The sequence below is a fragment of the Mytilus edulis genome, chromosome 13, assembly GCF_963676685.1.
Source record: "Mytilus edulis chromosome 13, xbMytEdul2.2, whole genome shotgun sequence".
NCBI lineage: Eukaryota > Metazoa > Mollusca > Bivalvia > Mytilida > Mytilidae > Mytilus > Mytilus edulis.
In genome coordinates, this window is record NC_092356.1 from 971,542 (window position 1) to 1,112,092 (window position 140,551).

Consider the following 140,551-nt stretch of genomic DNA (forward strand, 5'->3'; position numbering starts at 1 on the left):
GAAAATTTCCAGTACCATTCCGTTTAGAGAAACTATGCTTCTTGGACTTTAATTCATCTAATTCTTGTAAGTAGAATTTGGCAAGTTCATTCAAGTTAATTTCAATTGAACCTGCCGAGTTTTACCATTAAACTTATCTGAGTTAACTTAGAATATCAATCTAAGAATGAGACAGGTCTAATGAATTAACAAAAAAGCGACAAACGAGAACAAATCAGGGCGCAGCTTTATAAAGTATTGACACAACATTCAAGCTGGATATAGCTCTGAATTTGGATTGTGATTCAATAGTTGATACAGCATAGGTTTCTGATACAGAATGAATGTTGTCTTATAAACTTAAATTAGTTTTTTTTTTGCTTTTGAGCAATTCACTATGCTGTTGAATATTAATCCTCTAAAAAAAATTTGAAGAATTATTTTTAATTTATGAAATCTGAAATTAGAAAAATTGCCCCCCCCCCCCCAATTTTTTTCACCACCCCCTTTTCCTCATTTTTAAAATGATCTCACTCCAAATTTTTAATGGAGTTTGCAACAATAACTACTCATTTAAATACATCATAAAATATTAAAATATAAAATGTCATACAGTCATGGTAAAAATCAATTTGGGATTTTTATTGTGTTCATATTTTTTTTTCGGAACCTTCCTCCGATAAATTTTTTTTTTCTTGTGAGAAGGAAAGCAAAATTATTTTTTTTCACCAAACCATAAAATAACATAAAATTTATTTTGATTTTCTAATTGATGTAAAATGCATAGTCATGGCTCCGTCTATATTCTGGCATTGGCTCTTGTCTATGTTGCTGTTTTTTTTTTAGCCCACTCCCTAAATTAATATGATAATTGACATTCAATTGAAAAGAGGTATAAAAAAAGATACAAACCAGGGGCGTAGCTAGAAAGAATCAATGTGCAAGCAACTACTGCCGAGCGGAGCGAGGTGAAAAATTTTTGGGACCCTTTTACGCAGAAAAATGTTGTTTTTTTTTCGGTTTTCGGTTATAGGACAGTTGAAAGAGGAGCTACATGTAGATAGGACTTATTAACAATTTATGAATGTAAAACTATTAATAAAGCTTCTGAATAGAGTAAATCATGGTTAATTGAAAACATAAACTACACATTTTTCTGATACAGAATTTCCTCAAAATTGTCCAAAATCTGCTCTTCGGGTCTAGGCAGAAACGAACTTCTCTATTTACCTTGTCAATATTTACACTGAAACGCCGATGAATATGCAGTAATGCTAGCGATGATAACCAGTAGTTGTGCATTGTTGATCGTACATTTGATTTCAACAGACTAGTACACTGATAGATCTCCACGGTAGCACTTGCGAGATGTTATAAACCATGCAACGTACGTATTCGCCATCGAGCGACCTCCCAATTGAATTCGTCAAAACTACATACCAGGTCAGTTTCGTATGTCTCAGACAATGTTGAGATTTGTTAGTCTGTTATATTTCCTACAACACGAAGAAGCAGATACGGCACAAAGAAGCGATTTTCGGTTAATACCAGACGTGACTACACTCTCCAGTTCCATTATCATATGGTCTATAAACGCAAATTATAACGAGACTTTCCAATACTGTTTTGGCGTGTTTGCAGGGTGATTGGCTCTGGTAGTCTGTCGAACACATCGCCGTTTCATATTTTCAACGATATCGAAGGGTTCTGATAAATCTAATGCCGATTGGTACATCTCATTCCAAACAGATAAACCGTACTCTGTAAAATGTGCTCCGAAATTACATGTCTTAGACTGAGTATAACAAATTCAAATCTTGTACTGAGATACAAGTAATACTGTCCGATTTTGTCATGATCTCCAATAGAACTTCTATTTTGAAACCAAATGCCGTTCTTTAATGACATTTCATCAATTAAAAAAGTGACAACATATGTGTTTTCTTTAAACATTTAATTTATAAATGTTCATTTTGCCATTTTATTTTGCATGCCAAATCGATGTGCACGCAACTGCGTGTTGGCGTATAGGGAGCTACGCGCCTGCAAACGGAAAATACTACCGGTATACAAGTCTGTGTCATACAAAATCAGGGCTACTTTAAAAGACTGCTTATGATACCATATATATTCCTGTTATGAAATGACCATTTCGTGTTTATAATAGTTGCAGTTTTGAGTATGGTCTTAATGTAGTAACATATATGCAGGAGATTTGGTATGTTTTTTAAAATATTTCTGGATCAAACAATTTTACAGGAACATAAAAAAGGTGATAAGGTGTAAACAGAAATCTTAGCTTTATCTGTACAGTAGACTGGACAGATGTTTATAATCTTCTGTTTCACTTTCTTTTCTCAACTGTTGTTAGTTTCACCATTCTCAAATTCAGCAAAGCATATTTTTTTCTATCTACAGTGCAAAATATGATTTTTTTTTCAGTCAGCTAGGCCAACAAAATATTTTTTCAAAAAAATCCCAGGCCCTCCCCCAAATAAGAAAATGGTTGTTGCCTTAAATAAAATACATACATATTTCAGATTGCAAACCCATAGAAAAAAGAGACAGCTGGTAATCATATGAATGTAATCTTAAAGTCATCTTAAAGTAATCATGATAACACCTGTTTTTGCAATGTAATCGATTACATTACGATTACTTGTAATCAGAAATGGCATGATTACTGATAACATCGGATTACACTGCAAAATGTAATGGATTACAGCTGATTATGATTACCCCATGCCTGATTCCCAATAAATAACATATTCACAAATTTAAACGTTTTTAAAACAAAGCAAAAAGACATGACGGGGGGTAAATTCTCTCAACAGAAACAAAGAGATATGCCCATGCTTATACAATTGTATACCAAATTTCAGTGATCTATCAGTAATGGTTCCCCTAAATATGACCTCATCACAAACTAACATGTGAAGTTTCATGTTAGGATTTGTTTGAGGCAAGACAATGAGCTCTTTAGATAATATTCAATACAACAGTTCATAGATTCCTCATCGACGTGTTGCTACATTAATCTATTTTCCCCGATTGTAGGACAAAGAAATGCTTCACCAGTGTTTGGTGTCAGTGCAGCACTGCTCTTGGCATAGATCAATAAATTTGAGTAGGAAAAAGTCATTGATACTTCATAAATTGTATAAATATGCATTATTCAATATATTTTTTTAAAGTTTATTTCTTTGGTATGTCTGTTATCCTGGACCTCATTTTCATGGTCAGCAACTGATTTTATTAATTAGGAGAAATAGGACAAGATAAATAGAACAACTATATTTGTTATATAGAATCATTGTGAGCTATACATGTTCAAGGCAGTTTGTACCACACCTAGTTTTAGGTGGGGTTCGTGTTGCTTATTCTTTAGGTTTCTATGTTGTGTCATATGTACTATTGTTTGTCTGTTTGTCTTTTTCATTTTTAGCCATGGCGTTGTCAGATTATTTTTTATTTATGAGTTTGACTGTGTCCCTGGTATCTTTCGTCCCTCTTGTATATATTAATAAACTTAAAACATTGTTATACTAGTATATAACATGTATAAATTTAATAATAATTATAAAAATAACAAAAAATTGAGAAAATGAGGTATTATTTCTTACATTCATCTACACTTTTTTTACTTCCTCCCATTTTGAAAATACAGAAACTTCTTTTTAAATAATTTGTAGTTTTTCTAAGTAACACTTCATTTCACTTACAAAACTGAAGCATTTCAATACTGAAAATAGTAATTGGTAAATTAAAAGAAGGTATTATTTTCTCTACAAATAAAAAATTAGCATTGAAGATAAATTAAAACATGTTAACATAAAATAGGCCAAAGGGATAACAAAAATTTCACCATGTTTAGTTTAAATAATCAGAATCTTGAAGATAAAGATGAATGAGAAGTGTCTTACATTTAGCACTTATGAGACAATATGTATACATAATATTGAAATTGTTTAAAATATAATAATGCTCCATTTAAAATCCTTTTGTAAGTACAATTCCACCATTCAAACATATGTCACAGAGGCGACACCTGGTAGTAATCAACCTTAGTCAAGGTAGATAACTCAGTTGGACTCCTCCCATTGCTATGGTTTCAGGAATCCTACGTCATGACTCTACACTCTGTCAGATCTGTGACTAACGAACAAATGATGGAAAAGTGTCATAACTTTTGGCTTCTACTCAACAACTTGACAATCTGTAAAAAAAAATTAGCACATCAAAAACTTGCTGAAGTGAAAATTCAGAAACTTTGTTTTTATGTTGAAACTGGGTCGGTATCACAATAAATATTACCCTCATTCTGAAATCTGACACATGTATTTGTATGCAGCTTTACCTGTAATTACACTCATTGTTTTAACATTTTAGTGTCATGTGGAAATTCCAATAATAAATGCATGCAATGACTTCTGAATTTACAGTAATGATCGAGTGTATATATTATATCAAAAAAATATTTATATTTTTAATTAAGAAATTGATGTGTGCATTCTTTATTGTGAATTACTGAAAATGGTGAGATCTTATTAATTGACCACAAAAACTTTTTGTGAAGGAAAATCACTGCTTAAACAATCAATGTTTTTTGTTTTTATTATTCATGAACAGTAAAGGCAGTGCAATCCCAATTCGAAATCGATCTGTGTTTTGTGATAGTAAGCAAATTTTATGAGTTTCTTAACATTTTGTTGAGGTAAACTTAAGTTAGAGAACAGAAACTAATTTCTGGACATATGTACAGACAAACAAGGGTAAAACTTAATGCCCCCTGTGGTAAAGGGTAAAGGTGAAGACATGAAAAAATACTGACACTTAAATACCATAAATTTCAAAATGGAGCTGGAAACAATTAAAAATAGTACAATTTACATTTGCTGTATCACCTACTCTTTAACTGTACTGTGGATTAAGTAATATTGTCGGATACCAATTTCTTCCTGGATTTTTGTAGGAACAGGGGAACCACGAATCTTAATGTATAACAAAGTACAGATTTTGATAATAGAATGTCAACAACCTTTGACGAAACCTAAGATTTAAATATCCATGAATAAACAAGTTTTCCCCAATCCACAAAATTGGTACCCACTAAAATAAATGAATCCACAGTATCTGAAAATGATGTTGATGACTCTTGACTTTGTAGTGCCCAATGTCCCCCTTGGGACGAAGAAGTAAGTCACTCTCGAAACTGTATCTTTAAAAACAAGAGGCTGTCACAACGACAGCAAACCGGATTTATTAACATTTATTTGTGTCCTGGCAATATCACAAGAACCATTACCATTGATTACTGATGAATGGTAAAAGTGAAAATTGTCAATATCAAATTTGACCTCCATTTTGTCATCAGTATCAACATATTAAAATTTGAAAAGCTTAGATTGAATGGTTCATGAGTAAATGCAACAACGTGAATGGAAACGCCATTTTACGATCTTTCAAGAACCATAACTCCTGAACGGTAAAAGTCAAAATCGTCATTATTGAACTTGACCTCTATTTTGTCATCAGTAACTACATATTAAAATTTCAAAAGATTTGGTTGAATGGTTCATGAGAAAATGCACGGACACGAAGGGAAACACCATTTTTCAATCTTTCAAGAACCATAACTCCTGAACGGTAAAAGTCAAAATCTTCATTATTGAACTTGACCTCCATTTTGTCATCAGTAACAGCATATTAAAATTTCAGAAGCTTTGGTAGAACAGTTCATGCATAAATGCACGGACACGACTGGAAACTCCATTTTTCAATCTTTCAAGAACCATAACTCCTAAACGGTAAAAGTCAAATTCATCATTATTGCACTTGACCTCCATTCTGTCATTAGTAACAACATATTAAAATTTGGGAAGCTTTGGTAGAACAGTTCATGCGTAAATGCACGGATACGACTGGAAACCTCCATTTTTCAATCTTTCAAGAACCATAACTCCTGAACGGTAAAAGTTAAAATCGCCATTATTGAACTTGACCTTCGTATAGTTGTCAGTAATAACATATTAAAATTTTAAAAGCTTTGGTTGAACGGTTCATGAGTTAATGCACGGACAACATTTGATTGCCGCCCGGCCGCCCGGCCGCCCGCCGTACATCCCCAAATCAATAACCGACATTTTTGTCACAAAAATCCGGTTAATTAAATGATCTGATATTAATGACTTACATGTTATGACTGCTTCGTGTCTTCATTTGATTGAGGTAATGAACAAGAGGCTCCTTGGGCCTCTGGATATAATATTAATGACTTACATGCTATGACTGCTTAGTTTCTTCATTTGATTGAGGTAATGAACAAGAGGCTCCTTGGGCCTCTGGATATAATATTAATGACTTACATGCTATAACTGCTTAATTGGTTTCTTCATTTGATTGAGGTAATGGACAAGAGGCTCCTTGTGCCTCTTGATATAATATTAATGACTTACATGCTATGACTGCTTAGTTTCTTCATTTGATTGAGGTAATGAACAAGAGGCTCCTTGGGCCTCTGGATATAATATTAATGACTTACATGCTATGACTGCTTAGTTTCTTCATTTGATTGAGGTAATGAACAAGAGGCTCCTTGTGCCTCTTGATATAATATTAATGACTTACATGCTATGACTGCTTAGTTTCTTCATTTGATTGAGGTAATGAACAAGAGGCTCCTTGTGCCTCTTGATATAATATTAATGACTTACATGCTATGACTGCTTAGTTTCTTCATTTGATTGAGGTAATGAACAAGAGGCTCCTTGGGCCTCTGGATATAATATTAATGACTTACATGCTATAACTGCTTAATTAGTTTCTTCATTTGATTGAGGTAATGGACAAGAGGCTCCTTGTGCCTCTTGATATAATATTAATGACTTACATGCTATGACTGCTTAGTTTCTTCATTTGATTGAGGTAATGAACAAGAGGCTCCTTGGGCCTCTGGATATAATATTAATGACTTACATGCTATAACTGCTTAATTAGTTTCTTCATTTGATTGAGGTAATGAACAAGAGGCTCCTTGGGCCTCTTGATATAATATTAATGACTTACATGCTATGACTGATTAGTTTCTTCATTTGATTGAGGTAATGAACAAGAGGCTCCTTGTGCCTCTTGATATAATATTAATGACTTACATGCTATGACTGCTTAGTTTCTTCATTTGATTGAGGTAATGAACAAGAGGCTCCTTGGGCCTCTGGATATAATATTAATGACTTACATGCTATGACTGCTTAATTAGTTTCTTCATTTGATTGAGGTAATGGACAAGAGGCTCCGTGTGCCTCTTGATATAATATTAATGACTTACATGCTATGACTGCTTAGTTTCTTCATTTGATTGAGGTAATGAACAAGAGGCTCCTTGGGCCTCTGGATATAATATTAATGACTTACATGCTATGACTGCTTAGTTTCTTCATTTGATTGAGGTAATGTACAAGAGGCTCCTTGTGCCTCTTGATATAATATTAATGACTTACATGCTATGACTGCTAAGTTTCTTCATTTGATTGAGGTAATGAACAAGAGGCTCCTTGGGCCTCTGGATATAATATTAATGACTTACATGCTATGACTGCTTAGTTTCTTCATTTGATTGAGGTAATGAATAAGAGGCTCCTTGGGCCTCTGGATATAATATTAATGACTTATATGCTATGACTGCTTAATTAGTTTCTTCATTTGATTGAGGTAATGGACAAGAGGCTCCTTGTGCCTCTTGATATAATATTAATGACTTACATGCTATGACTGCTTAGTTTCTTCATTTGATTGAGGTAATGAACAAGAGGCTCCTTGGGCCTCTGGATATGATATTAATGACTTACATGCTATGACTGCTTCGTTTCTTCATTTGATTGAGGTAATGGACAAGAGGCTCCTTGGGCCTCTGGGTATTCCACCGTTTCCTGGATACCTAACACCTTTAATACTTCATTAGGACTGACATGGTCTGATGGCTCTTGTTGTTTAAAATTTAACAAAACTTTTCCTCCTGTAAAACAATATGACATTTGTCAACAAACATAGGGGGACTTGACAAAAGAATGGAAATCTGATGATACCTGCATGTATGTTTTGACATTGAAAACAGTTCTTCCCTGACAGTTAATAATGTCTTTACACTAAATGCATTAGATGTTGGATGTGTACTGATTGATATTTAAGTCTTAGAAAAAATATTTTTTTATTAGTTGTTTTTTCATTGGCATTGAACTTGCTGTCAGTAACTATGAGTACTCTCAGATCTGTACTCTGTAAGCTTTTGTTGTGAGGGATGTAGAAATACCTTGCCATGTCTGTTCTGTGTTTTGTTACATGTTTTCTCCTTCGAATTGATATTATCTTTTATATGTTCTTATGTTGTACTGTTACAACACTGTTTCAGGTAAGGGGGAGGGTTTGGTGCCTATCCAAATTGAAGAGCCTGTATTGTTGGTTCATGTCTGTTATATAGTTTTCTATAGTTTTGATATAATTTGTCCCAAAAGTAGTACACAGCACTGTCAAAATCTTTTTAGGATAGAGCAGATTTCAATTTCTTTAATTTGCTTTATTTTTGTCTAAGCATGCAATACAAAATAACTTTGTTACAGACAAACCATTAATATGATACTGCTCAATTACTGTTTAAAACTTGTGAGGTGGTTTTTTTTAGGATCATGTTAAGAGGGCTCGCGGGTCTAAATCAACTTTTTTTCTAATATAGGATTTTGCTATTTTTTTCTATGATTGAACTTCATCTTATATATATCTAATAGAAATATAAAATAAAAATATGGGGTCACCATTCATTTAAGCTCATAATCTGCCTCCGAAAGAAACATGCCTTTTTGTTAATGTCCTGTTTTTCTGTTGAACGATAGGAGAAATAGTGGTAATATCGAAATAAAAAAGAACCAAATTACAGAAATCTAACAATTATTTAGTTTATGTACAGCTTGTTTGAAAACAATAATAAAAAATATAGGTCACAGATGCGTTAAAAAAGATATTTCAATTTAAAAGTCAAAAAATGACAATTTTGCACCAAAGGGAGATAATTTGGAGCTTTTTCAATGATATCAACAATTTTTAAAGTCATCTGTGGCCAAACCAAATCGATTTATCTGGGTGATTTGAACCATATTATAAAGTAATAACTAATAGTGTAATAAATAAAATGTGTAATGAAAAAACAAATGTTTACTTTCTTGCTGATTTTTTTTATACCAGCGAGCCTCCTTAATTGCATAAAAATATAGTACACAAAGTGTGATGTGCGAATTCTGTAAAGTTTGCACGTCAAAATCCTGAAAAATAATAAGTTACAACTGGTTACAACTGGTGAAGGTTCACAAGTTTACAGTATTATGTCAAAGTAAATACAGACCTGCTCCAATGACCAGAGTTCCACCATTTTGAAAACCATCCCCTTTAAAATCTCCATCAATTTTGTCTTCCTTGGCCTGTAACATTTTAAATATAATTTATCTTTCTTGATTTTTTGTACATATTCAGGTATACATAACATGTTATTCCAATGTAAATATACCCTGCTTTCTACAAGATCAAAATTAAAACATGTAGAAGTACAAAAGTATAATACTTGTACAATTGATAACTGAGAATTTTATTTTTTATTATCTCCCCTTCTGACAGTTTTTTATTATCTCCCTTTCTGACAATTTTCTTCAATATAGAAGATCTTAACCATGGTGTCCTATAATACACGACATATACTAACCTTAGACATTGCACTTCTTGATGCCCTGGAAAAAATGGCAGGAAACACATTAAATATATTCATTCTGAAAAATAAAATTATGTCTGGATACTTGTCTTATTTTCCTAGTTAATGTATTCTAAAATGAATTAGTCTGATATAAATAATCTTCATCAATATGCATTAGTTTTCATTGAGTCTGAAATAAATAATCTTTATACAATTAATCAACATCATACAATTGTAAGTTAAGTTTAATTGTGTATTTATTCAATCTGAAATAAATCTTCATCAATATTCAACGGTACAATATGTTTTGTTTCTGAAATTTATATAGATAAAATAATGTCAATATATCACTTGTGAGTTTTTTTTTAGAAAGAGTAATATTCAAAACATTTATCAATGTACATGTACATAATTTCATTACATGACCAGATGACAAACTCTTAGACTTATTTTCAGTATGTGACGGCCGCCCTGGTGTATGTACATATTTTCTTATCAATGGATAAGAACCTGTGTAGTTTCAGTAAAAAATTCGTAAGGGTTCCGCGGAACCCAATGTCTCGCCTACTTTTGCTGTAAATCGCAGGCTGAACAAGAAAAAAGGAAAAAAATCAATAAAAATATTTTCCTTTTGATTGTAAGAAGCTTCTATCCAAAGTTTGGTAAAAATCCAGGATAGTTTATGAATCTAATAAATGTTATTCAAATTTTAACTGCAGACTGTATGTAATGTTAACTAGAAGAAAAACTAAGTCCATTTAGAAGAAAAATACACAGGTACAAAATTTGCACAAAATTTCCTTCTAGATACTAGCTTTTGATCATAAACAAGCTTCTGTCCAGGTTTGGTACAAATTAAAAATAGTATAAGAAAGCTATTAAAGTTTTAAAAACTTTAACCACAGAGTGAATGTGTTGTTTTCTGGTAGAAAATCTAAGTCCATTTATAAGTAAAATACGGCAAAAATGGAAATTCATTTTTACAAAACTTACTTCTGAATACTATCTTATGATCATAAACAAGCTTCTGTCCAAGTTTGGTAGAAATCCAGTGTAGTTTAACATGTTTAAGAAAGTTATTAAAATTTCAAAAACTTTAACCAGGGAGTGAATATTTGTGGACGCCGTCGACGACGACAGAATGTAGGATCGCTATGTCTCTCTTTTTCGACTAAAGTCGAAGGCTCGACAAAGAGACAGTTTTGTCTGCAACAAAATTTAATCTAATCAATTTTTAACTGTTATAGTCAATATTAATTGGGAAATTACTTTTAATTAAATTTTATTATCATGATTATCCCTCTCAAAAATTGATATTATCATTATTGTTTCTTTGTGCCATTTTATTACAGACTTTCATTTTTTAATTTTCCTTTAGAGTTCAGTATTTTTGTGATTTTACTTTTTATACACGAACTTACCTTCTAAACCCAAGACTTTTGTAGCACTGTTTTTTCATATCTATATACAAATCTGAAAAAATGGCAAACTCTATAACATTTAACAGACACACCAATAAAACAATTGCACCTGCTCCAGCTTGAATCTTTGCTGTCATACTTAGCTCACAATGACCTAGATTCTATGCTTTGATAAGTCAGGTTGACTCAGCTGACTATACCATATTTTGAATTTAGAAATGAGCATTTGAGTGTAATTTCAACAAATTTGCATGTATTTATTATTGTACTACTTGTTGAACAATGAACGAAAATGAAAGATTGTTTCTTGCAATTTAATTTTTAAATTTGAAAAAATTAAATCACATCACACTTAGAAAAACATCCTAAAACTTTCTTAATTTACAGGGTTTCTTTTCAGAGCATCTTTCATGCTTAACTACCTAAGAGAAAATAATCATGAGTTATTATCACTAAGCTTTTGTCTACTTTTTTTTTATTTTGAGGACAAGTACATGTACAAGTTTGTATTGTCAGGTAATATAAGGTTGGAACCTGTTAAAGCATTTGTTTTCACCTATCATAAATCAGGAACCTGTTGTTCAGTGGTTGCCATTTGTTGAAAAGGATCATAAGTGATTATGGTTTCTTGTTTTTATATAGATTAGACTTTAGGTTTTCCTGTTTGAATTGTTTTACTCATGTTACACTAGTCACACACAATGAAGGTCGTACTTTTACCTACTATTGTCTACTTTATACACATTTTGACTTGGATGAAGAGTTGTCTCATTGGCACTCATACCACATCTTCTTATTTCTATTCAATTGAGATTATTTTTTAGAAGGATTTTTTTGGAAAATTCAGACACCCTTCTGTCCATTTCTTACAAGTTCTGACATTACCGTAAAATAAGCCAATTGGTCAGTCTTGCTAGGAATTTAAAATAGCATGTTCGCCATAATGCTATTTTTGGAAGAAGGCTGTTCTTTGAAAATCCCCTAGCCTCTACAATTCATATAACAATGTACTAAAACCTTACCCCCATTGAAATATTCCCCTCTTTGGAAGTCTTCAAGGCCTAATTCCTCTAAGCCGACACCAACTAATCTTACATTGTTGGCATCAAGCTGAGGCTTTATGGCACTCAATTGTTTCGCCCCAAGGCGACAGAAGGGTCATCCAAACCTCCTCATGAACGTAATGACACATGGCTGCTTCTGGTAAAATGTCTCAATGGCAACATTCTGAAATAAATAATAAACTGAATAAATGTGTTATGTAACAAATTAAAAATGGAAACGGGAAAGCATCAAAGAGAGAACAATCTGATGTACAGTACATGCATTTAATAAATATAAGGCTAGTTATATATTGCCGCTATACAAATTTATTACAAGTTTCTGAAGTTTTGTCAAATATTTGGAATCCTCTAATTCAAATTTTATTATGTATCCCTGGCCATGTATAGTACAATTAAAACTTAAACTTGCAGTGAAATTCAAGTTTTTTGCTCCATGTTAAAGACCTCAGTGTGACTTTGAGTTGAAGAACAGCAATACAAGTGTTGTTCCTTTCAATTTTTTTGCTGTGGATATACTGATTTTGTGTCATTGGATACCAACTTTCATTGATTTCCTGGGTATAGGTTTACCATAAAATTAATTGTTTGATGATTTACAATTGTTCTATTGGTTTGTATACATAACAACCAAAATAATTATCTGCATAAACCATGTAAAAATGTTGTTTCTTAAAAACAACTGTTTCCTATATATCATACAGGAACATGTGATTTTCAATCAATGTTTTGTTATATATTCAGTCTAATTGAAATAGTCACAAGAGCTATGTGTTTCTTTATAATAAAGTTTATTTGTTTAGTTTAAACGTATTTATTTATAGTGGATTGGGAAACAAGTTTTGCAACTTATATTAAGTTTATTTGAATGTATAGATTTCAAATTTAATGTGTAGCTGTTCAGGGGCGGATCCAGTCATTTTAAAAACTTAAAAAGAAAAAGGGGAGGGGGGTCCCAACCAAGGATAAAGGGAGAGGGGATTCCAACCACATGTCTCCATTCAAATGCATTGATCATCCAAATCTTCAAACTAATAAATCAGAATAAAATTAACACATTCAAAAATTAGTAAAAGTATGTTTCCCCACATGCAAATCACTATTTAAAAGCACAGTATTAACAGCAGGCAATAATATGCAAATTATATAAGTTTGCAATGATGCAGACTGCAGTTGTTGTTATGAAATTATGTAAACAAACCTCTCCTGTTGTTACACATTTAACCAGATTTTTTGCTATTTTTGAGAGTTCCATACTCAATGGAACTTGAAGCGCTCGTTTGGATAAATTCTGTAGTGTCGAGAAAAGCAAGCGAGCTGACGAGTAAGCTATCTTCCCACCACACCAGAGTATAATCACTGTCACCTGCTTGACTGCTTCCATACAATATCACGTGTAGTAATCACGTGTGGGTGGAGTTTGTTTATATTTTGACGGTGTCGTTACAAAAACGTTCTCATATAATCGTCCACTTACGTAATGGTATCTGTAGTACACATGTACTGGTATATTGTATTCGGCACAAACTTGTTCGTCTTTTATAATGCGGGATTAGTTAAATTTCTGTAAAATGACAATTCAAGGACGTATGAAGGAATTGGAATTTGGGGATTACAACCCCCCCCCCCTTATTTCACAAAGTGTGTGTGCGCAATTTTTTGGAAGGGAGGCCGTTCTAAATAAAAAAATAAAAAGTAATAAAACAAACCAGAGACTTATAAATACATATGTCTCTGAACAAACCAGTTCTTTTTTAAAGAAAGTCATTAAAAAGCATAAAATATATATATATATAAATGCAGTAACCATAACTTCTCTTCAGCGTTTCTCAGACGATTGTTTCAGTACCAAAAAAAAAAAAAAAAAATGCATTTTTTTATATTACACAAGCAAAATCAATTTTCGCCTAGATATAGAAAGCTAATGACAAACATTAGTATTTTATTTATTTTTTATTTTCGTCAACGCACATACAAACATTGATTAAAAATCACGGGTTCCTGTATTTAGGAAACAGTTTATTTTACAGAAACAAAATGTTAATGCAGAAAAAAGCCATGTCTCCTCTCCCAAAAAAAGACGAAGAGCGACCCTTGATTTGTAACTATGATTACCCATTTGACATTTAAGTCACCTGGCGAAAGTTGTAAGGGTTCCACTTGAATTTCAGGGGCGGCCGATCCAGCCATTTTAAAAAGGGGGGGGGGTTCCTAACCCAGGACAAAGGGGGGGTTCCAACTTCAGGTCCCCATTCAAATGCATTGATCGGCCAAAAAAAGGGGGGGTTCCAACCCCCGGAACCCCCCCCCCCCCCCTTCTGGATCCGCGCCTGAATTTCTTTCTAGGCTTTTAATATTTTCTACAACCGCTTGCAGGCATGCCCCTAGCCCACGGTTATAATATATATAGTATATTGAAGAACCCAAACTCAGAGTTGAAATTGACCAAGAAATAATCAATTGATACAAAGTATTAGAATGATAGAAACATATTGTGTTTGGCCCCTTTCTTATAAACGGTCCATTACCAGAACTAAAGGCTCTAAAGAGCCTGTGTCGCTCATCTTGGTCTATGTGAATATCAAACAAAGGACACAGATGGATTCATGACAAAAATGTGTTTTGGTGATGGTGGTGTGTTTGTAGATCTTACTTTACTTAAACATTCTTGCTGCTTACAATTATCTCTATCTATAATGAACTTGGCCCGGTAGTTTCAGTGGAAAATGTTAGTGAAAATTTACAAATTTTGTGAAAATTGTTTAAAATTGACTATGAAGGGCAATTACTCCTTAGGGGGTCAATTGACCATTTTGGTCATGTTGACTTATTTTAAGGTCTTACTTTGCTGTACATTATTGCTGTTTACAGTTTATCTCTCTCTATAATATTCAAGATAATAACCAAAAACGGCAAAATTTCCTTAAAATTACCAATTCAGGGACAGCAACCTAACAACCGATTATCCAATTCATCTGAAAATTCCAAGGCAGTTAGATCTTGACCTGATCAACAATTTGACCTCCTGTCAGATTTGCTCTAAATGCTTTGGTTTTTGAGTTATAAGCCAAAAACTGCATTTTACCCCTATGTTCTATTTTTAGCCATGGCGGCCATCTTGAATAGTTGGCAGGGTCACCGGACACATTTTTTAAACTACATACCCCAATGATGATTGTGGCTAAGTTTGATTTAATTGGCCCAGTAGTTTCAGAGAAGAAGATTTTTGTAAAAGATTACTAAGATTTACGAAAAATGGTTAAAAATGGACTATAAAGGGCAATAACCCCTATAGGGGTGAACTGACCATTTTGGTCATGTTAACTTATTTACTTTGCTGAACATTATTGCTGTTCACAGTTTATCTCTATCTATAATAATATTCAAGATAATAACCAAAAACAGCAAAATTTCCTTAAAATTACCAATTCAGGGGCGGCAACCTAACAACGGATTGTCCGTTTTATCTGAAAATTCCAGGGCAGATAGATTTTGACCTAATCAACAATTTGACCCCCATGTCAGATTTGCTCTAAATGCTTTGGTTTTTGATTTATAAACCAAAAACTGCATTTTACCCCTATGTTCTATTTTTAGCCATGGTGGCCATCTTGGTTGGTTGGACGGACGACAGACGACGGACGCCAAGTGATGAGAAATAAATCAAAACGTTTTTTATATGAAACCTTGTGGTACAGTTTCATATAGCTCCATATATGCACTTATACTCACGTTAATGTCGATAATTATCAAAGGTACCATGCAGGATTATAATTTAGTACGCCTAACGCGTGTTTCGTCTGCTCATCAGTGACGCTAATTTCAAAATAATTATAAAGCCAAATAAGTACAAAGTTAATTTGAAGAGCATCCAATATTCCAAAATGATGTGCCAAATAGTACTCATATAAATATATATATAAAAAAGAAGATTGATTGCCAATGAGACTACTCTCCACAAGAGACCAAAATGACACAAAATTATTAACTATATGTCCCCAAACGGCCTTCAACAATGAGCAAAGATCATACCGCATGGTCAGCTATAAAAGACCCCGAAATGACAATGTAAAACAATTCAAACGACCAAAAACTTTAACCTGAAGAGGGACAGACGGACGAACGAACGAACGGACGCTCAAACTAGAATACATAATGCCAATAATTGGGGCATACAAAAGCAGGAATTTTCATTATTTGCTAATACTCCTAACCTTATATAATATTGGGTACATGTGTAGATTATAGGAAATACCAATTTGAAAGTCTTTGGTCCAATACAAAGTAGTTGTTCAAGTACAGACAAAATCTTATGGAGAAAATTACTTGTTTTTTTAACGACTTTGACTGGCTATTAAGCCCTCGTAAGGTCAGCATGTAGAACATGTTACGTTAAACCTGGTTTTATAGCTAGCAAACCTCTCACTTATATGACAGGCGCATATAATGCATGCGTGTAACCAACATTTTGTTTTACCACTTCGTGAAGCAAATCAGAGTAATATTAAACGAGGTCGCATACTTTTTTTTTACATGTTTGTTCATTAATACTGGACTACATTTAAAGCATATTTAAAACAAGAATGCGTCCATAGTCCACGGATGACCTGCTCGTACTATCATTTTCTATCTTCAGTGGATCGTGATAAGGAGGGTCAAAAATTTTATTTGGCATTTATTTAAAATTAGAAAGAACATTTGTACTAAATTTCAAGTTGATTGGACTTCAACTTCATCAAAAACTACCTTGACCAACAACTTTAACCTGAAGAGGGACAGATGAACGGACGAACATACGAACGGACGGACACACAGACCAGAAAACATAATGCCCCTCTCATATCGTAGGTGGGGCATAAAAATGTCATCAGACATATGTGCACAAAACATAATATTGCACAAAAAAACTAATCAAAAACTGTGAAAAACTTGCTCTGGCTGGGTTTGCAAATCTTACTTCTCTAGTGAAAGCAGTTACATTACTCTTGTTGAAATGAGATACGTTTTTGTCGGCAATAAAGCTATTAACGCATGAGATAAGATTGTATGGTTTGTTGTCATATCCGCAAGTAAAAAACTGGCCTATTTTAACACCTTGCTTCATAATAAATGCAATCAGCAAAACTATAAATTTTACAAAATTCCTGCTGATATTTTACTGTCAGAAAGTTTATATCACTGACATTTACAAACAATGGAATAAAACAAATGTTTGAGTCTACTACAAATCAATGTTTCTCATGTTGCTTATGGCGTGTGTCATTCTCTGTGGCATCTGTTCCGAAACATCCGGGTAGTCGTCAGGTGTCGCTTTCAGAAGTTCCTCAATGTGAATAATGTTATCTGATGCACGCAGACCTAAATCGTCAAGGACATTGCAAAGATAGTCTATATCTGTAATCAACTGTTTTGTAGCGTGCGGAGAAAGCTCGTGAATTTTCAAAACCTCTTCTGCGTAGAAGTGCATTGTTCCTCGTGCAATGGATTCCAACCACAAATCTGCTGTATGTTCAGGAACGTCTGTTTCGTCTGTGTATGGCAGTCGTCCGTGCTTCAGTGCAACTAAAACAGCAGGATTGTCTTGCATGGTGAACGGTTCCAAATGCTGCGGTAGTGTCATCATATATTGGCCTATTTTCGTAATGTATTCTTGAGGTGAGAGACTGAAGGTCGGTAGGTCAGAGGTCAAAGCACCACCAGCGCTTCTTGAAGTCCACATCTCCATCGATGACAAATCGACCAAATATCTCTTCAAAGGACCAAATACAATTTCAAATGCGAACTTGTGAACTTCTTCACTCAATTTACAGAAATCTTTCTTGATTTCTGATACAACAGATGGAGTTTCACCTTTTTCTAAATTGATGACAAATTGTTCAAGGTCGTCTAGATCTACTCTGCTACTAAGCAACAAGCTTGCATGAGATTGTAAAGATGAACTGGTTCCCCAAAACCTGTGCCTACTGATTTCCTTTTCTGGTGTTAATGGCACTACATATTTGCCAATGGTATGTAAGATGCTACTGATGATAACGGTGTCAAGGTCATCTAAATGCATGATCAATTCTCCACATGTTTGAATAATTCGCAAAGACTGTTGAAAATTAGCCCATTCTTCGTCTTCTTCAGTAAACTGTGTTGTTTTACTCTTTTCTTTGATATTTGTAAGAACTCGCCTGAACTCTTTACAGTACGATTGGAAATACGACCGGAGAGAGGTTAACAGGAAGCAATACCCAGTTCCATTGGTCAATTGCTGGCACCGATCGTCTGCATCTTTTGCCACTGCAAAGAGTTTGTTAACGGAAGCAGCAAGAAGCTGCACGGTTTCAAACACATCCTCGTGGTCCAGAGGAATTTTATTTAGTGAATTTGCAAGAGAAATTTCTTCTAAGGATTTATATTTAGCTATGTAACCTCGGTATGGAGCATAAATAGACATCAACATTTTTTCCATGCTTGAAAAGTGTTCAGTAATGTTTGAGTCCATTGCAGCGTCTACAGCTTGCTCTAGACTGTGTGAAAATCGATCCGTGATCTGTTTGATTTCAATCAAAGCTAAGAGTGGCTCCTTTCCCTGAAGGTAAGTAGCAAAGCAAGATGCCAAAGGTGGATCCAGAGTGGCCAGAGTTTCTGTGATAAGCTCACACACGATTGGAAGAGGGTCAGAGAATACTTGTTGACACCATTTCATCTGTGCATGCCAAGTAGACAAAAGTTGGTCGTAATACTCAGTTAGCCATTCTTTCAGAGTGTTGTCTCCTTTGGACTGTAGTAGATCTTTCCAGTCCGCCAGAAGCGATGTTTTATGACACTTATGGTAGTACTTATACAATTGAGGCAGACGGTCAATGTCGGCAAACATCTTCGTATACTTTCGGGCGGCTTCTATTGATTGATTGTTGAAAGCCGAAATTAGCTGCGGACTTAGCATAGCTTCCAGACGATTCTTAAGCTTCTCTAAGTGCTGGCATCTATCGGCGTAATCCGGGGTATCGACAAGCATCTGAAGGCAATTTTGCATCCTGGAAAGTTTTGTTGTTATATCAGCGACATCTTGAGAATGGAAAACATCTTCCACGTCAGTACTAAGAGTTGTCCAGTTGTCAGCTTCTTGTAAAGCTTCGGCTGCTGATGACATCCGGGACTTTATTACATCCAACTTCAGTAACATCTGCATGGATTGTGCTGTAAAAGAAAACAAAATGTTTATCAAACTGGGAAATAAGTTGTCAAGTCGGGATGTCCGGGATATATATTACAGAACGTTTTGTGTCACGGATGAAACCCTATATCCTTTCTTTTCTGCTATTGATCTGGTGTTGTTTGAGATGTTTGTCTCATTATTATTTGTGTATTACTTATAATATTGTGTATTTCACTAATGTTTATATAATCATTGTATGATGTTTTTGTATCTTGTCCGACAAGGGCCCATGATTGGTTTAATAAAATAATGTCTAATGTCCAAAAAAAAAAAAAAAATGTCTATCAGATATAAATTTATAACTTAATGATTATCTTAACGAATTATAGTTATCCCGTACCATTGTAAACTCGTACCAACGTCAACTCGTACCACTAAAAAAAAACTCGTACCAATGCAAACTCGTACCACTGCTAACTCGAACCAACTTATTTAAATGATGGTAAATGATCTTAAATGGTGAATATATACTTTACTTTCACTCAATACCTCTTAAGTCTGTAAAATATATATAATTTGAAAGTACAATGACCAGTTTGTAGCTAATGTTCCTTGTCTATTGGTCTCACAGTGATATTGGTCTACTAAATACTTCAGACTGGTTTACTTTTATTTGTAATATTATTTAAGTATTATAAGTTTCACCCCAAGAAAATATTTATTTTTCATGAATAAATCTTAGCAGTTAATACGGTTAATCAAAATGATTTCCTAAATGAAATTCTTACTGTCTATAAATAACAATGAAATATAACTGTTTCCTGTTAAGGGGTTCCCCGAATTTTCCCGCCAAAAAGCACACGGCTTTCAACAATTGTAAACATAGCATTCGATTTGTGATCATGGATTACAGCTTTAATTAATTTTAATTTGGATATAGATATTCAACTTAAGGTACAGTTAAAGCAATGTTTTTAACTTTTTTCTGGATTAAAACTAGTTTGAAAGATCAGTTTAAAAAATAAAGCTTAAAAAAAACTTTCGTATTTTTGCCTAAGATTTCCTTAAAATCCAGTATCAAATTCAAGTAATTCAACTTTATTTTTATTAAGTTTACAAAAAAACAACAACATAAAACATTCATATTTTTTAATACATTTTTAATGGTACGACTTCCCAGTGGTACGAGTTCACGTTGGTACGAGTTAACTTTTTTGGTACGAGTTAACTTGCTTCCATCTTAACACTGTAAGCCGATTGTTTCATAACAGTTAATGGTGTAATTTTAGAATATTCATCAACTCACTTCGAGTATTTTAATACTTTTAACTACTTAAGATCTCCTAAGGATTTCCTAGTGCCCGCGAGTTATTGTGTTAGTTCGCCGAGTTGCGAATCTTTTGCGTTATATTTCTCTGGTCTTATTAACATTTCCACTGGTCTGCTTTCTTTTGCAATAATGGGTACACTGAAGTTATGCATGCAAAAAACAGCATGCCAACAATCCACACATCGTTTATTTCAGAAGTCAGTTATCGAAGTCGTCATATTTATCTATTGAAGCAATATGTTATATGTTATATACGAATAAAGGGTTGGGGTCGGAGTGGTCCTGATCCCGAAATCCCGGGCTTAAAAATATCAAATCTCGATGTCCCGAATTTAAATAATAATAAATCCCCGGCGACATCCCGAAATTCGAAAAAAGAAATCCCGGATCCCGAAAGGGGCAATCTCATAATCCCGAGCTTAAAGACACCCGATCCCGACGTCCCGAAAAAGGTCCTATACCCCCGCCCAAAGAGGGATTTAGGGGGTACTATTTATTATATTGTAATCAGTAATCAAGTTGTGCAAAAAAAACCAGACATCCAGATCAACATGTCTTTGAACCAGAACACATTCCATGCAATATGCATACATCACAAAAACAACATAACAAGAAAGAAAAAAAGAGTAAGGGAGAACCCATTTAGGCAGCAACCATTTGATTTTCTAGGAGAGGTCTATGGATTTTTTTTTTTTTTGGCGACAAGTCGAAAACAATTTTTTTCTTTCAATTTTAGCATTACATATATAGTGTCAGCTGAGGGTGAAACAAACAATTTTTTTCTCAGGGTCAAAAACATTTTTTTTTCTCTCCAAAAACTGGAAACAAACTTTTTTTCCCAAAAAATTCCATAGCCCCCCTACCCCCCCCCCCCCCCCCCCCCCCGCCCCGAAAATCAAATGGTTGCTGCCTTATGACTTCAAGCATGTCAAGAGGGGTATATGTAATTTTGTGTCTTCAATCAAAAAATTTAACACAATAAGGTATGGGGAAAATCTGGATTCAGAATATTTTTTTGTCATCTGCTTGACCACAATATTTTTATATCAAATTGGGGAACAATTATCTTTTACTAAGTTTACAAAATGCTGCATGCATAAATTTCAATAAGATCCATTATGGCATATTTGGTTTAGTCAATAAATCAAAGTTCAAGGTCAGAGCAACTAAATAGAGTGAATAATCTTGGACATAATGATTATCCTTTGCATCATGGGTCTAACTTTAACCAAATTTGCAAGGATTACGCAACACATCTTTTCATCACTGAATAGACTAGAGAGCTTGGTGAGTGTTTAGTATTCTTGTATATATACATATGCGGTATGGGCTTAGCTCATTGTTGAAGGTCGTACGGTGACCTACAGTTGTTAATGTCTGTGTCATATTGGTCTTTTGTCAGTGATTTTGTTGGCTTTTTTCAAAACTACCTCTACCCTTTTTTTATTGGGAAAATATGCGTCATTATATCAAATTGGGAAATTTAGAATAAACCAGGAATTTGACTGAAACTTCAATTTGCAGACCCCTTTTCAAGAGTCAAACCCTGCTTTGAAATAAGACCACTTATTGTCAGTGATGATACATAGATATACCCTCAAATATGCACATATAATCATTTTAGACATGAAAATGTATAAATGAGTGTTTTTCAGTTTGAATTCAGGCACACTTACTACTGAGACTGCACAGTTTGGGAAAAAAGATGTCTTTTTGGGAATAATTTTTAGCCATTTTTTTTTCAAATTGGGATTCTTCTCAAGGGGAAAAAACCTTTATTCTCCAGTTATTTAAGGCAAACAATTATATATCACTGCAATTTGTGGATAGTTGTCTCATTGGCAATCATACCACATCTTTTTTTTTATATATAGCTATATATACACTGATAAGGACATGCCTCATAAGATGAAAAACACCCTTAAAACATAAATAACACTAGGTCAAAGGTCAAGGTCACAGCCCAACACACATTGAGGCAAACATCGGGTGTATGTTAAACTTTAATCAAACTCAGATAGAAAATGACACTTAGAAATTCTTTTGATGTTTAGTCAGTATATGAAGCTGGTCAAAGGTCAAGGTCACAGTTCCTATAAGAGAATGACCATGCATTTATTTATATAAGGAGGTATGCTTTTTCACCTACAATTTTTTTTTAATACATCATGTACGTTGAACTTTAAGAACACAAATCTGATTTTCCATCTACATAACCTAAACATTCATTTACTTCACAAAGATTACAGCCCACTTTAGATTTACATATAAAGCACCCAAATGACCCATAGATCATGTAGATGATTCTGTATTTTTTTTAAATTAATTCGTTTAAATTTTCCTTTCTTATATGGACATGTATTTAGATCAATTTTAAACATGTTAAACCTAACCTTTTGATCTACAATGTACATGTGTAGCTTATGCAGGACACATCAGTGACTTGGTCGTAACACATCAATTTTGATTGAAAGGGTGTGTAGTCACTGTAGATATAATGAATTTAACCACTTTAAGACATGTAAGGAAATATCAATCAATTTCCTGGAATTGAGCGAAAGATATCACAGAGAATCAAGTTTAGCAATTAAATTTGTTATACATATTTTGGGGTAAATTTTTTTTTTTTTTTTTATTTCGTATTTGCCTACTTGCATAATCGTTTAAATTTTATGACTTTGAAAAAAATATTTTTATATATATTTTTTAAATAATTCACTAGAATGTGTGATTAATTATCCATATTAATGTATACTGAAAATCTAACAGAGGTAAGTGGATACACAGGAAAAATAAAAAATACAATTATAATATTTTTCTGCAAATTAAGTCACTGTGACCTACTTTAGAAGAAATGCTAAATACTCAATTTACCGGTATCGTGTTCTACTTTCTGTATGTCATGCTTCACTGATTTCATTTGATCTTGTAGCAAAGATGCTTCCTGTTTCACGGCGTCAAGTTCTCTCATCACTCGGGGCAGATTCTGAATGGCTTGTTGACTTGCTTCCTCGATAACATTGTTGACTTCTTGGATAAACATTTGTAGCTTCATCACGAGAGTGGTGGCATACTGGTCTTTGGAGACGTTCGGTTCTTTCTGTGTTCGGAATGCATTGTTTACCCATTCTTTCACGTCGAAATTATCTTCGAGGAACTTTGAGTAATCCATGTTGACGTGCCTAAGAATAATTTACATGGATAAATTTAAGTTATCACCTAAACGAAACCGGAGCCGGAAATAAATACTGAAGGGAGAAATTATTTTTATATGTTAAAATTGTGAGTTTTAAGTGTGTGTTGGTGGAAAATTAGAATTATAAAACGTTTTATGGTAATATGTTATTTTATAAATGTCTGGTCTGAATATTTATTCTTTCTTTTTCAATCATTTGTTGGCGAAAACAATAAATATGATGTACTTTGGCTGATAATGAAATAAAGGCTCCCTATCAAAACAATCAAGGTCAAACAGAAAGTAAACATATGTTTTCCAGGTATTTAGTGTTTTGCTGACCATGACAGCTGAATCTGCAAATGGTACTGTTGTTTTGTTTGTAAGAATATCAATAAAAACACCACACAACTGACAAGTACAATTGATTCTGTTATAGTGCCTAAAATCTTGTGTAACCTGATTTTTACCTGTCTGCATGTAGCAGGAGCTATAGGAAGCTGCCAACTTATTATAACCAAATTTTGAAGCATTAGACAAAAGTAAATTAGAAAAAACACAAAACTCCATATTTAAAAACATACTTGGGGTTCATGGAAAGTCTTCCAATCTAGCAGTGCAGTGTGAATTGGGCACTTTACCCATTAGCATTAAATGTTATCAACTTATGTATAAATATTATGATTGTCTCAGTGATATTGGTGAACAGTCTGGTGGTCCGCATGAAATTCTCAAGGCTGCTTTTGAAGTGGACAAAAATCTCACAAATAGAGAAAATTCATGGTCTTATAAACTATCTGAATTAATGAAATATATTGGAATACTCTTTAACAAGCATTGTAATAGTAATTTCAAACAGAAACTAGAAGATTTCTACAAAAATAAAATTATATTTGAACTTTCTAAGATAAAGATGGAAACTGTGGTAAACTTTTATTTTTGAGTAAAATTTATACTAAATTTAAACAACAAGAATATTTAAATTTTAATATTCCTAAATACCTTAGAAAAAAACTCACTAAATTAAGAATAAGTGCACACTCATTAGCAATAGAAACTGGGAGGTATGCAAGACCAAAAATACCCTCTAATGAGAGATTTTGTAAATTTTGCACTGGAAAAATTGAAAATGAGATTCGTTTCTTGATTGAATGTCCGCAATATAACAAAATTAGATCTAAATATAAAATTAATGATATTAATTCAAATAATTTGGATGAAGATTTTACCAAAATGTTAAATCCTATGTCTGAAAAGGAATTAAAATCTATTTGTATGTATATTGAAGAAGCTCTTGATTTGAGAGACCACCATACCGTTTCATCAGATAATAATCTTTTACAGTAGTTTGTGCATATATACATAAATATATATATATAAATTAATCTTATATTGTGTGTTTTAAGTAAATATATGAAAATCTAGAATAATACTGAAATATATAAGTTTATGGTATCAATATCAGTTTATAATGTATTTGTATACATAGAATTGGCTCATGACTTGTTACATGAATCTTTATTTCATTTATGTGTTGTTTTAATATTATAATTGTCTGTATTTGGATCACGCCTCTATTGTGCTCTTTCCAATAAAAAAAAAAATATTGAAATATTTTTGATTCATCCAAATGAAAAATAATACCTGAATACTGTTATCACAACAACTTCCAATTCTGTTGGATATTACTTTAGCTTTCAGACGTCAGTGGTGGATCCAGAACTTTTTAAAAGTGTGTGTGGGGGGGGGGGTAATTTTTTTCTGGGACACCTTAAAGCATCCTTAGTCCAAATAATTATGACGTCTTTCAAGGCTATTCTAGTTTTTTCCATCCTAGAAAGAAAGTGTTTTGACTGTCTCTGATTGACACCCTGGATCCGCCTTTGGACATAGTCAAAAAAATTATGATGTTGTGAAAAGGGATTTTCTTTTCTGTGACTTCAACACACAAGGAACAAACCATATGTAGGACTCGGAACCGCGATGGTACTCCGAACCGCGATGGTCACGCTGAAGTGCGATGGTCTACGCTGAAGTGCGATGGTGATATTGTGACCTTAGCTTGTTGATATCTACGCTGAAGTGCGATGGTAGTAACGCTGTAGTGCGATGGCCAACCTAAGACTTTGAGTAAAAGTAAAATACACATGAGCTGTTTTAATAAAATAAAACCATTAAGATTTGACAAAAGTAGCTGCTAGCCTCTTATTTTGAAGATGTTTTAATTTCTGTTTAGATCAAACCAAAGACTTTAATTTTTGTTTTAATCTAATTTTCCAAGTCTCCAATTCTCCTTTTAGCACGCAAGAGTATGGAATAAGGTGTTCAAGGGAGAAATGAAAAAAAAAGATTCAGCATTTAGGTCTTTATAATAGTACTAAGAAGTGTCCATCTCATTTACTTATATATTATGATAAAACTTGGTAATTGCTCACAACAATTCACTCACTTTGTAATTGTTTGGCTTATAAATATTTTGATATGAGCGTCACTGATGAGTCTTATGTAGACAAAACGCGCGTCTGGCGTACTAAATTATAATCCTTGTACCTTTGATAACTACTTATTCAATTTATATATACCTGATGTCGGAACAGTATCCACGAACTAAAATACCGACAATTAAATCTATGCTTGACTAATAACGAGGCTTGTCAATTTGTAGACTGAAACCATAAAAAAAAACTAGAGCGACCGTGTTCTTTCAAAACAAAAAAATGATCTCGGGAATAAAACAACATTATATAATCTTGATATAGCAAAAACATTAAAACATTGCTAATACTAGCATTTTTTTTTATATTAAATTGCCCACATAAAATCATGTGACGCTTACGTAATGATAAATTAAGATTAATATTTAGATTAGTATACTGCATTTATCGTACAAAAAGTCTGCGGCATAATTCAGAATACTGGTTAGCCCATTTGGTGATCAAGTTCATCTTTCAACCGCTTTGCTGCCTAAAATGTTTAAACATATTTTTGTAACCTCAACATGTAATGCTTAAAACTGTTCGTTTCTTTCTTATTTTCTTACTTTCCTTTGTTTGCATGAAACCTTCATCTACAAAACCCTATTCCCCTGCCTGCGAATCCATGTTGTATTTTGAAAACGTCACATTATTCAAATGTCATACACAAAACCATCGCACTTCTGCGAAAGGACCATCTTACTTCGGTGTGGACCATCGCACTTCAGCGAGACCATCGCACTTCAGCGTCCCCATCGCACCTCCGAGTCCTAAAAGTTAAACATGATAAATATATAATACCATTTCAATAAATTCTTAAAATCTAACAATCTAAGCCAATACTTCATCATGTTCATAACACTATAATATCTAATTTTCTATCAACAGGTCTTCAAACATTGGTTGATCCAGTTGCAGAGGATGTCAAGGTCGTTACACTTTTAAATGATTTCATTAGTCATCTCCTAGAGACGGCACAACAAAGGTCACCAGATGGTATCCATGGCAACCAGAAGTTTCTGTGTCACACACTTGACTTTTTGACCTATCTGCAGTATTACTATTCACGAAATGCAGGGAATAGCTGTCTGATCTCAGATATTTTGTCTCAGTTGAGACAATTGCTGGTCATTGTCTCAGAAACAGTCTACGTCAGTGCTTCCTCATGTGTTTGTGTTGATGCAGTTGAAAATGTCATAACCGTGCCAACCAAAACAAAATGTCAGCTGAGCGAATTGACAAGTCGAGTTGACAGGGTTACTAATGTGGTTGTAACACTTCAAAACTCAACTCAAACTTTTTTGAAAGAGTCGACAAAAACAAAATACCTTTCAATTTCTGAAGAGGACCATTTGGTTGCCATGACTACAAGGTCAAAGCAGGTCATTGACCTTTTAGAAGGTTGTGAGATTTTGTTGTCTGCTGTGTCAACAGGAGTTAAGGAAAAGGCGACTTCAGAAAGAAGATTCTTTAATACTTCATCTATTACAATAGGAGCCATTTGTGCAGGTACTTTACTCTAGCAAATTATTTCATTTGTATTTAAAGAAACATTAAAGCTTCTGGAAATTCTGTTAAGCTTCTTTGTGCAAATATTAAAAAAGATATGTATATAAATTCTCACCAAAGATTTCATGACAAAAATTTGCAATATGTATATATTTGCCACTGGATAATAAGCAAACATTAATAATTCAATAAGTCAGAATTTTGTATATTGATAAAAATTATCATATACACATGATACATGTAGCTGTTTAAAAAGAGTAATACAATACACGGCTGCATTTGATTGACATAGCCCATACAATCAGACCATTCAGAATTTTTAGAGGTTTCTTCAAACAAATATACCAAACACCTTAAAACAGCTGAAGGAAGATTTTACAAACATATATCATTCCAAATCCACAATATATTAGATGAGTTACAATTATTAAATGCATACAAGATTCATAGTTCATTAATCTAGTCTTGGTTGGGCTTAAAATCCTTTGTGAGCAGATGATAAAAACATTAAGAAAAGTACCAAGATATAAATAACCATGATAACCAAGGCATTACAAAATCTGAAATAAACATGGTATAAACAAGATTTATAAAGATGAGAAAAAACATCAGTGATCATGGTCATGATGGTGATGTTTTTAATGATATTTTCAATGTTGATGTTTTATCTTTGTTTTCTTTCTGTTTACAAGTGAAAATTGTTTGAAATTTCAGGCCGACTTGCCTGGCAGCTTTTCAAAGCAGTTGATACAGAGCAGTTGATAACATCAGGGATCTGGGCAGGTAGTATTGGTGTGTCTGCTGTCGTTCTACAAGTCCCTCGTCTGAAGATGTCCGATGTTCTCAATCGTCTGGAACATTGTGAAAAAGAATATGAACAAATGAAAAAGATTTCAAAGAATTGGAAATTGTCTAGTGAATGGTCGTACTCCAGACTCGTAAGACTGCTGCCACCTACAAATGGCATTAGATTTAGTCTTAATTAAAGATAGAGGATTATTTATGTAATTTTTTTTTATAGGTAGGATATATTTTTCATATCCAAACAGAGTTTTTTGTTTTTAAACTAAAAAACAAAACTTTTTATGAAATGAGCTTTGTCAGAGAAAAATCGACCTTATGCAAGTGCATGTATACATTGTACATGTACATGTATAAAACTTTGATCAAGTTTAGAACATTTAAAGAGGAAATAAAATGTTTTGTAGACTTTATCTAAAAGCTCAATCTTCAATCAGCTACAGACTTTGCATACAGATTTAAACCTGAAACAAGATTACCTCATACTTTCTATTAATACTCTACTTCTAACATTCTTAACAGCTATCGGACAGCTTTTCCATCCTAATCAATTGTATATGATGGTTTTTTTCTCTCTCAGGGCAAACCATTTTTTTTAATAAAAAAAGTCAACCCTACTTTTCAGGAAATAAATGATTGGTGCTGTTAATACCATGAATAATAGCCAATAATTGTGAAACTAACATTATGCCTTTTAAATGCTTATATTGTCAGTTTAGTATAACAAGAAAAGATAACTCTTAGTGCTTTTTTGAGAGAAAAAAATCTTGGTATCTATAGAGTTGTTTCCCTTTTACCATTTGTTTGTAAGGAGATATAAATAAATTTAATGATGATTTTTTGTAAAAACTTTTTGATTGGAGTGTCACCAATGAGTCTATTGTAGTTTTGGTTTGGATATTGTACACAAGAATATTTTCTTTCAAACTAAACATGATGATGTGTTTTGAAGCTGTTTGTATAATTTTAGATACTGCTGATGTAATTATGATGGAACAAATGAAATACTTTTATTAAAAATAAGATACATTTTATATGAAATCTAAAATTATATAAAAACCACTGATAAATATTTTTAGGGCTGACTGTTTCTTTTCTTTTGTATTAGTAAAGTACATATCAGGATTTAATGGCATAAATTGTGCACCTTATCTTTTCTTTTGCATTTATATATTTGATTGCCATATTGCTTTTATTTATATTCAGAAAGTATTTACTATTTTTCTTGTTTTATTTACCCGGTACATGATATAATTAGATTTATTTTTGTGTACTATGTGTTTCTTTGTATGTTCAGCATGTTAAGGTTATGTTTGTTTGTTAGGTATACTATTTGTGATATTTTTGCATGTATGTGTTCTGTTAATTCTTACAAATAAGCAGTGGCAGATCCAGCCATTTGAAAAAGGGGGGGTTCCCAACCCAAGACAAAGGGGGGGGGGGTTCCAACTATATGTCCCCATTCAAATGTATTGAACGTCCAAAAAAAGGGGGGGTTCAACCCCTGGATCGTCCCCCTCAATCCGCCACTGATAAGTGTAATTTTAAGTAGGTCAGATATTCAAACAAGGTATGATACTCAAATTGATTTAAAATTAAAGGGAGATAATTATGTATAATGATAAAAATATATATGGATAATCTCTTTTCTCAACTCTTTTTAAACATTCATGTGCAATAGAATAAGAATAATCTGAATTACTAAGAAGCTTACATTAGATTAATGAAAATGGTTGACATAAACTTTTCAGTGATTTGTGAAGATTGAAAATTGACTTTACCTCCTTGAGTTTTACAAAACCTCTCTACTTAGTTCAGCAAATTTTGTTTATAAGCTGTCGTTTGTTTTCAAAAGCAAGATATTTTTTACTTACATATTTAATCGATTTTTTTGTATCATCATGAATATTTCTATTTCTGAATAGTATCTTGTTATTGTTATGCGTTTAATTATACACTTTTTAATACTCAAGTCAAATCTTTTATAAACATTTTTCGTAGGCAGTTGTTGTTACAATGTTGCTAATAAATTATGCACAGAAATTACTTTGGGAATTTATAAATGTGACTGATTTCTAGCAACTTTAGGAAGAAAAAAGTTAAATCACAAAAATACTGAACTCAGAGGAGAATCCAATCGGAAAGTCCATAATCCCATGGCAAAATCAAATGACAAAACACATCATAAACGAATGGACAAGATCTGTCATATTCCTGACTTGAAACAGGCATTTTAAAATGTAGGAAATGGTGGATTAAACCTGGTTTTAAAGCACTAAACCTCTCACTTTAATGACAGTCTCATCAAATACTGATATAGTTTACAATGAAATGCAAGACTAATTAATTAATGCTAAAAATTTTAAATTTTGATTTAGAAGTAGAAACATTTTTATTTAGGGGCAAGCTGAGGCCCATTCCCCTGAGTACAGATTTTTTTCTCTGCGTTGAAGACCCATTAAAAGCTTCAACTGTTATCTGCTCTTTGGTTGGGTTGTTTTCTCATTGGCATATTCTCCATTTCAACCCTCAAAATTATTACAGAATAAAATACCTGTATTCACATCTTTAATTGATCAGAATTTTGTTTGTAAGATAACAGCCATTTTTAAAGGTAAAATTTTGTTTATTGTACCAGAAAAGTTTCAACTATATATGGTTGCTGCAACTTTGTTATGAAACAAACAGATTTTAGTAAACTTTGATACACTAGGCCTTACATTTTTTAAGAATTACTTCTCAGTATGATGGTTTCATTGGTATGAAGTACATTTTGGGGAACCATTGATCATCAAAGAATTTTAAATTTGTGCCAAAGCAATTAGAATATGTTATCTTTTTTTCCCTTTCTAATAAAAAAGAAAGTTGAAGAAGTTGTTGTTTTATGTGTATGATGTATGCTGATATTTGAATGGAGATATTTTTCATTCCTTGAGTTATATACTGGTACTTAACTTTAAGAGATTGATCAATTGTTTTGTTTTCGTGTTCCTTTGTTTAGTGGCATGTTACCATTTGTATACTTTTATTTGAAATAGATATTTTTATATACATGTATATATGTAAAAATTATTTTGGGGGAAATGCTTCAGTTCCTTGCATATTTTTTTCAAAGATCTTTTTCAAGAAACAAATACTTTGAGTGTCTGAGCCCAACTTTATTTGTGCAACCTAGTTGGGAGTCTCTTGCAGTTTTAGAGATTTTTTATTAATTGCAGAAAATAATTATATTTACTTGGTGGTCTCTCAAAAAATAGAAATGGAGTTACCCTAATACAGTTGTTTTGTAATAGTCCTTATACAATAAATAGGGCTATCCAATCAGGGATATATGTAGTTTTGTTCAGATACTAGTACTACACATATGATATTTATGTTAAATACCTGTTTATAAATGCAGTGATTGTTGGCTTACTTGAATAATAACTTTTTTTATTTTTTTATTGAGTAAATGTAAATGGCATTTACTGTGAAACTTTTGGTTTAGATTTTCCCTTGGAGTTTGATATTCTTGTTATTTTACTCTTGCTCAACTTACTAGATGTACTTAAGGTGGTACCTAACACTACAGGGAGAAAACTCTGTAAAATCACCTAAACGTTTAATGATGTTGTGTTTTTAAGGGAATATTAAGCTTCTCAATGATCAAAATTAATGTTTGTCAAACTGCTATATAACCAGTGTAATTTTTCTGATAAAATGCTTGGTTCAAATTTTTTGAAATTTTTATATTTTTGTGCAAGGGTCAAAGTAAATACCTTGTCAAAATTTTATGAAAATTAAACGAGTCAAATTAATTTTAGTGTAAGTGTTGGGTACCACCTTAATGTTTATTTTATACTGTGTCATTTGGACCAAGTGGTTTAAAAAATGACAGATTTTTTAGGGGAAGGCTATTTATATCACAGACAAGCAGTGTTTAGGACTTAAAACAAATTTTCCTTTTTGCTTAAGAATATCAATAGCTGACATATTTGGTTTGTACCTTTTTACAAAATTCTTCATTCTGGAATAAAATCAAACACTTATTTTATTTAAGTATAAACAGAGGAGGCATCACTTATGTAGGGATCACTTATGCATGTATAAATTAATTTTAATTAATTTCTAGAAAAAAAGATAGTACGAACCTCACATATTACCAATGTTATTTCAACTGATCGGGCGGAGCTTACGTTTTAATTTGCATTAGGACAGTCTATTCGAAGATGTGTGTGATAAGGATGATAGCCGTTATAGTTATTACTGATTTCTAATCATCTATCAGTTTCATCAAAGGAATTTACAAAAGAATAACTGGTCACTTCATTGATGAGTTTATTCTAAAACACCTGTCTATAGATGGACTGGTTTATTATAAGTGAAACTGTTAAACTCCGCCCAGTGAAGTAAAATAAATTGAGCAATACATGTAGATATAAGACACCTATTTTTACTGCTCATTATTTTTTATAATATTTAATTTATATGTTTTTTCTATGTGTTGAAATGATTTAGAATTTAATTTATATGTTTTTTCTATGTGTTGAAATGATTTCGAATATTGTTTTTTATGGCATTTATTCTATGTTATTATGTATTGTTATGGGTATGTTGGAATTGTTTTTGTTACATAAGAATCAAATTGTATATCTTTGATGTCTGCATCTGTTGATTTTAATATGTTATGTTTTGAAATGGTTGTGATTGTTAAGATAGTATTGAATATGGATACTGTGACATTATTATTATTTGTAGGTGCCAATATTCATGGATCTAGGAGTGTGGATACTTAGATATTTGGTTTAAATATAAGATGAATACAAGCTTATATGCAATAAGTATTTTGTTGAACAGTAAAACCATTGTTGACCTTAACCAAAAGATGCAGGAATATAAGTGTCCTATGAGTAATAATATATTCTCAGTATATCTATTGTTGATTTTGTTATGGCATTTATTGTTAGTTGTTACATATTTAATCAGAGAACTACTTACATATTGTGTAGTATATAATAAAATATATGTTGAAATTTGATTGTTTTTGTCTAGCATAACATTTAAAAGTGCAGTACATGTCTGTGTCAAAATATAGTCTCATACAAGTTTGGAACCTGAGTTAATTAGGGTCCTGAAGTATATATTGGAATGCACAAACAATTGGTATACGAGTTGAAATTCATAGGAAATTTAAAATGGAGAATGGAAATGGGAAATATGTGAAAGAGACAACAAATGGGTCTTCTTTGTATCTTTTGGGATGACCATACATTGGTTAATGTAGGAAGATATAAATTTGGCGTCTTATGGGAAGAACATAATAGTTATTAAAGGTACCATTATGATTTAATATGCATGATGCTCGTTTCGGTGACGATCAGATCAAAATAGTTATAAAACCAAACAAGTAAAATATTGAAGAGCATTGAAGACCCCAAATTCCAAAAAGTTGTGGCAAATACGACTATGCCTGGGATGAGAAATCCTTAGTATTTGAAAATTCTTATCTGTTGAGAAGCATGTGAAATTGGTATCTGTTGAGATACATGTGAAATTGGTATCTGTTGAGATACATGTGAAATTGGTATCTGTTGAGATACATGTGAAATTGGTATCTGTTGAGATACATGTGAAATTGGTATCTTTTAAGATGTACATGTGAAATTGGTATCTGTTGAAATGTATGTGAAATTGGTATCTCTTGAGATGTATTTGAAATTGGTATCTGTTGAGATGTATGTGAAATTGGTATCTGTTGAGATACATGTGAAATTGGTATCTTTTAAGATGTACATGTGAAATTGGTATCTGTTGAAATGTATGTGAAATTGGTATCTCTTGAGATGTATTTGAAATTGGTATCTGTTGAGATGTATGTGAAATTGGTATCTGTTAAGATGTACATGGAATTGAATTCTGTTGAGATGCTTCTGAAATCGCTATTTTAATTTTTTTGAGATGTACATGAGATTGGTATCTTTGATGATTATCTATTGAGATGTGTTTGAATGCTCCTTTGCTATCTTTTGCCTTTCATTTGTTATAACTTTTGCTCGGGATTTGAGATGCACATTGGTATTTGTTGCGATCTACGTGTATTTTGTAACTGTTGAACTGTACATGAGATTGGTAATTGTTGAGTTGCACATAAAACTGGAATCTGTTGAGGTCCACATAAAATAAGAATATGTTGAGATTCCCATGAAAGTGATATTTGCTTGGATGTAATTGATATTGATTGAGATTTACGTACATGTAATTTTTATTTGTTTGGATTCACAGGAAATTTGTATTTGTTGAGATGCTCATAACAATGGCATGTTGTGATGCACATATATTTTCGGTCTTTCGAGATGCAAATGAAATTTGTATCCATTTACATGTGCATAAATTGGAATTTGTGCAGGAAATTGACATCTTGAAAGATGCACACGAAACGGTATCTATCATAGAGCAAATGACATAAGTATCTTGGTATGCAGGTGTCATTTGTATTTATTTAAGGAATGACTGTAATATTTTTTCTGTCTATGAAGAAATAACATGAAAAAAATTTGATGCACACTGAGTTACGCGTGCAGCGGGTTATTTAACAGTGTGCACCACATTCTTTTATGTTATTTAGAATAGACAGAAAAAATATTACAGTCATTACTTATGATTTAGTTCTAAATTCCATTTTAAACCGTAGAAAACCAGGAAAAAACGTTGATGACGTAACGGTCACATGACTAAATTATGTCTATGGGCTGATAACAAAATAACGTCAGCCAATCAGACGACGTGTTACATCCAAAATTAAGGTAGCACTCCACAGTTAGGTGTGTAGTTTCGCATTTTGGCCCCTGTGGATTTTTCAAATATGAGAGCTAGTGTGCAATAAAATTCATTTTTGGATAGCTGAGTATTAAAATAGCCTTTGTATTGGGTTTATATGAACATCAAGATTATGTAATGTATGTAATATAGGCTGTTTTCTGTATGACAGTCCGTATTTGCATGTCCCTACCATACATTGGTCCGGCAATTATTGTAATGTTTTTTTTTCAACTTTTTATCGCACGAACTTTGTGATTGGATTTTACGAAAAAATGAGGCGAAAGACACCCATTTTTTATTTGATCATTAGGAAGATTTATGAAAACAGTTTCTAAAAAGGTATCACTCAAAGGCATTGAAATTCTAGTTTGATCCAAATTTTGGGGGGATATGTGACATGTCCACCCCCCTTTTTGCAATATTTAATGGTACATAATTGCAGAATGTTCCACGGATACACATACAAGGAATTAATTTTCACTCTTTTAACTTTTGAAAATCAAATCTATGGAATATACTGATTACATACATATGCACATGTACAACACAAACAGTTAGGTTAATGTATTAGAAATCCAGGAATAGGAGATGATAAAACATTTTGTGGCTCATTTTTAATTTTATTTTCTAACTGTGGAGTGCTATCTAAGCTATCAGTAGGATATTCTATTCGAATTAGTGTCTTTTTGATGATTTATAAGCACTAAGAACATTCAGGGATTACAATATGTCTAGCGTGTGCCAAAGCTTATATCAGTTTGTCTTTTTGATTATTTCTACCTTGTTCCAAAGCTTATATCAGTTTGTGTGTTCAAATGGACCTGACCTGCAACATTTGTTGTTAATAAATAACAAGCGACTGTTTCTCAAATGCATTTCAAGCTTGAAAAATTGCTAACCAAAGATATCAATACTAGGCTCATAATTATGTACACAAGACGCTCGTTTTTCTAAAAACACTCATCAATGAAGTTGAAGTGCACAACTCCGGTAATCTTTTACTGGGGTAGACATTAGTATTAACATTGAGTACAAATGTGCATATAAATAGCATCAATACTAAAAGGTTAGCTGATGGTGTATAGTATTTGTTCAACATCTACCAATACATAAAGTCATCGAAGGTATTACTCAATTTATTTCACTTGACTGGAATGAGTTTAACCGGTTCGCTCAAAAAAAACCAGTCCATCTATAGATAGGTGTTTTAGAATAAACTGAAGTGTCCAGTCATTCTTTTGTAAATTTCTTTGATGACTCTGATAGGTGATTAGAAATCAGTTATAATTATAACGGTAATCATCCTTATCACACACATCTTCAAATAGACTGTCCTTATGCAAATTAAAACGTAAGCTCCGCCCAATCAGTTGAAATAACATTGGTAATACTAGGCTTATAATTTGATACACCAGACGTGCGTGTCGTCTACATAAGAGATCAGTGACACTCAGATCAAAATAGTTATAAAGCCAAACATGACAAACAAGTTTATAGTTGAAGAGCATTGAGTACCCTAAATTTCAAAAAAGTTGAGCAACATACGGCACATATCATCGTTTTATAATAATGTAGGTGTTATTACGAATGTCTCCAGTTGAACAAGAGATGATGACCATTAAAAAGCATTTTTGCTCACATAACTATTTTGTGTGGTACTCTGCTGGGAAGTGTTGACCGTTGATGGTAATTTTTCTTTTTTAGTTTTGGTCATAGTGTTATCAGTATTTCTGCGACTTAGCTATATGTACTGACGCCTCTCGGGTTTCAATACAAAACATTAACAGTAAAACAATTATTAGATTTACCACTGCAGGAACACCACTTGTATCATATGACCAATTGTTTTTGAAATCACTTTTTATTTGATTGAATATGATGTATGGTTGATCTTCTGATAGCGTTAACATTGTTACGTTTTTGACCATACGACTGTAAAGACTTTTTTCACCATAACATGTAATTCAACATCAGATAACTCATTTAAATAGGTGTTTAATTAAAAAACATTTTAATGTTATTAATTAAATTTAAGTGCACTGGACATATTACATTTATACAAGGGGTGTTATGCAAAAGATCTGAAATTTGATACTCGAGTACCATGTCATGACACGCTCGAGTAATATGACATAACTAAATCTTGAACGTCTAGATTTATAAAAGGCGTACGAGTAACCGATTATTTAAATTGTACTCCAGTACTCGACATTCCGAGCTATTACTCCAGTACTCGGATACTCGTTGCCATCCCTTATTTATACGGGTTATTTTCATTTTTCTAGCACAGGGTAGATAATGTTGGATGTATACTTTTAGTCATCGAGCGTTTCACCAACTTATTAATTAGAGCTTCGGCACCCATAACACTTGAAAATCCTCCATTGATAGAATTATAAATTATAAAGAAACTATAATGTATAATAAGTGGATATTATGCTTTTCATGCACTGACGCATTAATGTACCCTTTGTTTTCAAAATTCCAGTTTCAGTGTTCAGGATGAAGATAAACCGGAACGCATCAAATTTATGAAATATTACTGTCAATTGAAAATATGATTTGTTTTAATTCGAAAATTGCTTATAATAGTCCTCGGGATAAAACGCACACCCGCTATGGCGTTGACACCGTGATGTAAAGATTAATACTGTGTTAACTATAGCTATAAAAGACTACAATGGCAGCCATGATAGTTATCAAAAGTACCCGGATTATAATTTTATACGCCAGACGCGCGTTTCGTCTACATAAGACTCATCAGTGACGCTCAGATCAAAATAGTTAAAAAGCCAAATAAATACAAAGTTGAAGAGCATGAAAGTGTTTATGAAAAATTAAAACGAATGCTCCATCTTAGATAAGTCAATGTTTGAAAAGGAAAGTAAATGACATGAATTTGTCATTGCAGAAGAAACAAGAACAGGAATGTGTCCCAAGTACACAGATGCTCCGTCCGCACTATCATTTCCTATGTTCAGTGGACCGTGTAAATTGGATAAAATCTCTAATTTGGCATTAGAATTATAAAGATCATATCATAGGAAACATGTTTACGAAGTTTCAAGTTGATTGGACTTCAACTTCATCAAAACTACTTCGACCAAAAACTTTAACCTGAAGTGGGACAGACGGACGAACGGACGAACGAACGGACGGACAGAGCCACAGACCAGAAAACATAATGCCCATAAATGGGGCTTAAAAAAGCATCACTGTGTTTGTATTTTTAGATTATTTACAAACCATGGCATGTGTCAACAACAGTATAGATCATATTCTTTGTGTAATATATGCAACTGTACATACAGTTTTTGGTTGAGTTTGTGTTGCTTAGTCTTTAGTGTTCTATGTTGTGTCTTCTGTACTATTTTTGTCTGTTTGTCTTTTTTTTTAGCTATTGCGTTGTCAGTTTATTTTCTATCTATGAGTTTCACTCTCCCTCTGGTATCTTTCGTTCCTCTTTTGAAAGTATGATTTGATATGATATGATATATGATAGTACATTTTGTACTTTGTTATTTATTTAAAATGAACAAATAATCAGATTATATTTTATTTCTAAATTTTAATGATAGCAATGTATTACAATACTTGACAAATATAGATAAATTAACAACCACTTCTGAAGTTGTCGATGTAACAGGCACAATAAAAAGAGGTAATGAGTTGTTATTCCTGGCACCTTCTACTCAAACATCAATAAAACACAGATATACAATAGACAACTTTCGAGTTCGATGCATTTCCGTCAAAAACTTTGGTTTTAGTGAACGCCGTTCGTGTGTTTAGGGACATCGTTCTTCCGTTCCCATGTTGAGCGAGTTGTTGCAAAACTAAGATATATTGTGTGACGGTATTGCTTCCTGTAGAAAACTTAGTAGATACTTAGTCAGACGTAAGCTGATGAGCTAGGGAAGTACTTCTTTAGCTCAGTCGGTTAACGCGCTGGCTAGTAACACAGAGGTCCCGGGTTCGAGTCCCAGTGGAGACAAGCAATTTTGCTCCGGTTACATTGGTGTCCAACAATAAAAACCCACGGTTAGAAGAAATACCTAGCCAGGTAAAAAATAAATATAAAAAAGATGAAGATATCATCATTATAGAGTATAATGACTCTTGAGGTGGAGGAAATGTTACGGGATTGCTTCCCTTAGAAAACTTAGTAGATACTTAGTCAGCCGTAAGCGGTTGAGCTAGGGAAGTACTTTTTTTTTACTCAGTCGGTTAACGTGCTGGCTAGTTACTCAGAGGTCCCGGGTTCGAGTCCCGGTTGAGACAAGCAATTTTGTAATGAAATTCATGCTCTACGGTTACAATTGCATGAATTATTCGGCAAATTGATTCTCATAATTGACAATCAGCACTGCTGTCATTAGGGAACTGCAATTAAGTACTTACAGAACAACATTATTTCGAGTTTATCCTGCACAATGACAATCACTAAAACGCTTGATGGACGTTAAAAGTGCAGGGATACAGGCAATCCCTTCTATCTGGTAAATAAAGTCATAAAGGCGCGCATAATTGACTTGTTTTTTTGCGGTGACGGTCAAACTTGAAAGTGGTCTATTGGTTAATAGTCATTGCATTAATATTTTATGCATGCTTAGTGGGAGTGATCCCAAATCGTTTCATATAATTTACAAACAAAGCATAACAAATATCACCTATTGCATTTGTAATTTCACAACGGTCAGCTGACTGCCAATACATGAAATAATTTGCCTTTTTAAATCATACACAATCTGATTAAAACACAGAGAACGTGTCCAGGCTTTGCTTATAACAATTTAAAATACTCCATTCGACTTTTTGTTTCAGAAACCTTTCGGGATCCTCTGAATTTGTCGGAACACTGCACACCTTTATAAATCTGAAAGCTTAAATTTCATTGGCTGGTTTGATAATTACCAGAACTAAAAGTAAATTTTGGTCTTATCCATGAAAGCAAAGCCTGAACACGTAATCTGTATTTTAGTCTGTTAGTAATTAAAATCATACAGATCCTTACATTGACTCCTTAAAAATGACATTTTCATTGTCAAGATTTATTTTACAGTAAATTCTCTGAATTTCTGTTATCTTCACTAAATAGCTGAGTATCATTTTTACTGTGTACATGAACAGTTATTCTGGTAATGTCACTTTCCTCTTGACCATCAGGTACATTGTCCATTTGAATATCTGCATTGAGTGGTTGAGGGTCAACACTGCATCCGCTTCCTACACTTCCTGAAAATCAATGCACATAACGTTAAGGATATGACTAATTGTTTTGTTTATAATAATGGAATTCTCTACTTTTGAAACCATGTTTAATCCACCAATTCTTACATAAGGTAATCCCTGTACCACATCAGGAATATGACAATTTTGTTCCATTCGTTTGATGTGTTTGAACATTTGATTTTGTCACTTGATAAAGGATTTTCTGCTTTGAATTTTTCTTGGGGTTCGGTATTTTTGTTATATAACTTTTGTTGCTCTTCAACTTTGTACTTGTTTGGCTTTTTAAATATTTTGATATGAGCTTCACTGATGAGTCTTATGTAGACGAAACGCGCGTCTGGCGTACTAAATTATAATCCTGGTACCTTTGATAACTATTGTGGGATAATAAATCTAATAGTTCGACCAAATTGAATTCTTTAATATGAGCAACACAACGCTAGTAGGCCTGCTTACCCCTCCGGAGCACATGTGATCAACGCTAGCAGGGCCTGGTCACCCCTCCGGAGCACATGCGATCAACTGCAGTTTTTGATATTTTTTCGCGTTGCTTAATCTTTATTTATCTATTTTGTGTTTTGTGTACTATTGTTTGTCTTATTCTTTTTTATCCATGGCGTTGTAAGTTTATTTTCGATATATGGTATCTTTCACCCCTCTTTTTTTTAAATATTCCGAAGCAATGTCATTAGAAAAAATTCATGTGAGTCATTAATAAGTAATATTCCACTTTGAAATATAGCATAATCAATTAAGAAAAAAGTAAAATCACATAAATAACTTCGAGGAAAATTCCTTAATTAAATTGCAAAACCAAAAGCTCAAACACACCAAAAAATGGATAGCAACTGTAATATTCCTGACTTGGTACAGGCATTTCTTCTGTAGTTTTGAAGCCAGCTTTACATTTCACTTCTATGACAGTCGCATTAAATTCCATCATAAAAATGTCAAAAATAGGGGTACAACCGTCAACATTGTGTAATATCTAATAAAGATGCACAAACAGCATATACACAAAGAAAAACTGAAGGACAAAAATTCAACAATTTACTATAGCATATTAACACAATGTATACAATTCATAGAGAATTCTGGAAACAAAATCCACAAGTTTTCTTTTTAATGATAGAAGGGTTATATTCCAAAACTATAAAAGAGGGACGAAAGATACCAGAGGGAGAGTCAAACTCATAGATAAAAAATAATCTGAAAACGCCATGGCTAAAAACAAAAACACAAACTCTCAGGTGCTCCAGAAGGGTAAGCAAATCCTGCTTCGCATGTGGCAACCGTCAAAATGCTTATGTTATTACAAATCCGGTAAATAGTTTAATTCGGTAGGTCACATTCGTGAAAAGGGAAAGGGTATTGTAGTTACGACATAAGGAACAAATCCGTTATCTTCTGTGAAACGGTTATTCCATAACGGTCAACCAATTCGTGATGGCGTCCGTAAAATTAACGAAGGAATGATTTCAACTTCATTATTTGGATCTCTTGGTTTAATAGCTTTAATGACCAGCAATCCTCTATCAAGGAAATCATGATAGGAAATACAAGCCCGGAAATATCGTATCAATTGGGAGATATATACTCCGTATACAGTCGCTGCTGGAATAGCAGTATTTAAAGTATTTGAACATATGAAAAATATCAAACATTAAGGTAAATTTCAGGGCCGTAACTAGCCTCTTTTAAAAGTGAGGCAAAATATTCGCCGAGCGTAGCGAGGCGAAAAATATTTGGCGAGGGGTCTGGGGGGGGAAGCTGAAGGCCCCCAGACGCTCTGAGAAAAATAATGCAAAATCGTGCATTCTGAGCTATTTTTTCAACAATATTCTGGTCTCATAGCAATAACAAAAATTCATTGTATTTTAAGACTTTTAGGTTTTAGGGATAACATTGAAAAAAGATCGATATATATATGATGGATAAAGCAAAAATCGTAATTCTCATAATCCTTAATACCGAATCTGTCTGTCTGTTCTTGTCTTGTATTGTATTTAGACTTTTGTGATTTTTTTATGACTGGATTTAAATATAGTGACAGTGCAGTATTATACTTTAAGTACTAGTACTGTTAAAGTCGACACTAGGGACCATCTTGACCCTGTTTTACGATATTAATGATTCTTTTATTGTTGGAGACCATCCAGGAACTATCAAGATGAAGAACAGGAATTAAACTTTAACAATTGATCATTCGTATTTTTCTATACATTGACTTTGTGTGCGATTAGGTTCCGTGTACGTGTACTCAATATTTCTGTTAAAAGAGTCTGAACATGATTTAATGCAAGGGTAACCCTTCAATGTAAAAGGTCATATGGCAATACATTGTTGTTGGTTTTTTTTTCAATTGTTTTGATACCGTGGAATCGGTGACCATATTTCAAGAAAATATTTTAAGAATATACGATAGAACTAGAAAGCTAAGCTGACATTAGATAAAACTAGAAAGCTGACATGGTGTCAGCTTTCTAGTTGTATCTACGACAAAAGCAAGTTTTGTTCTCTTTGATATCAAGTTCAATTCTCCATGCAGAAACGACGATTCATTTCTGTGTCTTGTAGCATCGTACATTCTTAAAATATTTTCTCGCACATTGTCTGGACATCGGTTGGCATGCAACATTGCAAGACCACACGTTAACAAATGAAAATCAACACTCAGACTATAGTCATTAAGTAGGACAATAAATTAACAAAAGACAAACCGGGACATAGAAGTACAAACAATAGACCATCAACTCTGATAACTAAAAGTAAAATAGAATATATAAAAAAGAAGATGTGGTATGATTGCCAATATGACAACTATCCACAAAAGACCAAAATGACACAGACATTAACAACTATAGGTCACTGTACGGCCTTCAACAATGAGCAAAGCCCATACCGCATAGTAAGCTATAAAAGGCCCCGATAAGACAATGTAAAACAATTCACACGAGAAAACTTACGGCCTTATTTATGTAAAAAAATGAAACATGGATCACGAAAAACATGAAGGGGCTTCACCAGAGAGTGAAGAGAACTGGCTTCTTGCAAGACACTTTCCGTCAAAACAATTTGACAATCTTCTTGTTTCATTTTTTTTTTTTTTTTTTTTTTTTTTTTAAATTTCAAACATGAGGCATTTGCCTCATTTGCCTCAATGTAGTTACGGCCCTGAATTTAAAAAAGTTGAAGTCAATGAAAACTAACAAATTCAACATAATAAACTAACAGAACGATTGAAAAGCAACTGTCATATTCTGGACTTTCCCAAGCACCAATAGCCAGTCACACTTATACATTAAGGTTGGACGTAAACAAGTTCATACACACAGACTGTCCTTGTATATATATAATTATATCTTGTTGTTATAGACTGCCTCTCCTTAAATGTCAACATGAATCTTTCATTGATTTTTTCCAGATCATCTGAAACTTATTTTGGTATCTGTGATACTTGTTATGTTATACACAAGTATTCAACATTTAAGCCCAAACAGTGACTAAATAACTATTTCTTTATTTAGTAAAAAGAAATGACAAACAAGGATATATATTTTCTTGGTTAATGATGACAACTAAAAGCTGTAAACAGTTTTCTTTCTCTCTCTTCATTAGAATATATATAGGTGATAATCAATGAAAAATATGCAAAGACGATCAGACTCAACCTTATAGCTATATAGGTTTGTTTAAATAATTATCTGGTTTATTATTTGTAACGGTATTCTATCGGTCACTTCAATCTTTAAGGTTATATTTTCATCTATAAAATGTGCATTCAAAATTATTCTTAGACTTAATTTTACCCAGTTATAACTATATACTATAACTGTACTAAGACTGTCATAACCATAAGCAGTGAATGATGAGTAGTAAAATTAAATGACTTTTCTAAAAAATGAAGCCATTCTCCTGAAAAGCAGGATTTTCCCCGTGGTAATAGTTAAAACAAGTATTATTCACTTTAAATTGAAATACAATATATGTGACAGGCTAACAAAATAAGTTTGGCTTTATTTTATCAAACAGAATGTCCGACATAGGTCAAATTTTCTTGTTTAAAGATAGCTTTACTCGTATTTACTTATGTTTACATGACACGAATTACATATAGAATAATCGGTTCCAACGAAGATAACTATATCCGATGATACTGCTCCAATTGTCAAATGCATTTTTACAACATAATCCCTCTCCACGATAGTGCTCGGTTTCTACAGGCAATGTTCTAATAAATAAATAACGTTTATTTATAGTTTGCAAAGTATACAAACGAAGACATCATAAGCTCTAAACTGACCCTCAAAGGAACAGTCAGAAAAGCTAAACAAACCAAAAATAAAAAATTTAAAAAAATTTAAAAAAAACAACGTCAATGATAAATTGAAAATGAATTGTTAAGATAATGTTAATGATATGTTGGAGCCAATGGTATTTTTCATTCCGATACTGTTTTTAGAATTGCTTGTTTTATTTAAGGGCATTTTTGCATCATGCTCTTTGGCACACAGTGATCATTTAAAAAACCCACTTACTAGTTAATTGATCATATAAAAATTCCCAATAAAGGTAAATGTATACTTAGTATCTCTTTACATGGTATTCATAAACGTCATGGACAATAACAGATCAATGACCCAAACGATATCGATGGAAGATTGAAAGCGGTCAACAAAGTCAATTAAGTAGAAGTCTGTTGTAATTGCTTCCTTACTGACCACTGTCCATAGTAATTGCTCCATACTGACCATTATATCAATCAGCTAGGTTTAATTTGATAGAGAAACGGATAACTGACCTTACTGACCACAGTTCATAATAATTGCTGTATACTGACCAATATATCAATCAGCTAGGTTTAATTTGATAGAGAAACTGACCTTTATCCTGGTCTTTGAGAGGAATATCGTATGTTTTTCTACTAGATCTGCCACTCTTCCTATTGATTTCTGTAAAATATTAATTATTTATGCCAACCTTTATTTATTGTTTCATTATCCGATGCAAGAAACAACAGTTTAATGTTGTTCCTCTGACATTTGCTAAATTGCGTACCGTTGAATACCTTCCACGGAACAGATACTTGAAAATGAATTACAAGCCACACTTGTCATATCTTAGGCCATATCTGATGTTTTATATACATGTAATTTTCGTTCAGTCACATTTTAGATATCACCAATTCTGCCAGGAAAACATACTAACACACTTTTTTTTATAATCCAAGAGATAAAAACAAAAGTCAAACAGATAAAATGCACCTAACGTTAACAGTTAGTTCTCATGTTTTGATGTTTCACCACTGTCTCAGGTAAAGGGAAGTTGAGGCGTTCACAAACGCTGCTACATAATTTATGTGCCTGTCCCAAGTCCAGAGCCTTGTCTAATGTATGTCTTATCGTTAATTATGTTGTTACAAATAAACCATTAGTTTTCTCGCTAGAACTATGTAGAAGTTTTGATTTTCGGCTTTACTGGTTTGCTAAAACGTATAGTAGACAATTGACAATTTCGTCGGCAAAAAATGATTGGTACTGTTGATTCATTTGTGGACGTGGATTTATTTTAGCAATATATTTGTGACATGACCTTGCAAAACATTTGGTCTGTTATTTAGTTTTTATGTTGTCTTTTCTTTGGTTTATATAGTAGGGTTGTTGTCTCCTAGACATATACCCCATTTCCATTCTCAATTTTATATCCTTCTGAACACATTCATACGGTAAGTAGATGTCAATATCGAACCACATAGTGCACAAAGAGACGTTTATTCAATATACTCGATGTTTGTTCCTAATGAAAGAATGAATGAATGAATCACTGCACAGAGATCTACTTTAATAGACCACTAGGAAATGTTCAATTGCTATAATGTTTCAAATGGTTTTGACATGTTACTCTGTCACAACATCTCTCTTTCCCTTAACACTTGACACAGAGTTTGCCTTGATTGTGGTATAAATTTCTATATATCATAATGAAGAACAATATACAAAAATGTATGACTTGCAGAAGATGCTCACCTATTCCGTGTTTGTTAAATCTTCATTTTGTCCCATCCATGATAGTCTATTTTTAAGTGGACTTATCATAATAATGGTGATACACTTTGATTTTGCAAATAACAATGTTTGAAAATAATTGTTGTGTGATTGTTTGTTCCACTTTGGCAGAGGTATTGGAGTAGGATTGAAATCTTACAAAACATATTTAACCTTGCAACATTTTTGCGCGAGTCTAAAGTTCAGAACCTCTATCCTTTGTTTTTGCACTTAATCCTGTTTGTTTTTTCCTCCATTCCTTTTTTTATGTATATACTTTAAGACTTAAGATGCAGCATTATAACCGAAAAACTATTCCTGTATGCATGTTCAAGAGGAATATCCATCTAAATATTAGCAGAAAAATAGTCGGTTCCTTAAATACTTTATGTGTTTTGTAAAGAGATGGTTTCATGGTTAAAAAAACCAAAACGTATTTAACCAAATTTTGTATGAATGTACAGTTTCAATAAACTTGTGGATTCTTGAATATTTGCATAAGTTTTAGATTTTTATATTAACTTTAACGAAATAAAGGCCAGAAGAGCTATATTATTGTCGCAATATTATGAACAATATAAAAAAAAAGACTTCAATGATCAGCAATATAATGAATAAACCTTAAAGCAGAATATACCATATTATCACTTTGTTTCAATAAAAGGCACTTGGAGCAGACATGGGGTAATTGAAATATGTAATTGTAATTGACTGTAATTAATTACAATTTATCATGTAATTGAATGTAATGTGTAATTGAGCATTTTTTCAATTACATGTAATTGAATGTAATTAATTACATAGCCAAAATTGCCTGTAATTGACAATTACTTTTCAATTACAAGTCAATTACATTTGAAATTTTGGATCAAAAGATTAAATCTTGTGTTTTCTCAAAAAATTATTAAAAGCAATAATCTTAACAAATGTTGTAAGCTGACAAAGAAAAGCCTTCACAGTATACTTTCTGTATTAACACAACCATGGTAGATTCTTCATTTTGTATTGAATGATAAAAAAAATGTAGACACATGCCATAATTTTAAAAGAAACCACTAGGAAGTCACTGTCTTGACCTTAATTAGTAGATTTAGATAGATATTTTAAGACATTGATTTAACAAAATTAACTTTATTCAAGGACTTAAATAACCAATAAATATAACCTCTGGCTATTTGTTTTATTACAAACTATATAATGACTGTTTTTATAACAGTTATGTTAAACAGATATAAGGCTAATTAGAGAGAGATAAATATACCCCTAGGGCCTATAGGTACATGTTTAAATTCTTGAAGGGATAATGCATATGAAAAAATCTCACTTGCAAAATTTGTTCACTATATATATGAATGTTTAAAGAAAACATTTTATCAGATTTAAAAATGAGCTCCAAGAGTGTACTGGAACATTTTACTGTTCCTGATGACTTCCAAAATGGAAATACTTTCAAAGGAAAATGTATGCATTGTGGCACCCTCATTAGTGGAAGTTATAAAGTTACATCCAACTTTGTTACACATATGAAGGTAATACTATATAAGAATTTTAAAAATTAATAAATTCATAATGCTTCTTTTTCATTTCTAACCAGATTTCATTTATCTTATATCCTCTAATAGCTTACATTTAAATTTGGAAAATATTTTGTTTATTAAATTAATTAGTTGTGATTAAAACTAAAGTTTATTTTTGTTTTAAGAAGTCAGATTTCTAAATCACTTATTTAAGATAAATAATTTGAATAAGCTGGGATAAAAATGAAAATCATTTCAAAAAATAAAAAATAGTGCTCTTTTTTTGTATCATTTACAATCAAATAAATTTAAATAAATGTAAAGGTAAATTAAAACAATTTAATATTTTCAAGATATTAAATAAGGCCTTTTGTAATTTTCAGAGAAAACACAGAGATTTGTACATTCTGCATTCTGAGAATAAAGAAATTCAATTAACATTGACACAATGCATAAAAAAAAGTGTAAAATATTCACCGTCTGATCCAAAACAGTTAGAAATGACAAATGCTCTTATAATGTTCATAGCTGGGGATCTTTTACCACTCTCTATTGTCGAAAGTGAAGAATTTAAAAACTTGATGGAAAAAGCTGACACTAAGTATCAAGTGCCTAGCAGAAAGCATTTATCTTCGAAACTTCTACATGAAAAATCGGTTGAAATAAAAAATAACCTTGTAAATACTCTAAAAGAGCTGAAAGTGTGTGTTTAACCATTGATCTCTGGTCTAGTAGACAAATGAGAGGATTTTTGGGAATCACAGGCCACTTTATTTTGGACTGGGCTATGAAGTCTGTCATGATATGCTGTAAACGATTCAAAGGTAGACACACAGCAGAATCCATCATCTAATTGTTATAACTATAGAGCAATGTATAATACTTATGTACATATCATAGAATAAATGCATGTTTTCAATGTTTTATCTTAATTTTCCTTTCAAATGTAATTGAAGTAATTAATTACATTTGCCAAGTAATTGGAATGTAATTAATTACATTGGTAAAAAAAGTCAAATGTAATGTGTAATTTAATTGAAGATTTTGTAATTGTAATTGAATGTAATTAATTACTTTCAAATGTAATTGACCCCATGTCTGACTTGGAGACACTATGATAAAACTATAATGACATTAAAAATAGTTCGTTATTCGTATATATTTTTAAGTTTCATGAATTATTGAGTATTTTATGTTGGTATATTGGTAAATCAAATGTAAAATTAACTACTCACCCATGCAACATTTTATGTGGACAGAATATTTGTTCTTGATACAAAATCCTATCGCTATGGGTCCAACAATAACTAATATCACAGCAGGAATAATGATACTGAAGATAAAACAAAACAGATATATAGAACTATTATTTTGGGAAAAATAGTTAAATCATTCACAAGAGTATATATGAAAATCTTTTAAACTCTGTCCTTTTCCTCTTTCCATTTGTTTATTTAACATCGACGTTAGATCAACCTATTTTTTGTGTATTTAGTTTTTCTATGTTGTGTTTTGTACACTTTGTTCATCTTTCGGTAGTTTTCAGTTTTTGCCGCAGCATTGTCTTTTGTCATTTTTTACTTCTGAGTTTGACTACCCATTTGGTGTTGTCCGTACTGAAATCACACAATTGAATATTTAACACAAGTTCCTGGTACAAGTTATAAAAAGAGAAGACAAAGTATGATTGCCAATGGGATAACTATCCATAAGTCATCACAGGACAGGAAGACAAGTATAATTATTGTTTAGGAAAGTCTATTTAGAAGCGACCTAGAAATATATATTAATATGATGGGATAATTTATCACACATTTAGGCTTCCTGTAACATATGTGCAAACTTAAGTCTTGAAATAAAACTTACGCATATTCTACACTTATATGTATAGATTATAACATGCCTTTTTCCATATTGGCCCTGGTATCATCCCGAGACTCCCATATCGGCATCGAGGCTTTAGCCGAGGGCCGATATGGGTCGAGGGATGATACCCGGGCCAATATGGAAAAGACATGTTATAATCTTTTTATGACATATTTAAGTTCTGCAGAAAAGAGAAAAAAGTTCAATTATAACAATTTAATGATACATAAAAGGTAAAATCTTAAACAATTTATTAAAAACGTGTCGTTCAGGATGCAATGACGTCACGTCATTAGGTACAGGGCACAATATGGATATCTCTTTTTTGCCACGGGCAATTTTGAGGTTATTGCATATGCAAAACCTAAGGTATTCATAACAAATATGTGATAAATATATATATTCAACTCTTATGTCGGTACTTTGTGTGCATTTTTTTTGTATTTGTTTGTGCCTCTTATCTATCGATAGAGTTATGTGATTTACAACTCGTATATCTTTGTTCACGCATCGTTGTCAATACAATGTAATTTGATGCGACTGTCATACAAGTGACAGTTTAGCTAGCTATGAAACCAGATTCAATCCACCATTGTCTACATAAGAAAATGCATGTACCAAGTCAGGACTAAGATAGTTGTTATCCATTCTTTGATGTGTTTGAGCTTTTAATTTTGCCGATTGATTATGGACTTTCCTTTTTGAATTTTCCTCTGAGTTCAGTATTTTTGTAATTTTACTTTTTAATGTAGTTGTAATTATTTTCCAATATCCAAGATTAAGGGAATAATGAGTTCACAATCATGTTTTACCACGCCGCTGTCTTCATGTGTCTGTCTCAAATCAAGAACCAGAAGTTCAGTTGCTGTCGATTGTTCATGCCTGTCATATTTATGTTTTCGTAAATTGTATTGCTTGAATTCGGCTGTTTGTTTTCAAATTTGTCTTGTCGGGGCCGTGACTGTCTGATGTAACGGTATGGGTTTTTATCATTAATGAAGGTCATATGGTTATATTTATAAATTTACTGTTTACAAATTTTGAAATACTAAGGCTTTTCTACCTCAGGCATAGATTACCTTAGCTGCATTTGGCAAAACTTTTAGGAATTTTGGACCGCAATGCTCTTCAACTTCGTACTTTATTTGGCCTTTTTAACTTTTTTGGATTCGAGCGTAGACGAAACGCGCGTCTGGCGTATATACAAAATTTAGTCCTGGTATCTATGATGAGATTATATATAATCATTTATATCTTCGTCATTAAAACAGATGAATAGTTATCTCATTGGCAACCATACCGTAACTCCTTATTTTTATCAGATGTCAACACGCCGCGGAAGATAAAGACACGGTTTTAAAGTATAGAGAAACATAACGATGTTCCATTCTGTTGTCTACAAATGATATTATTTTGGATTGGGTTAAATGAGGTCAAACAATTATCGATTTATCAAGTACAACTACAACTACACACACCTACTGGAAGAAATCAAACATAAGATGAAATTCCATTTTTTTCTGAACTGTATCTTTGATGTCTATTCGGTAAATATAAAATTTGTTATTCCATTTTTTTTCCTTTTCATCAACATTTATATATGTGTATGTGTACTGTTTAAGTCATTTATGAACACACCGTCTTCATATTAAATTTGTTTTACATTACACTAAATGATGCATGGGATTTTATTGCAACCCTGCCATGTGATTATGGACTTTCCGAATTGATTTTCCTCTGAGTTCAGTATTTTTGTGATTTTACTTTTCACAAGGTCATTAACATTGTTAAACTTGAGATGTTTTTTGCTGCTAATAAGTCTTATATGGTCCGAGACCACAATTATAGGGCATTTCTTTTAGACTATAAATAAAAATCAAAAACTCCCAATTGCGCTTTCTCAATAAACAGTTTACAGTGTGTTGTACTACTTTTGGGACAAATTATAACAAAAATAGAAAACATCACCGGCGCTAACTCAAAATATGGACAATTTTATGTTAAGGGGTTTTTGAAAGCTTTTGATAGCTTACGTAGTGCTTATTTATAACATTTATCAGCTGGATCAAATCACTACTTTACTTTAAATTTCATGACCAAGTGTTTTGATGGTGTACTTTCAACCCCGACCCCCTAAATGCTATTTGGGGTATAAAATAAGGAGAAATAGACTTCGGAAGGGTTTTAAAAATATTCGCAAATAAAAAGTAAAAACACAAAAATACTGAACTCCGAGGAAAATACAAAAAGGAAAATCAAAAATCAAAAGGCAAAATCAAAAGTCCAAACACATCAAACGAATGGATAACAACTGTCATATTCCTGACTTGGTACAGGCATTTTCTAATGTAGAAAATGGTGGATTGAACCTGGTTTTATATCTAGCTAAACCTCTCACTTGTATGACAGTCGCATCAAATTCCATTACATTGTCAACGATGCATGAACAAAACAAACATACTCAAAGAGTAAAAATGTCAAAAATAGGGGTACAACAGTCAATATTGTGTTATCATCTTAATATCACACACTGTCAACACTTTGGACTAAATCAATGGACGATAATTGTTGACTCGGACCATATAGACGATATAAACGTTGGGCATACATACTCATTAGCTTTGTATCCTTGGATAGATATTTTAAGGTGCTTAACCTATTATTTGTTGAAATTCATATCACCCTTTTGTTGATTTCACTGTGTAGTGTTTTATAGAATGGAGTTTGTCGTGTATGCTTTATATTTCATATGTCAACGACCGACACTTTCCGATCTTCTGTCGCCATTCAACTTGTGCTTTTTATTTGAAATTAGTACATATATTACTGTACATTGTATGTAGTACAAGGAAACATTGTTAGTGCATCTGCGATCTTAACCAGTGTTTGATGGGATTTATGATACGAAGTCTTTTAAGTGTTTCTTTGCAGTGTTGTTTTCTCTTTCCTCGTTTTTTGACTTTTGTCATTGGGTTGCCGATTTTCCTTGACTGAGGAGTTTTGGTTATCCCTTTGGTAATTTCCCTCTCTCGATTTCATTGCCACCAGAAACATATGAATTTTTTGAAATTAATATTTACACAAATTCTCCTCATTTGAGTGCGTCTACTATGTTGAATGCAAAAGAACTCATATTTATAATCCTTTATTAACCACGATTTGTTTCTCTCAATCGATTTTGACTTTTAACACCAGTAAACTGCTGTTGCCTTACTTAGTTTGCAGAAAGTAATAGTTGCATTGGGAAGTTTTAGTGCAAAATAAAATGCGACGTTCTTACCATTATATTGACACTTTCAATAATCTTTTCAAATTAATAGGACAAGTTAGTTTCATGACACGACGGATGTCACATATGGAACAGAACTTTCTTACTGACCCTTCCTGAACATCTCAGATCACTCTGGTTTTTGGTTAGATTCCCCCTTGTTCAGTCTTCAATTTTTTATATTGTGTTTTGTTTACTGAAGATTTTTTTTTGCCGTGGCAATGCGTTTGTTTTCAATATACATATGAGTTTGAATATCTTTTCCCCCCTTTTATTGAATGAATTTACTATGAGCAGTTATGTCGAATATGAACTAGGCGATGTCATTGGTGCATTGGTAGCAATTATGTCGAATATGAACTAGGCGATGTCATTGGTGCATTGGGGATGTATGACCTCAGTTGAACATAAATAAACATAAATATAGACTTACATAATAAGAAAAATATTTCTTTTAGTAAAAATATTTGATATTTCATCACTAGTTTTGGACTTGTATGGGATAGAATGCACATCAACTGTTGACTTTTCAAAGTCATTGTTTGAATAGTGTTTATGACCCTTTTCAGTTGAAGATGTAATGCGCATTAAAGGCCCACAAATTGCATCTGAATGAGTACTTCCGAGGCTTATTGCGTATCTGTTAAACGATGTACAACTGCAAATATAGAAAATACATATATCATATCATAACGACTACAAAACATTTCAAAATACATGATCTTTAACTTCAAAATTAATCTAATGCTATATTCTTTTATTTGTCTAGTGTAACAACTCCCACAGGTAAAGCTGACCTAATCTGGTTTCGCTATCTTTTAATACCCCAGTGTACATACTTTCTTTACAAATTATAATACATTCCTCGTTTCCTCTTTGACGTATATTACCTCAATAATTTGGAAATCCATGCCTTTAACTTTTGTGCTTTTGGGGCGTTCCTGTTGAAGTTCAATAAAAACAAAACATAAAATGCTTCAAACAAATCGAAGCAAAATTCATAGAACCGAGTTTATTCAAAGGCAACAGTAGTATACCGCTGTTCGAAAGTCACAAATTGCCAAATAGTCTTCAAAAAATTTGTGAAAAATATATAAACTTACTTTGTTTTCTTGATACAAAGTTCAAAGCTTTTAGTTCTTTTGAAAGTACCATATGGACAAGGCACACAGTTTCCTTCAATAAAAATTAAAATAATGACGTATACCTTAATTAAGGGACTCTTTAAAATCAATAGAAAATTTGTATCTATTTGTTGATATACATGGTACAATAAACAATACCCCACATACCTCAATGTTTAAAGAAAAGGATTGATATAAACTACTAAAAGAAATTAAGTTTATGATAATCACAAATACCATTTGATTGATATAACATATAGAAGGAATAGTAGTAGTACACATACTATAAAACTGCGACACAAGTTTACCTATGTTCAAATGTCGTAAATCAATTAAAAGATACATTAAGGGAACAGACAAAAAGAAATTCAGAAATCAGTTACAATATGGCTTGTGCAATTCCTCTGTTGGTCAGACGTACATGTATATCACATATTGTTTGATTGTTAGTGTAAACAATATTTTATTTAGAAACAGATGTATATACATCAATACAAAACATGGATTTGATAAGTCACTTATACAAATTCCTCTCCTTGATTTGTTGATTGTTGATTGCTTTACCATATATCATATAAGGGACTAGTAATACTACTTACCACGAATAGATAATTCTAATCCTTTGCCACATGGTTCCTCTACTAATTCACAATTATAAAAATTTGACCCATAATAACCTCTTGACCTATCACATTCACATGGAGGCTGATGAGTATCTGTTATTTTACCATAAACCATCTCTGCCTCTAGAAGAAGGTAAATAAGAGGAATTGGCACGTGCTATAACATAATGTACTTGTATAATCATCTATTTATGTGTACCCTTCCGAGTCACATGAATAAAATATCAGACTTTAGTTGTTAATGCATCATTTACTAGAACCAGGTCGATACCACGACTGGAACTGTTAGTCCATGAGAGTATGATCAGCTCAACAGGTAAAGCCTTGGTTTGAACAATATTTATAACATGCTTTTCCATAAAAAAAATAATAAGACATTAAGGTTCCAAATACTTCAGTCAAAGTCAAAATGCTCATTTGTTACATTAATTCATTAATTGTTTTTGAGTTATACACCAACTGGTGGATATTCTTTTTTGTCATCGATGTGCGGTTTTCTTGATCTCAATACGTTTCTGGCTAAACCTAAGGAGCAATATTCTTTATTGTCTTCAATCAATTTTGTTGTGTCACCATGAAGAAAGGGACCATATTTGGCCTTATTACACAGAAGGAATACCAATAATACTTTCGACATATATGAAATTGGAGGAGGTATACATTGATTACATGTTTTACCTAGATCAATGACTGATTTAATTAAACACAGATCAATATTTACATTGTTTAACAGGAAACACTGAGCAAAACCAATTGGTGACATTTGGAAACAGATTGCTTACTTAATGTTCTACACACCAGGAGAACAATGACAATTGTTACTGTAGTTTCACCTTCATACCTGTTGACATATTTGAAAACAGATAGAACTTTTTGGGCTCTACCTACATGAAATGTAAGCCTCCGAAAATGGTAGTCACATTTGAAAACATATTGACCACTCATAAAAGCAAGACCAATAGAACATGTCGACACATTTGAAAACAGATCAATCTGACCAATAGAACATGTCGACACATTTGAAAACAGATCAATCTGACCAATAGAACATGTTGACACATTTGAAAACAGATCAATCTGACCAATAGAACATGTCGACACATTTGAAAACAGATCAATCTGACCAATAGAACATGTCGACACATTTGAAAACAGATCAATCTGACCAATAGAACATGTCGACACATTTGAAAACAGATCAATCTGACCAATAGAACATGTCGACACATTTGAAAACAGATCAATCTGACCAATAGAACATGTCGACACATTTGAAAACAGATCAATCTGACCAATAGAACATGTCGACACATTTGAAAACAGATCAATCTGACCAATAGAACATGTCGACACATTTGAAAACAGACCAATCTTTTAGTGTTTAATTTACCTGGTGGACAGGACCAATGCATACTGTCAACACATTTGAAAACAGATCTGTCATTTTCAAAATATCGTGAATCAATCGTATCTACCATATACGAGCCTAGTGGACACGGATTACAAATATCTCTTGTGTAGTTCACGTGGCAAAATTCAAGTGCTGAAATAAATTATAACTTCTTTCATATTTATATTGGAGCATACTTAATCATATTTAATGAATCAGGAATTAAGGTCCTTTATTGTTACTTTTTGATTCGAGCATCACTGAATAGTCTGTTGTAGATGAAGATCTGGCGGACACAATTTCTGCAGTGGTAGCTATTGTGAGTTTATATATCTTATGTATTTGGTTTTGATGTTATATTTGTTATTCTCATGGGATTTTGTCTGATGCTTGGTCCGCTTCTGTGTGTGTTAGTTACATAGTAGTGTTGTGTCGTTGTTCTCCTCTTATATTTATGCGTTTCCCTCAGTTTTAGTTTGTTACCCCGATTTTGTTTTTTGTCCATGGATTTATGAGTTTGAACAGCGGTATACTACTGTTGCCTTTATTTAAGGATTTGCGAATTTAATTTTATCATTATTTTGTATCTTTGTTTTGGTTACCTTTCATGTTACTCCATCATAGTTCATTTTATATGTTTAATTTTAAGTATAATTCAAATCATTTTGTTGTTAAAGAGTTTGGTCCAATTTTTAAAGTGACCATCGGACTTAGTTTCTTCCCCGAACGAGGGGTCCTTTTATTTTATGTATTTATTAAATCCATTGTCTCTATTTTAAATCATTTTGACCATTATTTCTTTTCTGTACAATTAAGAACTCCATTATTCTCTTTTGTCTTGATTATTGTATCTATTTTATTTATTTCGCCATTTTTCTCTATTCTGAAACTTACACACTGACACTAAGACATGACCGCATCAAGGTTATTCTAGACGTCACATCACCACATCAAAGTAATTCTATAGACTTCTATTTAATTAGCATGCAAATCGTCTATATATTTAAAAGTATTTTATCTGTGTATCATTCACCACGGATGTTCTACATCAATATGTCATTATTAGATGTTTTTACACACGATCAGTGCTATTTTTAATATACAATAAATATTTGATATTGAAAATATGATATCCAATAATATCAAGACGTACTGTTTAAAAATAGTGAAGAAAAATAAGATTAATAGCTCGTGTAAAAGAAACTATTTGTCACATATTCTTTTTTTTTTAACATACAGATTGTTCAATCTAACCGTTGATGACAATACATATACCTGATTTATTGTATCGAACAATTTGAATATCTTAAAATTAAAAAACAATTACATAAGCTTCAGAAAATTGGCTAAATAGATATAAGAAGATGAGTGCCAATGAGACAACTCTCCATCCAAGTCACAATTTGTAAAAATGAACCCTTATTGGTCAAAGTAAAACTGAATTATACAAACCTCCCTGGCATTTGACAGATTCACACAAAACTGACCTCCCTGTTGAAGTATTGTAATGTTTTACCATCGCACAAGTACCGATTTGTAATAGAATCTGTAATTAAAAATCAGGTAATAATCCTTGATGCATAATTCATATTAACAAAAAGTAGAAAAAACCCAAATAGGAATGAAGACGATTTGTTTACTTTAAATATATAATTCTTACAGCTGTCAAAACAAAACAAATTTAATAAATGTGAAAAAACAACAAAAAATCAAAGACAAAACAGAAGAAACTCAACAAATATGTATGTAAACGAAAATCATATACTAAAGAGAAGATGCCTAACAAATGTGTTAGAGAACAAAAAGTCGATAAAAAGCAGACAACATTAAAATAAATAGAAAAATGAAACTCGACAACAACATGTACAAGTTTATTGATTCACAAAACCTTAACAGGTTCAACATCATAAAGCCACAAATTCAGATAATACAAATGTATTCTAGTTCTTAATAAAAAAAACTAAACAAAAGATCAAAACAAATGTACTTTAATTCAACTCCAAAAATCAAAAAAATCATTGCTGGGTATCATAAGAGCAGATTAATGTTAGGTTATTTTTAATGACATTTTTAAGCGACATGAACTTGGTAAGAATCTTTAATATGAGGAGATATTTAGTAAAATCTAAATCAGCTATAATACTGTCGAAGGACCTTTGTTTAATGCTTAGAGAACACCCAGAAGGTTGTTATTCTATTACTTTTAATATACAAACTAAACAGAAGGTTGTTATTCTATAACTTTTAATATACAAATTAAACAGAAGATTTTGTTCTTTAATAAGACACATTCCGTTTTGAATTTTCCTTCTGTAATTTTGCTATTTTACTTCAATATATATCAGTATTTCATTTGTGTGAGGGTCTTAATTAGGTTTACAGAATAGAGAATAATTGGTAACACGTGCAAAATATAGAACCAAAACAGGTATAAGCATACAGAGAATAATAAATGCTTAATTATAATGAACAGAGAAAAATGGATGAACACTAAAAGAATAAAATAATGAAGAATCGCAAACTAAGCCCCTCTTGTATGTAACTACGTTACTACAAATGAGTATCCATCTTTATTCACATGGTTGTCTTTTCTTTTTTATTTGATAATCATGAAACTCGTTACACTATGTCATTTCTTATTTCCTTCATATTCCTGTAACTAGCTAAACTCTTTAGTTCATATAACCTTGTGCTATACATTTTGACGTAACATTTATTTAACCCAATTTAACCAATTTTACTTTAACTTATGGTTATTGAATAATAGATACAATAAAATGTTTGACATGACAAATTAGACATTACAATGTCTGGAAAAAAGTAGACTAAATCAAGACTTAAGTCATCACTTAAGCTGATCGAAACGTCTGCTGCATATATCATAACATTAACACGTGCAGATCGAACCGTCTGCTGAAGAAATGATCTATGTTCTATATACAATTAGGTGGGAATCAATATGTCTACATTAATGATTGGAACTGAATGAATTAGCCGTATGTAAGAAGTTATATAATGACTGGCCGTCTAAGATTCCATAGTAAACACGATAGATTGAATTATTTCGTTCTAAGATCGTCTCGTCTGTGCTTAAGTAATTGAAAATAAGACAAGCAAAAAGCATTTTTTGTTATGTTTATGTCTTGATTATTTATTTTACTTTAGCTTCTATGTAATAACAGTTTTCCATTTCCGTAATTTCTAGTCTAATACCTAGAATCTATTATAATACCTTTTAGAGATAATATGGTTAAACGTTCATAGTTTACGGGTGCAATTAGGTGAGTAAGAACACTGACGACTTTATTAGAGTCTGCATGTGTTGATTTATGAGTTTGTGTTGCTTTCTAAGAGTCTGTGTTGCTTTCTAAGAGTCTGTGTTGCTTTATGAGTTTGTGTTGCTTTCTAAGAGGCTGTGTTGCTTTGTCAGAGTCTGTGTTGCTAAGAGTGTGTTGCTTTGTCAGAGTCTGTGTTGCTTTGTCAGAGTCTGTGTTGCTTTCTTAGAGTCGGTGTTGCTTTCTTAGAGTCTGTGTTGCTTTGTCAGAGTCTGTGTTGCTTTGTCAAAGTCTGTGTTGCTTTCTTAGAGTCTGTGTTGCTTTCTTAGAGTCTGTGTTGCTTTGTCAGAGTATGTGTTGCTTTGTCAGAGTCTGTGTTGCTTTCTAAGAGTCTGTGTTGCTTTCTAAGAATTTGTGTTGCTTTGTAAAAACCGATGTTTCTTTGTTTGATTATGAGTTGCTTTGTAAAAAATGTCTCTTATGTTGTCATTTTCCTTTATATTGATGATATTGTGTTGCTTTCTTTCAAGGTTTTGTTTAAGTGCTAGACGTAATCTTAATTGTCCTTAGTGTTGCTACTTTCCCTTCAATTTATAGTATGTGTTACTTTGCTTGGGTTTGTGTTGCTCAACTTTAGGTTTTGGTTTAGTGCTTTGTAAATCTGATTGTCCCTAGATTAGTGTTCTCATTTTCCCTCTTATTAATAGTGTGTTGCTTTGATTGGGTTTGTATTGCTCAACCTTAAGTTTTTGGTTTAGTGCTTTGTTAATCTGATTGTCCCTAGATTAGTGTTGTCATTTTCCCTCTTATTAATAGTGTGTTGCTCTAATTGGGTTTGTATACACCTTATCGCTAATCCCGGCTGACCCGGCCGCTTGAACTTTTGACGCATACAAAAATCACTTTTCCATTGTGGCGTCAGATATTTTGCTTTATGACGTCAAAATTTTACGGGAACCTGTGTGATATCCAGTAATGGCGGACAAATAGCGAAAAGGTGTATTGCTCAGACTAAACAAAGTTTCGATTTATTCTTTATAAACTTGATTTTGCCTAATGTTGTCATTTTACCTTCAATGTATGACTTAATTGTGTTGCTTTGTTGTAGTTCGTGTCGCTGATTCTTAATGATTTGATTTAGAGCTAAGTTATTTTTTTTGTCCCTCGTGTTTTTGTTTTTCCTTTAAGTCATGGTTTGTGTTGCTTGGTTGAAGTTTGTGTTACACAGGTTTAAGGTTTAGGTTCATGGTTAGTAAAGTTGATTTTCTTAATTAGTGTTTTCATTTTTTGTTCAATTTTATGGTGTGTGCCGTTTCATTGGAGTTTGTGTCGCTCATTATTAATTTTTTCAGCATTGTTAATAAATATTACACTTATTCCGCTTATATATTAAGGCATTTTTTGGCAACATTTAAATTTTTTAGGTCTAATTTTTGATATTTGAAATTGTTCAAATCAAAACGCCAAAAAAATCTCAAAGATGAGAATGACTATATGATGCAGACAACAGCAGAAGGTCACCAACACAACAGGTCTTCAATGCAACGAGAAATTCTCGCACCCAGAGGCGTCCTTCAGCTGGCCCCTAAACAAATATATACTGGTTCAGTGATAATGAACACCATATTAAACTCCAAATTGTACACAAGAAACTCAAAGTTAAAATAATACAAGACTAACAAAGGCCAGAGGCTCCTGACTTGGGACAGGCGCAAAAATGCGGCGGGGTTAAACATGTTTGTGAGATCTCAACCCTCCCCTTATACCTCTAGCCAATGTAGAAAAGTAGCAAACTGCTTTATAATTCCTAATCTGAGAAAAAGTTAAGTTTGTTTTTAAAGAATGGTCAATGATGCTCCAATATTCCCTGTAATAATTCACGTCAACCAAGAGGAAAGGCTAAAAACAAATTATTAAACAAAAAAATATAAGAGTGCGCATCAAGACACTCATAATATTTACCGGATTTGTTATCTCATAAGCAACACGACGGGTTCCACATGTGGAGCAGGATCTGCTTACCCTTCCAGAGCACCTGAGATCACCCCAAGTTTTTCGTGGGGTTCGTGTTGTTTATTCTTTAGTTTTCTATGTTGTGTCATGTGTACTATCGTTTTCTGTTTGTCCTTTTCAATTTTAGCCATGGCGTTGTCAGTTTATTTTCGATTTATGAGTTTGACTGTTCCTCTGGTATCTTTCGTCCCTCTTTCATAAGAAAGGATAAGCATGACAAATAAAGCATGCGGACCTGAAAATATAAATGATCGCGTTCGTTCATAAAGTAGGGACGAAAGATATGAGAGGAACAGTCAAACCCATGACTAAAAATAAAAAGACAAACAGACAAATAATAGTACCGCAGACACAATATGGACAACTAAAGACTAAGCATTACGAACCCCACCAAAAACTTGCGGGTGATCTTAGGTGCTCCGAAATGGTCCAGCAGATACTGCTCCACATGTGGCACCCGTCGTGTTGCTCATGTTACTACAAATCCGGTAAATAGGCTTATTCGGTAGGACGCATTCATGTAAAGGGAAAGGTAATGTAGCTACGACATTAGGAACATATCCGATATCATCTGTCAGACGGTTATTCTATAACCGTCATTCAACCTGTGATGGCGTCCGTACAATTTACGAAGAGATGAGTTCAACTTCACCTTTCGAACTATTGGTTTAATAGCTGCCATGTGAGCAGCAATCCTTTATCAAGGAAATCATGATAGGAAATGCAAGCACGGAAATATCGTATCAATTCGGAGATGTATGCTCCGTATGTAGGCGTTGCTGGAATGTTGCTACATAGAAATGGAAAGTTAACAATTGGGAAGCTGAAATTATAACTTTTGTTGTAAAGTTTTGTTTTCAACCGACCCTCATTGTCAACAATTTTGTGTAAAAAAAGAACGAAAAACAAATATGTAACACATAAACAAACGACAACCACTGAATTACAGGCTCCTGACTTGGGAAAGGCACATACATAAATAATGTGGCGGGGTTAAACATGTTAGCGGGATCCCAACCCTCCCCTAACCTGGGGCAGTGGTATAACAGTACAACATAAGAACGAAGTTTGAGTTATCCCTCTCCATGGCAAAATACTTTTATCTACGTTTGCCATCCTTTTAAATGAAATAAAGTAATGCAAACTTTTTCAATTTGTCTTTAAGTTTTAAATGGGGAATACTTGTGTTTGGTATAGAAAAGTCAAATGCTTTAATACTATGGCAAGATGAGAGAGTCTTAGAATGTATGTTCTCTAAAAGATCTTTGGAATGTTTTAGTATCCACATCTGATTCGCGTCATCTCTAGAATAAGCAGTTCCACAATAACTTTGGAGCCCGGCTTTGATTGCTGATAAAGTAGATGTTAATAATTAATAATAAGCGCCAAACTTACTAAGAATCATGACAAATCAAAACTAAAAACCACACTCAAGTTGACATAAATTTATTCTCAAATTGTAGAATTGTGCACGAATATAGTATCGATTTCTCTTCCTATTCTTGTAATTAAAGATGTAATTTGGTTAAAATGCAGTAGAAATTAAACATTAAGGGGGAGGGGGGGGGGGGGCGGGCTACTCCGTAGTTCGCTTTCAATCGAATCAAAATTTAACACGAGATTTCTTGAATTACCAGACACGCTGAAACCAAAGACCTACCGTTTCTAACTAAGGATAAGGATAACTTTAAAAATGAATGGTTATGTCGGTGTTATGTTTTCGGCCATGTTCTATTTTTTTTTTTTAAATTGCCTGATTATTACAAAGAACACTTAAGTAGTGTTATCTCGGAATAAACAGATTAACTTGGATTATCAGTCACGACATGACATATAGAATCCTTTTCATGGTCAATAAACTGTTTGAAGCGAATGCTTAAATTAATGATGGCTTTACTGACGCCTTAATAGTAATTTGACTGGACAAAACAAGTGTGGTATCAGAGATATAATGTTGGTATCATTGACAATCAACCTTTAAGTCTATAAATGATGGTGGCATGGTTTTTCATGAAGATGACTCGTAATTTATATTCATAAAGATATGGTAATTCATTAGAATGAATAATTTTGAACTGTATGCAATACAAAGTGGAAATTTAGAAATGTCAAAGTTCTAAAAGTTAATCTAAAAAAAAAAAAAAAAAAAAAAAACAAAGCACGTTTTAAATGATATGAAAATGAGGAAATAAGATTGCCTATAAGACAACTATATATCCACCAAAGTTCAAATGAAGTGGATGTAAGCGACTATAGACAACTTCAACAATGAGGAAAACTTATTCCTTATATTTGGCTATAAAAGGCACCGACATGAAAAATTAGAAACAATTCAATTGGTTGGTGTCAGTTTGTGAGGATCTGGATGGCGTGTACAGAATATAGAATAATGGACCAAATCTACAGAAAAAAAAGAATGAAAAATGAAAAACAAAAAATAAAAAAAGTGAGAAAAGAGAATAGAGAATAATGAATCAAATTTACAGGAAAAAAAAGAATGAAAAAATGAAAAAAAGTGAGAAAAGAGAATAGAGAATAATGGACCAAATCTACAGAAATTTAAAAACAAATAAAATAAAAAATAATAAATAAAAAAGTGAGAATAGAGAATAATTGCAAAAAAATAAAAAGAATACAAAAATAAATATTCTTAAATTAACTTGCTTCCAAATCACCCCCTTAATTGTTTCCTCGTTAGTTTCTTTCTAAATCATTAGTAACTACGAAATTTTCCAAATATAATTCTCACAGGAATAGAAAACTGTCTGAATATTTCTTCAAATAAGGTTTATAAATTATTTCTGTTCGCCAAGACAACCCCATTAGCTTAATTGTCCGAGTAAGATCGATCTTTGGAAATGACCAGAAAAAAAGGTCATTTACTACTACGGTCAATCATGAAGGCAATCCTATAAATGAATTATCCGCTCTCCGCTTGTAGTAAAGAGAACAAAATTGTCAGGAGTCCAACACCCAATCAAGTAATGTCCATTTATTTAAATGTGCTACCGGTAAATTGATTATGACCATTGCGCGTCCTTTCCTCGTACTTTTACGGTGTCAAATATTCATTTTCACTGCATTATCAGATATTGAAGCCCTAGTTATGACTAAATTTAATGTTCTGTATACAGTTACAGTGAAACCTGACTAAACCAAATCCTATATAAACCAAAAACCTGCATAAACCAAACATGTTCGTGAGCACCGTCATATCAAATTATGTGCGTTGTGAACCTGGTAAAACCGAACTTCGGCCAAAACCGAAACAAATCTTAAGTCCCGATGAGATTCAGTTTAAACAGGTTTCACTGTATATGAACGAGCCAATACAATTTAGGAAACTTTTACAAAGTTCAACTTTTTAATAGTTTGAAGACTGCAGATAATTATTTGAAGACTGCAGATAATTATTTGAAGACTGCAGATAATTATTTGGTGTATGTTGACAAACTTTTGGGATTATGGATATAAGGGGTAAATAAGTAGGGACGTAGGATATAAGGGATAAACATGTTGTATGTGGGAAAAAGAAAGAAAATAAGTTGGGAGTGGGATAAACATTGCAAGATAATCTGGATTTAGCAAGTCAGCACCTTCGTGTCCAGCTATTACATGTCATAACTTAAATGTTTTTTTGGTTCTAATTTTTATTTTTAGAATTCAAAAAAGAACCTTTGTATTGGGGTGTAATTCCGCCAAATCATGGTACGTCACGTCACATCCGGTTGTATACGAAAATAGGAAGACAAAAAATATTCCAATGAATTTGACAGTTGGAGGTAATTAATGCTACATGTTTGCAGTAAAACATTTTCTGTGTCATAAACATTTGTCTTGGGTATTTCAAAGCACCATTATTTATTTTTTCCGGGGTTTCTATAGAATATTTTGGAAACTAGAGCTTACATGGTTACTAAAGATTGTACACAGGTTAAATAAGGGGGAAATTCCATTGGTAACTTTCCAGTGATGGTTATTTCTTTATATGCAATGACATATTATGTGAAATGTTTTCTATAGTACTGGACAGGCAAAACTTTACTCATGCCAAGTATTTCTTTATTTGAAACAAACAAAAATAAATTCTGCACAATTTTTAAATGTAATAAACACTAATAGGGGAAAATAATTGGTGGTATTACACCTTGATGATCTTAGATACTGTACGTTAATTTTTTTTCAAGCCACAAGGAATTGAAGAGCTTGAAACATGCATTGTAAAATATACACCTGTCTATTGTTGAAGACCGTATACAACCGTCTAGATGTTCTATTTTGTCAATTGTGTTGTTGTCTTATACACTATATTTTCTCTTATTTTAGTATTTTGATTTTTTTCTTGTCATCACACTGTCAGTTCGTTTCTAACTTTATTTATCCCTTTTTTATTTACCGCCTCCTTTTGTAATAAACCATAGATACAAAATTTCTGAATGGAGAACAAACGTGAAATGTTGTCAAAGGCACTCGATAGCATAGGTCAAAACGTCAAACAGCACCATCGCAAAGGTACTCGATAGCATACGTCAAACAGCACCATCGCAAAGGTTCTCGATAGCATAGGTCAAAACGTCAAACAGCACCATCGCAAAGGTACTCGATAGCATAGGTCAAAACGTCAAACAGCACCATCGCAAAGGTACTCGATAGCATAGGTCAAAACGTCAAACAGCACCATCGCAAAGGTACTCGATAGCATAGGTCAAAACGTCAAACAGCACCATCGCAAAGGTACTCCATAGCATAGGTCAAAACGTCAAACAGCACCATCGCAAAGGTACTCGATAGCATAGATCAAAACGTCGAACAGCACCATCGCAAAGGTACTCGATAGCATAGGTCAAAACGTCAAACAGCACCATCGCAAAGGTACTCCATAGCATAGGTCAAAACGTCAAACAGCACAATCGCAAAGGTACTCAATAGCATAGATCAAAACGTCAAACAGCACCATCGCAAAGGTACTCAATAGCATAGATCAAAACGTCAAACAGCACCATCGCAAAGGTACTCAATAGCATAGATCAAAACGTCAAACAGCACCATCGCAAAGGTACTCAATAGCATAGATCAAAACGTCAAACAGCACCATCGCAAAGGTACTCAATAGCATAGATCAAAACGTCAAACAGCACCATCGCAAAGGTACTCAATAGCATAGATCAAAACGTCAAACAGCACCATCGCAAAGGTACTCAATAGCATAGATCAAAACGTCAAACAGCACCATCGCAAAATGAAATAAACAAAAAGACTGTCAAACAAGAATGTGTCCAAAGTACAAGGATGCCCCACTCGCACTATCATTTTCCATGTTCAATGGACCACGAAATTGGATAAAAAATATAATTAGGCATTAAAATTAGAAAGATAATATCATAGGGAACATGTGTACTAAGTTTCAAGTTGATTGGACTTCAACTTCATCAAAAACTACCTTGACCAAAAACTTTAACCTGAAACATGCACTTTCATTTTTTATGTTCAGTGGACCGTGAAATTGGGGTCAAAAGTTTAATTTGGCTTTAAAATTAGAAAGATCATATCATAAGGAACATGTGTACTAAGTTTAAAGTTGATTGGACTTCAACTTCATCAAAAACTACCTTGACCAAAAACTTTAACCTGAAGCGGGACAGACGGACGGACGAACGAACAGACGGACGGACGAACGGACGCACAGACCAGAAAACATAATGCCCCTCTACTATCGTAGGTGGGGCATAAAAAGACACATAACAAACTTAAGAACGGGCACCATAAACTTAATCACAAAACGTGGTTGAACTCAGATGCTCAGGAAGAACGTTATTCCGAACATATAGATGGTTTACTTTTTTAAATTGTTATTTGGATGGAGAGTTGTCTCATTGGCATTCACACCACATCTTTCTATATCTATAGAAAATTGTAAAAAGCCGAAACCTCGAAAATGGTCTACATGTTTTTAATCTTTTGGAAGTTGTCCCACTACTGTAAAAATGAGAGGGTTTAGATATTTATGTTTATAATTTGATGACCGTCCAGTGTCAATATGCAACTATGGAACAACTGAAATTCTATTCTATTTTACACCATTTCTAGTATAGATCTTTCTCAAAGAGGACACTGATTAAGAATTCTATTGTTTTTTTTAAGTTCTTTAGATTTATAAAATTATATGCAACTTGTCACTAGAAAATACTGGCAAATCTATACTTATTATCAGAAATTAAAGTCTACCGGTTAACAGACACATGCCAATTAATATTTCAAATCTTCATAGATTGCACTTAAGATACTGCTTTCTTATCCAGTAACACGATATTTTGTACAGAAACTAATTAGTACAGCTAGGTCACGTTTACACCGAGAAAGAAATAAAAACAAACAAGCGGCCATTGAGAATTCAAAAACATCTACCGAAATATCATAAGCATTCGTCTGCATGCTAATATTATGATTAGGTTCAAAAACATGCGAACAAGATCAGAAAACAAAATAATATTAAGTTCTGCTTATGATTAAATTTCAAGTTTGCATCTGTTTTACTTTTGTTTGTTATTTGACGGTTTCAAAGACGTGGAACGATGTTGAGTGCGTCTCGGTAAAACAACAACAGCAATAAAACCAGAGCAGACAATTTAAATATCAGGTACCTCACATTTTGACATTGACAGCTAATTAAAAGTACGAAACTATTTAGGGAGCTACCATTTGATTTTTATGGGGGGGCTAGGATGAAAAATTTTGTCCTGCATTTTTTTTTAGTTGTAATCTCTGTCCTGTCTTTTTATTTTTCACTCTATTCGGTCCTGCCTTTTTTTTTATTAGTTTATCCTGACTTTTTCTACCTAAATTGTCATCCTGCCTTTTTTTTTGCAAAGTGTCTCATCCTGCCTTTTTTTTTACTCAAAACTCCTGTCCTGCCTATTTTTTTCAAATTTCATCCTAGCCCCCCCATAAAAATCAAATGGTAGCTCCCTTATACAAAAGCAAAGTCATGACGTCCATTTAAATATACATTAATACCAGAGGAGGATACATCTCTAAACGAAAAATGTGGAGATAAATCGTTTTATTCATCCCTGACGACTGCAACGGAGAAACGCATGTATACATTTTTGTTTAGGGGCCAGCTGGAGTACGCCTCCGGGTGCGAGAGTTTCTCGCTGTATTAAAGACCCATTGGTGGCTTTCTGTTGTTGTTTGCTCTTTGGTGGGGTTGTTGTCTCTTTGACGCATTTTCTATTTTTTTCTCAATTTTATTAATAGGGATATGCTGTTGTCTGCTCTATGGTCGGGGTGTTGTCTCTTTGGCACATTCCCCATTTCCATTTTCATTTTTTTTAATAGGTATCATTGAGAATTAAAGATTGGTAAATACACCCCCAGTTTTTGATTGTGTTGTTCTCTCTTTGGTTTTCTATGTTGTTAGTCTTTTCAATGTTTCTTGTTTTTTGCCTTTTGATTGTCGGGTAGTTTTCGACTGATGTGTTTGATTATCGTTTTGTTATCTGAAGCCTCACTTTTGATTCTATAATGATTATACTTAGTGAACCACAAACAAATAAAAAACACATTAAAAAAATAACACAATGAAAATCATTCGGGACAACAGTAAAAGAAACGGAATAAAGAATTATTGTTCGACATATTTCTGAAATGTTTTAGTAAAGGTTATCGGTGTACAGTAGTTTTTCGTGATTTTTCTTATACTGAACGAACCACGAAACCAGAGACAATGAGAAGCAGAGGGACCGAGGTAAAGATATGGAATACATTTTTTTTCCAATTCTTAGATATGAAGAATTTATTTTGTATTAACTTTTTTAACAATCATAGAAAATTTTCGTGAAACTAGATGTGTCAAAGCGACACGAATGGCCCCGTCTCAAAAGGTTGAAAAATCTGCAATTTCAATAAAACATGTAAACACAAACATCATGTTAGTCTCACATATCATAAATCAGCTGAAAATCTGGAGGCGTATAGAAAAAAGTATGTATAAACTGTGATTTTCAACAATTTTCAATGTTATAAACCCATAATTTTGGCCAAAATTAGCAGAGCATCAAAAAGTTGAAAGATCTGCAATTTGGCCAAAATTAGCAGAGCGAAACAAACTTAAACTTGATCTGTAACTAGTCATGGTTTGCTCACATTATAAAAATCAGCCCAATATCTGAAAGCATTCAGAAAAAAGGTCTGTATTACTGTGATTGTCAAAAATGTATCATAGTCCAAAGCCCGAAATTACAGCAAAAAATTGCAGAGCGGAAGGAAACTTAAACTTGATCTGTAACTCATCATACTATAAATCAGTCCTATATTTGAAAGCGTTATGAAAAACAGTCTGTATAACTGTGATTTTCAACAATTTATCAAAGTTCATAGCACCCAGTTTCGGCATAATTTAGCCAAGCAGAACAAAACTTAAACTTGATCTGTTACAGTAACTCATCATGGTAACTCACATACCAAAAATTAGCCCAATATTTGTAAGTGTTTAGAAAAAAAATCCGTTTAACGGTGATTTTTAACAATTTATTAAAGTCCAAAGCCCGTAATTTCGTAAAAAAATTAGTGGAGCGGAACAAAACTTAAACTTGATCTGTAACTCATCAACCAGGCAGAAGCTAGCGAACAATAGCTAGCGAACAATAAGCCAGCGAACAATAAGGCGATATATCGAGAACTCATCATGGTAAACTCACATACCAAAAATCAGCCCAATACCTGAAGGCGTTTAGAAAAAAACTCCGTATAATGGTTTGTTGCGGAATGACGGAATGACGGAATTACGGAATATCGGAATTTCGGACAATGGTAAAACTATATGGCACTGACAACTTCGTTGCGGGGCCATAAAAATGTATTTCTAGGCGTGTTTTAATTAGGAGACTATAAATATCCTTTTGTTTGGCGATAGATTTACGTTGCTTTTTTTTCATTTTGCGTCTTCTTACAGTAAAGGTAGCACATACATTTATCAAAGGTACACAAGTGAGAGTGACGCGATCAATGATTGTTATTTACTAAAAATAACAAATCGACAAGCAGTTTTAAAACACCTACGACTTTTAAACACTTTAAAGTTAGAAAGAAGGCTTTAAACGAGTTAAATATAGATAGGCAGATGTGGTGTGAGTGCCAATGGCCGAGTTCACTTGAAACTCTCCAATCGACTTCAGAGTTAATAGATTATCACGTGAACGCACTAGAGTTGATATTCGGAACAACTCTAAGCAACTCTAGGATAAGGCCCTGACCAAGCATAAAAAATAAAATATTCTCATTGGTTTGACGTCAATCAAGAGTTTCTCGAGTTTAACCCTGGCTCGGTGAGGGTTGGAACCAGGGTACGAGGGGTTAACTCGAACGGTTCAAGTAAAATCGTTTTGTTGAAACCCGAGTAAGTAAAGTTAACTCGAGAGTTTCAAGTGAACTCGGGCTATGAGACAACTCTCCATCCAAGTCACAGTTAATAAAAGTACACCATTATAGGTCAAGGTACGGTCTTCAACACGGAGCCTCGGCTCACACCGCACAGCAAGCTATAAAAGACCCCAAAATTACTAGTGTAAAAGCATGAAACATAGACAGGCATTTACAATGTGATTTGAATGAAAAGGGTCATATTTTTATCAGACAGTTTTACTTATCTTCATAGCATTAGCTAGTACTAACCAAATAGCTCATTACAATCAAGTATATCAAACGCACTTTAACTTTTTATCTGTTTCAAGATAAAAAATGAGATGTGGTATGCTTCCCAAACGAGACAACTATCCTCGAATGTTTTATGTTTATTCTAAGTTTTATATATATATCATTTTAGGTATCTTTCTATATGTTCTCTTTACCTACCGTATAACGAATCAAAACAAATCCAGATTTTAACATTGAGAATCCCTCCATTATTGAGGGTTTGGATGGGGTTAAATGATTAAAGAATAATGCCCTTAAAAAAGAAAGATTAGAGAATAATGAGCCAAAAAATAGAAGATTAGAGAATAAAAGGGTTAATTTTTGGAAGATTAGAGAAAAAAGGGGTTAATTTTTTAAAGATTAGAGAAAAATGGAGTGAAAATTAAATGTTTACAGAATAACAGATCCCCCCATCCATACCCTCCATTATTTGGCAAACATTTAAATATAACAATACCATTGTGTATTTCGTGCGTTTATAAATAAACTTTATTTAAAATTTCCTCAAGCAACAATAATATTTACCGCTTTAGTTGCATTTAATTCACATTATATTCTCGATAAAGAGTGAACGCGGAAATTTTAATGTTCACTTTCTTCATAATATTAAATTATATACAACGGATTGTACGGAAGCCGATAAGGGCCATTCAAAAAAAATTAATTATGTCGTAATTACGACATAGCATGTCGTAATTTCGACATAACATGTCGTTATTACGACATCGCTATGTCGTAATTTCGACATAACATGCCTCGTTATAACGACATCGCTATGTCGTTATTTCGACATAACATGTCGTACTAACGACATCACTATGTCGTTTTAACGACATAACTATGTCGTAATAACGACATCACTATGTCGTTTTAACGACATAGCTATGTCGTAATAACGACATCACTATATATATTGGGGAATATGTATTATGATTGCCAAGAGACTAAATGACACAGAAATTAACAACTATATGTTATCATAATGCCCCCAATAATTAGAAAAGCCCCCGCATAGTCAGCTATAAAAGAGGGACGAAAGATACCAGAGGGAGAGACCCCGAAATGCTGTGTGGCAGACAGTTTTAACATTAATTAATTATAAGCTCCCTTGGTAAAACTCCAAATTTCATATTAAAAGTATTTTTAATTTACACGATGCTTAATAAGTATATATTTGTTAATTGCATAGCTTTTGCTATTTGAATTTATTGGTTAAAGATATTTATTCATATTGTAAAGTTTAATATTTGTATCGTTGCAAAATCTTTGGTCACCTTCTTTGGTTACCTTCTGTGAGAAACTTATATAATTTATAGATCCTATTTAAGAAGTTACCGACCGAGGAAGGCATGCAGAGTCAGTCAATGTCTTATAAACCTTCTTCTTGTTCCAACAAATATGTGTGGAATTATATGAGGACTGACATACAGTCCTATCTATAATCAAGCGCTAACTACATGCCTTCGTGTAATAAGAGTGAATTGAAATATTGATTGCTCTCTTTCTACTTTCAAACGTTGGACACGATGTTCCTACAACCTCTAGGATTTAAAACAGAATCTTCGAAATTTCATCCGCAAAACAAAATAAAAATGTTAGAAAACACGAACCAATATTAAAACAAATTCAATATATGTTTGAAATTATGTTTTTACAGCTCTCGATCATATACTAAGTAATATCTAGTATATTTGATGATTAGATTAGCAAAGCTATGTGAAAAAAACCGGATGTCCAACGTTACATTTATGAAAAACTGTTTTAAATCTTATGTATAGTGATCCTATTTCTTATTCTCTGATCTTCTTGATACTTGGCAGGAACAACGACAGGTGTCGGTTCTTTGTGGCGTTAAAGCCGTTATTTTTGCCAAATTTTATTTGACTCGGTGGCTTCATATTAAGCGGGAATAAGAAAAATGTCCAACGACGTTTTTCGTTATCTCAACGACTGAAAGTGAATTTTGTAAGTAACAGAAAATGAATAAAAAGAGTAAGACAATAATAATATCTAACAAAAGTACAAATATTTGCCTCATTGTTCGTGAGTTCAAATATTGCTGATTCAATAAAATCTTCTCTACACAGTCGTTTTTCAAACGGTAGCCATTTTGTCCAAGTTGATATTTCATTTTTCAAAGCAGTTAACGCGTATTTTTTATAATTAATCAAAACAAAAGTTAGATACACGAAGAGTAAAAAATGCCAAGATTCTTTTCTTATTAACTACATGTGTGGGTCTTAAAGGAATAAAATGCTTCCACACATTACAAAACAGTAGCCAATTTGTCCAAACGTCGAAAGTTCGAAAGACGCTAATTTCCGTCGTTACATGTGCTAAAGTTTCAATTAAATGTTCATGATAATTAAAACAAATCGTGTTATGAAATTTGGGAAAACAGGTTGATGATTGCTGCCGAAAAAAAAAGAATAGCGCATGTTGCTATAGACTCCACCCGGGGACATAGGTTCGACACAGGTTAAATTTTGCAATTTTTATTAATCGTTTATAGCTTTTAACGATTTATTTAAAAGAATGGGAAAAAACATCTCATTACATGAACTTCGTCCAACTTTTGCAAAGACAAATTTTAGACACCAAGACAGTCCTCTAAATGTAAAATTCGAATTGAAATTTATATTGTGGAAGTACTCCATAGATCATTTAAAGTCGTCACTTCAGTAAGGTGCAATCACCAATATTACAAGACTGATACCAGTTCACGGAGTGTTTTACTTCGCGATTTGTCCTGCTATTCATGTTATAACTGTCGTGATGAAATTAATTCCTGTACTAGAGAAGCCGGAACTTTTCGTCAATATAAACTTGTGCATGAAATGGAGGTACTAGTAATTGAAAGACAAATCCCAAACAGCGACGAAAACCGTTTCATCGAATTTTAAAAACCCGGGATTATTTAAGCCGTTTTCGCGGACGATCCAGGAATAGATTACTATATTTTAAAATGTATATCAGAAATTAAACACTATAGATGACTTGCGGAAATAATTCTCAAGCCAAGGTTCAAGTAATTGAAGGGGTGTATTTCGACAACTTATGTACCAGGGAAAATACAATTCTATTCAAATTTAACCAAGGGTAAAAATGTTCGATTTACTTGCAGAGTGTCAGATATATTTGTATTAGGGTTGAGTTATTATAAGATATAGAAATTTTACAATGACAGATGATATGCACCTTGAAAGTTAAACATCATATGATAAAAGTTCCGTACATCTAAAAAAAATATCTTTTTTATGGAAAACTGTACCACATCTTCCTATATCTACTTCCGTCCCATCTTTCTTTTCCACATTACTTGCGACAGTAATGCATTTTTAGTTGAAATAACTTAAAGGGTAAACATTATTAAATAGATTTCCTCAACTTGAGGTAATTTATGATAAAATGACATCACAAAACGAACAGAACCAGAATCAGAAATTTTAAAAATTTTGTAATATAATAATATATATCACCAACATATAAAAAAACGAATAAAACTTGCAAAAATTAATCAAAAACCCTCTTCGACGCCGCTTTTAGTGTGTAACGTCGTTTTTTAGGAACATCGTGCCCATCGTTTGACAGTTAAAATACAGAGCAATCGATACGTCCATTCACCCTCATTACAACAAACCATGGAGTTGTGCGCTTAAAGGTGGAAAACTTTGCTTGCTTTGATAGGATTTCTGGTCAGTCCTCATAGTCCCCGGTCGGTTTCTTATTACTTTCAATCAGGATCTATAAAATATATAAGTTTCTCACAGAAGGTAACCAAAGAAGGTGACCAAAGATTTTGCGACGATACAAATATTAAACTTTACAATATAAATAAATATCTTTAATCAATGAATTCAAATAGCAAAAGCTATGCAATTAACAGATATATACTTATTCAGCTTCATGTAAATTATTTAACAATGAAATACATTAAATATGAAATTTAGAGTTTTACCAAGGGAGCTAATAATTAATTAATAACACTGTCTGCCACACAGCATTTCGGGGGCTCTCCCTCTGGTATCTTTCGTCCCTCTTTTATAGCTGATTATGCGGGGGCTTTTCTAGTTATTGGGGGCATTATGATATGACCTAAAGTTGTTAATTTCTGTGTCATTTAGTGTCTTGGCAATCATAATACATATTCTTTAATATATATAGTGATGTCGTTATTACGACATAGCTATGTCGTTATTACGACATGTTATGTCGAAATTACGACATAGCGATGTCATTATAACGACATATTATGTCGAAATTACGACATAGTGATGTCGTTATAACGACATGTTATGTCGAAATTACGACATGCTATGTCGTAATTACGACATAACATTTTTTTTTTGAATGACCCTTATCGGCTTCCGTAGGATTGCAACAAAAGAATTTTATAAAGATTTGAAAGACCAAAAATATTTCTTTAATTTGTAAAAATGACTTAACTTATTCATCGTGGAATTTTAAATATGTTAGGCATGAAAAAATAAAACTAACGTGTGTATAAAGAGGGGGAGATTTATAAACAGTCTTAAATTTTATCAAGTTTAATAGTTATAAGTATAAATGACCACACTTTAGGCTGCATCATGTTTATCTTTGTAGTATCAACCTTTTAAAAGGTTCACATATGATACTTGAAATCATTTTTGTTATTTTTTTTGGCAAAGGAGTGACATTCATAAAAAAATCATCTTTTTAAAGCCTCATGCGAATTTTACTATGGAGCAGGATCTGCTTACCCTTCCGGAGCAAATGAGATCACCCCAAGTTTTGGGGTTCGTGTTGCTTAGTGTTTAGTTTTCTATGTTGTGTCTTCTGTACTATTATTTGCCTGTTTGTCTTTTATTGCTAGCCATGGCGTTGTTAGTTTATTTTCTTATCTATGAGTTTGACTCTCCCTCTGGTATCTTTCGTCCCTCTTTACTATTACTGATAAATTTCAACTATTTGTTTTACTTTTTTCATATGACCAATCTTTTTTTTCTTTTTGTATACTGTGCATGATTTAAATGAATAGAAGTAGAAAGCACTAGACGGTGGTTGTGTAAATGAGATGGCTATAGAAATATGTTTTCCATAATAGATAATAGTATGTGCCAGGGGCGGATCCAGCCATTTAAAAAAGGGGGGAATCCTAACCCAGGACAGAAATGGCGGGGGTTTGGGGTTCCATCTACATGTCCTCATTCAAATGCATTGATCGTCAAAAAAGGGGGGTTATCAGATTTCTTGCCGATTGTCGGTGGTTGTCTCGCCATGCAAACAGCCAAGTACTTAATTAAAAGCCTAGTATAATTATATAAAGACGCGTGGAGCTATATGACCAAGAGAGACCAAAGAGACCATCTAAGCCATCGACCGTTCATAATTTGTGAGGATATGAGGTTAAGGATCGGGAGAGGTGTTTTAACACTTATTGTATACTTGAAAAACCCCTGCTTTTTAAATATAAACATACATAAACAAGAATTGTATTATGTTATCGAAGTTGTTTTTATATCCCTCGTCTTTACTTACAAACTATTAAATTAGCAAAAAAACACGCCCCCTCTAAAGTGTTTTTCATTTTTCTGAAAGAAGTAGCACTCGAGATATTAAAACATCACGGAAGGTTACATCACATTAGATTTCAATGTAGATTGATTAAGGATTAATATTCTTATCTTTTAAGATAAGTTTAAACAATTGCATGTAGACAAATTTTTTAGACAATATAGACAATTGCATGATTATTTTAGTTTAAATTTTTTTATAATATTGAAAGGATGGATTTGTAAAATGGCAATTATAAATTGAGACTGCGTGGTACAAGAAAACGAGCATTAAATCCGACTTTGTTATTTAATTGGTAATTTTTTTTAAAGGAATGTAGATGTACCCCGTTGGGCCATATGTGTTGGACACACACGAACATCATTCTTATTATGTTATACGGTGTAACCTTTAAATAGACATTAACCACACAACATGTTCAACAGATCACATAAAAGACATGTAAAGGGAGGCAAGATATGCATACATTACTATCGTAGAGAAAGAGACAATGTCAAAGTACTGAACCTTCAGACATAAAATAATTTTGCCCCATAATAAAAAACAAAGCGGTGGCTGTACTTTAAAGTAGTTTTCATAAACCATCTTCAAAGTAGGGGCACATGTACAATTTCTGCTCCCCCTTTTTAAGGGCATACGATACAGTTTTGATCCCATATATTAAAATTTTTATGAAAATTTGCATAAATAACTCGTATTTATCAAATTTAAAAAAAAATGCACTTATTGACTTATTCATGACATAATCTTCATACGTAACCAAACCAAATGTCAATTTAAAAAGAGGGGATCATGAACTCGTTTTTAAGTTAATTCAATTTTAATGATAAAAATCAGTCGAAAACTGCATCTTTTCCACGATTTTTAAAGTCACAGTTTGACGTCGCGAAAATAACAATTTACGTTAGCAACGTTATTACCTCCGCTGTAACTTGAAATTCAATTATTTTCGCGTTTTCTGTATTATAAGAACATTATCTGATATATCTGTGACCGCTGTGGATAGTAAACTTGGAATTAATAGTAAATAGCAAAAAAACCAAGTTATTTGTGTATATTTGTATGTTCTTATAATACATAAAAAACCGAAAATAATTAAATTTAAAGAAAAAAACAAAATAACGGATATTGGGGAAAAAGGGGGAGGTCCAAAAAAAATTGTCCTGTCCCAAGTATCTCGGAGTAGGGATTATAAGCGACCTAATGTCATGTTAACTTTCTAAACAGATGCAAATAATTGATAATAGAATATCTACTAATGTTTTATACCGTATTATAGGAGAACCGTGGTGTAGTGGTTATTGCATCGGACTCCAAACACTAAAGTTCCGGGACAAAACTTCAGGGACATAATTTTCGTCTCTAATTTGACATCATTTGCGAGTATGGTCTTGAGAAACCATGATAGTCCATCGGAAGAGGACGATCAATGGCTGACCCGTGTTAAGAGAGAGTCATATCTCTTGCACGTGAAAGACATCAGAAAAAGAGCAGGCTAATGCCGCTACAAGGCAACACTCGCACTCGCAAAGTGGAAAAGGATTAATCTAAGTTGTAATGACTTGTTTCCTAATTCACTACAAATAAATATGTTTAAACTATACTAAACCGTATAAGTTATTTCTCCCATAAGTATACAAGTTTAGTTTAAACAATATTTTATTCAAATAAATTGAATTGGATTGGGCAACAGGCATAGCCTGTGTAAGCCCTCTCCACTATATAAATATATTAACTCTTATAGGTTGTTTTTGCTGTTTGAAAAAGTATTAAAAAGAATGTGTCCCCAGTACATTTTCTATGTTCAGTGAACCGTAAAATTGGGGTAAACCCTCTAATTTGGCATTAAAATTAAAAAGATCATATCATAGGGAACATGTATACTAAGTTTGAAGTCAATTGGACTTCAACTTCATCAAAAACTACCTTGACCAAAAACTTTAACCTGAAGCGGGACAGACGGACGGACGAATGGACGCACAGACCAGAAAACATAATGCCCCTCTACTATCGTAGGTGGGGCATAAAAACATGTTTGAGGGGTTGTACATATGTAAATATAAGGTAACTTTGGTGTGTGTTTGTGTTATATAGATATAAGAAGATGTGGTATGAGTACAAAGGAGACAACTCTCCATCCAAGTCACAATTAGTAAAAGAAAAAGAAATATAGGTCAAAGTACGGTCTTCAAGATGGAGCCTTGGTTCACACCGAACAGTAAGCTATAAAGGGCTACAAAAATGTCTAGGGTAAAACCAATCAAATTGGAAAATCAACGGTCTAATATATATATATATATAAAAACGAGAAACGAGAAAACACATATAAACCACATCACAAACTACTGAACATCAGGTTCCTGACTAAAAACATCAGGTGCACACAAATGCAGCGGGTTTTAACGTTAAAATAATATAGGTACAAGCCTTCATCCTTTCCCGAAACAATAGAGTAACAACAAAACTTAGAAAGACAAGTTTTTTTTAGGGGGATTGGGTCATTAGGGGAGGGGTTATTCTTTTGTTTTATTTTGATCAAGTTATTTGGAAAAAAAGGAAAGGAAAGAGTATTTTGTTTAATAAGTAAGATTGATGGACTAATGGTTTCGGGTTTTCAGTATTGTCATATTGTGTTTTTGTGATTTTCTTTTCTCCCTAAATTTCTGTCGCAGCTTTTCTTTGCAATCACTCTTCACACTTCAAGTAAACAGAAATTCTATGGATGGAAATTAGATTTTGTCTCCAACATAAAAATATAACACAAAATTCAAGACTGAGTATTCACATTGGTACTTTGGGGGGCTTGCCCTTTCCTTTCTTCTTCTTCTCCCACATCTGTGTATTTATATAGTTTTCTTTTAATTTCAATTATTTTAGTGATAACTATAGCTAGATTATCAGTGCCCGTTATGGATAGTGAACTAGCAAGTGATAGTAAACCGTAAACAAATGCTGTCTCTTTTATATTTATGCAACAATTACACAGAAATACATGAAAATACTGAAAATAAGAAAAAAATAACGGATTTTAAAAAGGGGGAGAGCTTTACTTTAGTTAACCTCTCTCGCTCGTTTTGAGAAAACCTTAGATAAAAAATAGTCAAACATTCCCCCCCCCCCCGCAATTAGAGAAATCAAAGTAAAAAAAATAAATAGCACAGTGCTAGTAGTATTTACTTTACTGAAATAGTTATAAAGGTTAATTAAAGTCAATTTCGGACATAAAGCTCTTCGTCTGGTTTCGGTTCTGTTACATCCTTTGTTTTCAATTTATGGGATTTGTACTTCCCATTGACGGTAAATCCAGAAAAGCGCTTCGACCGCATGCAATTTATAAAGTCACGGTTGTTTTCATTTTTATAACTATTTTTGAGTACAATAATTTAATAAACTTAAAGATTAATATATGTACAGACAACAAACGATTGTTATCACTCTAATGTTCAGAAACAATTCATTTTCCATATCTTTTTTAATCCGAAAAAAAGTTTCTGAATTTTCTCCTCGTCTTAAATTATCTTTGATCCGATTTAATTTTTGCCATCATTGTCGCCAATGGCAAACAAGGCAGCAAAATTATGCCAAAAAATAAATATGATTTTTGAAATTTGTAAAAATAAAAATAAAATAAACAATTTGTTCCTCAGGTTTTAAAATTAAAAGAATAAAATATTATTTAAAATTATTATTAAATTAAAACTTACCTGTAGAATGCAAGCTGTGATTTTCATCGTATACCGACAATCGAAAGTAAAAAAACCGGACACTAATCATGTTTTTCCAAAGTCTGCCGGATTGATGTATTAATCCAGTGTCTGGCCACGTAATTTGTATGGTAAAAGAAGTTTTATTTCATCGCTTATGTCATTGAAAAACTTCGTCTGTGCGGAAGTTGATTTGGTCAGCTCGTAGCTTTTAATAGAATCAGTCTAGACACAAGCGTAATATCGTGGGCTGCTAAAGGACATTTAATGAGAACGAGGCTCTTAAGTGCTGATGCCGATGTTTTTTGCAGTATGTAAATTTCTGATATTAGCGATTTTTTATTTCCAATGGTCAAATTATACAGTTGTGGTCACTCTTAAGCCGCGGCGTGACTATTAAATAAGACATCGCACTTCTCTGGTAAAATAATTACTAAAGATATTATGTCGAGGAACTTTTTATTGGAAATACAATACTCTCCGTAACACCCTTCAAATGACTTCGTTTGTAGCAATAAACATGATAAATAAATAATAAGCAACCAGAAGAACCAAATCTTGACATTATTAAATAAATTAAGTCTATACAATAACTATATAAAGCCACTATTTTTGTTTATTAAGATGGAAAATATCCTGTTAAAATATATAAAGTATAAAAAATAGCTTTTTGACACAATAAATAATGAAGAAAATACTAATTACTGTGGTCAAGTCTTTGTAAATATATCGGTTAGAAAAATAGGGAATCTCGAATTGGTGACGACCATTCTTTCAGTTTATGCAATATACTATAAAGCCTCTTTCTTCTATTTAGATCGAAAATATTCTGTTTAAGAATTAGTATAAAAATTATCTTTTTAATACATTTCAGTTCAATAAATAATGAAGAAAAACTACTTAGCAATTACCGTGGTCAAAAGTATTTGTTAAATCGGTTATAAATAGGAAATATCGAATTAGATGACCATTTATTCAGTCTGTTTAGTTACATATCAAATAAAACGGAAAATGTTCTGTAAAAGTAAAATAAAATTAACGTCACCAAACTATATGAAGAAAAATAAAATTACTGTGGTCAAGTATTTGTAAATATGTCGATTATAACTATAGGGAATCTCGAATTAGATGACCATTAATCGGCAACAGTTGATAGCGGGTTTTGTTTAAATCGTTCAAATGTTCTTTTTCAGCATATGATCGTGAGGGCATTCCGGTGTTATGTTGCCACAGACATTTCTACCCACGTGACTTGCGTTTTTTTTAATTTTATTATAACACATACAGTATTTTAAGTAAACAAAGAACAAACATGATAGAGCAATGTTAATTTTCCTGTTTGAATGGGTTAACGCTAGTCTTTGGCTCTAATACTACATCTTCTCATATCTTATGTTTAAATTCATTGCTAAGAAAATCGTTTACCGATGAATACAAAAAATAAAAAATCATAGAATTGTACAAAATTAAAATTGATAACCTTTGAAAATAATTCTATTTAAATATCTACGAGCTTACAAGGATGGTATATAACACAGGCTCCAAGAACAACATCGACATTACCGTAAAAGTAAGGGTGTGATATTCCTGATCGTTAGTTATTAGTTTTGCACGGGATCAGTCATATAGTGCTTTTTTTTGCATGTATGGCCCGGGTGGAGGGGTTTGGTAGTTGAATAGTTATTTTGAGGAAACCGCACGAGAAGCAACAATACGAAAAATGTGGTGTACAGAAAATGAAACAGCTACCAGACAACAGTATCAAATTCTCGAAAAGACACATTACTTATGATATGATCGGATATGATCAGAAACAACCACTGCAAGGCTCCTGACAGACACAGGGATTGTGGCGGAGTGCGGCTAGATTTTCATGATAGAAATGTTAAAGCTTATAGGAAGTAAGACATAAGTTGAGGTGGTACCTAACACAACAGGGAGATAACTCTGTAAAATCAGCTAAACGTTTTAATTACGTTGTTTTGTTAATGGAATATTCAGCTTCTCAATGATCAAAATTGGTGTTTGTCAAACTGCTATATAACCAGTGTAATTTTTCTGACAAAACGGTTGATTCAAAATTTTTATATTTTTGTTAAAGGTTCAAAGTAAATACTTTGTCAAAATTTTAAGAAAATTAAACGAGCCAAATTAATTTTAGTTAAAGTGTTGGGTACCACCTTATTAAAGGACATATGAAATTATAAATCAATGAAACCAATGTACCAACCATTTTCAGAAATGTAATTAGAGCTTCTATGAAACAGAGATTAATTTACTTCTATGTCACACGAATGCTAAAAAAAAAAGCAGCGATGGGCTTACTATTACAAAACAAATTACTGATTTTAAAAATATTAAAGGTAAAGTTTAACATCAGACAGTATCATAGACTTATCGGCTTCTTTATATTGGAAAATCTTATAAATTAGAAGAAAAAAAAGGTTATTGTCTAGCACTCGTTTGTGCAAGAAAACATACATTGTACATAATGTGGTTAAACATGTTTGTAAGGGCCAGACATTAAAAACAAAAATGCTCAAAAAGGCGCAAGCCACGGTCGTCCTTGCGAGGGCTTTATAGCCAGTCAAGGTCGTTAATACCCCATAAGTAAGTGAGAGGGCCCAATCCATCTCCTCTACTCGGACAGGGGTATATCTTCGCTAGCCAAGGGTTACGATCCATTCCCCTCCGTGGAGAGGAATGGAATTCATCGTAATCCTTAATTGGCTATCGAAGATGACAGTGTTATAACAGCACAACGTAAAAACATACTGTCAAAATCAGTTGCAAAGAGCTTAATTATTCTATCTGGAGAAACGTTTAGCTTTGCATCCTTCCTCAACCTTAGTTTAAGCAGTATAATTATATTTATTAATAATACATCACAAGAATAAAGTATTACAATATTCAATGAAGTTCAAATATTGGATTCTGAAACAAGTTGCATTTTTACGCCTGTCCCAAGTCAGGAGCCTCTGGCCTTTGTTAGTCTTGTATGATTTTTAATTTTAGTTTCTTGTGTACAATTCGGAAATTAGTATGGCGTTCATTATCACTGAACTAGTATATTTTTGTTTAGGGGCCAGCTGAAGGACGCCTCCGGGTGCGGGAATGTCTCGCTACATTGAAGACCTGTTAGTGACCTTCTGTTGTTTTTTCTATGGTCGGGTTGTTGTCTCTTTGACACATTCCCCATTTCCATTTTCAATTTTATTTAAAAAACTTATATAAATCCGTCTTCCTTAACGTTAATGATAAACATCTGTATATAATACCTTGTTTTTCTGTTCTTGTCTTACACTCTCTAATTACCGACAACCTAACGCTGACCGATTTACCAATACACTACGCTTACAGGAAAGAACATTGTACTTTTATATCATTTCAAAGATACGAGAATCCAGACAAATAAATTGAGAAATAAGAGTTATAAAATAATTCTTAAGATAAGTTTTTATGTTTTATACATATATATATATGGTCATAGCATAATCCTTAATCCTAATCCATCTTATATGTATATGGTAATACACGATAATAACAAGTCTTCCTGCGACAGACAGTTAATTCATAAAATATTCAATTTTTTCCGGTAATTAAGCGATTGTTTTTGTCTGTGTTTAATCCCAAGATGGAGCTAGCTTTCAAATAAAATCTGTTAAGTAAGTATTTGACCTGTTATTAGAATCTATATTCCCAGAAGTTCTAGAATATTAATAGCTGAACTGCATATACGATCTATTCTACACTGCAAAGAAAATAATTTCAGAGTCTGCTATATGGCAAACATGGCATCATAGTATAATATTTAAAGGTATCCGTCTAGTATAACAAAATCTTATTCACTTAAGGAAGCGACTATTTAACTTCAAAAAGGGGATGGGGTTTGGGGAGGTGGAATGGGGTTTGGGGAGGTGGGATGGGCGGGTTCGGGTTACTTAATCAGAATTTTGTTTCGCGCAAAGTCATAAAAAGCCAATTTTATTTTAAACATGACCCCATATATATGCAGCATAATTGTGATATTATTTACAATTTAAAACTTTTCGACGTCTTTTCAGAAAAAAGTAACAGCTGTTGGCACATAATCTAATACTATCTTGATTCGGTAAAACTATATATTAAAGTGTTCATCAATTTCAAATATTCAGTAAAAACAATTTGTCTAAGATCATTATAAATATGGCTTCTTATGCAAATATAATACGTTCAAACTAAATTACCAAGAGAGGCGATAGATATCAAAGGAACATCCAAACTCATAAGTCGAAAACAAACTGACAACGCCATATCTGTATCTGCATTAGGAAATCCCTCCTTCAAAGGAGCACTTCGTAATGAATATGTTTTCAAGAAGTCTATATGCCATGGCAAAATAAGAAAAAGGACAAATAGACAAACAACAATACATAAAACACGACAACCAAAATTGAGGGGGAGGAGTTGTAAGTACACCGGAAGTAAAACAGATCCTGCTCCACATGTGGCACCGTCGTATTGCTAGTGTTAGTGTAGAACCAGTGATAAGTCTAATTCAGTAAGTCACGTTTATTCTATATTTGTGAAAGTTGACAACGCTAAGAGTGAAGTGACGTAAGTGTAGGGTTCAGAATTCCAAAATGGAAAGAAATCGGATTGTTTGTTGTAACCATGGAAATCGACTGGAGCGTGGTCTAATTTAATTTGTTGCTGGTACCAGTCCTCCTCCATCACACCCTCCATACCACGTATGATCTCTCCGTAATGCCGTTTACCATCATGAGGTACTTTCGTCCCATTAAAATATTCGTCCCTGTTAGCTGGGTAGGAAGACCAGGATGTCTGAAAACGATAAAATTAATCACATTTCTGTTTTGTTAAAAGTATTATAAAAGATAAATAAAAAATAAAAAGTGAATGCGAATCAGAATCAGAATCTTTCAGTCTCCTAAACGGTAGGCGGAAGATACTAAATGGCAACAAAATTATAAAAAAAAAATAAATACCGAAAGACCGACAACAGCCTGCAATAAAGATAACTAGAGACTGAGAAAGAAGAAAGCTCCCCCCCTCAAAGAAAACACATACAAAACTAAGGGTAAGTTCAGACGCCTGTATATGGTAAGCAGGGGAGCATGTATATGTGTTATCATTGCATGTAACAAATTTTAATGGTTCTTGAATAAGCTTTTTCAATATTTGTTAAACAGTTTTTAAAATTGTAAGAACTTCATAATTGAAAAAGTCGTGTCTTTTCAGAAACAAGTTATAAAAGAGATAGGCAACTACACGCAAAGGCCATTGGTTAATTGGAATAGTATACTTCTCTAAATAAATCAAAACTACTCTTTCAGGTGAAGATATATTCGGCTCCTTTTCTTTGATTTTTCGAGTTTTATAATTTGTAGAATTTGTTCTAATGTATAATAATTCAAAAGTTTGAATAAACGAATCTTTAAAAAAAAAGATCTTATGAAAAATACAAGTCAAATTTACATTAAAAAAAAAATGAAAAGGGGATGGTTTTGGTGTGCATGGCTGGTAGTTTTTCATGTTTTTTTTTATAAAACTTGGCTATATGAATGGTTTTGTAGAGGTTTTGTCTAAATACATTTTGTTAAATCTTAATTAAAAGAAGATTTTAATTCGTACGTTTCTCTATGAAATTACGATGGCCGCGTGATATCATCTAGACGAGTCTTTTGCATTATACATCACTGGTCTTACGAATTTATAGCATATATATATAGAGAGAGACTAAAAATACTTACTAAATGCATCTTACAAAACTGGAGATTTTAATTTACTTTTATAATGATACTACATAATGTGTGTTAAGATTTTTTTATTAAGTTACTTTTTGAGCGACAGTATTTTAACACAGGTTATGGATTTCTTAATAAGAATCTTGTAATAGCGAGCAATTTTCCATCCTTTTTTCAAATTATGCGCCATCTTTTATTCGCCTACCGGTATATAAAAATAAGAAGTTGCGGTATAATTGCCAATTACACAAACATTCACCAAATTTGAACTTTCCAAAATCAACAAAGTCTTATACCACTACTTCATATTAGGGTGAAGGTTGGCGCCTGTTAAAACGTTCATTTGGTTTTTTTTACCTGTAAGGGAACCTAATTGTTCAGTGGTTCTCGTCTGTTTTAAGACTTAGTGTTTCCCTTTTTTTCATATAGAATAGAACGTTGGTTTTCCTGTTTGAATGATTTTACACTAGTAATTTTTAGAGACCTTTATAGCTTGCTGTTTGGTATGAGCCAAGACTCCGTGTTGAAGGTCGTGCTTTGGCCCATAATGGTTTACTTTTTACTATTTGTGACTTGGGTGGAGAGTTGTCTCATTGGCTCTCATACCAAACCTTCTAATATCATGACGTAATATACATACGACTATGCGTGCACTTGTTTAAGTTTGATTTCTATCCCATGCAACACATTTGTTAAGAGTATTCCCTATATAAAAAAGAAGATGTGGTATGATTGTCAATGAGACAACTATTCACAAAAGACCAAAATGACACAGACATTAACAACTATAGGTCACCGTACGGCCTTCAACAATGAGCAAAGCCCTATGTCTACTCTGTTTCAAAATAACAAGCTTGTTAAAAGACTGTCATGATTTGATAGAATATAATTAAAGTAACTAGAAAAGCAGGAGAGAAATTAATGGTCCGTATACTTGTTTTCGAGATAAACAATTGAAAATTTGGCGGTAAATGATTTTCTCTATATTTTTCATACATTTAACATTGAAATTTGTTTTCTTTCCAAAACTATAAAAAAAATTATAAGGATATATAAGATCATTAAATATGACCTGTCAAACTATAAGTAACAAATTAATGGAAAAAAAAGGAAGGATTAGAAGCAAACTGTTAAATAATGGCATAACATGGATAAAACCAAAGTGCACCGAATATCTGACAAACATTCAAAATTAGCGAACATCCTTAACCCAACACAATTTTGTGCCTGTACACTAAGTTATATCTACCTAGCTTTTTGTTGTTGTTTGCCTTTGATAATATTTCGGTTTTCTTTCCGTATTTTTAACGTAGGAGTCACGGGTGTATTCGTTGGTATGATTTGTTTAGATGTTCGTAATTGTTTCCCCTGTTATATTTTAATGTATTATTAAAACGAAAATGACTTGTGTCCATTGGACACCATACCTACCTCGCTTGCACAATGTTCATGTTCAACGAACCACACAATTTGGGTCTAAACCCTATAAATTGGTTTTACTATAAATATAGTCTAATTCATAAATACCAATTTGTATTTAGTTTTAAGTTGATATAAAGACAAACTAAAGAATGCTTTCAGTGTTCTACGGGAGTGGTACGAAGTATAAAAAAAAAACCAACAACACGAGACCGTGTTATATTTATTTACTATAGGTACAGATATTATAAAGTGTACATGTTGGGCTATATATAAACACCAGCAAAATAATAATATAGCACTTGAATAATATAACACTTATTTAACTATTAGATTTAGAAATCTCTAGCTATTCAATTTATTCTATATTTGTGAAAGTTGACAACGCTAAGAGTGAGGTCACGTAGGTGTATGGTTCAGAATTCCAAAATGGAAAGAAATCGGATTGACTGTTGTAACCATGGAAATCAACTGGAGCGTGGTCTAATTTAATTTGTTGCTGGTACCAGTCCTCTGACATTACACCCTCCATACCACGTATTGTCTCTCCACCGTGGTATTTACCGTCTTTAGGTACTTTTGTTCCGTTAAAATATTCATCTCTGTTCGCTGGGAACTGAGACCAAAAGGTCTGAAAAAACGATCAAATGGTTAACCATTGTAATTAGTATTGGCTAAAATAAAATCACCAATATATACAAAAGTTAAATACATGCATGTAGCTATCAGGTGCATGCGCAGTGGCTTTTCATAACACCTATATTTTCCCCATGTAAGACGATAATTTCATTGTTCGAACTCCGAATAAAAACAACCAACGTAACATCATTGGGTGGATTTCCATTATTTAGGACGTTTTTAACCAATCATAACGTTTGGTGTAAACATTACCCATAATGCATTATATCTTCATCAATGTAGGTTCTTCAAACATATAATGTATAATTGTCTTTCGGATTTTGAATATTTTACTATTCTCTACTACAACTTTTATGGCCTGTTTAATTATATGTTTTTTTTCGGACACTTTATCATTTATTATGTATACACCATCTAATAACGGACTAAAAAGCTACCATCCATTCGGTTCCCTCTTGAAAGAACAACCAATTAATAAAGAAAAAACAAACATGCTTTAATTTCATCTATTCTATGTTAGAAAACGTTGACAGCGCCAACAGAGAAGTAACATATGTATATGGTTCAGAGTTCCAGAACGGAAAGTATGTGTCTTGGTCGTTGAAACCATGGAAGTCTAATGGAGTAAGTCGATCAGAATGGGGTATCATTAACTGTTGTTTGTACCAATCTTCTGTCGCCACTCCTTCCATTCCTCTTATTGTCGGCCCATGATGGTGTTCGTCCCCTGGTATCTTTGTACCATTGAAATACTCATCACGATTGGCTGGATATTCAGTTTGTGATGTCTGTGAAATAATTTTATATTGACCAAGGGATATCTTTTGACAACACAGATGGGTTTTCTGTTAAATTTCTTTTTGTCTCCGTGAAATCATAATTAAATGAAAGTTTTCTTGTTGAACATCGGCGTTTCTCCCCGGACTCACAGGAAAAGTGAGGAAAACAGAACTATATGGATCAAGAACCATAAGAAAGCATTTAAAAACTAGAGGCTCTTAAGAGCCTGTGTCGCTCACCTTGGTCCATGTGCATATTAAACAAAGGACACAGATGAATTTATGTCAAAATTGTGTTTTGGTGATGGTGATGTGTTTGTAGATCTTACTCTACTGACCATTCTTGCTACTTATAATTTTCTTTATCTATAATAAACTTGGCCCTTTAGTTACTTTTAGTTAATTTAAAAAAAAATACCAATTTAACGTATACTAATATTGTTAAAAATGGACTATAAAGGGCAATAACTCCTTCAACTGACCATTTTGGTCATGTTGATGTATTTGTAGATCTTACTTCTTTGCTGAACATCATTGCTATTTACAGTTTATCACTATCTATAATAGTATTCAAGATAATAACCAAAAAACGACAAAATTTCCTTAAAATTACCAATTCAGGGGCAGCAACCAAACAACGGGTTGTCCGATTCATCTGAAAATTTCAGGGTAGAATTATCTTCACCAAATCAACAATTTAATTTATGTCAGATTTGCTCTAAATGCTTTGATTTCAGAGTTATAAGCAAAAATCTACATTTTACCCCTATGTTCTATTTTAGCCATGGCAGCCATCTTTGTTGGTTGACTGGGTCACCGCACACATTTTTAAAAACTAAATAACATAGTAATGATTGTGGCTAAGTTTGGTTAAATTTGGCCCAGTAGTTTCAGAGAAGCAGATTTTTGTAAAAGATTACAAAATTTTACGAAAAATTGGTAAAAAATGACTATAAAGGGCAATAACTTCTTAAGGGGTCAACTGACCATTTTGGTCATGTTGACTAATTTGTAGATCTTACTTTGCTGAACATTATTTCCTCAAAATTACCAATTCAGGGGCAGTTACTCAACAAAATATTGTCCGATTCATCTGAAAATATCAGGTCAGATAGATCTTGACCTGATCAACAATTTAACCATGTCAGATTTGTTCTAAATGCTTTGGTTTCCGAGTTATAATCAAAAATCTACTTTTACCCCTATGTTCTATTTTTAGCCATGGCGGCCATCTTGGTTTGGTTGGCCGGGTCACCGGACACATTTTTTACTAGATACCCCAATGATGATTGTGGCCAAGTTTGGTTGAATTTGGTCCAGTAGTTTCAGAGAAGATTTTTTGTAAAAGTTAACGACGACGGACGCCAAGTGATTAGAAAAGCTCACTTGGTTCTTTGGGCCAGGTGAGCTCAAAAGGAAAAGAGAAGTAAAAAATTTGTCTAGAGTGCAGTGCAGCATGTTTAAATTTAGGAATACATCCTCCTCATGCAAAGCTCCGATTACTTTCCAGACTTTTACAATACTTTTTAATCATCAAGATTTATGTCGAGATCTTCGTAGTTTTAATAAGTTTTGGATTTTTAAATATTTTGGTCTCGAGTATCACTGTCGGGAATGTATTGTCGAAATGCGCATCTTGTCAGAAATCATGTACCGTTAGTGTCAATACAATAGTCTTAAAAGTTTATATACCCCAACTCTTGTGTTATATATGATAATTCAAAGTTCAAATATCGAGAGTCCATATTGAATATGCAATTGAGTAAAAACAGTGGCATGAACTGAAAAAGATCAATACATTGTTCAATCGGGTACCCGGCTAGAACATTATATGAGTTTAAACTTACACCAAAGCCTTTGAATGATCCCGAGAAAAACGCATTCCAAGGTTGATATTTCCCGCTCAAAATGTACGTGTTTAGCCAAGTCGTCGCCTTCTGCACTGTCGTTTTTACCTCTGTTGGTGTATCTAGATAATATGAGATCAAGATATTTTACCGTCTTCATTTCAATCATTAAATGTGAAAATATTGAATTATTTCCAAATGTAAAAAAAAATCCTTTTCATTCATAAAATATTGAAACAGTTCAAATTTTACATGGCAACTGCTATTACATAAAATGATAAACTGTAATATAATAAAAAAAAAAATCTATCATAGTGAAAAAATAACAGACGTAAAAACATCGCTATTTATATTAGTGGTGTACATTTACTAAGATACATGATTTTTTCAATCAGTTGTTATTAGCTTTGAACTAGCCGCTGTCTCCGTAACTGCGAATACTTTCAAGTCAGAACTTGGTGTGGTTTTGTTTTGGAGATGCATTAATACCCGGCCACGTCCTTTTTCGATCTTATGAGGTGTAACCGGAGAGAATGAATTTCATTACAAAACTGCTCGTCTCCACCGGGAATCGAAATGTGTTACAAGGCAGCGCGTTAACCGACTGCGCTAAAGAAGTACTTCCTTACAACTCAACCACTTACGGCTGACTAAAATCTATCACATGTTCTAAGGGAAGCAATTCCGTCACAGAGGTACAACTTTTTCAACTGATTCTTATTGTTTGTTTAAATGTCGTGCTGATACATCACTGTCACAGATTAGGGAAGGATTGGTTGCCTGCAAACAAATTTAACCCCTCTATATGACAGGATACAATGTTGCATGATAATAGGGAAACTCACCATCGTACCAGTTAAGTTTTTGTGTGGAGTCATTATAAACTGTCCATGTTGTAATGAGGGCATTTATAGCCATTGATGTGGTCCACAGACGATCTTCTCCAAACTCCTGTCAGCAGAAATACACAATATACGGTTAACATCTTTCTTTTGCCATTGAAAAGAGTGTATCGTTGATGTTAGATATAATATAAGAACTCTCATATATATGAAAAAATTCCACTAAACAATTTTACATACTAGAGTATAAAACTAAACAAACAACCAAAATAAATCCCGATTTCAGGAGTATCTGGAAAAGGATAGTAACAGCTTCTATCCTCTATTTAATAGTACATGACTGAATTTCAAAAAGGTATACACATGTCTGTTGTCCCCTTTCACAGAGACTCGAGATCGTTCGATTTTTTAAAGCTGTATGTCTTATGTCTTATGTCAACCTACAATATAAAGTTGTTTTCATCTCCGGTGACAAATAGTTAACCCGGGTGAGGGTCTTACCTAACAAACAACATTGTTAGATTCTTCTCTGATAAGAATTAAACCAGTCTTTAGTTTTCTCTGTTGTTTCTTCTGTACTATAATTTGTCTTGTTTGTCTTTTTCATTTTTAGCCATGGCGTTGTCATCCTATTTTCGATTTATGAGTTTGACTGTTCCTTATGACTCATTATAACAAAAACTTATGTATCTATATACTGAAAGACATTCGTTATTTTTATTGACAATATATAACCTGTGGTTGCCGAATTTAATATTTGTACGAGGGAGACACCATACACCTTGCAAGTAGAATGAGCTTTGTCTTCAACTATAAAGCTGTTTATCATTTTTTCCCCCGCAAAACTTAAACTTCTTTGTAAAACTGGCGTGATGAATTAGAACAACCCACCAATTGTTACATGAAAGACTCACCACATGTTTTTTGTTATTATCTATATCCCCATCACCAAGGAAGTCATCATAATAAATCATATCGTTGCCCTCCATTTTAGATTGAGAAATAACATGTTGTGTCATATTGCCTTTAAGTGCACTACCAAGACCTTCCATTACAGTTCTCATTGCCTAAAGAAAATATTAACATTATCGTAACATCTTTGGTTTATTTTTTTCTATTCTTCAAATACTTCTATTTTGTTTGGTTTCTGGTATTATTGCCATTCATACAACATGTTCTGTTTTATATTTAAATTTATATATGAAAGTTCAGGAATCAAATATCGATTTTAAATGAAAACTATAAATCCAAACAAAATAACAACGAGACAGTTGTGGTATGTATTATTATTGAAAGTTAATCATTTTCAGAAGTTTAAGATTTAAACATTTGTATGAACAAGGAGATATAATTCTTGAAACCATTCTCCGAATATCCATGTAACTTTTATATGCAACGGGTTTCTTCAAAACGTTTTGTTTTATTAAAAGGTGCATGCACATGTAGTATGTAATCAGTACTAGTATTATATTTTGAGATAAATATACATGTTATTAAAGTCAGATTTTGACAATATAAAAAAGAAGATGTGGTATGATTGCAAATGAGACAACTATCCACAAAAGACCAAATGACACAGACATTAACAACTATAGGTCACCGTACAGCCTTCAACAATGAGCAAAGCCCATACCGCATAGTCAGCTATAACAGGCCCCGATAAGACAATGTAAAACAATTCAAACGAGAAAACTAACGGCCTTATTTATGTAAAAAAATGAAAGTTCTCTTCAAAACAGTCACTACTACACGTTATATATTGATTGCACTTATTCATGTTAGATTTTAATATCTAAAGGAGGAATTAATAAAAACTGCACTCCTATCGCTTTCTTTATTTGGCATTTTCAACTTTTTTTGGATTCGAGCGTCGATGATGAGTCTTTTGTAGACGAAACGCGCGTCTGGCGTAAATACAAAATTTAGTCCTGGTTTCTATGATGAGTTAATTTCTCATAATCCTAATTACAGAAGAACACAATCAGTGACCCGAAAAACGTAACTGAGTAACAATGTGTGTGTCCCATCTGTAACTCTTCCGAAGCTCGCCCTTTTGTAGAAGTCGTTTTGCTCAATATTTAGTTTTCTATGTATTTGTTCCTCGTTTAACGTTTAACGTTATTGACATGGCTTTCTTTTTTTCGAATTCGAACTTCACAAAAAAGAACCAAATTAATGCCAAATAAAAATTTGAATTCTTTACCGTTAAATTGAAGTATTATATCGAGAGGTAAAATCTTTGTTAGTAAATAAGCAAAAATCAAATACAATTGGTAATACGTTTTATGAAATTTCCCCTCCGTAAAACAACTATTATACCTCATGTGGTAGTTCTCCTATCCTTGCCTTTCGTTCTAATTGCGTGTATGTTCGAGCCACGAACCAGTAGAACTCGAACACAGACGGATAATATGTGAGTGCTAGATCTGGTCTACCTGAAAAGTTGGTTTGTATCTGGAACTCGATCATGGTTGATGTATTCAAATAAAGTTGCTGCAATAAAAAAAAAGAACACGTAATACAATGTATGGTAAAAAGTAAAATCACCAAAATACTTAACTCCGAGCAAAGTTCAAAATAGAAAGTCTGTTACTCAAATGACAAAATCAAAGGATAAAACACATCAAACGAATGTATATACAACAACTGTCATATTCCTGACTTGGTACAGGCATTTTCAAATTAGTTATAGTTAATGAACAGAGCACACCAACTCTCATCAACAACAAAACATTTCAAATGTAAATAACATTAACTGTTTCTTTTTTTAAATGTTTCTTTTTTTCATTGGGTTGCTGTATACTTGCCGTCTTATTGACAAAAATTTAAAAAAAAATCCAGGTAATTGGGTATACTTGCCGTCTTATTGACAAACATTTTAAAAAATCCAGGTAAAAGAAAGACAACTCCATATCCTAATATTTCTTTTGCATTACTAGTCCACAATATTTGAAATCAATGGCATCATAATTCTAAATGTGTTTTGGGTAAATGCTTACTGTCGACTGAATCTATTTATAATACAGTTAAAATAAATAGAATGAGAAGATAGGTACAACTCTCCACAAAAGCCTTATTTTATTCAAAAGGAAAAATAATATCAAAACTGAAATTTGTGATAAATTATCACTTCATAAAAGCGAAGATGATCCATGGAAGACAAAAAAAAAAACAGTGCTGAAGTCGTATAATCGATACTGTCGATCATGGGAAATAAAAGTAAAATTTAAACCTTCTCTCATTTTGATTCAAGCGTACGTAGTATCTTACATTTGGTTTAAAAAGAAATTTTAAGTTCTTCAAAATGAAGTAATAAATCATAAACAAAATTATATTTTTACCTGTAAAACTGGATCATAAAGTACCTCTGACGTCACCAGACCAGATAATATTGAATTAGTGATTCCGAAAAGAGCATTGGCACACACTGTTATATCAACGTTGTTAACATTACCAGGAGTATCGATACCTTGGAAATACTGGGTTTTAACATCAACAAGATCTTGTACCTACAAAATTTCAATTGAATATACTGTAATTCAGTGGTTGTCTTTTGTTTGTGTGTTATATACTTGTCTTTCGTTCATTTTTTGTACATAGATAAGGCCGTTTTCTCGTTTGAATTGTTTTACATTGTCATTTCGGGACCTTTAATAGCTGACTATGCGGTATGGGCTTTGTTCATTGTTAAAGGCCGTACGGTAACCTATAGTTGTTAATTTCTGTGTCATGTTGGTCTCTTGTCGAGAGTTGTCTCATTGGCTATCATACCACATCTTCTTTTTTTTTTATATAAGCTCAGATACATTTTATTTCTAATAGAGGATCCATTATGGGCATAGTCAGTAGAGTGATTTTCTTATTAAACAATTGCAATATAGACAATACACAAGAAAGGAAAACCAAAAACAACGGAGGAGAAAGATACAACAAGGACTATCCAAACTCATAATTAAAAAAAAATAAAAAATACGCGTTTTCACATGTATTGTAATGATTCTTCGTTTGATGAGTCCAGCATTGTAACAAAATGCCCCCCCCTCCCCCCAAAAAAAGATTAATAAAAAAACAAGCCTGAAACACGACATAGAAAAATAAACAATATCAAAGCCAAAATCGATGAAAACATGGAGTTATAGTAGATGTTCCACAGATTCTGCTCCACATGTGACAATGTTTTAAAAGTGCTTTTTCATCCCAAATTGTTAGGTTTGTTTTGCACATTTGATTGTTTCTGTGTAATGTTCTATACGCCTTTACCTGATCATGGCACTGGCTGCTTTATTGTACTTAATTCAAAACGAGTACATTTGTTCTTTATGATAATCATTAATAATATTTTTATCTGGACTTACCCAAGTCGTAACCAAGGAAACGTCTTTCTTTTCTGAAGCAGCTTTTTCTAAAAATTTCCTCATGTAAAAGTATGTTCTGGTATCTATGGTGTTGACACGTCTGTCTCCTGACAACGGTCGGTAGGCATAGTGCTTCATGGCATTGAACACAGACGACAAGTTACTGTTTTGTCCTTCCCACGCTGCGCTTGCGTACGGGAAGTGTATGACATTGTCTCTCAGGAGTGATCCCAGACCTAAATTAACAGAAGTGTCGTCGAAGTCAGGTGGGATTTTAAACACGTGTTGATATCCTTCTCTGTAAAAAAAAAATAGATAAAAATATTGCTTAGTGACGAAATTTCAAGATAACTATCAGTACTAGAAAATCAAAACAGCAGCATAGTACAACACATCTTCAACGGCATTGACTGTAAAACCAACAAAAACATAAAAATAAACTCATCATAGATTCCAGGACTAAATTTTATATATACGCCAGACGCGCGTTTCGTCTACAAAAGACTCATCAGTGACGCTCGAATCCAAAAAAGTTAAAAAAAGGGCAAATAAAGTACGAAGTTGAAGAGCATTGAGATCCAAAATTCCTTAAAGTGTTGCCAATACAGCTAAGGTAATCTATGGCTGAGGTAGAAAAGCCATAGTATTTCTAAAAATTCAATATTTTGTAAACAGTTAATCTATAAATATAACAATATCAATGATAATTCATGTCAGCACAACAATTGCTGACTACTGGGCTTGTGATACCCTCGGGGAAAACAACTTAAAATAATACAAAATAGTTGCGTAGTAGTCGCACATTCTGCCATGTCACTTAAGTTCACCCTTTTTGTTTTATCTTGTTTTCTTCATTATCCAATATACCCTCATTTTCAGGGTGTTAGTCCGAATTTCCTCGACCTTCATCCCGGATGGCCTCTATTAAAAGACCTACCTATTGTATTTAATGTTAAGTTGTTTTCGTCCTGAACATGCATGAAATATTTACTACTGGACGTTAAGCAACCAATAATCAATCAATCCTTTGAAGGGAAGTTACGCATTGCTAGTTGCTCATAGAAAATTTTCTCTATAAAGGAACATAACAACTACTAGTGGGAGCTTCAGCAAGCTATACAACCAGGTTTAACTTAGCATTTTCTTCGAAAAGAAATATTTATCAAGTCTGGAGTACGCGTAACTTTTAATGATATATCGTTTATAATCTATTAAATACCAGAGTTTGAAGTTATAGATCTTGGTAACTGAAACATTTAAGCGGATATAAAAACAGTAGGATTGTATAATTACTACTGAATATCTTTCATCATAGTATTCATTGTTGTTGTTGACCAATTGACGATATACATGATGGATGGAAGTCTTTCATTTCTGTATTCTTTAGGTTTTAGGCCATTTTTCGCTATTAATTATATTTCAGCACCTCATTATTCTCTACCCTTTAATTTTTGACCCATTTTTTTTCTATATCCCTTATTATTATTGTCAATTATTATCTTTTCTGTATACTCTCTCCACGCCCTCTTTTAAATATCCTGTAAACGTTGACTGCGATTGCGCGATGTTATTGCCAATGACTCCGACCGTCAGCAGTTAAATCAATAAAAGACGTTTGCCAATCAAAACTGATGTTACATGTCTAATTGCATTACAAACAAAAGTAGTTCTTTTACTTTACCTTGTTGCCAGAAGATGCTTCATAATCTCTGTGACATCATGCAGTCCAATTTTATCAAACAGATCATAAACTACAGTCCAATTTGTAGTCTGCGTCAAATTAAACATAGCTAAAAGATTAACAGGGGTACTTTGATAAACCTGCAAGTGAATTTGGATAAAATGAAACTAACATCACAGTTATTATTAGACAGTAAAAGGATAAATATAGCATCGAGTACTCTGTGTCAAAGTTAAGTTAGAAAATTTCAATATTTCGATTAAATTCAAATTTATTGTTGTCTTCTGTTATGTCTGTCTGCTATTTATGTTGTTGTTGTTGTTAAATTTATTTTTAATTTTCTGTCATGAGTTGTAAAAGAGAAATGCTACATTGTAGCAATTTATGAAACATACCAATACAGGAACTACAAAGAAACTAAGAGCAAAGAAAAAGACCGCTTTTAAAACATTCATTACAATTTAATAATGTATACAAAACCTTTGAACAAACCTTAAATTCTTCATCCAAAATTTGAGGCCAAAACGCCATGATTGAATTTGCATATTTCAAATTCTTATTTCTATGATCCATAATGGCATCAACCGACATAATTATTTGGTCTTCTGTTGGTTTTGGTGCGTTTCCATAGCGATAGGCCTCAACCAAACAAGACGTTATCCATGCCGTGGCAAACATGTTATTATCATACACTTTAAACATATACCGTAATGCACTCATTGTCGAGTTACCATGGAAATACAACTTGACATCACTTTCATAATTTCCTTTGAATTTTGCCCATTCTAATGGCGGATCGGGCAGCATGGTCTTTGTTGCTTGCATTCCGCGTATTGTTTCGAACAATTTATGAACTGTTTCAGAAATATCCGACGTTGATGGTGGTTTAAAACAGCTAATCAACGCAAAATAGCCCAAAAAAAGAAATAGTTTTATCGCCATTTTGGACTTCACTTAATGGTGATAGGTCTACTTGAAGTTAGTGAAAACTCTGATAGTACATGTATACTATAGCTCTTATCTTTAAATTACGAAATGACTGTCCTACTTTCTAGACAGTTCTATAATTGTACACGTTTGAAGCGTATCTTTACAGTTGTCTTAATAAGTAAACGAAAGGTATAATTCTGTTGTTGAATGTCTTGATCGGTGCCATGAATGGATGCTCATTTCATGTTCAGAGACTTTCGTCACTGAAATATGCATTTTCTTGCTTTCAATTCCATTCTCCAGATTGATATGAATAAAATGAGGAATGGATTATACGATAGTTAGAAAGAAACCAAATTCAAAAACAAATATAACCAAATGACATATAGGGGGCAATATATAGATTTTTCTTGTCTATTTTACTATCTAATGCGGGGTTCACACATTGCCGATTATTGCTCCCGTTTGAGATCAGACAGCGATACGACACGAAAAGTGAAAAAGTCGGATTAGTATCCTCAATTATCTGGAATGTCCTATTATTGTCTGAACGCAGTCGTTTTAGTTCGTAACAGATTCCTACTGGTCGGGAAGGGTCCGAATAGTTCGGCAAAGCACCCCGACAGTTAGGTGCGTCCCGTAACATTCGGGGAAACTCAGCCGATTTTGTCTAGTCGGATTACAATCGTGCCTATGTCGTGACAGATTCTGCTGTATCGGATCGAATTCCTAACAATGTTCTGTGTATTCGGGACGGTGTCCTGTGGAACGGGAATGATCTGGAGAAGTTCCGACAATAACAGAATACAATACGACTGAGACCAGACAAAGCCGTTTGCAATGCGATAGAGCGGACCGTGATAGGATTACGTTCCGACAGTACCTGATCATCCCGATTATGCCGACAGTTTTCGATCGGATAACTTCCGTCAGCGTCGGTTCACTGTCTTGTCACTATCTGATCTCTGTCGGATTACATTCGGTAGAATCGGGACGCAGTCGTGACAGACTCGGTCGAATTTTACCTGGCGAAAGATACAAATCGAATTTCCATCCACGATTCACAGGATCTTGATCAGACTTTTGACAAATTTTAATCGGGAATGGTCCTGTCAAGGACGGCAGTAAAAATCGTGAATGTGTGACCCCAGCTTAAACAACGTGTTGTTTGTGTGTATAGAAGTGGGGTAGAACTAACATAGGTTTGATAAAACAATACTAAAATGTGTACACCTATATGATAAAGAAAAAAACCCATTCAAAACATAAAATTGTTCGGTTTTTGTTTTCGCCGACAAACAAAGGGAAAATAGTGTGAGCCATTTAAACAAAACTTCAGTTACTGTAATATCTTATGCGTAAAATGTTTTTCTATTCTTTAAATCAGTAAATTATGATTATCTTTGGTGCTATCAAACTAAATGAAAAGATAAGTAAAAGCTCACCAACGATTCAAGAGACAAAACCATGACCAACAAAATACAGACAACAATAACAGAACTTTAGACAGAAAATTAAAGATTTGGCGACACGAACCTGATAAATAGCCGAGGTTTTATTGAAGGGTGATTATATAGATGTTATAAAAGGGTGATGACATTACCACTATTACATTTACAGCACAAAATAAGAGGTTTCTGCTCCATTGGTGTTTTCAGACGTATTTATTACAAAGACAAGATTGCTTTATTCGAAGTCATTTGTGACAGAGATATTTCATAACGGTCAACTAGAGAAAAACTTTCGATCTTTTTAAATATATGAAGTAAATCACGCTAGTTTATAAATTTTGAGTAATGTTATATCTTCTAACCAGATAATGAATGATCCATATTTTTTTAATATTTATGACTGGCGCAACATCATCAATGCTCTTTCATCCAAAAGTGTCGACTATGGCATCATCGAATGAAAGTAATAACGTTTTTGTCCTGACGTAAGAAACACAACGGGAGCCAGGTATTGCTCACATTTTAGTAGCATCTGCGAGGTTTTTTTTAAATTTCTTAACAATCATCTCTAAATTTAAGAACTAAATGTTTCTTGTAGGAAATCTTTGGGGTGTAAACGCGTTGACCGAAGTGCATTTTGTTGTGCGTCATTCTAAACGCATGCGCACGATCAACGCCTTTACAACTCTATAAATTTCTTAAAGAAACATCCAATATCTATAATTACATTTTTGCTAGGATCACAAAAACACGATCTATCAACTTTCTATTTTCTTTATTTACCTGTTCGTGTTCTCATGGATGTTAGATTTAATTTTGAAATGAATGTTAATTTTAGAATGTCTTGAGATTGCTGTAAGCCAACCAAAATAACGTATTATAATGTAACATACATGCAATGTTCTCACGTGTAATTCCAAATCAAATAAACACAAAGACATAATTCAAAAAGATTTGATAGTGAAAAGATGAGTGAGGCTTTCGACTGTGTTCTATTGGACAACTATTGTTATAGATCAGACTCATATAGATGCTAGTTATACTTGTAACTCACGGGTCTCAAAAGATTGATTTAAGCTCTACTACTGTAGTCGGTGATGGTGATGTTTTTTCAGTCCGTTTGTCGCATGTCAAAAATAATTCATTCATTTCATCAGAATTATTGTAACATATATCTCTGTCTGTAAAAGAGATAAAAAAATTAACTTTCGAAGGCAAAAGAGTAAATAACATCATGAAAAAAAGAAGTAAAAAGACCCCTCCTAAAAAAATAACAAAAAAAAAAAACAACCAAAAACACGCAACAACATCCTTATAAAAACGGGGTTGATCTTAGGTGCTCCCGTCGTGTTGCACATGTAAGTAAAAACCCAGTGATGATTAAAAAAAATAATTTGAATCTATTTTTATCTATTTCATCATATAATTAGATATTAATTAAGCAACTGACGACATCATATGGATGTATTGTTATATGTAGTGGGGATTTACATTCAATTTGGACGCAGTAGTGCGAAACTTCCTGTTTTGATTGTAAACCTTTTATTTAACAATTAAACAATTAAAATATTGGTAACAATAGCTCTTTAGCACAATGAACTTAAGGTATAAGTTTTACAGATTTATATTTAAATGTTTACGTATTGCCTGACTTCATTTGAAATGATAAAAAACCGATCAGAAGATATTTAATGATACTGTGTTTTATTCATCTCGTGGTGATATATTCAGGAATCAGATTAAATTTTAAAGATCTGCACAATAATTTTACCAAAATGTTGACAATTCTATGTTTATTCTTTCTTTGTGTAAATTGTACTTTTTCGTTTTATTCTGGACATTGTAATATTTCATTAAGTATGAACGGAATGAGATGTGATTGTAGTTCGAGGGATCTAACATTTATACCAACAGAATGTCCACGAAATACATCAGAGTTATATCTGGCTAACAATGACCTTGACCTTTTAGGTAAGGAAACATTTACTAGATATACACAACTCAGCTTTCTAGATATAAGTGACTGTAATATAACGTCAATCGACCAATCAGCTTTCAATAATTTGACACAATTAAAAAACCTGAAATTTTTAAATAATCCATTGAAAAAATTTCAAAGTAACGTTCTTGCACCATTAACTGAGCTAAGAGTTCTTTCCATTTCACATATTTTGCTGTCAACGTATCCAAGAGAGTCCTGGTCTGATGTTTGCAGAATTACAGCATTGGTTTGTGATGATGGCCCATCAAATGGAACATTTTCTGAGATATTTTCTGCCATGAAAAATCTAAACTACTTCGAAGTTGAATATCAGAGTGTTGTTATACATAACTTTACATTTCAATCATTCAAAAGGACGCCATTAAAGCAATTAAATATCAATGGTCATTTACGTGTGATAGAAATCGATGCTTTTGCACCGTTAGAATTACTTTCTAGTCTTATTATTCCAAATCAAAATTTTCTTAAATTATCAAAAACATTACCAGCTTTGCACGTGTTTCAAAATCGACAAATGAATGAATTAGATTTGAGCAATAATTTTAAAAATTATGGTGAATATGTTATTTCGGCTGATCTATTTGCATATATCGGTAACATTTGCGTAAAAAGATTATCTTTGGGTTGGAATGGCATTAGGAGGATAGATGCAAATGCCTTTCAGAAAATGAAATACAAACATTGTCTTGAATCTTTGAACTTAAATTACAATGACTTTGATTATCATCAGGATCTTATTGTATTATATTTTAATTTCTTTATTAATATCAAAAGAATAGACATTTCTGAGATATCTAGTCGATCCATTGAAAACATTCGAGAACAAAACACTAATGGCACAAGAACGCTGGATAACAGAGCTATATTCGATACTCGATCAAATTGGTCTATCAGACTACCTTCTTCACTCGAATTTCTAAATGCATCATTTATAATCGGACGAAATGATCCGATAAACAGTATAACTTTCAAGGGTATAAAACGATTGGAAATCGTTGACCTGTCATACTCATCACTTGTAGACTGCAATTACACAGTGAGGGGATTTCAGAACGTGTTAATACTTAATGTTTCACATTTCAAATGTGGTGTTTTAAATCCATACCTTCTACAATCTGCCGTCAATTTGGAACAGTTGATAATGCAAAGTTCTTCACTAAGTATTGGCCTAAAATTTGATCATCACAGTAAATTCATCCATGGACTCAAACGTTTGCAGTATATAGACTTTTCAAGAAATGCATTTGAAGACCAATTCAGAACTTCAACATTTAAAAGTCAATTAGACAGTGTGCAATCTGTGATACTTGAAGGAAATTTATTCACAAGTGTTCCCTTGAATTTAGAAGACTTCAACCGTCTAAGTTTCCTTAACATCAGAAATAACAAGATAGCCTACTTGACAACAAAAGAAACCGACGCCATTGAAGTGCTTTTCAGAAAATCAAATAGAACAATGACAGTCTTATTAGATGGCAACCCTCTTGTTTGTACTTGTGCTTCATTAGATTTTGTAGAATGGTTATTTACTACTAAAGTGAAACTTGACAGCAATGGTAGTTATTCGTGTGTCGGAAACGATGGAAATATTACAACAACAAATGCTGTCTACAATCACTTGCGAGTTTTTAGAATAAGATGTATAACGACAGTATGGGTTATTTTTTCAGTAACATTGTTCGGTGTGCTTCTTTTCTTCATTCTAGTTGGATATCGTTACAAATTGCACCTACAATACTTTTGTTTATTTATCGGAATGGCCAATCCACTTTTCCTGAAGTCAAAAGAAGAAAAACTTGAATATGATGCATATGTAGCTTATTGCGATGGGGACTATGAATGGGTGTATGGACCTTTGCGCATATTTCTCGAAGAGAGACGAAATTTCAAACTTCTTTTGTTAGATAGAGGAGATGTTCTTGCTGGAGAACATAGACTTTTTGCTTTAAACAATTCTATTCCAAAATGCAAAAAGATAATCTTAGTGATTTCAAAAGAGTTTGTTAACAATGATTGGGCATACTACGAAGCAACTGTAGGAATTGAACATTTCCTTGGATTACAAGCGAGAATAATTGTTATAAACCTGGAAAATGTAACCAAAACAGAAATACCGCAATGTGTTCTTCAAATGATGTCATTGGACGCCAACGATCATATTCGCAAAACAGACATATTAAATGAAAATAACATTTTCTGGAAATGTTTAGATCAAGCAATGAAACGTTAATGAAGGACAGTGTCGTTATTGCTTTTTTAATTGATGCTATTCAACAATTGTTGTTTCATTGTACAAATGCATTGTCAGTCTAAAGCGTATGCAAATAAAGTAAACATTAAAAACCTGCACGGTGGTACTATAGATATTATGACCACTATATTAACGAAAGGAATAAAAGAAACCAATGACATTAAAATACGACTAGATGTGCTTACAGGTATGAGCAACAATTTAACTTAACAAAAATGTATTTAAAAATCTTATTACAGACGATCATATGACTGTGTAAAATATCATTATCGGTAAACGCTTATATATATACATGTAATTTTATAAAAAAAACCTATAAAATTGAAATGGCGTTTTAGGTCAAAAATATGAGTTTGGCATTTTATGAGGTGACATCCCACAAGAGTTTATGAACAAATTATCGAGATTATTTAACCTGTTTACTCAAATTAGCACAAAAGTCATAATTTTGAAATAGTTATCAAAGGTACCAGGATTATAATTTAGTATGCCATACGCGCGTTTCGTCTACATAAGACTCATCAGTGACGCACATATCAAAATATTTATAAAGCCAAACCAGTATAAAGTTGAAGAGCACTGAGGATCCAAAATTCCAAAAAGTTGTGCCAAATACGGGTAAGGTAATCTATGCCTGGGATAAGAAAATCCTTAGTTTTTCGAAAAATTCAAAGTTTTGTATACAGGAAATTTATAAAAATGACCACATCCTTGAAAACACTTACCATTTCATTGCTCTAATCTTATGTCTTTCTTTTTTGAAATTGGTGTTTATGGTGCAGGAAACTCCAGAAAAGTGCTTCGGCCGATACCCATTTTTGAAGTTTTACTTTCATTTATACAAATTCTAGATTACAAGTTACCACCGGTTGTTATTAAAAAACAATGTTACATCATTTTTTCAAACAGACATGCTTGATTGTATGCTAATTATGTGTTTTAAACAACCCATATCTGTTTATTTAAAGTTTTAATATTTTTATATTTTAACAGGACGAAGTTATATTGCATACAATACAAGGTCAGGAAATTATGTGAAGTAAAACGATGGTCTTTGTTTTCTTCCCATTTAAATACAATTAGAAGTAAAGGTTAAAATGAATGACACCATTTTAATACACGCATAAAAGGAAATCCATCCGTTATAAGAGCTCCTATTTTCATCTTTTCTGTATTACAAAAACGTATCTGAAATGTCTCATTTTAACAGTATAATTGTTTTTGTGCAGTGCGATAGATACAACATCTCGAAAGAACGACTCGAATATCATTTTGTTTATTTAATCTTCTATAGCCAAATGTTGTTATTTCATACTTATAGATACCGACTAAAATTATATCATATGCTATAGAAGAATAAAAAACCTGATCTGACCTGAACACCACAAAAAGTCTTTCTGTTCATATATAGCATGTATAGGCCCTCCAATTTCTTCTAACTCGCATGTTGAAAATTGTTGGAAACCTTGACAAAAAGTTTCGTCATTCAAAATTTACTCAATTATTGTTGCATTTCAACTGAGTCAACCACTTAAGATTTTAAGTGTCCTCGGTTGCATCTCACCTTTCAGTTATTGCTTTGTAATATGAATTTCGATTTTTCTTGTTCTCGTCAATAAATGTACGAAATAGTCCTAAGAACAAGACAAGTTATCAGCATGGGTTGGTCTTAGTACTAAATACATGACGAACAAGGTAAAAAGACGTTACATTCTTATTTTAACAAAAAAAAGAGTATGAGTGTAAGTGAAATATCTTAATACTGTCTTAGACTAAGTTCATGTTAGTAAGTAAAGATGCCCGTATACTCCCAAGGAAAGGGGTAAATAATACAGAAGATGAAAAAAAGCAATATACAAAATGTATAAGAATATTTTAGGTTACATATAAATTGTATTTGATTTATCTCTCTCTCTCTCTCTCTCTGTGTGTGTGTGTGTGTGTGTGTGTGAATTGCTCACATACAACACTAATACTTTCACTCATCTGATTTTCTACAATATGTAGCATGACTTACTTTTTAATAGAATTTTTTTTAAAGAAATAAATTTGCTCATAGTTTATTTATTATCTCTTTTCTCTTAACTAAACATAGATAAAATGAAGGAAAAAAACACTTATATAAATAATTCTTTGTAATTATGATTAGCAGATTATATAACAAACTTTCATGTTTGCAACCAAGAAACACAGTCTCTTTGTTGAGATCAAAGTTTACAAAAAAAGTTTCACAATATTGGAAAAAGACTGCCACAATTGAAATGTTATTGGGCATTCAAAAACAGGTGTTCAATGGTTTCTTCTCCAAGTTTACAAAATGTATATAACCTTGTTTTTTTTAATTTGATTTTGAACAAAAGGTATTAGTTGCTATACTCCTATGCAAAAAATTATAATTGAAAGGTTTTTAAATAAGCATCTCTACAACACTTTTTTGTTTTCATGAAATATTCTGACCATTCTGTAGTATCAATAAGTAACAGTTCTTCCCATTTCAAAAATTTGATTGTTGGAAGTTGAATAACTGCATCTACTCAGTTTTCATATACAAATTTAGCTTTCGCTTACACATGTTACGCATCTGGTTCAGGAAAATTGGTACCGTTAATGTTATTACACCTGATCTTTTAAAAGAAAGTATCACCAGTGTTAGACTTATCTAAATCTTGATTTAGACAGTTTTCTTTAAGGCATGTTTTAATAGTGTTAGAGATTTAGAGATATCAGACCATAATATTTAATAAAATTGTTGGTTTGTACTTGCTCAAATTTATAAAAAAAATCATATTTTCACGAATAATAAGGTCACTTACTGACTGCACAGACCCCTTTTCCCATTGTATGTAATATGGGAAATCATCCAAAGAAGAAAAGTTCAAAATATCTAAAATGTCATTGACAGAAATCTCAGTAACACGAAGCCTTGGCTCACACCGAACCACACGCTAAAAAAAGATCCAAAAAGTTACTAGATAAGTGTAAAACTATTCAAACGGGAAAACCAACGGTCTAATCTATTAAAAAAAAACAAGAAACGAGAAACACTTATGAACCACATCAACAAACGAAAACTACAACATCAGACTCATGACAGGAAAATGTAAACCAACTTATCAAAAAAGCTCGATATGCGACAATGAATGAAAAAAATAGAGAACTGCTCTAGGTGTGATAAATTGGGAAATTAAAATATATTATAACAGGTTGTGGATATCTTAACACCAAGTTATAATTTGATTTTGAGTAGTTCAAGTTATATCCAAATTAATTGTACCTAAAACAGGGAACACACAACATTGCTAGTGTATTCAACGAATGATCCTTTTGATAAACATATCAAACTTTCTGATGTAGAACTGTTTGCTTATTAGAACTCTCATTTGTCTTTTGAAGTTTTGAAATACTAAGTCTTTTCTACCTCGGAAATAGTTTACCCTAGCTGTATTTGGCACAACTTTTAGGAATTTTGGATTTCATGCTCTTCAACAATGTTCAACTTCGTATTTTATTTGACCTTTTTATTTGTTTGGGAATCCAGCGTCACTGATGAGTCTTTGGTAGACGAAATGTGCGTTTTACGTTAATACAAAATTTAATTCTTGTATCTATGATGAGTTTATTGTCAGAAAGATAGTCACTTTAAAAAATAGTATCTGAAGCATAAGTTGATCTTAAACTTACCAGAGAGGCGAAAGACACCAAGAACATATTGAGGCTCATAAGTCAAAAACATGCTGATATTCTAATGGCATAGAAAAATGAAAAATCACCAAAAACAAAGAGCTGTACAACAGTACGAACCCAAATGGCCAGGCTACACACACAACATCAATTTTATGTGTATTTCATTTCTTGGTGAAAACTGTCTCATTGATGTATACTCCTTATTATACAATTACTCAATCTTGTATAAGTATCAAGCAAACTGATTTAATTTTTTCTACATATACAAAAACTGAAAACAACATGTTTAATTATTTAATGAGTCCTAAGCGCATTTCTAGATTTACTTTTATCAGTGACATTCAGAGCCAAATATTAGAAAGCCGATGATGTATAAATACCGAAACAGTTGAAGAAGTATATAACAAAAAATACCTAATTAAAGCCGATGCTGTATAAATACCAAACCAGTTGAAGAAGTATATAACTAAAAATACCTAAATAAAGCCTAATCCATCTAAGGTAAACTGGAGAGAGTTGAAACCTTAGTTTCTTTATTATTTCAAAATTTATCAACGGCCAATTTTAGAAAGGTTTGTTATAATCATGCCTGTACCGTACGTAGTACTGACTACTGAGCTGATGCTACCCTCGGGGACTGATTGTCTACCAGCAGAGGTATCGACCCAGTACTGTAATTTAAAAAAAACAAAAAAACAACACGTTTAATAATTTAGTGCGTCCGAGGCGCTTTTCTGGGTTCATCTTCAATTGTGAACTGGATAAAGAGTAGTTTCATTAGCACTCATACCACATTTTCTTATCTGTGTCTTTTATAGAAATAAAGTCAATAACCGATCTCTTTAAAATCTGTTCACACTACACGAAATCCCGGATTTGAAGAGGTATGCAAATGTTATGTAAATGTATTCAGAGACCGACATTTACATATATTTATAAACCGCTGCATTTAGTTTATCTTGTCTTTACATGTTGTAAATATTAATATTTCTTGTGCTATACCCTCCTATGGGCGGTTATGAGAGACCGCGGTTTATAAAATATATTAACACCTAATCAAACCATTTTGCAGTTAAGAATTTATATATATTTATGACTGTCGCAAAACTTTTGCAAACTTATGTATTTGTATACCTCTGCAAATGGAAACCTTTGCCATGTATTTTTCTATGATGTAAATTTATCCGCAAATGCGTTTCTTTGTCTAGGTAGCAAAGCATCATCATTCAAATGATTTTATATGGGTTATAAAGTGTAAGGTGCATCTACATTTTCCTGGTATGTAAACCAATTCAAAACGAGAACTTTATAGGGGGTGTAAAGCATCATTTCCTTTAATCTACAGAGACCTGTCAAATGTATTGTAAAGGAATAATTTTGTTAGTCTTTATTGTCGGCTGAAATGTATGTCAAATCAGAACATATCAAAAGCCTTTGAACATATTTCCAAATGTATGGTAAATACATGGATTTGCAGACAATTTGTTTAACTGAGAAATGTGGTCAAATGATAATATCAATGACATGTGTAAATATATTGGGCATATGTAACTTTAAATACATATGCAAAGAAATGATAAAGAAAGATATTTCAGACAGCTAGAAATGTATGTGTAAATATATTGGGCATATGTAACTTTAAATACATATGCAAAGAAATGATAAAGAAAGATATTTCAGACAGCTAGAAATGTATGGTAAATAGATATATTTGCTTTTAATTTGCTACTATATTTGAAAGGTGCAGAATATATTGACAAATATTTCCATAGCTTTAGTGGTCAAGCTATGATATGACAAATATAGCTGCTTTTGGGATTGGTTTTGGCATATTGGTAATATCATTTATTATACATGTATTTTAATAATTTCGTTTTAATTAAAAAAAAATAAAAAAAATCGGTTCTACATAATCGGTTATTGATCTCTTCTCGAGCTCTGTTTGGTGTACTGCGTAAATTTCTTTATCCATCAAAATCTTGTTTCTCGGTAAGTTATGATGGTTCATTCGCATAAAACGATCGTTTCCTTCGAGTATCGCTTTGAAACTTCTGAAATTGCACGAGTCATAATTCACTCTGTTTATAAAACATATATTTTTTTTTAAAGAGACATATACTACAATATGTATTATATATGTTACTGCAGAGACATATATACTATATATATATATAAGTACGTCTGAAATTGCGAAAGCAAATTTACAGATCTAACATTGTTGGGTTGATGTTTAAGACGAGTTGTACTATATGTATATATATATATATATATGTCTCTGGTTACTGGTAGTTATAATACATATATACAAATTAAGCCTGAACAATTTTAGAAATGCGGCCTCATTTCAAATTTAAATCGGTACCATTCGGAAGGTTATCGATCGATTTATCAAGTTTTTATAAAAAGTCCAAGTTTCTGAAATAGAAATATTCCTTCATCGGTAGATTAGTTGTCACATAATATTTGACACAAAACACATCTTGAGAGAATGTTTTTTAAGAATCGGCTAGTTTGCACACATACTTAAACGTTAAATCTATTGACGAATATTTCAGTTTTGTAATATTAGTTTTCCTTATCCGTTAAGTCCAGTCACGAGATGTTGAACTCCGTGTGCTTCATGGAGCTCTCTCTGCAAAAACTTTCTTGTGTGTGAGAATGAAAGTTAAACACTACAAACAAAAACCAGTGAGTCACGTGTCATAATTGACACACAATTTACCAATGAAATCAAACAAAATCGACAGATAATATCATTCCATCGACGAGATGTCGCTGTACCTCCGATCAACGGGGTTTATCAGCAGTTAAATGTGACAATTATCACCTTTTACAGAAAGATCTGGTCCGAAAAGATCAATAGAAGACCACCGCTAGTATCAATATCCATCAATATAAGGCACAAACAATTATCATTTCTTTATGATTAATAACATCATACATTGTCTTAAAACAATGCTCCCGTTGTCATTTGATTGTGTTGTTTTTAAATACGCAAAACTAAAATAAGTTATCAAACTATCAGTCATTCGATATCTCATTTATCGCCTATTCCATCCTAAAATTTTACAGCTCCCATATGTACTTTGACAGGAATCGTATTTTTTCTGTCATGATCAAATAAGTTTTTATTTTTTTTATTTTTTATTTTTTCTGCAATAATTACATTTAACATACTTTGCATAATTTTTAATTGAAATAACATTGAAACAAGAAAGAAAAGTATATAAAACATCTTTTAGGCTTGGATCAGCATCTCAAAAACTTACAGGTCTACAGAACATAAACTGTACACACAACACAAAAAACAAATGACAGTCATAACACAAGTACATGTAACTTACTCAAACAGAAGGTACAAAAACCTATCTTACAAAAAAAAACATGGAAAACATATCTTTAGAAGATATAAGGCAATTGTACCCTGTACAACAAGACGAAGTCTAGACGTATAGTTTTAGCGGAAATGTATATGATTCGTGTTTGAACAAAGCAATATCTTGCACTTCTTTCTTAGACATATTTTACGCAAAGTCTTAAAATAACTACATGTCTTATTTGTCCTTTAACAGTGGAAACATATATCATTGTACTTGCTTTCCATACAGGCGGGAAAAAAGGAAAAAGGGGCAAAATACATAAACTATCGTTATAGTTAAATCGCATTGATAAATGTTTAAAACTTTAAATAAGTTGATATATTAAAGAATATTTTCCAATAAAAAGATAAAACAAAAAAAGTGACAAGCCTCTGTGTCTATGAATATATCAAGGCACATTTTTGATTTTCAATCTTTAACTTGCATCATGCTTTGGTACCTGGCGGATATAAGTATTCGTCCCATTGGCTATCATACAACATCATTTTTTTTACGTACAACTCTTCCGTTCACGATGTTGTAATACCTAGTATGCAGGTTGAACTTCAATTTAGAGGTTTATCTATTGAAGCTGTAGTTCTTTGGGTACCAAGCGTGACCTTTAGAATTTAATTACTATAATTTTTAATTAGTTAATTATGCAAGTTGCAAATCTGGCAGAATTTATCGATGCCAATGCCTATATAAATTCAAATAACTATTCAAAGTGTTCATAAATTAAAAGTCACTGTAAAGAATGCTACCAAAATATAGTGTGTTCAATTGTAAAAAGAAATGTTAAAGTGAATTGCTTTTGGCAAAAGACGCACACTCATTTCACGATTGTATCTACTTATAATCAATGCACATAAGTTATGGACTAGTACTGCGCCCGTGTTAACTAGCATTGGGGGTCGCATGTCATTGTCCAGATACATTTGTACTAGCAATAGTGTTTTTTTTTGTTTTTCTTTGAGAAGGGGGGGGGGGGGGGGCTGTAAAATACTGCTTTCCTGTGATGCATCAGCTTGTTAAGTTTGGTGAACTTATGGTCTAGTTTGTTAGGATAACAGTTGTGCGCTCGAAAAAAAAATGCAGTTGCTATTTTCATCAACTAAGATAAATATTGGGATACCCTGACCACTATTACATTTTTTCAGTAAAAAAAGAATTCAAAGACGATTCAAGTAGATCAAATAAAAATTAACCGAGCGTTCCGAGAAGGATAAAGAGTACTCTAAGGGTTGCAAGCGCAACATGAGTTTAAGGGCTGTCAACCCTTCTAAGATTGCTACTAGATACACTCTTAGCAGATAAGAATAATCTTTAGCACTAAGATTGTGCCAAAACTAATTTATGACAGACTGAGCGCTTCGTTTTTATCAACCAAGTTTCATTAACCATTTACACAAAAAAATAAGTTTGAATGTTAACAACACAAAGACAAAAGTACAGAAATGAAAAATGCTAGAGAAAATAATATATTCCAAATCTATTTGTTCCTATGAATTACGGCGCTTCTTTCTTTAAAGAGTCATAGGATAAAAGAGGGTCTAGAAAAGGAGGGAGGTGGGTGTTCTTTAATTCTTAATATTATTTACGCCATGTTTTCTTTATTCTATACAAAAAATGGTAGCATACGCTATAAATTTATCACTTTGGGATACCACAAGGCATATTTTGTTAATAAGGAACAAAAGGGTAAAACATACTACACAGAGGAACAAGTGATCAGTATACTGGAGTTTCTTATTGACAACATATTTGTTGAATTTGGAGGTAGACTTTTTCAACAAATTGTCGGCATTCCTATGGGAACGAACTGTGCGCCTCTCCTTGCCGACCTCTTCTTATTTTCATATGAATCGGAGTTCCTTCAGACACTTGTCAAAAACAAGAAGATCAAAGAAGCCAGGTTATTTAATTTCACTTTCAGATATATTGATGATGTTCTTTCCATTAACAATCCGAACTTTTCTGATTGGATTCCATTAATATACCCACCAGAACTAGAAATTAAAGAGACCACAGACACGGCTTCCTCTGCCTCATTTTTAGACTTATACCTCGAATTTGACATACACAGTCATCTCAGTACCAGAATCTATGACAAACGAGACGATTTTAATTTTGAAATTATCAATTTCCCCCACCTTAGTAGTAATATACCAACTTCACCTGCATATGGAATATACATTTCCCAACTTATTAGGTATTCAAGAGCTTGCAGCTCCTATTCAGACTTTGTAAAACGTCACCAGTGTCTGAGCAGAAAATTGATGAACCAGGGATATGTCAAAGAACGTCTCGTCCTTTTTCTAAAAAAGTTCATCGGAAGATACCCAGAACTTGTTGATAAATATTCCGTATCAACTTCACAAATAGTACAAGATGGTCTTGAAGTATAGATTTTGCGTACTGACGTTTGTTATCATCTTAATTACGTATTATAGTATTCTTTTATATGTCTTTTTTAGATATTCATTTGAAGTGACTCTGTGGTTATGTAAAACCACATACTTTGAACGGCAAAATTATTTCATTTATTGATATTACTTTTACTTAAGGATCTTGACATACTATGAATGACAAAACTATTTTATTCAATAAGACTACTTTTTCTGTTTAGTCTGTTTTTTATGATATACATTTGACGTGAAACTGTACTTATGTATCCCGTCATACTTTGAACCACACCATTGTTTTATTTATTATTATTACTTTTACTGTTAAATCTGGTTTTTGTTATATCTACTTTACGTGAGTCTGCATTTATGTATGCCGTCATACGACAAAATTATTTTTATGTCTACCTGTACGAATTTCAAACGCGCAATTTTACACCAGTAATGAAAACCTTCTATCATTTATGGGTAGACTTTACATAGATAAATTCAGCCGTATTTGACGTGAAACTGTACTTATGTATCCCGTCATACTTTGAACCACACCATTATTTTATTTATTATTTTTACTGTAAGTCTGTTTTTTGTTATATCTACTTTACGTGAGTCTGCATTTATGTATGCCGTCATACGACAAAATTATTTTTATGTCTACCTGTGCGAATTTCAAACGCGGAATTTTACACCAGTAATGAAAACCTTCTTTCATTTATGGGTAGACTTTACATAGATAAATTCAGCCGTATAGGAAAAGCAAAATGAGAATGTTGAATTTGATGTATGCCTTTTTGTGCTACTTTGTTACATTTGTTGTTTATGTAGTGATATTAAGATGATAACACAATATTGACTGTTGTACCCCTATTTTTGACATTTTTACTCTTTGAGTATGTTTGTTTTGTTCATGCATCGTTGACAATGTAATGGAATTTGATGCGACTGTCATACAAGTGAGAGGTTTAGCTAGCTATAAAACCAGGTTCAATCCACCATTTTCTACATTAGAAAATGCCTGTACCAAGTCAGGAATATGACAGTTGTTATCCATTCGTTTGATGTGCTTGGACTTTTGATTTTGCCTTTTGATTTTTGATTTTCCTTTTTGAATTTTCCTCGGAGTTCAGTATTTTTGTGTTTTTACTTTTTTTTGCACGTTATTCTCTATTCTTTATATTCTAGAAGCCCACTATTCTTTATTCTTAAATTCTTAGCCTATCTTTTTCTTTTCTATTCTTTATTTTTTTCATTTTCAATGCAGTTTCGTGTTCCCCTGCAAGTGGTCAATTTTTCTTTGTATTCCACAGCTGTGTACTAATATCAAGATAACACAATACTGAATGGCATATCTCCCGATTTCTAATTTTTTTTAACACACTTTTACTTTGAATCGAGTTACATCGGAATGAAACAGATATTTTGTCTAGTGCTGTAGACTACATGTATATATTTATAGTTGGGATCCCGCTAACATTTTAACCCCGCCACCTTATTTATGTATGTGCCTGTCCCAAGTTAGGAGCCCGTAATTCAGTGGTTGTCTTTTGTTGATGTGTTACATATTTGTTTTTCATTCATTTTAAAATAAATACGGCTCTTAGTTTTCCCGTTTGTTTTACATTGTCTTTGCGGGGCCTTTTATAGCTGACTATGCGGTATGGGCTTTACTTATTGTTGAAGGCCGTACGATGACCTATATAGTTATTAATTTCTGTGTTATGTTGGTCTCTTGTAGAGGGTTAATTGTCTCATCGGCAATCATACCTAATCTTCTGCGGGACCCCAATTGCGGCTTCAGTTTTTCCCGACAACTGTGGGTATGGTTGCCTTATACTTCAAATGGAATTATTTATGCAGTCTTTGTAAGAACCAACCAAATAGTTTTCACAAGAATAACATGACAGGTACCTAATTGTCAACTAAGCATCGTCCAAAGATGAAAATAACTTGATACTAGAGACTTTTAATATCAGGAACGATTTTAAAGATATTGTGTCACGATCTATACTGTCATCATATCTAAATATTTGGCGCTTACAATACAGTAACTTAGTGTCGTTCAAATGTTTCCCGCAATATTTAAAAAGATCTGCCGCAGATTGTATTATTTCGTTCCCCCGAAAAAAAAAATCTATGTCTACTTGATTCTTTAAAAAGCCCCCGGCTGCGTCCTAAGGTTCCATTCACGAAAATTTCATATCCGCGTTTGAAACAAATGTCGGTTTACTAACATTCAAAAACAATTTCGTGACTTATACTGAACCGATAATATAAAGTGATAATACATGAAATATCCGGCAAACTTTCTACTCCGTATACCTCTATGTCGAAAAATAACGGACACAAAAATACCTCGTTGCGCTGAAAATAAGTTTGTTGAAGTTCAAACTTTTCTTTACAAGTTTTTTTTTGTAGTTTTCACAGTAATATATTCGTTCATTAATGAATTGGCAGCATCATCCGAAACATATTTTGTCCGTAAATTTTAAAGAAGCCTCTTTAGTGCTATAAGATGGAAAACCAAAAGAAATGCTGGTACAATTACGCTCCGAAGTTTTACTCGTTTTAAAACCTTTGCAAGTTCTGCACTTACTTTAAAATTTGCGAGTAGAAATAAAACATGCAATCTGTTCCGGGTTGAGAGCAATACTTATCAATATCACGGAATAACAAAAAGAATCCAAAAAAATCAGTAACATATATATATATATATATATATATATATATATATATATATATATATATATATATATATATATATAGATAAATCAAATCGTAGTTTAAAAAGTCTCTCTATATATATGTAGTTGAACAATACATGCACCGACAATCGACTAGTTGTGCGCTTGTTCTGTTTGATTTTAATCAAGACAAACAAATACGTTCTAGGAGTCTAAGGAGATTGAACTTTGTTAATGTTATAGCTTAAATCTGACTATTGTTGTGAACATGTGATTTTATAATTTGATAGATTTCATACTTGCAATACTAAATATACTTATTATCTTTCATATTCAAGAGACCAACGAATCTTTACTAAAAATATACTGTAACAGATTAGCAGTAAAATATACTCTATGTTGTTGTCCATCCTGCATTAGTCACGTGTTATCTATATGTCTTTGGTTTTGATTGTCGTTAATTGGCCGGTTGCTGTGTATATCCCACATTTCTATTTATGTAAATAAAGAAATAGCAACCCTTTTGATTTACATAAACACTTGTATACTTGTAAGAAAACTCCTTATAAGAGATTGTGAATACTCTCTTGCTTTTTCTGACGCCTGTGTGACCAAAATGCCCCCCCCCCACAAAAAGGCAACTTTGCTAATCGCCTGTGACTCGTTTTGACTCCCCACTTTGTGAAAAGGTGCGTTTTTAACCAGCTGTGCCAGGCCTGTTCATTATGTCTAACTCAAAACACCAAAAACACACACATCCCCGAAGACCAAAGTACAAATTAATATGAATCTAAATTCAAAATGATTTTAAGATGTCGTTGGATTTTTGTCACCCACGCGACGAGTCGATGGGAACATAGAAATACAGGGTGTCCGTCCTTCAGTCCAGTCTTGTTATATCAGCAGGCGCGGATCCAGCCATTTAAAAAAGGGGGGTCCCAACTATATTGCTCCCATTCAAATGCATTGATCGGCAAAAAAAGTTGGGTTCCAACCCCCGGAACCCCCCCTCCCCTCTTTGGATTCGCCACTGATGAGTGCCGACACACTTCTGATGACATTGAGTAAAACCAAAAAGAGACACAAAGACAAACACCAGTTTTAAAACAAGTATACTACATATACATGAGGATGACAGTAAACCGGATGTATTTTACCTTTATTTATGACTTGCTATTTTTTTTTCTCGGGATTTCCAGTCCCGTTATTGATTTATTGATGTACCGCGGACGAGCGGGCGGACTTCTCCAATCGTTTCCGTTCGATAATCTACGAACCTTTCATCCAAAGGTTTTCAAATTTTAATATGTTGTTACTTATGACAAAATGGAGGTAGATTTCGATATTGGCGATTAACATTTACATCATTCAGCAACAACATTATATAAGTTTGAAATAATTAAATGTTAATCTTGATAAGAAAATGTTTTAAAAATTTGGAGCCTTCGATTGGAACAAATACATGTACTGCATGGGAATATTTCTTGAGATCATTATATCTTTAAATAGGATAAAGTCAAGATTGGAAAACAAAAAGGACAAAGATTTTCTATATCTATTCTGAATTGAATAAATATTTTCATATATAACTGTATAATCAGATTAATATAATAGAAGGAAGTTTATGGAAATTGATGTATTTTTTTTTCCATTTATGTTGGTCATTTTTATTCTTGTTGAAACACGAAATACAGAGATTATATTCAATTCAAAGGTTAAATTATTTGCTTTGCATCGAATTTATTAAATCTGCTATGTATGAGAAGCGAGGAAACGAGAATGCTTGTTTTTATATACAAAAGATAATTGTTTTAAAATACTTTTACTGTATAATTTCAACATATTTCTGTATAATAAGCTTGTAAACGTGTACAATCTACTTTTAAATATGAAATGGTGTTTATCCTCAACAGCATTCAGATACAATGCTACTGTTCTAATTTCTTCTTTAATTTTTTAGCATGTAAACTTTTAAATTATTTGCCTTTTTCAAAGTATTAACACATTTTTATGAATACAAACTGCATGTTTAATTATAAAAATAATCCCGATGTCTTTATCTGCCATATTCTTGGCTTGCGTATAATTGGCATGATTTGTACATGTTTATATTATTAATCTCTTTAGAACGTCTGGATTTTATTATACCCAATGAGCGTTATTAGATCAATTTTGGTAATTAACACATACGGTTTTCCTTTTAAGGAACCCTGTAGTGCTAAAAGATGAACCATTTCACAGTCGGGAAAATCCATTCATTGACATACAAGTGACATATTTACCACCTATTGAGGGATACTTGATTAATGCTCTTTCTTTTTTTATTGTATTATTAGGCATTTTCAATTGTTATCATAATCATTCTGATAAAATACATGTACATGTATGTGCATACTCGTGTATTTTTCAAATTATACGATCATGCAAAACATTGAAAACACACGCCTTGGCTTAAGTTATATTGAAGAAAAAAAATATTCAATTATTCTCTTGATTAAAATGAGAAAAGATCACAAATAAGCAGAAACTAAACTAACTTTTTCCACACCAATATTGGTACTTTACCTTGGGTTGAGAAAACGTACCGCTTTTATCGATTTGATCATTATTTATTCTGGTTTAGAGTTTATTCTAATAATTATAATTAACGTCGTCTTTTTTTCATATTTGAAGTACAAAAAGTAATAAAGTAATGCTGCTTATAATTTAGTACAGTGTTATTATATTAGTGCATTTCTCCCTACACCTGATATTCGTGTAGCATTTGCAGCTGGACGTTTACACAAATCAATCCATCAACCCATTCATAATGTGTCTTTAAGCTATAAAAAAAGTATCAATTTACTATTACAATTCGTCGTATGAGTTAAAGTTTCCGTTCTGATACAACAAGCATATCGAATTGTAAACCCTGATGTAAGGAAAGATAAATACATTTTAAAGCATTTGTGTTTTTATACCAGCAAGATCTTAAAAAATCCTCACTCAAGTTTTAAATAGTTTCCTTGGTTCTGGATAAAAGCTTTGAAGATTTTCTTACCCATCCAAATAGAAAAAAATATCATCGGTCCGACATTTAAAAAGCACCCTGCCATTTTTAATATCATAACTTCAAAAAGTTCTGGTTTGGATTCGGGAAGAACAATATCTACTTAATTAATTCAAATATTTTCACGGTCTCTGAAACCATCAATACGTAAAATTTATTATAATATATAAGACACTTTCTAATTTTTTGGGAGTTGATAAAATACATTTCTTTACATATATGAACGATATCAACAAACGACGTTTGCAAATATTACACAAACATTTGACAGCATTTACATTGGTTGTAAATGTTTTATAAACCGTGGTCTCTCAAAACTTTGCATACGTCTGTAAAGATGTGTTGCAAATATCAATATTTATCAAAATAACTATAATACTGGAAAGTATTAGTAAATAAAATACATTTCTTTACATACGTGAACGATATCGACAAACGTTTGCAAATATAACACAAACATTTGACAGCATTTACATTGGTTGTAAATGTTTTATAAACCGCGGTCTCTCAAAACTTAAATTTCGTCTGTAAAGATATGATGCAAATATCAATATTTAACAACATAACTTTAATACTGGAAAGTATTAGTAAATAAAATACATTTCTTTACATACATGAACGATATCGACAAACGTTTGCAAATATTACACAAACATTTGACAGCATTTACATTGGTTGTAAATGTTTTATAAACCGCGGTCTCTCAAAACTTTGCGTACGTCTGTAAAGATATGTTGCAAATATCAATATTTATCAAAAAAAAACTATAATACTGGAAAGTATCAGTAAATAAAATACATTTCTTTACATACGTGAACGATATCGACAAACGTTTGAAAATATTACACAAACATTTGACAGCATTTACATTGGTTGTAAATGTTTTATAAACCGCGGTCTCTCAAAACTTTGCATACGTCTGTAAAGATATGTTGCAAATAACAATATTTATCCAAATAACTATAATACTGGAAAGTATTAGTAAATAAAATACATTTCTTTACATACGTGAACGATATCGACAAACGTTTGCAAATATTACACAAACATTTGTCAGCATTTACATTGGTCGTAAATGTTTTATAAACCGCGGTCTCTCAAAACTGCCCACACCTCTGTAAATCAGTTATGCAAATTTTAAACTTTGCATATATCTCCTATCTTGGAAAGTGCATGCAAATCTATGGCATTTCTTTACATATCTTTGAAGAATGACTAAAGCTATGGAAATAAAATAATTATCTTTAGCATATCTTTGACGACCTCCTAAATAATGTCAAAGGAATAATTCATTTACATACACATTAGCAGGTCTGCAAATTTATCTTGCAGAAAAGTAGTTACATTTGTCAAACATTTACATGACTGTCCAAATTGTTGTAAATCTGCCTTTTCGTGTAGTCTCAATTTTGTTTTTAAGATATTAATTTCAAATATTAGTGAACACTTTAGTAACAATTCACTTTCTTCTTATAGCATCTCTGTTGTTACTTTTGTATACTCTTGTAACTAAAGATAAGCGCAATGCAAGTGCATACAGGCATCTTTGGTTACTTATATGCATTTCATTTGGTCTCTAGTGGTCTTCAGTGGTTTAAATGGCAATCATACTTCCCTTTGTTTAATTGTTAGTGCATATAATTTTTAAAGATGCGGCTCATTCATCGCCAAAAAGTAAGTTCTTCTATAATAATCATGTTTATCATGTGTATTGAACTAAGGCCATGCTAAAACTATTTATTTATACTCGATGTATTGAGATCCATAAATTGGAGCGAGTACGCGAAACGTTATTTCAATCCTTTTTTTTCGGAATGAAAATTAAGCAATTCACAAGGCATGCGATTAATAATATGTAGCTTGGTTTTGTGTGTATTTTAGTCAAGGCGCCATCTAAATAACTATCGAGATGACTAATAAAATAACCGACGGTCACATAACACGATATAAACATAAATTTATATACCTATATAGAGTTATTTTCTTTCAGAACGACAGGTCATTCTTTTTCAGAATCAACCCGGACGATACCATGTTTCAATGATATATGCTCCAAGGCATAAAATAATGACCTGTGTGAGGTCATTATTTTCCTGGATAAACATGCAATCTATGATTTACTTCAAAACTTTATTCGTCTAATAGTTTTTTGTTGCCGATTTGGAAATTTATTTTTTAAAGTTCAATCGATGATAGGTGTAAAAGAACCGTCATTGTAGTCCCGCATTTTAATTTTAGAAACAAATAACGTGAAGTTTTGTTTATTTATCGCCACAATAAACATATAAAGAAACATTATCATATATGTCAGATGAATTTTAATGTAGACTTTCATAAAATAAATCCAGATTTAACATATTCGTGTGTAAGATTTTGAAAATCTTATTGAATCAAACTGAATAGGTTGATTGATTTTTGGTTACTTGCTTAACGTCCAGTGGCAAATATTTCATGCATGTTCAGAACGATACACACTGAATAGGAAATCATACTATGACCTACATGTACATGTATTTATATTCGTCTTCGTGTCAATGTTAACTTTTAAAAATTTATGTATACCTTTTACTCTATCAAATGATCAACTAATAAGATAATCTGATATTCTATTGATTAACATTAACGTAACCCACGAAAGGGTCGGGTGCGGAGTGTATGTGATTATATCCCGATTATCTTTTAATAAAATGTATTGCTATTTAAAAGACAATCTTTCGGAATTTTTCATTCGATTCAAGTAAAATTGTTAAAAAAAATAACCACTTTTCCGCGATCGAAAAAATATAACAAATAGAAAAAAACATACCCCCTCCCCCTTTTCCATAAGCTAAGTGGTACAATAAATTACTTACATTATGTCTTGTATTTGTCATACACCGTTATCGGATGGTAAAAATACATTTGTGTCTTACTTCATGCAGTTATAGTAATATTTTTATTGTGTATGGATAAGAATTTTTAAAAGGTTTATATCTAAATTATTTAGTGAGTTTTATTTCACATTCTAAATGAGCCGCAGAGCGTTTTAAAACATGAACGCATTAGAAAGGAGTATCCCACTTTAGTGTTGTCGGTAAAATAGGATACTAAATTTTAAAAATCTTTATAAAATTAATATTTTGTTGACAGTATATAAGTCAGATAATGCATATTTTAAGGTTTTTCTTGTCGTAGAACACACCTCGGGGTGTGTTCTTCGACAAAAAAACCCCTTAAAATATGCATTATCTATAACATAACTAGATATATGGACCTAATGCAAATGGATATTTCTATGTCATTGTGATTTCAATTTTGAGGTTAAAAGGATGTACATTTTCGATTTTACCTGTATTAGAACGGTTTTTAGGTGATCGAATCAGTCACATCAAATTATTTACCTCTGTTTCACTTTCAATGAATGCTGATAGTTATCAAAAGTACCAGGATTATAATTTTATACGCCAGACGCGCGTTTCGTCTACATAAGACTCATCAGTGACGCTCAGATCAAAATAGTTAAAAAGCCAAACAAATACAAAGTTGAAGAGCATTGAGGACCCAAAATTCCAAAAAGTTGTGCCAAATACGGCTAAGGTAATCTACTCCTGGGGTAAGAAAATCCTTAGTTTTTCGAAAAAATCAAAGTTTTGTAAACAGAAAATTTATAAAAATGACCATATAATTGATATTCATGTCAACACCGAAGTGCTGACTACTGGGCTGGTGATACCCTCGGGGACGAAACGTCCACCAGCAGTGGCATCGACCCAGTGGTGTAAATAGTTATCAAAAGTACCAGGATTATAATTTTATACGCCAGACGCGCGTTTCGTCTACATAAGACTCATCAGTGACGCTCAGATCAAAATAGTTAAAAAGCCAAACAAATACAAAGTTGAAGAGCATTGAGGACCCAAAATTCCAAAAAGTTGTGCCAAATACGGCTAAGGTAATCTACTCCTGGGGTAAGAAAATCCTTAGTTTTTCGAAAAAATCAAAGTTTTGTAAACAGAAAATTTATAAAAATGACCATATAATTGATATTCATGTCAACACCGAAGTGCTGACTACTGGGCTGGTGATACCCTCGGGGACGAAACGTCCACCAGCAGTGGCATCGACCCAGTGGTGTAAATAGTTATCAAAAGTACCAGGATTATAATTTTATACGCCAGACGCGCGTTTCGTCTACATAAGACTCATCAGTGACGCTCAGATCAAAATAGTTAAAAAGCCAAACAAATACAAAGTTGAAGAGCATTGAGGACCCAAAATTCCTTGACATTCTTTTCCTTTATATATCATAACAATCATTAGTCATGTATAATCCATATTTAGCTAAAGGGTTAAATTGAAGTTCAATTGGATACGAATTCAATGAGGTCTTATTATTCTCTTGCAAGTGAATAATTCATTATCGATGTTTTTTCCAGCTTATTTTGACAAAATATAAGCATTCTGACTGCTAATAGCGAATTGTATTTATTTCAGTTTAATAAATGATTGAACAAAAGTTTGTATGTATCTCGTAGTTTGTGTCCCCAGAACAATGCACTATCATTATATATATATACGTTTAAAAACAGTAATGGCTATTTAAAAATATCACTTTAGATTTTCCAAATGATATTTGGTGGAAGTCTTAAATATGTTATCTTGAATCTAATAAGAGAACACAAGCAGTTACATTTTTAAATAAAAGAAATTTTACTATTTCAAACCTTTATTTCAATTTGTTCGAATTCTTTTACCTGTAAATAGGTAATTTTATACAAAATAGATTTAGGTATAAGGAAGTGGTATTTAAAATGAAAGAAATACGTTACCGTTTAAAAACATGAAACTTTACTATTGCATGCAACGTTGTCACATTCTGTTAGAATATTTAATTTTCATTGAACAAAATACACATGGTTTGTATGCGTCACGGTACAAGGAACTTATATCAAACACATATTGTACAAAATAATTACACATTTTTCAATGACAGTCACGTGATCTTTGTTTATTTTTTTCGTTGGGTACTTCAATATTGGTGATTGATGCGCTGAGTTTTGGTACTTCCTATTTTCTTTTTTCGTTGGGTACTTGGATGTTGGTGATTGATGCGTTGAATTTTGGTACTTCCTCTTTTCCTTTTTCGTTGGGTACTTGGATGTTGGTGATTGATACGTTATCGTTCCATATAGATGTAAAATATTATCTCTACATGATTTAAAAAATATTCGACAATTATTTTTCTTAGGGGTTAGTGTTCCCCATTTAACAAAAAATATGATAAATGTAATATATTGATGTCTTTCTCTTTTTTTTATACTAATACAAAGCCCACTAATTTATATATCTCAGCATATATATAAATTCAAAAGGTATGAATTCAAAAATTATTTAATATCGTAATTTAATCATCTATCATTTATAAATGACAAAGTTGTCTTCACTAACGTTTCATGGCTAGATCCAAAGTTTTCCAGAAAATGTTATTTTCATTTAATGTGTCTGTTTTACGAATGTGGTCATTGGCGTCCAGTGACACCATTTGCATTACACATTGCGGTATTTCTGATTTGGTAATACTCTCCAAGCTTATAACAATTATTTTTACTTGTAACCCAATAAAATGCTCAATTCCAACAGTAGCTTCATAGCTCGCCCATTCATTGTTCACAAACTCATTTGAAATAATTAAGATCATCTTTTTACATTTTGAAATGGAATTACTTATGGCAAGTCTATTTTGACCAGGCCGTACATCCCCATCTCCTCTGTCTGACAAAAGAAGTTTATAATTGCGTCTCTCTTCTAGAAATGAACGCAGCGGTCCATACACCCATTTATAGTCGCCTTCGCAATAAGCTATATATGCATCATATTCAAGTGTTTCTTCTTTTGACTTCTGGAAAAGTGGATTGGCCATTCCGATAAATAAACAAAAGTATTGTAGGTGCAATTTGTAGCGATATCCAAGAAGAATAAATAATAGAAGTACACCGAATAAAGTTGCAGAAAAAATTAACCATACTGTCGTAATACATCTTATTCTCATAATTTGCAATTGATTGTAGACAACATTTGTTGTAATATTTCCATCGCTTCCGACACACGAATAACTACCATTGCAGTCAAGTTTCACTTTAGTAGTAAATAACCAGTCTACAAAATCTAATGAAGCACAAGTACAAACAAGAGGGTTGCCCTCTAATAAGACTGTCATTGTTCTATTTGATTTTTCAAATAGCACTTCAATCGCGTGAGTTTCTTTAGTTGTTAAATACGCTATTTTGTTGTTTCTGATGTTAAGGAAACTAAGAATGTTCAAGTCTTCTAGATTTAATGGAATACTTGTGAAAAAATTTCCTTCAAGTATCAAACATTGTAAACTGTCTAATTGACTTTTAAATGTTGAAGTTCTGAATTGGTCTTCGAATGCATTTCTTGAAAAGTCTATATACTGCAAATGTTTCAGTCCGTCAAGGAATTTACCTTGGTGATCCTCTTTAAGACCAACACTTAGTGAAGAACTTTGCATTATTAACTGTTCCAAATTGACGGCAGATTTCAGAAGGTTGGGTTTTAAAAGTCCGCATTTGAAATGTGAAACATTAAGTATTACCACGTTCTGAAGTCCATTAAATGTGTAGTTGCAGTCCGCAAGTGATGTGTATGTAAAATCAATGAATTTCAATCGTGTGATACCCTTGAATGTTATACTGTTGATCATGCCAAAAGCATGGCCAATTATAAAGGAGGCGTTTAAGAATTCGAGAGAAGAAGGAAGTCTTATTGAGTAATCTTTTATCAGTTTTAAGACCATGGTCTCTCGTTCGTCTAGAACTATCACTCTTTTGTTTTTGAATATTTTGTATAAAGTTACCACTAATTAAAGACATGTCTATTCTCTTGATATTGATTAAATATTAAAAAGATATATTCCTGGTGAAAATCAAATTTATTCTTACTTAAGTCTAAAGTCTCAAGACGGTTTCTGTATTTCATTTTCTGGAAGGCGGATGATTCTATAAGCCTGATATCGTTGTCTCTTAAAGATAATCTTTTTACGCATATGTTACCGATATATGCAAATAGATCAGCAGAAATAACGTATTCGCCGTAACTTTTGAAATTATCGCTCAAATCTAATTCATCCATCTGTCGATTTTCAAACACACGTAAAGCTTGTAATGTATTTGATAGTTTCGAGAATCTTTGACCTAGCGTACTAAGACTAGAAAGTACTTCTAACGGTGCAAAAGTATCGATTTCTATTTCTCGTATACCGCCATTGATACATAAATACTTTAATGGCGTCCTTTTTAAATGAATCAAATGTATAGTTATGTATAACATAACCTTCATAATCGCAATGGAAATAATGAAGATTTTTCATGACAGAAAATATCTCCGCGAATGATCTATTTGACGGTCCACCATAAGTATTTTTACATTGAATGAACACTTTATTCTCTTAAAACACCTTTGTTAAATTTAAAACACCCGACCACGCCTCTCTTGGATACGTTGACAACAAGTCATGTGATATATGAAGTACTTGTAGGTCATCTAGTGGTGCAAATATATTCCCTTGAAACGTTTTCATTGGATTATCGAATAAACTGAGTTCGGTTAAAAGTGTCAATTTTTCAAAATCTGATTTATCTATTGCACTTATGTTACAGTTGCTTATATCCAGATATCTCAGCTGTGTATATCTAGTCAATATTTTCTTACCTAGACTATTAAGGTTATTTTTCATCAGAAGTAAATATGTTGTGTTTGATGGACATTCTACCGGTATGAATGTTACATTCCTTGAACTGCAGTCACATCGTAATTCTTTCACACGTATTGTAATATCACAATGTCTTAAATAAACAAAGGAAAGAATACAGTTAACACAAATAAAGAATAAACGTTGTAGTATCACCATTTTTCAAATCAATTGTAAATCTTTTACTTTTAATATCCTTATTTTTGAGTACATAACCACAAAATTTATTAATATTCTCCTTTCATTAAACATTTAAATATCTAAATATATATATATAGTATTCAAAAACGGAGCCACTCAAGCAATAATCAAAATAATTAAATATATATACAAAGGTAAATTTCATATCTATAGTGGAAGATATTAGCAGGCAAAATCGAGGGAATTGTGCAAATGATGATACAAGCATGAAAATTACCACAAAGCATCATTATTATATACTTTTAAAGAAACAACTGCTGGCCATTAAAAAAAATCAGTTTTTCAAGATGGCCACCGCCGTTTTCTAAAATGGCTGTTTTTTTCAGTTTGAAAATACTGATTTTTTCTGGAAAACTTTTCGTTTACCTTCTTTTAGTGAAAAACAGCTGTCAGGTTTGGTAGCTACCTTCTTTACATGTGAAAAATTCACTAGACATGAGTATTTGACACATACAGGGTTTGCGCATGCGCGAAAATGTAACAAAATTCATTAAAAAATATTTTAACTATTTACTATAAAATAAGTGATTTGGGATTTTCAATGATATTATGATTTGGTTCGATAACATTTTTCAAGGTTATGACACACATGATTTAACAATTTTGCGCATGCGCAAACTATTTATAGACATAATGAGTGATTTGTATGCACTACCAGGGCAAACTGGTATAAATCGTAGTTCATCTCATTACTCTAAAAAGCAAGTAAGTGTAAAATCTATGATGCCACTGTTTAAAAACAAGCCAATTCAGTTGCAATGATCAGGTATTTGATGGATAAGACGGAAAATGTGGTTAAAACGAGAAAAACATCATTAGTAACGGCAGATCAGCCACTTTTGGTAATGGATATTCAGTGGGAATTGCCTGATTTGTACAGAGAAGATAAGTTTATCGTCATGTAAGGTGGATTTCACATTGAAATGACTTGTTATAAAATTCTGGGTGATATATTACGTGAAGGTAGATGGACACATGTATCATGTGTCCTCACTAAAACCATTATTGCAATACCGAGAACGGCATATTCTTGTATGTATGTTCAAATGTACCTAGGACTAGACACGCGCATCAGATAACTCTATGTGTTTTAGCTTGAAAGGTATATATCGGCTTAAGAAAGCTAAACACAGAAATTATAATCATGTCATGACTCTGTGACGTTCAATGATTTGATAGACTGGCGTAAGAAAATATAGTCTACCACAGTTCAATTCCTGGCGTTCAATTATAAAATAAGAACTACTGTGAATTTGGTAGTATGCTTATTTCATGAGTCAGATTTGTACAAACATTCCATATAAAGCATGATACTGTATTCATTTAGGTCTTGATCGTGTAACATATTCTCGATCGCGACCGACCTTCTCCGAGATATGGCTTCCCTTCTCTTAAGTCACCCACAGGTGGCAATTGATTTTGAAAATGATCATTTTACTGTACGTAAGACCAGAAAATATTTTTCTTATAACACAATTGATCAGACTAAAACAGAATAATGCAATTGTAAAGGGCGATTTGTTGTCATAGGTTTAACCGAAGACCTCATTAAAACGTATTGATGGTAGCTAGACCAGAAGTCAGCAGACTATCAGATAAATTTGCAAGATCTAGTGGTTTGAGGCATTCTATAATAGATGAACGACTTAATGAACACACAAGGGTTTCTTTAAAAAGATCAAAGGCAAATAATTTGAAGATCGTTTGAAGCAAATACAAAACGAAGGAGAACTGGTTTCTTTTAACCAGATTAAAAAGAACAGCTCCTATTATGTCGGTAAAATAAAACTGTAAACGTTTTTGTAAATAACAAAGCTAGAGCTCTTAGATATCTTTTCTAGACTTTTATTTTTTGTCGCAGTGGACAAATTGATTGGAATATTTCTTAATCCATAAAGACAAACTGCTCCTTCGTTTTTGTCTTCGGATGTCATTTTAAACAGTGGTATTAAATCGGTGCAAATGGATAAACTTGAAACATTTTGTAATTTGCAGATCCAAATTCTGACGCATTTATCGTTGATAGAGCAGCAATGGTTAATTCCAGGCCACCTTGTAGGGAATCAATATTGGATGATTTTGCAATTGTGTTATACGGCCTTAAATAAAATCTTGCATCGATAAGTATTCAAGAGTAGATATTGTGTTAGATTTACTAAATGAATCATTGAAAGACTAGATGTGAGAATACAAAAGTTGGGTTCTGGAGTAATTTTCTCTATGAAATTTTTCAAGTGTCTTGCCGACAGAAATGTTCTGTAGAGACTAATAAGGATACTTTCCAGCTACCCCTTGTAAGCATGGAGAAGCAGATATACGAATGTTTGTCCATGTTCGGCCTGATTATGAAAATTGTTGTAGGATGGTAATTTAAGGTAGCACCGACACAGATGTAGTAGTATTAAGAATTGCAGCACTCCAAAAATATGGTGGAACAAACTGTGAATAGGTTTTGACAGGAATGAAGACTTTTGATGGCTTCCTGTACGTGATATATCAAATGCGTTTGGTCCTCGTGTAGCTACTCTTCTTTTCATTCATACATTCAGTGCATGTGACACTAAGGGAATAGGTCAGTTTTGATGACATAGGAAGTATTTCAACATGTAAGGGACGTACATATTTCTTTGCTGAAGTATAAAGACACATACAAGGACATAAAAGAAGCATTTGTTTGCATCATGTATGACAGAACAACATCACTATTTGCTGTTAACGAGGCACGATGTAAAATTTTACCCAGGAAGCAGCGGCATTGTGATGTAGTTCCGCCTACAAGAGGTTTTTTTTCGGAGCACATCCAAAGAGCAGCGTATCAAGGAGGATAAGTTTGAGCTCAGCCTGATTTATGTACCAATTCATGAACACTGGGGTTGGATGAAAGAAAAAAATCGAGGACTTCTTCGGCTACCGTTAAAGTTGCATCCTCCTGTCGGGAACTTTTGAAATGAGGAGGCGAAAAATCCAGTTGTGTTGGTGACTGTAAATGCTACCGTTCTGTCCTTCCTTGTACGAGTTTTGTTATTGGCTACTGTCCGATAATTTTAAGATAACGAACCTGTCTTTCTAACAAAACTAGGCATTTAATCTTAACAAAGAATGGGATATCACTTGTTAAGTTGATGAAAATTATAAAAAAAAATACATTTTCAAAAATTTTTCCGCCATTTTGAAACCGGAAATCACTCTTTTTTGTCATTTATGTGTTGTTTTTCCGTACTTTAGGAACTGTAATTTACGCTAAATAAAACCTTACATTGGATTATACCTATAACACAACTTTCAAAGATTTACAACTGGATATGACGCCATTTGCAAAATGATCGGTGGCCATCTTGAAAAAATGGAAATTTTTGATGGCCAGCACCTGATTTCTTTTAATTATCGTTTAGTCCACCTGTATACCAAATTTCATGCTTGTATTTCATGCTGGTGTTATTACTTGTTAAGTTGATGAAAATTATTAAAATATTGTTTACGTATTTGCATCTAATTTGGACCTGGAAACCACTATTTTTCTTCAGTTATGTGTTGTTTTGTCGTACTAAGGAGCTGTTTTTAACGTTTTATCATATCTTACATTGAATTATACATAACACATCTTTCAAGGATTAAAACCCCTTGTAAAATTGCTTGAAAGTAAAAAAAATCGAATTTTTTTACTCGTTAGCCGACATTTTGAAACCGGAAGTCACCTTAAGTTACATTAATGTATTGTCTAGTCGTTATTTATGAAATGTCATTTTCTTTTTATCAAATCTAACAATGGATTTTACATATAACTCACCTTTCAAAGGATTAACAAATATTGGCTAATTTGTTATGACGCCATTTTCAAAATGTGTGGTGGCCATCTTGAAAAAATTATTATTTTTTCTGGCCAGCAGCGGATTTTTTATAAGTATCATTTAGTTAACCTTTATACCAAATTTCATGCTTGTATCACGATTTGCACAATTATGTCCATAATATCTCCCACTACTACAGTTTATTGTTGATATGTTACTAAGGTGATAATTGTTTGACGGAAGGTAACCATGAAGTGCGGGCAATTACATGAAATAGAAACCGACTGCCTGATACATCCCCATTTTCTCGTCGGTCCATTTAACAAGCTTAAAAGAAATTAATATATCATAAAACGGATTTTAATCAAATCACGTAACACGATTTTTAAAGATTCACTCAGACGGTCCAAAACCCCTTTATCTGACACAATTATTCTTATCATAACGTCGGTTTCTTTAACATATCTAAAAGTAATTATTTTATCATGAAACGGGTTTGGAATATGCACTTACACAGTGCAACACCCCATTACCTGACACAAATATTTTTATCAAAACGTCGGTTCATTTAACATGTTTAAAATTAATTTAACAGACCAAGAAACGGATTTTCAAAAACTTTTTTTTTGGTAGTATTTCACTTTAATAGCAAGAAATTTTAACACATCAGATTACTTACAAGGTCACAGGTGCAATTTCAGCTTCCCATATTAGATGTAATACCACCATTGATTTTCCCCTATTTGTCTTTTTAAAATTTTCACTTTTCAAAAAAATGTGCAGAATTTATCTTTGTTTCAAATAAAGAAATACTTGGCATACATTTTAATATTTTATTTCACATGGCCATAAAAGAGGGAAGTTTGGCATGCCACAAAATAAGGTTCAACCCACCAATTTTTCCTTTAAAAATTCCTGTACCAAGTCAGGAATATGACCATTGTTATATTATAGTTCGTTTCTGTGGGTGTGTTACATTTTAACGTTGTGTTTCCGTTGTGTCGTTTGTTTTCTCATATTATTGAGTGTGAATTCACATTACTATAAGACGTGTCACAGTACTTATCTATCCCAAATTCATGTATTTGAGTTTGATGTTATATTTGTTATTCTCATAGGATTTTGTCTAATGCTAAGTCCGTTTCTGTGTGTGTTACATTTTAATGATGTGTCGTTGTTCTCCTCTTATATTTAATGCGTTTCCCTCAGTTTTATTTTGTTACCCCGATTTTGTTTTTTTTGTCCATGGATTTATGAGTTTTGAACAGCGGTATACAACTGTTGCCTTTTTTTGGCAAGAGTAAAGTTTTATCCTGTCCAGTTCTAAAGAAATAATTCACATAACATTTTATTGCATATAGCCATCAAGGTTTAGTCACCATGAAACCTCAAGATTACAAAATATTCTATAGAAATACTAAATAAAAAATAATCGTGTTTTGAAATACCTAAGACATATGTTTATGACACAGAAATGTTTTAAATGCAATAAAATGTAGGATTAATTACACTGTCAAATTCATGAGAATATTTTTTTTCGACGACAAATCTTACGGGCCGATAGATTAAATAATTATGATACAGTATACTACAAAATATAATAAATATAAAGTCTAAAAGGGTACACATCACCATAAAAATAACTTTAGAATGAACAAATATTAGATATTTCGTATAACATATATTCTTCTTCGGTAATATCACGATTTAAAATAAATCATGTCAATATGTTCAAATTAAAACACTATCAAAATCTTTAAGTTGATCCAATTCAAGCGAACATCACAGACGCTGGTACAATTTAAAAAATTTCAAATACGGCGCAAAGACTACAAAGATATGCCAAAATAAAAATAAGTGTTTTGCGATGTGTACTGGCACAACTCTAAATTTTCAAAGACGGTGACATTTGAGATGTTACAACTGCATGGATAGCAGTACCCCCCCCCCCCCCAAAAGCAAGTTTTTTGTTCTTCCATCGCCGGAATTCGAATCCATGCTACTGCAATATCGTGACACCAACTCGCCTGCACTGTATCCGGTGCGCTAGACCACACGACCACCTTGACTTCACAATAATAAATCTTTCTGGGCCGGGTGTTACCTTTTCTCGTCAGTTTTAATCTAGCGTCGTAATACAGTACATGATATATAAGACATGAAGATGTTATTGTTACAGATCAGCTCAATTATCTATAGTAAAGGATCCTACAAATTAATGCAAGATACAGTCACAGAAAATAATTATATTTATAAGTACGTCTGAACCAGTGACAACTCTACTACAGATTTATCCATCGGATCACCAGCAATGATGGTGATACATGGCTGTGTACATTCTGTATACAACTTGTCGAAACATCAACCCAACAATGTTAGATCTGTAAATTTTCTTTCGCAAAGGAGTAGGTCCAGTAAGACCCCTTTTTGGCCCCAAAATATAGCAGTTTTATAAAGTTGTTAAAATGTAAACTTTTACTTATTTATTGGACAGTAGAATGCTTCTGCTACATACATATGGGCTTTTTTTGACATAACAATGCACATATATCAGGTACTAGCACCATAAAGTCATGCTAAATTACTGAAATCTTCACAATTCTAGCATTTTGGTTAAATTTTAGACGGTTTTCGTGTTAAATGAAAGTGGCCGCATTCGTGTTCATCCTTTATATTGAAACGAAGTTTAATTTTATGATAATACATAACATATATAAAGGTTGAGGATGAACACGGATGCGGCCACTTTCATTTTCAAAAACCATCTGAAAAGTGACATTTTTCGGCATATTTGGTAGATTTTTCATATTTGAGCTTGAATCGGATCGTTTTTAATGACTACATCAGTTAAAATCTTTCACATAAACTAATTGATTCAAACGAAATAGACACTTAAGTGTTTAAAAAGTGGTCAAAATCTTTCGTCAGATGAACCTGAAATTTGAGGCCAAAATCGATCCTTACCGGACCTACTCCTTTTTTGTTCTTCCCTCGCAGGGATTCGAACCCATGCTCTAGCGCGCCGGTTGCAGTGCAATTATTAAAGTTAAACAAACATTGTCAGAATATTGCACATACTATATACATGTATTCAAACACTGTACATTTTAAAAGCACTTTAAGTTCCTCACAATATATATTCTTTGTACATTTTACTTAAATCAAACGAAATTTGAATATGCAAATTATGTGATAAATAAAAAATATTGGTAAAACTAAGGTCAAAATATTTGAATTTGAGTTAAGAAAAGCTCCTGAAATACATAATTAAAATTTACCTATTGAGAGTTGAAAAATATCGTAATACACAGACCAGATATTTCAGTATTGATGAGAAATGTGTTTCTTACACAGATCAAGACATGTGATAATAGCACCCAGTAATAACTCAACAATCAACCCATGTTTAACAACGAGCTTATTTATTTTCATTCTACAGCAGCAATTACATGTAGGTTGCAAGTTATAGTGTATACAATAAGCGATCTACGCATCTCAATATGAATTTCGTATGCTCCATCTCTCATCTCTTTTATCACCAACATAGTTCTAATAACTTTTATTTAACTTATAGGTACAAAAATGCACAAATATAAGTTCAACAGAATGCACAAATATTCAATTCAATAATAAAAGTCTCTTTGCAGCAAATTTGCGCAATGCATTTTGAAAATTTTTAACAGACCGATGCAATTCTTCCGCATGGATTTTCTTGTCGCTAAATAATTTTATAGCTATTTCCAATAAAGTGAAGGCCTCCCATGCATTCCAATTTGGTATCAAATACTTTTCTTCTGTAACAAGTTGTGGACCATTAATGATATCCTGACACTGCCATACATCGTTGAGGTGAACATGGCATAGAAAACTAAGGAAATAAGCATATGCTGTGGGAGGAAATGGACATGTAAAATTCCATCCCTCCTAAAAGTTCATCTGGTGTAATGTTGAATATCCGGTAAATTGTATACAATCACAAGAATTATTTTCAACAGATTAACAACACTCTTCTTGTGGAATGATAGCAGTTTAGTATATATTTGTTTAGGGGCCAGCTGAAGGACGCCTCCGGGTGCGGGAATTTCTCGCAATATTGAAGACCTGTTGGTGACCCTCTGCTGTTGTTTTTCAATTGGTCGGGTTGTTGTCTCTTTGACACATTCCCCATTTCCATTCTCAATTTTAAGTGATTGGTGGTGGAGATCCGACAAGGTCATCTCGCTGTACATTTCAATAAAGAGTACCGTATGATGTGTAAAGCTTAACTGTATTGTTTTCTCTTGTAAAAAAACGAAGCTATCAATAGCCATCCAGATACAGCGTCATGATAGATATTTTTTAGCAGATTCCTTAGACACGATTTGTACTGTTTGTATTGGTAATGACAATTGGACCATCAAGTGGTAAACGTTGAGCTTGATTTTTGCACCGCTGAGATATGCAATATGCATTTAAGTGTTTTAATGAAGATTGTTGACACAACATTGTGTTTAATAATCCTGTATTGAATATATCAGATTCAAAATAAAGTTCTAAATTATATGCATCAAACAACATTTCGGATTGTACTATTTTCTGAACATCATTTACATATGAGGTTAATAGTTCGATAGGGAAATTCCACATCAACACATCAAAGTTAGATATTTGAATTGAAAATAAGATGCATCGCCAACCATAGCTATGTAACATATATAATTTATCTAAAAGTATATGTCACGAGCACATCCCTCTAGTTCGTTCTCGAACATGTTCTTCTCTGGAATGAAGAAATGGAAGCAAACTGAATGCTCGACACAATAGACTAAAAGAGGGACGAAAGATACCAAAGCGACAGTCAAACTCATAAATCTTAAATAAACTGACAACGCCAAGGCTAAAAAAGAAAAAAAAAACAAACAATAGTACACATGACACATCATAGAAAACTAAAGAATAAACAACACGAACCCCACCAAAACTAGGGGTGATCTCAGGTGCTTCGGAAGGGTAAGGATCCTGCTCCACAAGTGGCACCCGTCGTGTTGTTTATGTGATAACAAATCCGGTAAATAGTCTAAATCGGTAGGTCACATTCATGAAAGGGAAGGGGATTGTAGTTACGACGTAAGGAACATATCCGATATCATTTGTGAAACGGTTATATAACAACTCGTGATGGCGTCCGTAAAATTTACGAAGGGATGATTTCAACTTCACCATTTGGAACTTTTGGTTTAATAGCTTCCTTGTGAGCAGCAACCCTTTATCAAGAAAATCATGATAGGAAATGCAACCAAGGGAATATCGTATCAATTGGGAAATATATACCCCGTATACAGGTGCTGCTGGAATGTTGCTACTTAGAAATGAAAAGTTCACAATTGATATGAGATCGACTTATCTGTATCTGTATCTGTATTATCCTTTATCTCTAGTTCGATGGGATAGATGCGTTCCACATAGTCAACAAATTTTGAATTATTTTGTGAAAGAACATCATCTATATGGCGGAAAGTAGAGTTAAAGGATATTGCTAACTTCTTGTCTTTCTTCCTAAGAATTTACTGCATGAAGTTTGCCTCATAATAATAAAGAAACAAGTCGGCAAGTAGAGAGGCATAGTTTGTTCCCTTTGGAATGCCGACACGTCCTCCGAACGTAACAAATATGTTGTCAATCAAGAAATCAAGCATCTTGAAAATATCAGTGTCAGAGAATTTTTTGTTTGAATCAGATTGATCCTTTACAAAGTAGGATTTATCCCTCCCTAAGACAGATACTTGTATCAAAGTTGGCCATTCTTATTTATGAAGCAAAGCAATACCAACTCTTTCAATTTGTTTTGTAGTTGGAATGTGGAATACTTGTGTAAAAAGTAGAAAAGTCAAATATTTTAATACTGTTACAAGATGAAAGAGAGTTAGATTTTATGTACTCTAACTGATCTTTGGATTTTTTAAGTATCCACATCTGATTCACGCCACCTCTAGAATAGGAAGTTTCATAATAACTTTGAAGCCTGTCTTTGATTGCTGATAAAATATATGTTAATAATTTAGAAAGAGGTTTAATGGAGCACATGGAAAACCCAGCAATATACCGTTGTTTGTAATGACACATGTAGTTTAGGTATCCAATACAGTGATGGAAGATCCAGTTCTTCATCTTTGGTTGAAATTCCAAAGGAACATAAAACAGACCTACGATTATCAAGGATTTCCTCTTTGGTAAGTGTCGTGAGGGTATATGTTGAGTTTCCAAGTGAATTGTCAATACCTAATTCGTTTATCAAGCAGTTAATGCAATGTGGTTAACACACAAAAACGATGTTGTTTGGGGCTATATCAGCGGGGACAACAACATATTTGTCATGGAGGTAGGATAGGTGTTTTGCAACATTTGGGTCTTTAAAGATTGACGTAGCATGGGCATTGATAGACCCATTCAGTTTCTTAATTCTGATTTGTATCAACGACCTCACTGCCTTAATCCATTCGGAAAGAGTGTCTTCCTTCTCGCGCTTAGCCCATTGCCTGGCATAATCCTCGACTGAATCAATCACAATTTTAAAATTGTATTTTCAATTGATGGATTTAGGCTCACGATATTTCGAACCTTTCGATAACACATTTCGTAGAGAAGTGTTATTAACAATGTTGAGGTCACCGGTAATAACGTGGCCAGCAGGGTTATATGTGAATTGGGAACTAGCACAAGTGCAATCAGGAGGTTTAGAGTTGAAGTCGTCAATATCGAGATCCTGCAAAACGTGTTTGTAATTGAAAATTTTAGTTGCAATATGTTTGGTATAGGTTTAAGAAATGATTGGTTCAGACTGGTCCTTGAAATAAGGAGCTATTTTCGATTTTATGATAAATGATATTGCCTAAGTTGACGCCATCGAAACCTTTGTTGGCAAAGGAAAGATTAAGGAAAAAATCTTTTCTCTTTTTCATCTTTTCCAATGCGGACTGGCTTGAAAAGTCTGTGACTTGCAATATCCGAAATTATAGCTTTAAGTTTGTATTGGTTTGAATGAGGGTTTTTAACAGTGGAATCAAAATATAAATTGAACAGTGAATGAAGTTTTGAAAGGAGTAATGAATTAAGTTTGGTGCGAATGTGATAAATACCTATCGGCTTTTGTATAAATGGCAACAAGTCATTAATAGAGACATCATGCAGAGAAGGTGATGAATGATGACGATGACCATGACTGCGTCTTCGTTGAGGAGTAGAGTTGAAAATATTCATCACATTCATCGAGATACACGAAGGACTTGATAGAATACTTGTACCCTCAATTTTGTCATTGCAACCATAAGGTGTCGCAGTTCCCAATTGTCTAATCCAGTAGTCCTCTGTTTGTCTACGGAGAGTCGTCGAAAGATTAGGATTGTTAGAGCTATTGTTTATCTTTTCGAGAATGCGAACTGTCATAGAAACGATGGAATGATTGGGCTGATTGAAATGCTGGTATATAATGTCGTTAGCATTGAGGTTAATGTCCGATTTATGACCGCATAAATACGTTTGTTAAGCCATCCTTTCGTTTCACCAACGTATACCAATCCGCAAAGGTTGAACTCTAATATGTAGACGACATTTATCGATTTACAATTCAGATCATCGTAACTTCTGGTAAAATATGACTGCTTGGTCAAATAGCTAGTGAATTCAGCATCTGTAATGTTTTGCAGCCTTTTGTCTCACATTTCGAGATGCGACAGTGTTGTACTGTGTCATCAAAAACCAAAATGTCTTCAAGGAGAACTGAACATGGCTGTATATGTGTAATATTGCTATTGTCACTAGAACGATGATCTGAATGAGTCATGTTTGCGATATTTGTCATGTCTGGTGATGAGGGGACACATGCCGTATCAGACGACACCTTGTCCATGGTGACGTCTGTTTCGGACCTTTTTATACTAGGCGATGTCCGAGCCAGTTTCCTGTTTGATCTTCGTAAATTCATGCAATTGTAGTTTTGCTACTGGGCGGATGATCTCCTCGGGACAAAAGGTCCACCAGCAGAGACATCGACCAAGTGATAATAAAAGAGGGACGAAAGATACCAAAGGGACAGTCAAACTCATAAATCTAAAACAAACTAACAACGCCAAGGCTAAAAATTAAAAAGACAAACAGACAAACAATAGTACACATGACACAACATAGAAAACTAAAGAATAAACAACACGAACCCCACCAAAAACTAGGGGTGATCTCAAGTGCTTCGGAAGGGTAAGCAGATCCTGCTCCACATATGGCACCCGTCGTGATGTTTATGTGATAACAAATCCGGTAAATAGTCTAATTCGGATTTATAACCTGCTGAAACATCGCATAAAACATGGTATTAGATTATCAGGCATCCATAGAGCTAGTGGTAGTTCTTCAGATATCCAGAAAATAATTGTTTTCAGGAAAAAAGAACATAGTAAATCATAACATTCAGAGAAATTTTCTATAACATCTTTTAAAATAATTTTTAAGAGAGAATAAAAGAGTAATTGAGTGTGAGTAAATGTATTAATTAGAAATTTCTCAGTCACTGAAACAGATATTCGCCATTCTTAACCTTGTTTAGGCGATCCGTTAACTCCATCGAAGCTAGTATTTTAAGGGCTTTAGTCACTTTTGCGCGCTATGAAAATCAACCTTTGTTTTTGTGTAACAGCAAGGGACCAAGGATATATATTACTAGCCTCATCTTTGACTTTGTCAGATTTTAAAGGACTTAGGCATGATTTGCAGTCAGTATTATATGATTTGACTGTATTGGCCCAGTGGCGGATCCAGAAATTTTCATAAGTGGGGGATCAATAACTGCCTAATAGGGGGCCCGCTCCAGTCACGTTTCAGTGATTCCCTATTTAAGAGGGTCTGGATTTGGGGGGGGGGCTGTTATCTGTAAACATTTAATTTTTTTTCCCCTAATTTTCAAACATTTAAGCCTTTTTTTCTCTCATCTTC

At 32.8% G+C, this 140,551-nt stretch overlaps 7 protein-coding genes across 10 annotated transcripts; 2 read left to right on the top strand and 5 right to left on the bottom strand.

Moving 5' to 3' along the window:
* Positions 1–3,581: 3,581 nt before the first annotated feature.
* Positions 3,582–13,607, bottom strand: LOC139502359 (prostamide/prostaglandin F synthase-like). The gene is made up of 7 exons (XM_071291821.1): positions 13,396–13,607; positions 12,156–12,360; positions 11,134–11,185; positions 9,725–9,788; positions 9,371–9,446; positions 7,827–7,993; positions 3,582–4,195 (listed from the first exon to the last, which is right to left on the bottom strand). Exons 3-6 carry the CDS (start codon positions 11,169–11,171, stop codon positions 7,830–7,832), a joined length of 342 nt encoding a protein of 113 aa, XP_071147922.1. The 5' UTR covers positions 11,172–11,185; positions 12,156–12,360; positions 13,396–13,607; the 3' UTR covers positions 3,582–4,195; positions 7,827–7,829.
* A 3,718-nt stretch (positions 13,608–17,325) lies between these two features.
* On the bottom strand, positions 17,326–23,901 carry LOC139501599 (conserved oligomeric Golgi complex subunit 7-like). The gene is made up of 2 exons (XM_071290712.1): positions 23,546–23,901; positions 17,326–19,382 (listed from the first exon to the last, which is right to left on the bottom strand). The coding sequence occupies exons 1-2, from the start codon at positions 23,841–23,843 to the stop codon at positions 17,416–17,418; spliced, it is 2,265 nt and encodes a 754-aa protein (XP_071146813.1). The 5' UTR covers positions 23,844–23,901; the 3' UTR covers positions 17,326–17,415.
* A 205-nt stretch (positions 23,902–24,106) lies between these two features.
* LOC139502294 (uncharacterized) lies at positions 24,107–28,879 on the top strand. The gene is made up of 3 exons (XM_071291726.1): positions 24,107–24,211; positions 27,209–27,829; positions 28,544–28,879. Exons 1-3 carry the CDS (start codon positions 24,190–24,192, stop codon positions 28,813–28,815), a joined length of 915 nt encoding a protein of 304 aa, XP_071147827.1. The 5' UTR covers positions 24,107–24,189; the 3' UTR covers positions 28,816–28,879.
* Positions 28,880–38,967: 10,088 nt separating this feature from the next.
* LOC139500069 (uncharacterized) lies at positions 38,968–81,168 on the bottom strand. Of its 2 annotated transcripts, XM_071288805.1 has the most exons (10): positions 71,894–71,928; positions 71,633–71,677; positions 57,945–58,038; positions 56,493–56,645; positions 55,079–55,225; positions 54,459–54,531; positions 53,789–54,013; positions 49,457–49,554; positions 45,544–45,612; positions 38,968–40,663 (listed from the first exon to the last, which is right to left on the bottom strand). In XM_071288805.1, exons 2-10 carry the CDS (start codon positions 71,666–71,668, stop codon positions 40,485–40,487), a joined length of 1,074 nt encoding a protein of 357 aa, XP_071144906.1. In that variant the 5' UTR covers positions 71,669–71,677; positions 71,894–71,928; the 3' UTR covers positions 38,968–40,484. The 2 variants fall into 2 exon arrangements, with proteins under 2 accessions (XP_071144906.1, XP_071144908.1); XM_071288807.1 differs by lacking the exons at positions 71,633–71,677; positions 71,894–71,928 and adding an exon at positions 80,734–81,168.
* A 4,101-nt stretch (positions 81,169–85,269) lies between these two features.
* LOC139500715 (uncharacterized) lies at positions 85,270–99,047 on the bottom strand. Of its 3 annotated transcripts, none has more exons than XM_071289544.1 (9): positions 98,535–99,046; positions 98,043–98,182; positions 96,362–96,659; positions 95,348–95,515; positions 94,326–94,499; positions 92,921–93,073; positions 92,010–92,115; positions 91,165–91,286; positions 85,270–85,557 (listed from the first exon to the last, which is right to left on the bottom strand). In XM_071289544.1, exons 1-9 carry the CDS (start codon positions 98,982–98,984, stop codon positions 85,285–85,287), a joined length of 1,884 nt encoding a protein of 627 aa, XP_071145645.1. In that variant the 5' UTR covers positions 98,985–99,046; the 3' UTR covers positions 85,270–85,284. The 3 variants fall into 3 exon arrangements, with proteins under 3 accessions (XP_071145645.1, XP_071145646.1, XP_071145644.1); XM_071289545.1 differs by lacking the exon at positions 85,270–85,557 and adding an exon at positions 88,137–88,530; XM_071289543.1 differs by lacking the exon at positions 85,270–85,557 and adding an exon at positions 89,014–89,326 and having other exon boundaries at positions 98,535–99,047.
* Positions 99,048–102,121: 3,074 nt separating this feature from the next.
* On the top strand, positions 102,122–105,465 carry LOC139501431 (toll-like receptor 4). Its single transcript, XM_071290513.1, has one exon. The coding sequence runs from the start codon at positions 102,199–102,201 to the stop codon at positions 104,653–104,655; it is 2,457 nt and encodes an 818-aa protein (XP_071146614.1). The 5' UTR covers positions 102,122–102,198; the 3' UTR covers positions 104,656–105,465.
* Positions 105,466–125,273: 19,808 nt separating this feature from the next.
* On the bottom strand, positions 125,274–125,750 carry LOC139501898 (single Ig IL-1-related receptor-like). The gene has a single exon (XM_071291200.1). It carries the CDS (start codon positions 125,748–125,750, stop codon positions 125,274–125,276), a length of 477 nt encoding a protein of 158 aa, XP_071147301.1.
* Between the last annotated feature and the right edge of the window lie 14,801 nt (positions 125,751–140,551).

Coding starts and splice junctions, on each gene's coding strand:
- LOC139502359 (XM_071291821.1), bottom strand. CDS start 11,171: ATGAAAAAACAGTGCTACAAAAGTCTTGGGTTTAGAAG. Junction 9,789..11,133: donor AAAAGTCTTGGGTTTAGAAG/GTAAGTTCGTGT, acceptor TTTATTTTTCAG/AATGAATATATTTAATGTGT. Junction 9,447..9,724: donor CAAGAAGTGCAATGTCTAAG/GTTAGTATATGT, acceptor AAAATGTTACAG/GCCAAGGAAGACAAAATTGA.
- LOC139501599 (XM_071290712.1), bottom strand. CDS start 23,843: ATGGATTACTCAAAGTTCCTCGAAGATAATTTCGACGTGAAAGAATGG. Junction 19,383..23,545: donor GAAAGTAGAACACGATACCG/GTAAATTGAGTA, acceptor TTTCTTTTACAG/CACAATCCATGCAGATGTTA.
- LOC139502294 (XM_071291726.1), top strand. CDS start 24,190: ATGACAGCTGAATCTGCAAATG. Junction 24,212..27,208: donor GACAGCTGAATCTGCAAATG/GTACTGTTGTTT, acceptor TTCTATCAACAG/GTCTTCAAACATTGGTTGAT. Junction 27,830..28,543: donor AATAGGAGCCATTTGTGCAG/GTACTTTACTCT, acceptor TTGAAATTTCAG/GCCGACTTGCCTGGCAGCTT.
- LOC139500069 (XM_071288805.1), bottom strand. CDS start 71,668: ATGTTAAAATCTGGATTTGTTTTGATTCGTTATACG. Junction 49,555..53,788: donor AGAAATATTTTTCTTATTAT/GTAAGTCTATAT, acceptor TTTTATCTTCAG/TATCATTATTCCTGCTGTGA. Junction 45,613..49,456: donor CCACATAAAATGTTGCATGG/GTGAGTAGTTAA, acceptor AATATTTTACAG/AAATCAATAGGAAGAGTGGC.
- LOC139500715 (XM_071289543.1), bottom strand. CDS start 98,984: ATGGCGATAAAACTATTTCTTTTTTTGGGCTATTTTGCGTTGATTAGC. Junction 95,516..96,361: donor TTTCCTTGGTTACGACTTGG/GTAAGTCCAGAT, acceptor GAAATTTTGTAG/GTACAAGATCTTGTTGATGT. Junction 89,327..91,164: donor GATCATTCAAAGGCTTTGGT/GTAAGTTTAAAC, acceptor ATTATTTCACAG/ACATCACAAACTGAATATCC.
- LOC139501431 (XM_071290513.1), top strand. CDS start 102,199: ATGTTGACAATTCTATGTTTATTCTTTCTTTGTGTAAATTGTACTTTT.
- LOC139501898 (XM_071291200.1), bottom strand. CDS start 125,750: ATGGCCAATCCACTTTTCCAGAAGTCAAAAGAAGAAACACTTGAATAT.